Source organism: Pistacia vera, unplaced genomic scaffold (genome assembly GCF_008641045.1).
Source record: "Pistacia vera cultivar Batoury unplaced genomic scaffold, PisVer_v2 Contig405, whole genome shotgun sequence".
NCBI classification, from domain to species: domain Eukaryota; kingdom Viridiplantae; phylum Streptophyta; class Magnoliopsida; order Sapindales; family Anacardiaceae; genus Pistacia; species Pistacia vera.
Window position 1 is genome coordinate 1,775,728 of NW_022196230.1, and position 126,821 is coordinate 1,902,548.

The 126,821-nt window shown below is 34.0% G+C and overlaps 4 protein-coding genes and 1 pseudogene across 6 annotated transcripts; 3 read left to right on the forward strand and 2 right to left on the reverse strand.

Annotated features, from left to right (window-relative positions):
• Positions 1-19,703: 19,703 nt before the first annotated feature.
• On the reverse strand, positions 19,704-22,209 carry LOC116142193 (RNA-binding protein Y14-like). Its single transcript, XM_031427640.1, has 4 exons — positions 21,933-22,209; positions 21,058-21,194; positions 20,277-20,428; positions 19,704-19,966 (listed from the first exon to the last, which is right to left on the reverse strand). The coding sequence occupies exons 1-4, from the start codon at positions 22,192-22,194 to the stop codon at positions 19,921-19,923; spliced, it is 597 nt and encodes a 198-aa protein (XP_031283500.1). The 5' UTR covers positions 22,195-22,209; the 3' UTR covers positions 19,704-19,920.
• A 17,973-nt stretch (positions 22,210-40,182) lies between these two features.
• Positions 40,183-43,725, forward strand: LOC116142199 (zinc finger CCCH domain-containing protein 22-like). 3 transcript variants are annotated; one of them, XM_031427650.1, is made up of 9 exons: positions 40,183-41,194; positions 41,272-41,451; positions 41,540-41,719; positions 41,816-41,904; positions 41,993-42,271; positions 42,358-42,562; positions 42,654-42,824; positions 42,927-43,000; positions 43,162-43,249. In XM_031427650.1, exons 1-8 carry the CDS (start codon positions 40,302-40,304, stop codon positions 42,958-42,960), a joined length of 2,031 nt encoding a protein of 676 aa, XP_031283510.1. In that variant the 5' UTR covers positions 40,183-40,301; the 3' UTR covers positions 42,961-43,000; positions 43,162-43,249. The 3 variants fall into 3 exon arrangements, with proteins under 3 accessions (XP_031283510.1, XP_031283508.1, XP_031283509.1); XM_031427648.1 differs by lacking the exon at positions 43,162-43,249 and adding an exon at positions 43,439-43,725 and having other exon boundaries at positions 40,272-41,194; XM_031427649.1 differs by having other exon boundaries at positions 40,272-41,194; positions 42,400-42,562.
• A 16,697-nt stretch (positions 43,726-60,422) lies between these two features.
• Positions 60,423-84,373, forward strand: LOC116142140 (zinc finger CCCH domain-containing protein 55-like). Its single transcript, XM_031427578.1, has 17 exons — positions 60,423-61,506; positions 61,886-62,068; positions 76,819-76,998; positions 77,087-77,172; positions 77,377-77,631; positions 77,730-77,883; positions 78,020-78,210; positions 78,342-78,375; positions 78,481-78,615; positions 79,091-79,339; positions 81,782-81,961; positions 82,050-82,135; positions 82,340-82,594; positions 82,693-82,846; positions 82,983-83,201; positions 83,305-83,347; positions 83,444-84,373. The coding sequence occupies exons 1-15, from the start codon at positions 60,572-60,574 to the stop codon at positions 83,176-83,178; spliced, it is 3,273 nt and encodes a 1,090-aa protein (XP_031283438.1). The 5' UTR covers positions 60,423-60,571; the 3' UTR covers positions 83,179-83,201; positions 83,305-83,347; positions 83,444-84,373.
• Positions 84,374-103,720: 19,347 nt separating this feature from the next.
• On the reverse strand, positions 103,721-105,544 carry LOC116142090 (glucan endo-1,3-beta-glucosidase-like). The gene is made up of 2 exons (XM_031427543.1): positions 105,379-105,544; positions 103,721-104,795 (listed from the first exon to the last, which is right to left on the reverse strand). Exons 1-2 carry the CDS (start codon positions 105,470-105,472, stop codon positions 103,849-103,851), a joined length of 1,041 nt encoding a protein of 346 aa, XP_031283403.1. The 5' UTR covers positions 105,473-105,544; the 3' UTR covers positions 103,721-103,848.
• Positions 105,545-121,766: 16,222 nt separating this feature from the next.
• LOC116142141 lies at positions 121,767-123,868 on the forward strand (annotated as a pseudogene).
• Positions 123,869-126,821: the final 2,953 nt, after the last annotated feature.

A 126,821-nucleotide genomic window follows, 5' to 3' on the forward strand; every position in this document is an offset into this window, starting at 1 on the left:
AGCAGAAACCATATAAGAATTCACTACAATTATAAGAAAATTCACATCTAAAGCATGAATCCTTACCTTATGGCTTTAGATGAATCTTACTCAAAACCCCACTTAAACCCTTAGAAAACTTGGAAGATTGGATGGAGAAATTGAGAGAAAATGGGCAAATGGAAGAGGCGGTGGAATGAAATGAATAAAGGCTTTCTCTACACTTTACTCTTTTAGTTCATATATATATAAGCATCTTTCCCATTTTGCCCTTACTCTTCTTTGGAAATTCCATCTATATCCTTTGATTCCTTTCAATATACCCCCATCCAAACACAATCTCTACTAAATTTCCTTTCATTTTACTCCCCATTTTTCTACAATTAGGGGTAGAATGGTCATTGTGTCCCAAAAGAAGAATTCTCTAGAAAACTCAAGAAACTTGTATTAGGCTCGTCGCCGCGACGAAGAACTTGCGTCGCCCAGTGAAACAGGGCGAAACACCCGTGGGTGCAACTCCTCTCCTCGCCGCGGCGAAGCTTATCTTCGCCCTGGCGAAGATGGATTTCCAACCTTCACCAAAATTCAACCAATTCAAGGTAACCAATCACCAACTCAACATACAGAACAAATAAACTCAATTGAAGCTGAAACAGTAACTTTAACTAATACAGCAAATCTTAAATACGTACCTCAAGTGGGATATTACATAAACTTACCGTATTATTGTGTCCTTGGTCAGAATAATACTGGGGCTACAGACGTTTCTAGAATGGCACCATATATGATCATAGGGTTCTCACTATCAGATTGAACAACTGATACCCTATACGTGCTACCATCCCAAGGACATATTTATTACCTACATGATATAGAAGACTATGCCTTTTATTGATAAATAAACATTTATTACAGAGTCAATTTTACAATAATTGATTGGCTTTAGGGCACCAACTTTAACATCACCTGTCTACCCCTTGGGCCGGCCCTGCTTACATGGTATCAGAGCATCCTGTTTAATCTTGCTTCTACCCAACAAACCCTTTCTAGCCAACATTTCCAGAGTCAGTGAATCAAGGCCTTTGGATTGATCATCCTTCTTCCTAGCAAATCCTTCTTCACCAGATTTCCAGAACCTGCAAACAAGGCACTTGGATTAGTATTTTTCTTTTACCAAAACCACAAATTTCTCAATACTACCAAATTTTAACCAAACAACTTCCCTTATGGATCCAAACACCTTCCCTTATGGATCCAAACACCAACCCGCAAATCATAACTCCACCACCATCAAACCAGTCAACCGAAAACCAAAATCAAGACCAAGATTCAGGTTTGGGTCAAAATTCTGACCAAAGCCAACCCAACAACTCAATCTGGCCCAAAACCATTCGGGTTCATGGGTCAAACATCCAACCTGACGGGTCAAAGTCCTTACCCGTTATTCCAAATCATCCAAAATAATCCCAATTGACCAGAACCTCACAACCCTCTGTACTCCCTGGCATCTGATGATGTTGAGTTGGTACTTGTCAACAAGCACTCACTGGATCCAGAAACTATGCCACTTGGGCCCGTGACTCTCGCCGATCATTGATCACAAAGGATAAGGAAGGGTTCATCGATGGAACCCTTCCTCCACCGATAAAACCGCATCTCCTCAAGCACTGGTAATGCTGCAACTAGACCTGGCAAAACAGGCTGGTGGCCCGAGTACGGGTTAGGTCTAAACGGGTACGAGTCTTACAGGTACAGGCCCAAAACTGGTCAATCTAAATGGGTCCAAAATATTGGACCCATACCCTACCCTCTACAGGTACAGATAGACACATGGGTGCCCACACTCTTCACTCTAGTTTCCAATTCTTACAAATACACCCCCATAATTTATGCAATTTTAATATTTTACAGTTACACCCCCATAATCATTGATAATCCAAGGATTATACTATTTTATTAGGTTTTTTGGCCGGATTTTAGATACTTCTTAGTTCGTTTATGCCTGAATTGCTACTTAATTTTATATATTTTATGTTTTAGGCCAAAATGTGCATTTTTAGCAAATAATGAGTGAATTGGAGTTTCTGGACCCAGAAGCAAGCGAATCTCAGAATTCGGGAAAGTCTGAAGTAGAGTTAAAGCACTATGACGTTTGTTCCCATGGGAAAGCATCGAAGATCGAAGATTCAAGCAAGGAAGCAAGCGAAGGGCAATTCTGTAAATTCAGAATTTTCCAGAAAGGTTCGCCGCGGCGAAGTTTATTCTTCGCCAGGACGAAAGAAGCTAGGCACGAGATTCACTTTAGTTCGTCTTCGCGGTGAAGTCTGTGAAATTTTGTTTTCTCCAAAACGCATAGTTTTATTTTAGGAAAGGTTTTAGGTTTTTTGAGCGAACTATATAAGAAAAACCTTGCCATTTTGGACAGGGTTCGTCTGGTTTTCGTTTGTTTTAAAATAGCTTTTACATTTGGAGAGAAGATTTGAGCTTTAATCTTGTGGATTCTTCAATTAGGGGAGATCTCTACTTTTTCTCTTTAATTCAATATGTTGACTACTGTGTTTATTGTTTTTCTTGCTATTTGTGTTAGTTTAGTTATGAACTAACCCATTTTGGGTTAGGGTTTTGATGTAATTCGGATTTCTATGGATTAATCAATTGATTATTGTTGCTTTTATATTCTATTGCATAGATTGTGTGATTATTCCGATTTTTATTGATTTTACTTGTTGAACATGATGAGATTGAGAAATGAATCATGTTGAGCTTCTTGGGTAATCACTATTGTTATTTTGAATGCTAGAGATATATTTGAGAAACAATGGAATCAATCTAGGATTCCATTAGCCTAATGAACTTGGATTTGTTAATCTTCAAATTGTTAGGTGCGAAAGATTAATAGGGAAAAGTAGGAATTCATGGCCTGAGAAGGTATGTTTTGCAACTTAGGGAATTCGGTTTACAATCTGTGCATGTGAGTGTAAAGGTAGCATAATCCACATAATTAATCCATAGAGTCCGAATGAAGTCAAATCCTAACCGTTTGCTTACATTGATATTACTCTTGTGTTAAATCTTGCTTTCATAATTTAGTTGTTTTTACATTTAGTAAATTTTGCTTTCAGTTTAGTTTTATATTCTCCCATAAATCCAAACAATGTTCGGTTTCTCCAACTTGAAAACAAATAGGAAATTCAGTGTTTAGCAACCAATCCTCGTGAGAACGATACTCACTCATCACTTTATTACTTTGTGCGACTAGTGCACTTGCTATATTTGCATGTTGTAGTAACAACGCATTAAGTTTTTGCTGTTTTCAAGTTGTAGAAACCAAAAATTGTTTGGATTTATGGAATATAAAACTAAACTGAAAGCAAAATTTACTAAATGTAAAAATAACTAAATTATGAAAGCAAGATTTAACACAAGAGTACTATCAAAGTAAGCAAACGGTTAGGGTTTGACTTCTTTCGGACTCTATGGATTAATTCTGTGGATTATGCTACCTTTAAACTCACATGCACGGATTGTAAACCGAATTCCCTAAGTTGTAAAACATACCTTCTCAGGCTATGAATTCCTACTTTTCCCTATTAATCTTCCGCACCCAACAATTTGAAGATTAACAAATCCAAGTTCATTAGGCTAATGGAATCCTAGATTGATTTCATTGTTTCTCAAATTTATCTCTAGCATTCAAAATAACAATAGTGATTATCCAAGAAGCTCAACATGATTCATTTCTCAATCTTATCATGTTCAACAAGTAAAATCAATAAAAATCGGAATAATCACACAATCTATGCAATAGAATATAAAAGCAACAATAATCAATTGATTAATCCATAGAAATCTGAATTACATCAAAACCCTAACCCAAAATGGGTTAGTTCATAACTAAACTAACACAAATAGCAAGAAAAACAATAAACACAGTAGTCAACATATTGAATTAAAGAGAAAAGAGTAGAGATCTCCCCTAATTGAAGAATCCACAAGATTAATGCTCAAATTTTCTCTCCAAATGTAAAAGCTATTTTAAAACAAACGAAAACCGGACGAACCCTGGCCAAAATGGCAAGGTTTTTCTTATATAGTTCGCTCAAAAACCTAAAACCTTTCCTAAAATAAAACTATGCGTTTTGGAGAAAACAAAATTTCACAGACTTCGCCGCGGTGAAGAAAGAATTTCGCTGCGGTGACGAACTAAAGTGAATCTCGTGCCTAGCTTCTTTCGCCACGGCGAAGTCCTTCCTGGAAAATTCTGAATTTACAGAATTGCCCTCTGCTTGCTTCCTTGCTTGAATCTTCGATCTTCGATGCTTTCCCATGGGAACAAACTTCATAGTGCTTTAACTCTGCTTCAGACTTTCCCAAATTCTGAGATTCGCTTGCTTCTGGGTCCAGAAACTCCAATTCACTCATTATTTGCTAAAAATGCATGTTTCGGCCTGAAACATAAAATATATAAAATTAAGTAGCAATTCAGGCATAAACGAACTAAGAAGTATCTAAAATCCGGCCAAAAAGCCTAAATAAAATAGTATAATCCCTGGATTATCAATCATCTACTCCAAATTCAATTAAATTCACTTCTTTTCGTTCTTGGTTGAAAACAAAAATTTTCTCTCGTTCACTTTTCATCTTCCAAGTATGAATAAAATAAATCCAAACTCAGTAAAACTAAATTTCTCACATCTAAATGAATTCAAATCAACATGATTAAAGTAGCCCAATTTTTTGACAGAAAACAATACGAAGCAAACAACCCATTTTCAAATAAAGCAACACAAATTAATCCTACAAAAAACCCATTTTTCAGACCAAATCAATAGATCCATTCGCCAAACCATCCTTGGAGCCCAATAACTAAGTAATCAAAAGGAGAAGAAAAAGATCCTTAGATTGCAGCAAAAACAAACAGCACATAGACCCTATAAATAGCCAGCATAAATCAACATATGCATAGCTAGACAACTCCATTGCCCATAAAAACCTACTCAACAAAAATCTGCACAACCTAACAAAGACCTAAAGAGGCAATTTTTGCTACTATCCTCTTTGTCCAACATAACAAAAACCTGCAAACCTCAATCAAAAGCTCTGTGCTCTTCTGGTACTTTCTGATCTCTCTCAAAGCCACAGTTCTCGACCTGAAACGATGTGGCTACTTCACTCCTCCAATCACCAAAGCTAATGGCTAGCTGCTTATGTGGCGCCTTGCCTCTGATAGACTTCCTTGCTGTTTGTTTTGTGCAAGCCATTTGAAAGGTTGATGATTAAAAGAGTGGTTTTCTGTTTAGACTAAGACTAGAGAAGTGCTAAAGCGGCGACGATGGAGAAGTTGGAGTTGAGTTTGTAAGGTGGGGACTGGAAAAGGTAAAAGTGTAATGTAATTATGTCAGGAGATAGAGTTGAGTTTGTAAGGTGGAGATGGAGAAGTGTTGAAGCGGCGACGGTGAGAGAAAGGAGATGGCGATGGTGAGAGAGCTGCTTTGCGTCTATACTAGGTGGGAATTAGGATGAGAGTCGAACTGATATTTTTTAGGATTACGATTTACTAATTTAGGGATTTCAAATCCTTTTTTTTTTTTAAATAATAAACGAGTACCTACGGGCACCCACAGGTTTACCTGTATAACCCATTGACAATACAGGCCAGGCTAGGTATAGGTCCAGAAAAAACGGGTCCAATGCATTAGACTCGTACCTTATATTTTTTACCCCGGTACAGGTCTACTCGCGGATTTGGACCCGTTTTGCTAGGTTTAGCTGCAACACACTCATCCGAGCATGGATTAGCAACTCCTTAACCCAAGAGATTGTCATCGGACTACCACAAACAAAAAATGCCCAAGAAATGTGGGCAAACATACATGAGATATACGACCAGCTTGATTTGGCCAAGATATTCACCTTACAACAATCTCTCACTAAAATCAAACAACATAACTTACCGGTGACTTCCTATTTCAATTGCTTATCGGTGGTTTGGAACGAATTAGATGTTGTAGCAGAACCTCTTGAAGAGCCAGCAATGGTGATTCAACAAGTCAAAAGGGTAAAGGATCAAGATAGGATCGATTGATCCATTTTTTAATGGGTTTAAACGATGGTTTTTTCCCTTTTAGAACATAGATGCTGCCACCATGCTGATGTCGATGCTTCGCCGCACTTACCAGTTGGCTATGCAAGATGAGAGCCAACACATGAGCTCACATCGGCAACACTGTTGCTTTCAACATCACATAGAGAAAGTTCAGTGATGGAGAGAAGAGTGAAGGCGGCAATGAGAAAAAAAGGTTCATGAGGGGCCAGCAAATGATAAAGTTATTTTATATGGGGCAAAATCCAATAGCTTAGATTTTTTTCTCCCAATCCAACGGTCCAAATAATACCAAGTCCAATCCCTTTACTACTTCACATGGGCCAGGTTCCTCCACACCTAATGGGCCAACTTCATTTAATTCAAATGGGCCATATCAAGCAAGTGGGTCTAATGAGTCAGGATACAATAAGTCTGGAACAAGTGCACGTTATTGTGATTACTGCAAATGGAGAAATCACAATCGCGAAACTTGTTGGAAGCTGCATGGATAATCAAAAATCTGGGTACACTGTAAACCAAACAAACACCATCGGGAATTATGTACCCACATTCAGTCCTAAACAATATCAACAAATAATTAAGATGTCGGTCAACTTCCCCAGGCTAATACGACATCCTATGCAGGTACATCTTGTTGTTTCAATTTAAATAAAGATGATATATGGATAATTGAGTCAAGGGAAAGTGACCACATCATTTGCAACTCCAAGTGTTTCACCCATAGACCCACAAAATCATACAAATATATTCGTAAGCCCAATGGAACCATGGCTCCCGCTACCCAAATAGGGACTATTCAACTTACCAAAACCTTAGTCCTCCGTAATGTTTTATTTGTCCCAGCCTTTAGATTTATCCTTATCTCTGTTTCCAAAATATGTCAAGATAACAATTGTTGTTTAAAATTTCTTCCTAACGTATGTGAATTTGAGGACCCTTTGATTGGGAAACTCATGGGCTCAGGTAAGTTCATAACAGTCTTTACTATTGGATCACTGATTCCATCAAAAAGTCTCAAAATATTTTGTCTTGTATTACTAAAAATAAATTCTCTAATTGTAATGCAAATTTTAATAAAAATTCCTTGATTTTGCACCAAAGATTAGGTCATAGTGCTTCTATTCCACAACCTCATTATCCAGTTTGTCCCCTTGCCAAACGGATGAGAATGCAAAATATCATATTTTCCCCCCTTAATAGCTAGTCTTTTATACTTATTTGGTGCCTAAATGTACTCATTATTATTTTATTTTGATTGAGGATGCAAATGGAGGCGTTAAATGCAAAATGAAACTAATTAGGTGAATTCAAACAATTTCAACATTACTTCATAATCTAGGCATAACTCCCTCGTCCGAGCTCTGATTGAGATGATTCTTAATGCCATGGAACCCTAAGAAGTAGATCTACAACTTTCATGTTTTGTGTTTGGAGAGATACTTGCTGCATCAAGGTTTTAATCGGGCTTGAAATTGATGTACCTGCACTACTGACGTTCTGGAACATTCGGCCTTATCATGCAATTCAAATATGCGGCTAATTATTGGAAGTTTTGAAGATCTGGTGCATGAAAGTTACAACTGGAAACACCACTTTCCTATCTATATTAGGACTTTATTTTATTTTTAATTAATCAGATTTGGATAAATGTTATTTTAGGATAAAACTTAGAATATTTTTAGGAGATTGAGTAGAATTCAAAGACTTAAATTGGATATTTTTAAGAGAAGGAGAGAGATCAGACTGAGATACTACACACATCTCTCCTTCTCCTCTTCTTCAACTTCTCCTTTGAGTTTTATGATGGCCATGAGCGGTTAAATTTTCATAACTTGGTCAAACGAAACGGAGGCCTCGGAATCAATAAAATTGTGAGATCTAATATGTTTTTAGCGTTCAATATATGCTTTGAGTATTGGATGTTCTTTTATGCCTATTTTCATGATTGTCTCATTTAATTACTAGGAGGCCTACTAGTTTATTATTTATTGCAATCTATCGCTAAATTAGATATCAAATCCGTAATTATTTGATCCCTCTAATTTATGAGTAACTAAAATTTAAGAATTTGTTGCATCAGGAATTATTAAATCTTAAGAAGAATGCTTGACTAAATTAAATACAACCGCTTGTGTTTATATTGTTCAGCTTCATCGATCTCTCTAGTTCTTAAGGCTGCTACTAGATTAAACCTTTAGTGCTTATTTTGGGTTGTTTAGTAGTAAGATTAATTAGATCGCTTGTTTCCTAATTAATTGCAATTAAGGAGAGATAGGAAAATAGTTCCAATGGTGAATATTCAAAGTATGAATTGATATATACTTGCATCGATGATCAGTTATAAAATTCCGACGGTGGATGTTGACTTAGACCAAGGTTTGTTTTTTTGATTGATTTCGATAATTTAATTTGAATTATCCCTTAGTTGTTTTTCCTGAAATTGTTTTCATTAGACTCAAATCCCCCCCATCCTTGTTCACGTAGCATAAAACTAGGCTAGACACTCTCCGTGGGAACAATCCTTACTCGCACTACTACATGTATTCTTAGATTTTAATTTTGGTTGCCTGCGACAACACACCACAAACAATCCCGAACTATTTTTCCACATAGCACATCAAACACTACTCGTCTTTTTTCCTTTATTCACATTGATATTTAGGGGCCTATTGGTTGTTTTGGTTTCTTTTTTTTGCTGATATTTAGTTTATATTGATTATGTAGATTTTTCAAAGCGTAAATTATAAAGACTATGGGTTGGAGGTTGTAAGTGATAAGGTACCGTACTTCCCCGTAAGGGTAAAAGTTAGGTTGAGTTGGCAAGTTTTTACAAGAATAATGGAGATTTTAGAGGAACAAAAAAAGGGTATGGACCGATTCAAAGAGAGTTGTTTCAGTCATTTTGTGAACATTAATGAAAATTGGAAAAAGGCTTTCTAGGGGTAGGTAGTGCATTATATGTTGCTGCACTTAGTTAAATGAAAAAAAAAAATGAAATGTGATTCCTGGTGGATGGGAAGCCACTACATTTTGGGATGATGGAATATGCCCTGATGACAGGCTTAAGATGTAGGGCATTTCCAAATGCGGAAGAGCAAGAGAGAATAAAGAAGGGTAAGGCAACCAATAACCTGGCTAAAAAGTTTTGTGGGGGGGGGAGGGGGGGGGAGGGAAGGCGTCTATTACGTGATGCATTTAGAGAAAGTGGGTATACCTCTTCAGAGAGGTTCAAAATGTGCCTAGTATGATTCGTGCATTTGATTCTAATAGCTTATGACTCAACAAAAGTTGTTAATATGGATTGGATGAAGATTGCAAGCAACATGGACTTCTTTAATGCTTATTCGTGAGGACGAGTATCATTTCAGCTAACCATGGACTCCTTACAAGGAAAAGACATGGCGTTAAAGCATCGCCAATCTGTCAAGAAGAATAGACCGAGCACGTACAATTTGTTTGACTTCCCATAGGCAATGAGGTAAAAATTAGTAGCTTTTTGTTATATTTTTTGTATTATATGTGTTTAAATTATGATATGGACTATTTTTTTACAATGTAGGCTTAGATGTATAAGGTCATCCCTGTCCTAGCTAAAGCTGGGGGGAGGAAGAAGACTTCAGATGAGTGATCACAATTTCCTAGAATGTTGTGGTAGCACATCGAGAAGTGTACCCATTGGGATTATGACAAAATAGATATGGAAATTCAAGCGGCTCGGGTAAGATTAAAGGATTAATCTTTTGAATATGCACTTGCTTTTAAATGTGGCTTAAGTTTGATTTATTTTTTTTCTTATTGTAGGGAGTTGTCTGTCTCTTCCTCATCGCTACTAAGGGTGAAGCGGGAGTGGAGTATGTTACATCGTTCAAAGCACTAGATGATGTAGCAGATGAAGGAATAGATCGCCTAATGGAGGACCTAGAAGGGGTTACGCATGTGAGTGTAGTTGTAGGGCCACTGTTTGAGAATGTTGTTGACACTAAGGATGTTAAATCTCCAATCGACGGGAGGGAGGAGGAGGATGAAGAAGTTTGTATGCCTCCACCCAATTGGCAAATCGATACAACAAGTATCGCTTTGCCGAGGCATCAGGGTCGGAAGGATGAGGTGGTTGACCTCATAAACGGTCTATTTGAGAGTTTTACAATAGCCGTTTAAGAGAGGTTTGAGAAGATGGAAGAGCGGATGAAATGGGTAGAGGAGAAAGTTGATAGGGTGGAGGAGGAAGTTGGTGGGGTATTGAAAGTGGTTGAAGTGCAACCTGAGCATAAAAGAGAGAGCCGAAAAAGTAAGCACGTAATTTCTCCTTACATAGCAGTAACGAATTGAAAGAAGAGGAAACGAAGAAAAAAATGAGGAAGTCCATGAAAGTGGAGAAGCAAAAATGGAGGACGGTAAGGAGGAAGGCAGAGGAAATGGGGAAGTGAAAATGGAGGAGGGTGAGGCAGGACGTGAAGGAAGTGGGAAAGTGAAAATGGAGGAGGAAGGCGAAGGAAGTGGGCAAGTGAAAACAGAGGAGTTAAAGGTCGATTTGTATAGGCTAATAGATGAGGAAAAGAAAAAACTATTCTATGCCTATTATAATGATTCTAGAAGTGATGAGCATGTGAAGTGCAAGACTGGGGATTATCCCCGGGAGTGGTTTGAAAAGATGTTGACAATTGGCAGGTGGCTCGACAACTCAGTGAGTTCTTTTCCCTTATTTTTTCTTATTTTTGCTTATGTTTTCCATGAGGTATTGTATACTTATCATGTTGATTTTATTTGATGCAGCACATCGATAAGGTATTGGCACTTATAAAGCTACAACAAAGCAGTTAAGGTGATATTTTGTATTTGCATTGTGCCATCACCGATGTGGCTTTTGGCCAAATGCTAGTAACTACATATGACACTTTACTGAAAAAGGCCAATGGTAGAGGTGCAACAAGGGGAGGCAAGCAGAAAAGATTGGCCACAGATGACTTCAACAGTGTCCTTGATGATTTTCAATTTGATGACAGGATGATACAGTATGTACAGGGGGAAAGGCCCAAACATGGCAACAATTGGGAAAATGTTAAAAGAGTATATTATATCATGAACATCAAGGATATGCATTGGATAACCGTCATTGCACTACTAGATGAGGGCTTGCTGCAAATCCTTGACTGCAACCCAAGTATTTGTCAAGAGAGGCAGTTGGACATAGAGTTATAGTCGCTGTGTATATTGTTCCCGTGGCTATTGCGCGACAGCAGGATGCTTCAGCACTTGGGTGATGAACTACTGACAAGAAACTGGCCACTCAAGCGCCTTCCCGTCCCAACAAATGACTCAAGATAAATTTTGTATTAAACTTACATAATACAACTGTTCTATAAGCTGATTCTAATGCTAATGTCTTCCTCCTATTGTAATGCTGATTGCGGGGCATATGCACTAAAATTTATTGAGTTCGACATGACCAACACCCTGATGGACAGCTTGAATGATGAAACAATGAGTAACTATCAAGAGCGCTGGGCTGTTAAGGGCTTCCATGGGCATAAGGATCTCTTTTGACTGACCAGAACCCAATCCAAGTCATTGTTGATGTTATCATCAAAAGATATGGAAGTTGGACTTAGAATTTTATAGTTTATGTGATGTCTAATTAGGTTGTCTTGAATAATTGGATTGTCTTGAATTGGATCAGCTAGTGTTATTAAGTGTCAGGCTGTTGATACTTGGGTTGTGGTGTTATGTATGCTTTGTAGCTAAGGCCAAGGTTGGATAATGTTGGAAGGGGTGCTATAGAAGAAGATGAAGAGGTTGTTGCTGCTGCTACTGATGTTGAAGGTGTGCTGGATAATCTTGGAGGATGGGGAAGTGGCTGAAGAGAATGATAAAGATGGGGGATGGAAGCTGCTGAACTTGCTTTTGTTTTGGGTGTATATAGTACATTTATTTGTGGTACATAATGTTGTAATTTAATGTAATTGACACATTTCATATTTGTACAAAAGCAATTCAGTATTTCTTTCCCTCTTTTGAGTTTGAGTTTATTTAGTATTCTTGTTACATGGCATTGATGTGTTGATGCAATTAGGTTGTCAAATTCAGGAGAAAATATAGAATTAATATTTGTTGGTGATTTTAGTTTGTCAAAATTCAAGAGAAAAGCTAGAAAAAATATGTATTGCCCATGATCGCTTAAGCAATATATAAGCGACTACATATATCGCTTAAGCGACCAAGGGTTTTCTATACAGGATCGCCTAAGCAAGAAAATAAATCGCTTAAGCAATCGTGCATCTAGAAACATCTAGATTCTGCCATGGACGTGATCACTTAAGCGACCAAGAGTAAAAGTGAATAATCGCTTAAGCGAGACAATAAATCACTTAAGCAATCGTGCATCTGGGCAAATCTTGATTATGGATTAGACTTGATCGCTTAAGTAATCCTAAATCGCTTAAGCGACCAAGGGTAAAACTAAAGAATCGTTTAAGCGAGACCACAAATCGCTTAGGCTGTCGTGCATCTAGGCAGATCTTGATTCTACCTTGGACTTGATCGCTTAAGTAATCTAAAATCGCTTAAGTGACCAAGGGTAAAAGTCAAGAATCGATTAAACGAGAGTATAAATCGCTTAAGCAGTCGTGCATCTAAGCAGATATTGATTCTTCCTTGGACTTGATTGCTTAAGCAATCCCAAATCACTTAAGCGACTAAGGGTAAAAGCAAAGAATCGTTTAAGCAAGACCGTAAATCGCTTAAGCGATCATGCATCTGGGCAGATCTTGATTCTGCCTTACACATGATCGCTTAAGCGATCATGGATGCTTAAGTGACCAAGGGTAAAAGTGAATTATCGCTTAAATGATCTTGATTTTGCCTTGGACATGATCGCTTAAGCAACCAAAGGTAAAAGTGAAGCATTGCTTAAGTGATCTTGATTCTAACTTGTATGTGATCGTTTAAGCGACTAAGGCTAAATATACAGGATCACTTAAGCGAGACATGAAATCTCTTAAGCGATCCAGTGTATACGGATTATTTTTATTATGCCTTTCACAAGATCGCTAAAGTGATTTATATTATCGCTTAAGCGATGAAAGCTTATAAACAGTGGATCGCTTAAGCGATGATAAACATCGCTTAAGTGATTCCTTTTTTTTTTTTTTTTTTTTTTTTGGAGTAGGTTGTCAACCCCATTTCAAGTGACGTTAATGTGAACTTCGGACGTTCACAACATCACATGATTATTAACATTAATGTTAAGCGACATCGGTTATTAACACTTATTAAGGCCAATTAAGAAGGATTATTTGCAACCTAATTCCATCAACACATATTAAGGTTACAATCGTATGATATATAGATGAATGTCATAGCGCACTAGCATGACATGCTAGTAGAAACGTACCTCAATTTCATAAATATGGATGATGTATTTGAGAATGATTAGATTGAAATAAGCTTCAATTTTGACTGTATGATTAGTTCAGTGGATCATGATCTGTCTTGTGTCAATTGATTTGATTATTTATATCACTTAATCAATTTTGTTTCAAAATTATGTTTTAATTAAACTAATTTTTTTACATCTGTACATAAACATGGAAAAGAAATATTAAAGTATAGAATGACTCTATATAATAGAAATTTTAATGTTTTTAAAGTACCAAAGTAAATTACCCTTAATCGCTTAAGCAATATATGGTTTCGTTTAAGCGATCATGTCTATTTAGCCTTGGTCACTTAAGCGATATATGGTTTTGCTTAAGCAATCCTGTCTATTTAGCCTTGGTCGCTTAAGCGATAATAAATCGCTTACACGATCTTGTCAAAGGTAGAATAAAGGTCATCCGACTATATTAGATTGCTTAAGTGGTTTTAGGTCTCTCTTAAGCAATCCAATATATTTAGCCTTAGTCGCTTAAGCGGTCATGTACAAGCTAGGATCAAGATCACTTAAGCGATGCTTCACTTTTACCCTTGGTCACTTAAGCAATTATGTCCAAGGCAGAATCAAGTCACCCCAAGTGCACGATCGCTTAAGCGATTCTTCACTTTTACCCTTAGTCGCTTAAGCGATCATGTCCAAGGAAGAATCAAGATCACTTAAGCGATTCTTCACTTTTGGCCTTGGTCGTTTAAGCGATCGTTTAAGCGATTTATGATCGCTTAAGTGACCAAGGCCATTTTGCTTCTTATCTCGTCGATTTTTTCATATTGTGCACATTTGAGTGAGAAATTATATTCCATATTATGGGTGAGCTCCATATTCAATCATAACCATCAATATTTGTGAAATGCGGTACATTTCTACTAACGTGTCACACTTGTCACTAATTCAGTAATTTGATTGATTGATTGACTTGATACGACAATTATGTTGATAATATTGATTTTGTATGTCTTACTTCTTTGGGCAGCAATCAATGCCGTGCAGAGGTAATATGCGAAATTTTACTTACTTAAACCCTTTTTAAAATGGATGAAAATGAAAAATAATTAATTTGATTTAATACGTTATAAAGGATGATTTATTCAATGTAACAATTTAATTTAAAACATAAAAATTGAAAAGAACTCTTCAATGGTTGGCATTGGCAACTCTCTTGATTTCATCATTCTTGTTTATGGCATAGTTGGAAACATAGGGACATAAAATCAGTTTAATGCACCACAAAAGAGAAACATAATAACTTCATCAAATCCTTTAAGCAATCTGCTTGTTAGATCTGCATATAAGAAAAGATCGCTTAAGCGACCTTACGTCGCTTAAGTGATCTAGTAGTCACCATATCTGATTTGAGTAGTAGATCACTTAAGCGATCTAGTGTTCAGATCTAATCTGAGCAACAGATCGTTTAAGCGATCTTAGGTCGCTTAAGCGTTCTGATGTTCAGATTTGCAGATAAGAGAAGATCACTTAAGCGACCAAGGATCGCTTAAGCAATCGGCTATTATCTGCATATTTGAACATCAGATCGCTTAAACGATCTACTCTTCAAATATGCAGATAATTGTCGATCACTTTAACGATCTTATCGCTTAGGCGATCCGATCTTATCTGCAGATTGCTTGCTTTCTTGCTATTGATCAATTCAAACCTAATTTTCTGGATCTGCATGTGATCGATTCTGGCAACTGCTTCTCTTGTGGCCAGGTTGCTTCCAAATTGAGCACTTATTCATCCTTCGGGGAACCTCACAGGCTGATGGAATACGCTTAACTCTTTTACTCCCTTTTTTCTATCTTCTTGAATGGCGAATGGATGATAATGCCACCCAACTTTGGCGGCACCACCCACTACTCTTCTAGAGGAACTAGATATATCGTTTCCGAATAAGCCAGCATGTAGTGATTTGCCATACAGAGAGGGAAGCAAAGCTCCATGTCAATTCTTAAACCAAAATCCGGCTTTCATTGGTGTTTCAATGCTGCTAGTGCATGAGGACAAGGTACATGTTGAATGTCAAGCACTTTACAGCTGCAAGTTTTACTAAGAAGGTTAACTAGGGCATCCAGACCATAGCTGCGCACGGTGAACTCTTGAGCATTAAGAAGATAGGCAAATAGTGTATTTGACAGTTCCATACGCTCTCGCAATAATTTTTCAGCTGATGGAACAAGGGTTATGGTAAAATTATCTGACTCCGTACGACGCTCATGGAACCACCATGACAATGTCTCTAGATTGTGTCAAAAAGGGCAACTATTGGAAACTCTCTTTCTATTAACAACTTCGAATTTATGGACTCGGCTATGTTCGTGGTCATGACTTCAAACCTTCTTCCAGGAAAGTAAGCTCTACTCTATTGCTCGAAACCAACATCATGCTCAAGATACTCAGCAATTCTATCATCCTTGATTCGGATTTGCCAGAAGTGCTCCTCGAACTCATCAACTCATAAGCTTTTGCTGCCATGTAGTATGTTTGAAGAAGGCTAACACACTTAAACTTTTGTTTTATGTTCTCACCAAGGTGCCTCATATAGAATCTGTGATGTGCTTGAGGGTAAATAGTGGCAATCCCCTTCTTTATAGAGTTGTGCCTATTGAATATTATGCACAACTCGTCACTGTTAGGCACTATCGTACGTAATTGCAGAAAAAACCAAGTCCACGACTTGTCATTCTTATAGTCAACCACACACCATGCAATGGGATATGTGTGATTCTCGTTGTCCTGTGCAGTGGCCACCAACAATGTACCTCCATACTTTCCCATCAAAAAGCAACCATCAACAGCCAACACCTTTCTCATGTTTACAAAACCCTTTATAGCAGCACCATAAGCAACAAAAAAATATTTAAACCTCATATTCTTGTCCCACTTCAAAGCCGTCTTGCTACCTTGGTTTGTCAACTCAAGCATATAACGGTACGCTTCTAATGCTGCGTACCCATGCTCCAGCATGCCCCTCACAAAATCTTGTGCATGTTGTCTCCCTTTCCAGCATTTCCAGTAACTAACAACGCATCTCAACTCTATGCGCACAAGTCTTTGAATGTCCTTAGGAGATGGACCTTTCCCTTTAACAAACTGACTTTTGACTAATTGTCCAATAACATTAGCGGAGGCTTGTCGATGCTCACCTGAAATATGTCTCAAACCACATGTGTGCTCACGGGTATATGTGCTAAAAATAAATTTTTTGAACTCCACCAACTTTTTACAATAAACTCACCACTTGCACTTTCGGTCACGACATGCAACTGTCACTGCCGATGAATTAGAATTTTTGGTGATGAACTCAAAATTACCTCTCACGGCAACAAGTTTTAGCTTCATCGCCACTTCCTCTTTCTTGTCAAATAAATACCCTATGCGCAAGTCCGATCCATTAGTAAAAACATGAGTTGATTCACTACTACCTGCAATTGTTGCCTCTGAACCTGCATAAAGGACCATAGTGTTCTCTTCTTCACAAACTACACCTTCTACATAATCTGTATTTAAAGGAATCTCTATATCTGCGGGAACATGTATGGGGTCCTCCTCGTCAACATTTTCATTCCGCGGCACATGACCAACCTCTTCTACAATGTCCTCTTCACCACCCAAATCACCGCCTACTTTTGATTTTTCAACTAAGAAATCAATGTCCTCGTAGTTCAAATTAAAACCAGCATTCTCTCCACCAACTTCCTCAATATCTCCTTCCTTTGAACCAACTTCCAATGGTTTATCTACAAAAGAAACCCTTAAAATCGGCCTCAAACCATTATCACCCACATCAGTCATATATAACTTCACACCTTCATCTGACTTTAATATAGCAGGAGGTACCTTATAAAGTTCAGAAACTCTGCTTAAAATATACTTCACAACTATATCACTACGTGAGCAACTCAAATCATGTCTTCTAATTATTTCATCAATCAACTCATCAAAACTAACCTTTGTGCTCATAGCAATTGGTATAACTTGTTTGCTCTTCCCAATCCACTTCCAACAACTTTTTTCCTCCACCCACTCACCAAAATATTCAACACCCAAAACAACTTGTCTACAGAGTCGCTTGAGCGATCTTGTGTATCGCTTACTGGATCACTTAAGCGATCTAGTATAAATAAGTCTGATCGCTTAAGCGATCTTCTGCCATTTACTTGATCACTTAAGCGATTTTCTGTCATATACCAAACTTATAGAAGATCGCTTAAGCGATCTTCTGCCATTTACCTTATCGCTTAAGCGATCTGCTACCATATACCAAACTTATAGCAAATCACTTAAGCGATCTTATGTCATATACCTGATCGCTTAAGCGATCTGCTGCATTATACCAGACATACCAAATCGCTTAAGCGATACACCAAATCGCTTAAGCGATCCACTATATCCAGAACACATTTTCAGTCATCTCCATCTACAATTGGTGCTACCACCCCTAACTACCCACAATACAAGAAAATAGTCAACAAATTTCACTCATTTCAACTTGCATTACATCAAACACAACCCAACAACCTAAACAACTAAATCAAAATCATAACCCAAACCCAATCCATCATTAAATCTTTGTAAATCGAAATATAAAATAGAAAGGGGACATACACATGCCTGGACGAAATGTCAGAAGGAGGAGGAGGATGATCTATGGCAAAGAAGATGTTAATGGCGAAGGAAGAAGATAGTGTTAATGGCGGGAAGAATAAGATGTACAGGAAGAAGGAAGAAAAAGATGTACAGGAAGAAAAAGATGTAGAGGAAGAAGAAGATGCAAAGGAAAATGACGATGCAAAGGAAGAAGAAGATGTAGATGAAGCTTAGAATAAACAGCAACCAGGGCAGGGATGCGTTAATGGCAGAAGGAAGAAGAAGAAGATGTTATGTTTGGGTTTATTTGCAAGAATTTCAGGTTTTTGGGTACATATTTAATTTTTAAAAGATTACACAATACTTCTTTAATCCTAATTAAGTCATGATTAGTGTTTAACTGTTAGTAGTTTGTCTTAATAAAAAATAACGTCATTTAGTAAAAACTAAAAACTACATAGTCTTTTAATTAAATTCAATGCCAATATGACCTTTTAACCATTTGCCCCCAACTTTTGGTTGAAAGAGTTGCTGCAGTTTTAAATACAAGTGCCCTTGTGCTCATTTATTAATGTACTAAGAGCATCTCCAAATGACTCTTTATATAACACAAACTTTTTATTATAAAGAGTCTATTCATAAAAACAAAAGTCCAACATACTCTTTATCTTTAAAATATAAATTAGAGAGTGAGTTTGGCTCTCCACATTTAGAAAATCAAATTTCACTCTATCCTAATTTTAATTAATAAACTACAAGTTCCTATGCATTTTATTTATTAATTCTCTCTCTTAAAAATAAAAAACATCTTCATTAAATTTAAAGAATCTATTGGATTTAAAAAAAAAATTGTGTTCTTTGTATTTAAAAATTAATGAAGATGCTCTTTATTTATGTGAAAGATGCTCTTCAAAATAAAGAGCACCATTGGAGATGTTCTAATTAAAGACTTTTGCTTATAACAAATAAAAAGCTATTCAACAGTCTCTAGAATATTATCTATCAAGAAACAACAGAATAGTATTACCTATCAAGAAACAAGAAGAATAGAAACCCTAGGTGCAACATATGCACATGCATTGCCGTGTATCTAATCAATATCCAAGTCAACTTTTAGGATGCTTGACCATATAGATGCTCAGGAGATGCTTAAACCCAGAATTAGCAGGACTGGTTAGCTAACCACTAATTGTTGTATTGAATGCTGCAATTTACATTGATGTATTAATACAACGTTATACTGTAACAAAATCCAAAAATCATTCAGCAAACCAAGGCGGCCGGCTGTGATTACCTTTTATGAACTTACATTCGCCCACTGACGCCCGCCATATATTGAAATGCCCTTACTCTTATATTCAATTGATCGTAAAAGAAATAGAGCCATTATGCAAATGCAAAAGAAAGCAAGTTTTGAGCTCAATCTCAAGGGAATTTCTTCAGCCCATCTCAAACTGGGAAATTCAAGCATGTACACACTTTACACCCCGAAAATTATGTCTCAAGAAACTCTGAAACAAGAAACTGACATTACAAAATGGGATCGCCTAGTTAGAAATTCCCACACTTTTAGTTCTGAAACAAGTTGCAGGTTATCAAATAAAACTAATCAGTAATCACTACTACATTAATGTAAAGTTAGGATAAACCATCACATAATAGACCACAACAATACGGAAATGGATGGAGTTGTGGGGCACTTTCCGCAAACAAACACAATTGGATAAAACAAAATCATAAGCATCAACTTTAATCTCTTTCATCAAAAATATCAATTTTGAAAACCCTTCTTGCACTCGCATCAGGCCATGAAAGAAGATCAGTATCGCCTCCTAGGACTCCTTGAGCGATGTGTACGTGCAGATCTGCGAAAGTTTTTGCAGGTAAGAGCAATATTCTAAAAATCGTAATAAAAGTTTTATACAACTAAAACGGTTTATTCCATGGTCATTTAAAGAAGCACTATTTCCTCTTTTAAATCAGTCTACACAAGACCTCTTGATAAAACATAGTTCTGGCCAGCACAACAGTTTTTTATTTAGACATATATTGTCCTCCTACACATGTAATACTAATAGGAGGAGCTTCCCTTAATGTAACTACAAGTAGAGACCTCTTGCCTATGCACACAAAATTATATCTACATTTCACGAAAAGAAGAGAACAGCAACAAACCTCATATTCTTTCTTTTGAAGGGTCCAGTGCTGGGCCCATTGCTGAAGGCCCAATCAACATTAATAGTCTGCGTGAGAAGTTCGGTTCCATTCATAGCCGCTATAGCATTTTGAGCTTCCTCGAAATTCTCATATTCAATCAGTGCATATCCCTACTAAATCAAAGTTTCATGTTAGATTACGTTAAAGAAAAATCATCATAAACCTTCAAAACTGAGAATTAGTTAATGGTATTGTTGAATACTCAACAAAATAACTACAAAACGTAACAAATAAATTATAACTTGATAAAAGATTTATGAAAATAGACATTGGTTTTGAGGTAGCCAGGACTAATCCAAACCCTAATTTCAGCCCATTCCCAATCACAATCAAACTGACCTACATCGCTCACTTTATTGATAATTCTCATATGTTGTATGTCATATGTGGAATGGAGTAAACATAACCAATCACGGCTCCAATTCAACTGGTGTTCCAGATTTAATCCAGCGAAAAAAAACCAGAATCCATATCTTTTACGTCAAATTTACACTGAATATAAATTTTAAAAGCAATGCAAATACACCAGGAGAAACTAGCATTAAAAGCAAACAAACATAACAGAATACAATCAGTATGAACCAAAAAGAACGTAATTTATTGTGGATACATCCAGAAGAAACTAATTATCTTGATAGTAGTACATTAACATCACTTGCAACAACTCTGAGCATAAAGAAGAATGTAATAACTAATGATACTTTTACAATTTTGAGAACCAAGGGGCAAAAGAAAGTACCTTCACAAAACCGGTACGGCGATCAAGATTTAAATGCAAGTTTTTTATCTCCCCAAACTCACCAAAAGCATTTTGCAAATCATCCTCCTGCGCCTCCTCATGTACCCCAGTGGCCAAAATGATCCATCCCTCAATGGCTGCACATAATTTTTTAATGAGAAACATGAAATACCTAGTACAATAAAATAAAAAAATAGGAAGATAATAAACTCCTGTAATTGTTGTACACATTCATTTCCATTAGGAAATGTAAAATACAAGATGCACCTTGAAACTATGCCTAAAAAAGTATGAAAGTTACATTAAACAATAATACCTAGGTGATACCATCTAGAAGCTACATTTAACAAAGTAAAAGTTCATTCTAATTTTCATATAAGGAAATGTTAATAGTTTACACACCTAAAAATTATCCACTAGCTCTCGAACTCCTAGTATACATGATGACACGCATCGAAGTGAAATTCAAAAAGTATGCAATCAGTCAATAACCCACTTAAGCTCAACCCCAACAATCAGTTTCGAATGGTCCATCCATATCTCCTCAACCACCAGTTTCATATGTAAAAATCTAACAGAATAGAGGTTCAACAAAATTTAAACTACGTAGGTTGATGTGATGCTCACCACAACTCTAGAGAAATTCAATGATTTTATCCCCAATTTCTACCATAAACCTCAAAGACAAATAAATCAACAAGGTAAACTAAAACAATCCGTTCTAACAAAACTAAAGTAAGAAGGTACATCACCAAAATTCTAAACCAAGGGACTGAGCGAAATTAACCAAAACTACAAGAGATGTTAAAACCAGATCTACAATTTTAAGTAAAACAAACAAAACCCTAGAATGCGCAAGCGTCTGTAAAACTCACATCGTTGGGGGCCGGGCCCACCATCAGAGCCAAGGGAGTCGAAGTTACGGTCAGCGAGGCGGCTATGGCGTTCGTTGTCGCCTTCTTCACGGAAGCCACGGCCTTTGGTCTTCTTAGGGGCGCCACCCGTGATGGCAGACTTGAGCTTGGGCTGAGGGGCGGCAGCGCGAGGAGAGGAGGAAGCGTCGACGTCGACGGCACCGTCCTCGTCCATCAAGTCGTCGTCTTCGAAGTCCAACGCATCCACTTCCGTGTTCGCCATTTTGTTTTGTCACTTTAGGGATTTTGTGAGTTCTTATTTCTCTCTGTTGAAGACGAGCTGTATTCGCCTTTCGTTTTGTGTTTGGTCAAGAGTTGATAAACTTTGTTTGTGATTAAATGGGCCTCAGAATCAATTTTGGGCTTCTATTATTGGGCCCAATTTCGATGCCGCCCACAATCACTCCTTCATTCCTCGAAACGACGGCGTTTCGTCATGGCTCGTCATCTTGATAGGCTTTGTTAGATATTTTATTCGAAGTTAAATAACAAAAAGTTATTTACCGTTAAGTTTTATATATTAAAATAAATTTATTTACTCACTAGCGGCTTACTACGGTTCATTAACTGGGAAAGAATTTTTGTTATTTTAAAACCCCAAGTGACGACATTTGAGTTGATAAATTATTTTATCGTTAAATTTCAGATCTTAAAAATAAACGATCGAAGAGTAATTATGTAAATATTATCAATTCATAATAATATAATTCCTATAAACTCATTGATGTTTCAACAACGACAAAGGGAATTTTTTTATTTAAGAAATCTTGAGAGAATTTTTGGGTGCGTTTAGCTAAGTATTTTTATTCATATTTTGGACCGGATTCTACAGATAGCGTTTGTTTTATTATTTACATAACACTGTCTTGATAATTCAATCCTGACAACTATCTTGACAAATTTTTTTTTTTACCGTTACAGTTTGCTTTTTCACTTACAGTTTGCTTTTTCACTTTTCTTCACTGCTTCACCATTTCACTTTCTCATTCTCAGTATACTACACTAGCTTCGTGCTTCACTTCTCAGTTTGCATTACTGTTTTCAGTGCTTCACTTTCTTAGTATCCATCACCACCATTTCAGTTTCAGATAATCCATTACCAGGTTCAGTGCTTCACTTCCCAATTTGCATTACCACCATTTCACTTTCTAGTATCTAGTGGCAGCTTCAGTGCTTCACTTCTCACCGTGAACCTACAAATCCCTCTGTCACAAACCCACATCCTAACCCAACGTGAACCCACCGTCAACCCATCACCGTGAACCCACAAATCCCTCTGTCACAAACCCACCGCGAACCCACCTGAGATCCCCAACCGTGAACCCAGAAATAGATCTGTCACAAAAAAACCCACCGTGACAGATCTGCACACACAAACCCACCATGACCGGATCTGTCACACACAAACCCACCGTGACCCGATCTGTCGCAACTCAACCCACCGTGACCCGATCTGTCTCAACCCAACCCACCGTGACCTGATCTTTCGCAACCCAACTCACCGTGACCCGATCTTTCGCAAACCAACCCACCGTCACCGGATCTTTTGCAACCCAACCCACCGTCACCCTATATATCGCAAACCAACCCACCGTGACCCGATCTATCCAAAACCAACCCACCGTGCCCCGATCCTTCGCAACCCAACCCACCGTCACCCGATCTATCACAAACCAACCCACCGTCACCAGATCTTTCGTAACCCAACCCACCGTCACCCTATCTATCACAAACCAACCTACTGTGACCCGATCTATCCAAAACCAATCCACCGTCACCCGATCCTTTGCAACCCAACCTACCGTCACTCGATCTATCGCATACCAACTCACCGTGACCCGATCTTTCGCAACCCAATCCATCGTGACCCGATCTGTCACAAACCCACACCCCCATCTAGATCAAACCCACCTCAGATGTTGTTTTGCATTTTTTATTTGTTTGGCAAGAATTGATTGTGAATGGGTTTTTGCTTGATTTGTGTAGAAGGGGATGCTGTTTTGCGTTAATGGATTGTGAATGGGTTTTTGTTTGATCTGTGTAGAAGAGGATGTTGTTTTGCGTTAATGGATTGTTGAATGGGTTTTTGTTTTATTTGGCATTTGGCACACGCATGTGAATGGGTTTTGCTTTTATTTGGCATTTGGCACACGCATGTGAATGGGTTTTTGTTTAATTTGGCATTTGGCACACGCATGATTGTAATTGGTTGTTTGTTTTGTTTGGCACGGGAATGATTTTTTTTTTTTTTTTTTCGTTTTTGTTTTATTTGGCATAGGCATGAATCCTTTTCAATGCGCTTTTGTTTTGTTTGGCATACGGATGAATTGTTTTAATAAGTTTTTTGTTTTGGTTTTTAATCTCCTGTACACACACCCTTTAATTGTGTTTGATGTTTATCTGTCTCAAAGAAGGGAAAGAGACCCGCGAAGTATCCAAATCTAGTTTGTAAGTTTCTGTTACCTATTTGTTTTCAAGTCACCGAGACGCTATTTTTTTCATTTTTTTTATTGGAAATAATTTGTGTTAATACTGTTTTTTTCTTTTCATTAATCCTTTTAATTTGGACTTTAATAATGCGTTTTGTAATTGGTTGACTCAAATATTTTATTTGGGTTTCACTAATTGATATATTTGTTGTGTAGATTCGACATCGTTCTTTAATCGTAATCAGAAATTATGCTCATATGCACAGATGTCAGCATAATTTGTCTCGACGTCACAGGATTGATTATTACTTACAACAGAGCCGAAAGTTTCGACGTTTTTCCAGACTTGGAGTTTGTCATACACCCTGTTGGTCGACATTGTCTATATCTTCCCCTGCACTGACGTCTTCAAGCAGTGTCGGATCGAACGAGGTATAATTTTATATGTGTTTAGTTGATTACGTTAACATGTGAGTATTATATTTTGTAATGTGATTGGTGATTCGTATGGTGCCCCAATGTTGGTTGTCCCTCACCGTACTGTCCTTAGATGGGTGATTCTGTGGCCTGGTCCGCTGAGATGACCCACAAATTTCTGGTCCTGTTATCTGAGCGGGCCAAAACTTCACACGGTACTACAATAAAAACAGCTGATTACCAAGAAATGTTGGACGACATATCATCACTAGCTGGCAGGAGACTCAACGTGACACAATTAACCTCTAAGTTCTTTCGCCTGCGAAAAATTTATCAAGCATGGCGGAAACTAATGCAACACACGGGGTTCGGGTGAGATCAGGAGTCACAAAGTCCAACGTGTCCCGTTGAGGTTTGGCAAGAATATGTCAAGGTAAATTTTCATATTTTTTAACTATTATTATTCAACGCCACTGTAAATGTACGTATTCTTTTCGGACTGCTAAATATTAATATATTATTCTTTTAACTTACCAGCAAAACCCACTAGCGCAACAATTTTACCACAAGGGACTTCCTCACAAGGAGCTTTATGAAATAATATTTGAGAAGCAAGCTGCCACTGGAAGATATGCGTACACATCTACATCCCAACCGGTGGAGACCTCCAGTTATTCCAATCCTGGCGCGGTTCACATGGATGATAGCGACTTTGAACCTGATCTTGATCGTTTGACAAGGGAAAAACGGCCAAACACATTTGGCCATGGAAGAGCGAGAAATAGGAGGCATAGAAGGGGGCCGGGACATTCAATTGCGGATGCCATTTTTAGCTTGACAGATGAGCTTGAGGAGAAGCGGACAATGGGATCGAGGGCTTCCAATCGCAGTGCAGATGAGAGGGAAGAAGAGAACACCAGTGCTCCGTCTGATCCTTTCTCCATGAGCAATTGTATTGACATCATGACGGCCATGCAAGTACCGACACGGTTTTATTTGTCGGCTGTCACATACTTATATGAAAATCTAGGGTGGCGAGAGATATTTATGAAACTCCCACCGGAGGAAAAGGCTAACTGGATTCATAACAAATTTTCCAATAATTAATAGATGACACTATATTTCATAATTGTTTGGCAACAATTTTGTATGCGTCAGTGGGCAGTTGTCATTACAATTACAATTTATAACGCTACTGTATGAACTTATTTATGTGATATTGTAATGTGTAAACACTGTTTTCGATTGTCATTATAATTAAATATTGACTATTATATTTTGCTAAGTAGTACAACAACTGTTAATTGTTGATAATTGTTGATAAATGTTTTGCAAATGTGTAGGTTTAAATGGCGTTGTCTAGCCGTACAGGAAGAAGACGACGTGCTACAAATGAGAGGGACGAAGAAGAAATACTGACAAATATAGTCGTTGCACTCTACGGTGTTGCCGCGTTAGAAGCAAGTGGGCGTGAACCACGACTTACATCCGTATTAACTGATCATCAGTACATGTTGAAAATACTCAACGGTCATCCTGACAGGTTCTATGACAAGTGCCGCATGGACAAAGACTGTTTTACATTGTTATGTGAATTTTTGTCCGATCAAGGCAAATTGCAACCAACCAGGAGGACGAGTTTGGAAGAGCAAGTTATGATATTTCTAACAATCGTTGGAAAAAACGAGACAATCAGAACAATGATGGAGGATTTCCAACATTCGGGTGAGACGATCTCTAGAAATGTTACCGCAGTTTGTGGCGTTATATGTGAGTTGAAAACAGAGTTTATCAGACCACCTAACTTCAATGATGTTCCATGGGAAATATCAGTCAACGAAAAATATTATTCTTTCTTTAAGGTACTGGTTCATTATGTTTGCTAAGTAGATAGTTAAGTTCATTGTGTTATTAATTTGTTTAGTAGGTTAATATTAGTAAAATGCCCCATTTTCATGATAGGACTGTATTGGAGCCATGGATGGCACACATGTATATACTTCGGTTCCACGTGAATTTGCCGATAGGTACCGGAATCGCAAAGGATTGATGTCACAGAATGTAATGGTTGTATGCAACTTTAACATGATGTTCACTTATGTCGTTACTAGATGGGAAGGATCTGCGCATGATTCAAGAGTTTTAAATTCAATTATCGATGATCTTAATTCTGGATTCCCACATCCTCCACCAGGTATAAGTATTTTCTTGACATATTATAGCGTATTACCTCCACTGTTGTGGCCCTGTAATTCAAATAAAATGTCTGATATTATTACAGGGAAATACTATTTGGTTGATGCGGGTTATCCAAATAGAGATGGGTTCCTCGCCCCTCATAGGCTAGTGGTTTACCATATTTCTTATTATCTCCGTAACCTAAGTGGGCCACAAGAGTTGTTTAACTACAGACATGCTTCACTCCGCAATGTTATCGAGAGAACCTTTGGTATTTTGAAAAGACGGTTTCGTATTCTAAATGGAATGAACAATTACCCGTTGGACAAACAAGGGAAGATTGTTATGGCATGTTGTGTACTTCATAATTTTATCAGAATGTACAATATGGACGACTGTATCTTCGAACAAACCAATAATAGTACGGGTAATGAGCAAGTAAATTGTGATCGTCAAAATGGGGCAAAATATGGCCGAAATGGAGAAGGACCGAGTCAACCGCAACAAGGTATTATAGACAACATAACGACTATACGGGATAACATAACGAATGCACTGTGCGTGGCACAGTGGACCATGTCATAGTTGTTAATGGAGTATACGTGTAATGATGATTGTAAAGGTTGATAATTAGTACTTTTGTTATATATGTATTAATGTGATGGTTTTAAACAGTTGGATTAGTATTCGAAATTAATATGAGTTTTTGTTTTTTAATATCTATGGGTGACAAAATTACCAATAAAATATTTAGTATTATTAAAATGTAATTTGATAAGTTATATATATATATAATAATACATTATTTTAACAAAATGTAACAAAATATTATATTAATAAATCATTTATAAAAAAATATATTAATAAAATATTCAACACAAATATCAAGGTTAAAATACTCTACCAAATACATATCTTGCAAATCCTATTCTCGTAATTATAACCCTATCCAACTATCCAATACTATCCCCAAAATTCTATCCAAAATAATAAACCAAACGCACCCTTTGTATTTGTTCATACGCTAGATGACTTTTTAACCCTTTTATTTGTGAAAAATGGGCCTATGGGCATTAATTTTGGACTTTAATTAATGGGCCCGGACCAAGTTGAATGCGGCCCATTTGTCACTCCATTTACTTGATTACTTCTTCCTCTTCTTCTTGTTTTGGTAAAAGAAAATGAAACTGATATCCATCTCCAAACCGACGCCGTATTCAGGCTGGTTCTTCATCGTGATTGGCTCCGTTTCCTTTCTGGGCTTCCTCTTTGCCGCAATCATATCCAAACTTCTTCCACCCTTCGACAATCCCATTCTATCAGCCATCCAAAACGACAGGTAATCATCGTCGTTTCAAAATGGTTGAGTTTTTTTTCTAGAATTCTAGCAATTGAAACTCCAAATTGCTTTATGTTGTTCAGTATTACTAAAACCCTAAACCCTTGCTTGTTTGTTGTGGTGTTATTAGAAGCAAAATGTGAGAATTGTGAAGAGTTTGATATGTTTTGCAACAGAAATGTGAATTCTAATTTTAATCATTACAAACCAGAAGTGAGAAGATGCATATTTCATATGATTTCTTGTTTCTATTGGCAAGAGATAATAGATTATAAGGTTGTTGAGAAACATAATAATGTGAAGTGTTATGGGGGAAGGTGGTGGGTTTTGGTGAGATGTTTTGTGTGTTTCATGGCGTCGGGCGTGTATGTATGTAAATCATTGTAGCGAAGAGTGGGGGTTTTGATCCTTGAAAGGTGCTTTGGGATTTATTGGATTATTGAAGAAACTGTTTTGTTTATTCGCTGCTGCTGAATGGTTGCTTTGTGTTAATTTGATATTTTAGGCTTAGCCTTCTCAGAAGGACGTCTTGTCCGGTTTAGATGGGAAAATTTGAATTGGTGAAAGCTTCTAACAACATGCTCTGAGAGTGATCTACGACTTAGAAATTATAATCTGGCTGTTTCAACGTTGATTAAGAAAATTTTGAAAAAAATTATCAAATGTGTAGCATGTGGTCTTCATTTCCTTTTCTGTTCTGTACGTGCCTTTGTGGATGTACTAAAAGGACTTGGATAGGGATTCCTTCTATGACTAGAAAGCTTTCAAGGAACTTCAACATAGATCGTGTGTGTGTGTCTTGTACTTCTATTTTATATAGTATAATTCTGAAGAATACAATAGTGAAGTTAGGATGAAAAGGATGAAATGTTTGTGGAAGGGAAGAAAACAGTAAGTCATAACTCTCCACAGGCAATGCTCAATGCTTTTCCTTAAAATGCTTGTGTTACTATCTGTTTGGAATTTTTTTTTTTGAAAGTAATTATGCTTATTTAAACGTTATATTTACTTGTGATCAATGTAGTGCCTAGAAAATAAGAAAAAAGAACCATTCCGAACTAGTTCAGGATGAGATATTGTTTTCAAGTTAGCAAATGTGCTTGCTGTCATTGTGCTATATAATTTCTAAGTTCATTTGTTGGGTTTGTGATTAACTCTGAGTGAACTATTACAAAGTTATCCCCTACCACTAATCTGTTTTGTTGGTTTTCAACATTTTAAGTTTTGACCGTGGAATTTAAAGATCTTCTATTTTGTTGGATATCTGCAATTAACTATAATGACATTTTGAAGGTCTGATAGAACCACCTGCAAATCAATTCAACACATAGCCAAAAATACAAGAATAGAGGCTGAAACTAACAATTCTGAATAATCCTCACTTTGTATATTAATCAAGCAGACTGGAAATCACAGTTGGAAGAAAATGAAATAAGAACATAGCCGGATAATCCTAGCATTTCGAGGAGCTAGGAACCTCCATTGTTTACTCTTAAAAGAATGATTAACCCCCTCTTGCTAAATCTCAACAATATATACTAAGTTTTCCCGCAACTACCCCTCAATCACACAATTCTCACACCCACATCACACACACAGCCACGTGGAGCATAACCCCTTAACAAACTATCCTCAATGCCTATTACATCCCTTAAGTGTGTACACCTTATGCACAGCAGGCCTATCAAGGTCCAGTTGCTTCTATTCCCCTGTTTCTCTGTTTTCTTTAGTCTGATTTCTATCACATAACTTTCCTCTCCTGTAACAGGTATTACTGCTTCTTGGTGCCCTTGACACTTCCTATGATTGTAGTAGCTGTATATTTCCATTGGCTTAGCATGAAATTGTTCAAACATGCTTGATAAACTTAGCAAGCATCTAACATCAACAGATGAAGCTGAGAATTAGAGGAAAACCAGTCATGTTCCTGTCAATTGGTAAATTTTGAACATTATTAGTCGAAATTGTTGTAAATACAACTTACAGGTACTAGAGTTGGAATAGTTATAAGAATTTTGTCCCTGAATATTATTTTCTACTTTTGAGTATGCTTAAAACTTATGTTTTTGACAGACTAGTCATTCCAGATGACAGATGTAAAATCCAAATCTTTTGAGATAAAGCTTTCTTATTTTTAGGAGAATATACTATTGAATGCTGTAAATTAAATGATCTCTGTTCACTTCAATTTTCAACTTCCCATTGGATTTGAAGTAATTAATTACTTATTACCCAAATCCTTTTTACTCTATCGATCTGCCCCCTAGTTGAAATAATCTAGTTCCTTTCATACCATACGTCAAATTTTCTTTAAATTTGTACTCGTCTTCATGATGAATGTGGAGAAATTTGTATCATTTCATCAAAAAAACCTGCTAATTCAGACAAAACTTGTGGACCTTACATTTTGTTCTCTCTGGTGTTCTCTCTCTGTCTTCCAGCCTTCCAGGCCATCTGAAATCCCCACATCTACTTGAGAGCATGCACACATTTTTTGGGTCTTTTTGGGTAATGAAAGAATCATTATGAACACGCACTTTAGAGTAAACCTCGAATATGTGCAATCACTTACAGGTCAGGTATACCCAGTAGGTGTGAGAATGATTACACGTTGCATATTTCACAATCAAATGTTTGAATTTACAGTTCACTCTAGATTCTTTCTATATTGCTGTACTTTTTGGCTAATCTTCGTGAGAGTCTGCACACATTTTTCATTTCTTTTTTGGTTTATGAATGAAATCACTATAAACCGCCAGGTACAAAGTAGAGTAAACCTCAAATATGTGCAGTAAACCTTGAATATGTGTAAGTCGTGTATAGTATACCCAGTAGGTCTGATAATGTTTACACATTGCATGTTTCGAACTGAAATGTTTGAATTTAAAGTTCACTCTAGATTCTTTCTATATTTCTTTACTTTTTGCTTAATCTAAATGAGAACGTACATACATTTTCCATTTCTTTTGGTTAATGAATGAAATCTCTATATACTACTCTCAAATCAGGAACAACAGATAAGATTAAACCTCAATTATGTGCAATCGCCTATAAGTCTTGTACACTTAGTTGGTCTGAGAATGTTTACCGGTTGCATGTTTTGAACCGAAATGTTTGAATTTACAGTTCACTCTAGATTCTTTCAATATTACTTTGCCCCCAAAGCACACATCTTTTGTACATGGTGACAATTTCCAGCTACTATGACTATTGAATAAAGGTTTTGCATGCTTATAGACTTTTCTGCACATCTTTTCTACTTTGTGATATTAGCTACTGTGCCTAAAGTAATGGAACTATAGCTATTCATATTTTATTTCATGCTTTTGATTTTTACTTGCTCCTAGAGAAAGACTTATTGGTGGTATCTAATTGTAGCCATAGGATCCAATAAATTATAAATCTATTGAAAAGATATGTTAGTCAAATTTAGCAGGAACCTCTCTTTGTCAGTTCCAATCATAGGATGCTTTTACTATTTCTTTATTCTATTTGGTGCATCTGTTATGATGCTAGTTGTTCATTAATCATGTAGGGGGTTGATTTTAAGGTGTATGTTTGGAGGGTCTCAATGCTTGTCAAGTTTTTGATGATATTTCATTCCTGGGTTCTTATTGATAACCCCATAATGCTAGTTGATGGGTTTTTTTTTTTTTTTTTTTTTTTTTTTTTTAATAACCAAGGTGTCCATTTTAGCTTGTGTGTATCTCAACTAATCTTCGGGGTCTATTAATACCCTACAAGTCCAAGTTTCAAGTAAGTCATAATGTGGTAGGTCCCTAGGTGATTAAAATCGATGAAGTTAATGAAATGAGCAAACTTTTTTTTTCGTCAGGCCAACCCCTTAGGGTTTCAGGTTGATTTTGTTCACACTTACTATTTCAGGAAGTATCAAAAACCCCCTTTAAATTTTTAAAAAGCCTTACAAGATTATTAATAATTTCTTGTAAAAATATCAAAAATCTACACTACTCTCTATGTAATACTTTTTAATAAGAGTGAATGACAATTTCCCACCGAAGGTTTGTCGTAATTAAATTTTTCCACCCATAAACTTTGAAAAAAAAAATTCCCACCCATCGTCAAGCTCTGTCAATGGATTTTGTTACCCGATAGGGGTAAAGCTATGAAAAGATTATAATACCTTTTATTATTTGATTTTATAATTTTTTACTGGAACTGAAAAACATTTTTCCACCTAGACTTTATTAAATATATTTTCACCCTCTAGTTTGGTTTATATTAATTTTAGGGTTAATAAATTTAAAAAATAATAATACTAAAGTCAGTTATTAAAATTTGAAAAAAAAAAGTAATAAAAATTTAAAGAAAAAAAAAAGTTGGCTAGAATCGTATCGAGTATGCAATTTTTAATAATCTCTAGTAAAATTATCAAAAATCCACACTAATAGAGGTATATAATACTTTTTTAATAATCGTGAATGCTTTTTAAATTAATCAATCACACAAAGATACATCTAATAACCCTTAAATTATGTTAAATTTGAGCAATGCCTTTTTCTTAAAAAGGATTTGAATTCATAGAATTTTGACACTATAAAAAGTGTTAACTTTGTTTCAAAATAAAATAAAATAAAATAAAATCTTTCAAAAAAATATATATTTTTTTTTATTTGAAACACACCAAGGCTTTTAAAATGTGTCACATCATGAACTAATAAAAGAGTCCTTGTTTCCACGTTAACTTTTCATTTTGAAGATTGAATATGTAAATTCAATGTATTTATAGAGGGCCACATACTTTGAATACCATATGTTACAATTAATTTCACTATTTATATTCCCACCGGAGAAAATGTACAAAATATAATGTAACAAGAATTAATGAATACATATATTGTATATGTCTATGGTTGAGGGGTCATAATAAAAATATTTCTTATCATAAAGGACAGACAAAATAAATATTGGGTCACTTCAATAGTTAACGACAAATCGTTGCTCTCGATTTTGTTATTTTATAAAGTTATGTTCCATATGATAAAGACTTCAAGACGTTTATATTAGAGATTTAACTATATATATATATATATCATATACAGTCATTTGTAAGTTTTACAAAATGCTGTCTTAAAAAGTTTTAATACTTTTCATGAACAATTTTATTCAAACTTGGTTTGTGGCTGAATAACAAAACTTTAGTCATCTTGGTGAATTATTTAGAGGTCTTGTGTTCAAGTCCTACAAAGTGATCATCTATCACATTTATGATTTATTTGACTTATTGGATTTGTAGGGTATTCAATAAAACCCCGAGAAATAGTCAAACACTCCGAGTTATATATAGCCCTAATGTCCAAAATTAGAACCAAAATTAATTTTCAAAATTAGGTTAACTTGGACAAGCAAATTACATTGAGTCTAAAGTCAAGCCACCCTATAGGTCATTGGGCCCAAGCAAGGCCTATGGGCTATGGGTACCTCTAACATGAGCACAACTTGTAGAAGTGACTTTCCAATAGAAATAAAAGATTACAAAATAAAGACATAAAGATATTGAGAGACAAAAAATAATTGTCATTGTCAAAAAAGGGGGGAATTCAGAGATAGCCACTTGATGGGATCTTCTAGGTCAATTTGGGTATTTAACTAATGCCCATTTGTCAATTTTTAGTAAAAGATATTGAGTGAAATTAAACCCAACATATATATGGGTTTGAATTATTATTTTTATTTTTTTGGTTTAAAACAACTAAAAAAAAAGTTTAGGAAAATTAGAATTTAGAAAAAATTTCAAAAAAAAATCTATTTTCCAATTTTTGAGACAAACTTAGACTTATTAACTTGAAGAAATACTTGTTATATGGGATAGTTTCACTATTTTCATTTTGTTGAGATAGTGGTAGTTTTTTTTTTTTTTTTTTTTAATAAAACAGATATTTGCTTTTAAATCGTCCATCATAATGGTATTTATAATGAATAATAAATTATGATTATCGTCGAACGGTTTATTCAAAAATAAAATCTAGCAAATACGAGATAAAATGTGGTGTTTTTATTGTATAGTTTCAACATATCAGCAGAGTGGCATAACAAAATTATTTATATTATTAGATTTATAATAATAAAAAAAAAAAGTAAATAAAAAGAACTTTCAAATATTCAAAAAGAAAACATCATTTTTTTTTTAATTCTATATAATAAGAATACTATTGAGCTTCTTTCCAAACAATTTTTGTTTCCAATGGTGTCACAATCTTGGTAATAGTAATATTAATAATGCTCTCGTTATTATAATATTCTTTCCTCTTTATTGCCAACCATCTTGTCATTCTCAATTTGCTGATTCTCACTATAATTTTTTTAGTAAACGACCTTTTTCCCACTCAAGGTTTGCATCAATATATTTCCCACACAAAAAGTTTCAAAATATCATTTTTCCGACCAAAGTTTATATTTCGTTTACTACTCATAATAAATTTTTCGATTCGATGACTAACAGAGAGCAAACTCGGTTCAAACTGTTGGGAATTTTGAAAAGGGCATGTTGGTGAGTCTTTTGGTTGTGACAAGTTGGATTTTGATGGTCGGAATTGGTCAGAACTGACTTAAGAGGGGGCGACTATGCGTTGCACAAATTGCTCGATTGCTGGCAATTGGCGGGGTAGGTGGGAGAAATGTTTGAGGGGTTTAGATGAGTGATGATTGAGAAAGAGAATGATGGTGGTTTGGGGTCGTAAAAATATCAGAATCAGTCGGCGATTGATTGGAATATAAACTTTGGGTGGGAAAGTGGCATTGTGAAAACTTTTTGGATGAAAAACCATTAAGGCAAACCTTAGGTGGGAAAAAGTCGTTTACTCTAATTTTTTTTTTTTTTTTCTCAAGAACATCTTGGTCTTTGCTTCACTCTCTCATATTAATTATTATAATAAATATTATAGTTTTTGATGAAGCAAAGTTTATGAGATAATTAATATATTATTATTTCTTTATAATATTATATAAATACTTTATATTAAATAAATTATGGTGGAATGAAGTGTGCATGGGAGTAAATTAATTTAATTTATCTAGTTCTTCGTGCATATTAATGATGCATTTNTAAAAATATTTCTTATCATAAAGGACAGACAAAATAAATATTGGGTCACTTCAATAGTTAACGACAAATCGTTGCTCTCGATTTTGTTATTTTATAAAGTTATGTTCCATATGATAAAGACTTCAAGACGTTTATATTAGAGATTTAACTATATATATATATATATCATATACAGTCATTTGTAAGTTTTACAAAATACTATCTTAAAAAGTTTTAGTACTTTTCATGAACAATTTTATTCAAACTTGGCTTATGGCTGGATAACAAAACTTTAGTCATCTTGGTGAATTATTTAGAGGTCTTGTGTTCAAGTCCTACAAAGTGATCATCTATCACATTTATGATTTATTTGACTTATTGGATTTGTAGGGTATTCAATAAAACCCCGAGAAATAGTCAAACACTCCGAGTTATATATAGTCCTAATGTCCAAAATTAGAACCAAAATTAATTTTCAAAATTAGGTTAACTTGGACAAGCAAATTACATTGAGTCTAAAGTCAAGCCACCCTATAGGTCATTGGGCCCAAGCAAGGCCTATGGGCTATGGGTACCTCTAACATGAGCACAACTTGTAGAAGTCACTTTCCAATAGAAATAAAAGATTACAAAATAAAGACATAAAGATATTGAGAGACAAAAAATAATTGTCATTGTCAAAAAAGGGGGGAATTCAGAGATAGCCACTTGATGGGATCTTCTAGGTCAATTTGGGTATTTAACTAATGCCCATTTGTCAATTTTTAGTGAAAGATATTGAGTGAAATTAAACCCAACATATATATGGGTTTGAATTATTATTTTTATTTTTTTGGTTTAAAACAACTAAAAAAAAAGTTTAGGAAAATTAGAATTTAGAAAAAATTTCAAAAAAAAATCTATTTTCCAATTTTTGAGACAAACTTAGACTTATTAACTTGAAGAAATACTTGTTATATGGGATAGTTTCACTATTTTCATTTTGTTGAGATAGTGGTAGTTTTTTTTTTTTTTTTTTTTAATAAAACAGATATTTGCTTTTAAATCGTCCATCATAATGGTATTTATAATGAATAATAAATTATGATTATCGTTGAACGGTTTATTCAAAAATAAAATCTAGCAAATACAAGACAAAATGTGGTATTATTTTTATTCGTATAGTTTCAACATATCAACAAAGTGGCATAACGAAATTATTTATATTATTAGATTTATAATAATAATAATAATAAAAGTAAATAAGAAGAACTTTCAAATATTCAAAATGAAAACATCATTTTTTTTTTTTAAATTCTATATAATAAGAATACTATTGAGCTTCTTTCAAATACTCTTATTATTATAATCTTCTTTCCTCTTTATTGCCAACTATCTTGGCATTATCAATTTGCTCATTCTCACTATGATTTTTTTAGTAAACCACTTTTTCCCACTCAAGGTTTGCCACAATATATTCCCACACAAAAAGTTTCAAAATATCACTTTCCCACCCAAAGTTTATATTCCGTTTACTACTCATAATAGATTTTCCTATTCGACGGCTAACAGAGAGCAAACTCGGTCCAAGCTATTAGGGATTTTGAAGAGGGGATGTCGGTGAGTCTTTTGGTGATGACAAGTTGGATTTTGGTGGGCGGGATTGGTCGGAACTAACTTAGGAAGAGGCTACTGTACATTTCACAAATCGCTCGATTGTTGGCAATTGGCAGGGTAGGTGGGAGAAATGTTTGAGTGGTTTAGATGAGTGATTATTGAGAAAGAGAATGGTGGTGGTTTGGGGTCGCAAAGATGTCGGAATCGGTTGGCGATTGGTTGGAATATAAACTCTGGGTGGGAAAGTGGTATTTTGAAACTTTTTGGGTGGAAAATTAAGGCAAACCTTGGGTGGGAACATCTTGGTCTTTGCTTCACTCTCTCATTTTGATTATTATAATAAACATTATAGTTTTTGATGAAGCAAAGTTTATGAGATAATTAATATATTATTATTTCTTTATAATAAATACTTTATATTAAATAAATTATGGTGGAATGAAGTGTGCATGGGTGTAAATTAATTTAATTTATCTAGTTCTTCGTGCATATTAATGATGCATTTGATTTATTAAAAGTTTTAAAATAATTAAAATTTAAGTTTTTAATTAATAGCAATTTTGACTATTGACCCATCTATTAATTTCTCTTGAAAATATATTATAATGTATAATTCCTAATTTCACCAACATTAATTAATCATCAATTCGACAATTGATTTGCTATTTTCCTTTTCAATATTCAAAATTGTATATTTTTATATATTAAAATTATTGTTTTTTCTGAAAAATTTGGATATATAGTGTAAAAATAATAAATTATAGTCTCAAAAATAATATAATTTTGTAATTGAATTGGACCTAATACAGTTGACGATCCAAGCCCGGCCCATTTAGGAAATGGGTTGGTTTGCTTTCAGTAAATCAGGCTAGTAGGACACATATTAAAGATATGGGGCCTCACTTGACAATGACAACCCATACTTGATAATTTCCCCGAAGCTCTCACATGGAATATTTGAAATTACCAATCTGTCCCTGACAATGATACCATTGAAGACAAGTTGGTCCTTGACCTACCCAACATGTCTCTTAACGTGGTACTGGTTTGATAATATTATCGTCTTTTAATTTTTATCTCGATAATTGGGATCGGAATTTATATAAATGGTATAAGAATTTTAAAATTTCGTATATAAATACAATAATATTATTTTTCTAAGTGAAATCTCAAATTTCTCACGTTAGGTGATGCCTTATCCGATGTAAGATTGATATATTATTTATCACTTCAACTCTTCATTAACATGTGAACGTTGTATAAGATGACACATCAATTCTCACTCATGAATAGTAAAATGTTCAATGGATCTCGGGATCAGACCCAATTATCAAACAAAAATAGTAGAATTTCGGGTAAATATGTTCATTTGATCCTTCAAATTTCATTTTGGTCCCTTTGTTCATTAAAATTTACATTCTTACCCCCTCAAATGCAATTTTTTTTTTTAAACAATACTTCATACTTCAACCCGAAATACAATTTTCTAATTCCTCCATTCACTAGATTCATAGTCTAAGTATTAATTAGACTATGGGTCCAATGATCAACGTAAGAGTATCCACGATGGCATAACAAAAACTCAAGTTAAATACATTTTGGTTCCTAAGGTTTAGTCTAAATAACCTAGCCCAGTATGATCTAAAAGTATGAGTTAGATTTTTACCAGTTAACGGTTGTTTAATTGTTTTTTGTAAAAACCTAAAGTACCTTTTATTTCAACTGATAATTATGTTAGTTATAAGAAAATAAAAATGAACATATTAAGGATATTTTAGACTTTTAAAAAAAATTCTTCAAACAGATACTAACCGATAAGAACCTAAGTGTTACTTTCGAATTCTATTAAATCATCATTAAAGTAGGTCAAACCCTAAGGACCACAATGTCATTAACTCACTAATTAAGGGATGGAAGTGACAGTATGCATGAAGGTTGATGCACGTGAGGAGCAGCAGAAAATAAACTTTAATGCAGAAATGAATCTAATTTAAATTACTGAGTGGTAGGGGAGAAGAAGTTTGTCAGACTGAAAAGCAAGTGAATGAACGTGCGCTATTTTGACACTATTTGGAAAGGAACTTCCCACGCTCACATATAGCGCGTGTATTACAATTTCCAAATATATATATATATATATGTATTTTTTTTTTTTTATTTGAGTCACAATTCTATGTTAATACTCAAATAATTATTTTCTAAAACAATATAAGTAATGTTACATATAATAAACGAAAACTCAAAATTATTTTATTTTGATTGAAGTGTCATATTATGTAACAATAATGTATCACATATTCCTGTCGGAGGGCAAGATTGTATGTTATTGTCTTGTATTCGAGCTACACAAAATAGACACTTACCATATTTGTGATTTATTTGATTTATTGGACTCGTAAATATTTAATAGATTCTAAAGATTAGTTGAGATATAAATAAATTAGTCCAAACATCTTGGTTACCGAAAATATGTATGTCATATATATGCATCTACTTATGATACTGTTGACGTGATACAACGGTGTTATACGAAATTTTATTAAATGTATATACTTTTGCAAGGATAGTAACTAAAGTCATAAAGTTGAGTGGTGGAATTAGTATTTTCTCTTTAAGTGTTAAAAGTAGATCTGAATCTACTCCACCACGTACCTTGTTTTTTTGTCTATTTCTTTCAAGACAACAGACACAAAACCCTATAAAATACATACCCCCCAGTCATCAAAAGTTAAATACATTTTGGTCCCTACGGTTTAATTTAAGTATATTAAATCTATAAAAGCCAAAAATATTTGGAGTATTTTTCTTAAAATAGTTTTTGACTTATAAGGACCTAAGTGTTACTTTTGTATTTATATGACGCCTTTCAGTATAGATATTGGTATTATTTGTGTAACACATTTTTCTTATTTTCTAAAAGAATTTTCTAAAAGGGTATTTTCGTCATTCTAATATAATTTTTTTAAGTCAAATTAGCAGTCAACCAATATGATAACTAGATTACTAGAAGTCTAGAATGACCAAAGTACTAATATTTGAAATGACTGATCTTAAAAAGTAGTTGAACGAAACATAGGGATGAACATGTAATTTTCTCATCATGTTCGAAAACATTATACGCCAAAATTTTTATACTAAAGTGGAACTGCTACTACTACTCTCTTCTTAAGCTCAACTCACATTTCATTATTACCTTTTTCTTACTCTCCTCCTCCTTTCTTCTTATCTTTCTATCCCAAACGCTCAAAGTAGTGAAGTTTTCTTTTCTCTTTTTTTATTTTCTTTTTCCCTTTATTTTTTCTTCTATTTTTTTCTCCCTTTCCTCCATGGATTCATATGAAGCTACAAGAATGGTGTTCTCTAGGATCCAAAACTTGGACCCTGAAAATGCCTCCAAAATCATGGGTTATCTCCTCATTCAAGACCATGGCGAGAAGGAGATGATTCGTTTAGCTTTTGGACCTGAAACTCTCATTCATAATCTCATCATCAAAGCCAAATCTCACTTGGGTATTCTCAACTTTCAAAATAATGCGATTACACCCCCTTCTTCTTCCTCTCCCTCTACTCCCTCTTCCCTTTTCAACCCCATTTCCAGGCCCAACCCTCTCTCCATTTCTTCCTCATCTCCTTCCTCAACTCCCTGGCCTCTCTCTGGACTCTCCAGCCCTCACAGTCCAAGCGTCAATGGCTTCAGCTCCTCTCTTTCTTATGCAAATATCGTAAATGGAAGCTCCAATGCTGCAAATTCTGAATCTTTGTACAATAATGGTGACGTTATTGATGAGTTTCAGCTTCAAGATCACCTCTCTTTTCTCAACGAGTCTAAGGGTGAAGACTTGTTTGACCCAAGACTCGAACTTGGTTATTCTCCCGCGTCTTCTCAGTTACACCGGAGGAGTTTTTCCGTTCCTGGGGCGACTTGTTTCGGTTCCGAAGATGCAAATTCTCCGTTCGGTTGGAAGCAATGCTTGTATTTCGCTAAAGGGTTTTGTAAGAACGGAGGTAGCTGTAAGTTTCTTCACGGTGACTCAGTTTCTGCTGTGGCCGATGCTGTTGCTTCTTCTGCCGCCGTTAATATTGGCTCACCGAACAAGCTCAATGAGTTCGAAAAGCAAAGAAAACTCGCCGCTGTCTCCTCTCAGTTCATGGGCGCGGTTTCTTTTCCTTATAACAAGTGCATGAACCTCCTTTTGCAGCAACAAAATGAAACACAAAGGCACAAAACTTTTGCTTGTTTTCTTTGTTTTTGTTTGTTTTCGGGCATTTCTTATTCTGATTTTTGCTTTGTTGCAGATCAGCTGCATTGATGGTGGGCGATGAGTTGCATAAATTTGGTCGTTGCAGGCCTGAGAGAGCTTCTGAATTTTCAGCAATGGGGTTGGGAGGATCTGCGAATCCGGGTTCAAGACAGATTTATTTGACATTTCCAGCTGATAGTACATTCAGAGAAGAAGATGTTTCTAATTACTTCAGGTAATTTTGTTCATAGTGAAGAGCTAGAAGCTTGAATTAATGTAGACTCTTGCTTAAAAAAGTTCCATTTTTTATGGTTTTTTTGCAGCAATTATGGGCCGGTGCAGGATGTGAGGATTCCTTATCAGCAGAAGAGAATGTTTGGCTTTGTAACTTTTGTGTATCCTGAGACAGTGAAGTTCATTCTGGCCAAAGGGAATCCCCATTTCGTTTGCGATTCTCGCGTGCTCGTGAAGCCTTACAAGGAGAAAGGAAAAGTCCCGGAAAAGTATGTTGAATCTTTGTAGTTGTTTGGTTTTTCTTTGTTGTGTGTTTTGCTTGCAACTCTTTGTCATGTTTTCGCCGCAAACTTTTATGGTTTCAGGAAGCAACAACAGATCGAGAGGAGCGAATATTCGGCTTGTTCAAGCCCCTCTGGGCTTGATTCTCGAGAGCCATTTGATTTTCAACTCGGTAAGTTTATGTGCTAAATATCAATATAGGATTATTGTCAAATTCTAAATCTTTTTCATTTAATTGAAACTCTTTTGTGTAAACTTAGGAGCAAGAATGTTTTACAATACACAAGAGATGTTACTGAGAAGGAAACTAGAGGAACAAGCTGATTTGCAGCAAGCCATTGAGCTACATGGGAGAAGGCTAATGAATTTGCAACTTCTAGACTTGAAAAACAATCACCATCATCATCATCACAATCACCATCAGTTTCACCGTGGTTTGCCAAATGGGTCACCAATTCCTTCACCAACTCTACCTCAAACTCCTCACAATCAGGCTCTCATTTTCCCAATAGATGGCCCTGAAGAAGAACTCCAACAAGGTCAGTGTTCAATTGGGTAATGCTCACATTTTCAAAAAATAATAATAGAAGTCTTTTAAGTTATTGCATTAATTTGTTTGGTTCAGAGATATGTGGCAGCCCAGCTGAAGATTCTCAAAATGCTGCAGATCCAGATGGTGATCAGGAAGTGAATAATCCAATTTATGATCACAATAATGGCAATGCCAATAGTAGTAGTAGTAGTAGTAGTAGTAGTAGTAGTAGCTGTACTAACAACAAGGAGAAGTCTAGTAGTAACAACAACACTGAAGAAAGTGATCTCCATGAAAGGTAAAAGGGCTTCAATTTCAAGATGTAAACAAAACTTTACCCACAATAGCAATCACTATAATACGTTTATTTTTTGTGACCCCTTTTTCAGTTTAGAGCACATTCTCCCTGATAACCTTTTTGCATCTCCAAAGAAATCAACTGTTGATGAACTCAGTGTGTTCTCCTCCGAAGCTGATGACAAACTCTCAGCTTCAAGTACTACAATCACATCCACAATCAACATGGCTTCTCTTAAATCATGTTTCCTACAAATGCCTAGGTATTGCACAGCTAGAAACTAGGCAAACTTTGATCATTTTTTTTTCCCCATTTTGGGTTGGATTTGACTTAATGATTAATGGCTTTTTTGAATTTCAAACAGGTTTTCGTCTGGGCATGGAACAATTGGCTTGTAGCATCAATAATGGGCAACAATGGGGGGATTGATTTTGCTAGGTATGAGATTTTTTATCTAATTTTTAATGCATACAGAACAACGTCTGGTATTGAATGCGATGTATATATATGCACATGCATACATTTCTGGAATGGATTTTCAAGTCAAATGGTAGGATTTCTTTTGTGATGTTGGGTTTGTTTATGTTCAATCTTTGCAGAAACTTTGGAAGCATCATATAAAAAGAAGAAAAAGAATCCTCTAGTTGTATAGCCAAAACCACACCACCCACAAGAAAAAAAAAAAAAGCAAATCCCCCAAAACAAAAAAAAAAAAAAAAAAAAAGATCTGAAAGACAAGATCTCAGCAAGATCACCATCATCATCAATACATACTTACAATGAATACATAATTGCTTAGGTAAAAGGACAGATGAACTGATTTATGAAGTGGGGTCTCTTTCTCTTTCTCTCTTTCCCTACTGTGGATATCTGTAGGTGAATGTGCTTGGTTGGACCACCACACAGAAGCAGAAGCAGAAGCAGGAAGCAGATTAAAAAAAAACAAAAGGCAGGCTAGTAGTAATGTAATTTACTGTCTTCTTTTCATAATGTAATTTACCTTTTTTTTTTTTTTTTTTTTACCCCCCATTTGAGGGGGTGAAAAGGACGACTACATAAAGAAATGAAATCATGTATCATCATCATCAAGAAGAAAATATTATATATATCTTTGTGACTGTATGTGTACAGAACTACACCCATCAAGCTTTGAAAAGCGCTTCTTATAACAGCAGAACTGTAACTACTGTACTGATTCAGTGATTTGGAGACTCCAAAATTAAAATCAGTGCTGGCAATAAATACAGTTGAGGTTAAAAGTTAAGGTTTTAGAGAAAATATGTCAAATTTTAAGGGCGGTTCAAAATTTACACTCCATGTACGGGTCACCATTAGGTCCACTAGAATCATAAAGTAACACTTTGATCCCGATTCAACCGTCCAAGGGCCTTTAGTGTTCATTTTTACTTCTTAGTTTTTAGGGATCAAAGTGTTACTTCTGATTCAAAGAGATCGAAGTGTTTGTTAACCTAAATTGCAAGGGACTATATAATTAAACTAGAATCAGAAATTGACAATTTGATCCTATCCGAGGGTCGTAGATGTGTTACTTTCTAATTTTACATGGACTAAAGTGTTGAGTGGAACTAAACTTAACCTAAAACCTTATAGACCTAAATTGATTATCCCATTAGATTGGGTAAGTGATTTACATTCACTAGAATACCCCCTAAGGTTTAGTCTAGTAAAAGGGAGCTCATTCAGTCTTAGTAATGTCTTAGATTCGAGTCTCCACCATGAAACTTTGATCCTTACAGAATTAGAAAACTTACATTCACTAGAATCGGAAAGTAATACTTTGATCTTTGTTTGAGAGACCTTAAAGTGTTCGTGTATAGGGATCAAAGTGTTAACTTTCTAAATTGAATGAATCCAAGTGTTACTTAAGCTAAACCTTATGGACCTAAAAGAAATAATCCCATTTAGATTGGCAAAAGAGGAAAAAAAGTAGTAAAAAACAAGGGGGGAAAAAAGAAAGTTGTAAAGAAAAGGTTGTTGTTTCATGTGATTAAAGGTTACTTTAGAGGGAGTGTTTTGTCTCATTTTGTGGTTTCTTTTAGGTGGACTTGAATGGGTAAGGGCCACATTGTCACATGGGTTCTGACATTTTATATCAATGGTATCTGGGCACCACTCACTCCTTTCTCTTTCAATCTTTTAACCTCATTCATTCAAATTTTTTTTTATTATTATTATTATTATTTAAATTTTGATTTTATGGGTTTTGGTGCCCTTGGGTCTACATGTGCTGCTATATTTTTGTTATTTTGCTTGCCCTCCAACTACATTTAAAATTTCTTGACCCCTCATTACCTGAAGAAACTTTTGTGGGAGTTGAAGGCTGCAAAAATGTTGAGCCATTGTTAGTGGTGGTTGGGAGATTTTTTGAGCCTTATTTAGCTTCATTTGCAACATGTTGGCTTCATGATTTTGCCATTCTCTATTTTCTTTGATCCTTGTTTGTTTTTTGTTATTTAGGTTTTGCTTGTTTTATCACTTAAAAAACGCTTAATTTGGTTTGTGATCCGAAAATAATTTTTTTTTTTAAATAATTCAAATTAAAAACTATAGAAGATTGTGAAAATGGTTTTCACCCGTTTTTATACTAGATTTTAATATTGTATTCTAAAAATATTTCGATTCGTTTTTACCAAACATATTTTTATATGATTTTTTTATATCTTTCTTTTTAGAAACAAAAGTAGCGTATTTAAATTTTATATCAAATAGGAATAATTTTTTAATATTTCAGATTACAAGATCAACAGAATGGGAAGACTTTGAACTACAGTCTTGTTAATGCTTGTCCAATAATAGAGATTTAATGAGATTCCTATGAGGAAAACATCCCTAGGTCTTGGCTCATTAAGCTTGTAAAACGTTTAATAGATTTCAAAAATTAGTTGAGGTGTGTACAAATTGGTCCGAATACTTCGGTTATAAAAAAAAAAAAAAAAAAAAATTCCCTAGGTTTCAAACATTTCATTAATTATTGATATAGATTGTTATGAAAAACGACTTATAAGATTTAATAATAAACTTATAGCGTGTAACTATAACCTCGTAATATCGAACAACGAATTCATTACAAAGTGACGTGTAAGTTAAAACGTCATATTTACAGATAACGTTAAAATAACTATTTCAATTTCGATATTACAAATCTTATATTGAGGCGATAATTACACTCATTAGTCTTATAATATAATCCTTGAATAAGTTGCAATGTCAACATCTTGAAACCTCATTGTCAAGCTAAATAGCTGGCCACAACCTCAATCAAGTAAAAAGCCCTTCACATTGGTATCTATATTGCTTAACAATTTTCCATTTGGGCAAAGAAAGCAACATTGTTGTTTGTCATATTTCCCAATCACAAGGATTGGCCCAAGTTAATTATCTTTTAAAGACTTGTTTTTTGGGGTAATTAGGGGCTACTAGCACCCATCATTTTCGCATAATCTATTGGATTTTTGTGTTAATTGATTTGTCTTCCTTGTTGATTTTGATGGCCATTACTTTGGTCTTTGCCTCTTTTAAGTAGATAATGTAATTGGGTCTAATAATTGAAGACTTAGTATTAATTTGTTTCCTTCTTGCCCTTGAGGTTTGGCTGAATAACACAATCTGAAATAACAATTTACCCCCTCACGTTAATATTCCATTAGGGTTTCTGTCATCTTACAAATGCATATTACTCTTTATTCGTTAAATTAAACACTAAAACTCAAACAAAATAGTAACAATAGGAGGTAAATTATTAGTTTAGATATTGAGGAAAACTTTATTTATCCAAACATTTTCAAGTACTGAGGCAAGTGATGCTTCAAATCACTCATCTATGGGTAGTCTAGATGATTATGACGAATTAGAGATAAAGTGGATATGTGCACAATCTCGGGTTCGATTCCTCATTTGAACATCCAAGATTTAAGTAAAGGCTATGACGGTAGTAGGTTACTATGCTAGTCTTCCTCGAGGATTAATCAAAGTGTATTTAAGTTGGCTCAGACATCATTTAACTCAAAAGTAACCGAGTTTTATATTATAATTGATATTGTTATAATTTTGTGTTAAGTATTACAAGTCTATCGTTATTATAATATTATCGAGAGATAAAAATATTCAAAAAAATCTTGACGTCACCAATGGTGAAACTAGTTGTGAGATAAAAGTTAGGATTAAAGAGGATTTACCTATCATGTAAAAATGGAGATTGAAAACAATGTTGCTTTGCAAAGTCACCAAGATGATTGTTAGCACTAAATTAATAGTAATGCAATTGAATATATATACAAAAGAAAAAAAAAATATCATATACTTAACTTTAATTAGAATTATAATGGGTATTATTATTTAGAGGATATTTTATTTTCATTTTTTAAATAAAATATATTATACATTGGGCTTTAATAATAATAAATAAATAAATAAATAAATAAATATTATGAGTATTATCATTTAGATGTCGCTTCTTTTTTCAATTAAAAACAGAGAGAGAGAAAAAAAGATACAAGTTGCAGATTTATCAATAAATGACAATTTATATATATTTTTAAAAAGTATCCGTTTATTGATAATTAATAAATATGCAACTTGTATATTTATTTTTTGTTTTTGTTTTTAATAATAATAATAAGAAGATTATTAATGAAGCCATGATTTGCACTTATTTATAAGGGGGACCCAATTCAGTTATGATTCTAAAGGGAAAGTGTGAGTGTATGAGATGAGCTAATGCTTAAGAAATTAATCATGATTAATCTAAAGGACAATAATATTCAATTAAAAGGAAACCTTTCATAATCATGTAAAGGGAGATAAAAAATTAATTAATTAATTAGAATAAAATTTCTATGCAATAATTGTTTCCCCGCTGAATGTGCTCATAGATTATTTTCACCATTCAAGCAAAAGAATTTTGTTATATTATAATTTAATAATTTAATTTTAATGTTGTTTACGAGGAAGTTTAAAAAGGGTAAGATTTAAGACTAAAATAGACAATATTTATTCGGTTGGACTTAAATGGTTATGCACTAATAACCTTAAAGACTGGGGTTTATTCTAGGAGACTCACTAAACACCCTACAAGCTCAGATGGTTATGCACTAATAACCTTAAATATTAGGTTTATTCTGGGGGACTCACTGAATACCTTACAAGCCCAAATAGTTATGCATCAGTAACCTTAAAGATTGGAGTTTATTCCGGAGGATCCACTGAATACCCTACAAACTCAATGAATTATGTAAGTCACAGATGTGGTAGGTGGCCACTGTGGAGACTTGAATACAAACTCAATGAATTATGTAAGTCACAGATGTGGTAGGTGGCCACTGTGGAGACTTGAATATAGTACCTCTAGATAATCCACCCAAATGGCTAAAGTCTTGTCATCTAGCTACAAGCCTAGTAGTTAGTTTTGACTTTGAAAAATAGTATCAACAATTATTTTTCTGATTTTTCTGATTTTTATTTTTATTTTTAATTTTTCCAAATAATTTCTTTTCATAAATAATTTTTGAAGTTCATCTTGGTAGAAGCACAAAAAAATTTGCCAAATTTTTTCGAAGTTTTTAACTCAGAACACATGTAATGTCATGGTTAGCAGATTGGGCCTCGACTGGGCAACTCGATAGATCCCACCAAGCCTAACCCAGTAAAAATAGATTATTAGGCCCAGAATATTTTACCCTGGATTGGACTATGATTGCTGGCCCAATAAAGCTTTCAGCTAGCTAGACCAAATCTCTTTTGAGCCCCAATTTTAATTTTTCCATATAAAATCGTTAATATTAATTGAAAATTAATAAAAGAGATATAAAAATAAAAAAAATTTGAAGATACTAACAATAAATTTTCTTCATGAGTTTTAGTTTTTAAATTTTTCGGTTCATCCATGAATCAGTTTTCAATTCCTGTATAGAATTTTTTTTTTTTTTTGTTTTATCGGAGTATTCGGCCAGCTTGCATGCACCTCAACTAATCTTCAGAGTCCATCAGTTTTCAATTCCTATATAGATTTTTTTTTTTTTTGTGTTTTTTTTTTTTTTTTTTTTGTAACTGGAGTGTCCAACTAGCTTGTACGTACCTTAACAAGTAAGTAATAATGTTATTGTGATAGACGACCCTAAGGTTTGAATCTAAACACTCAAGGAAGAGACCAAACCTTATTGATCGCCAAACCAATCCCTTGGGGTTATGTACATAATTTTTACATTAATAAATTTAGACCGGGCACAATTAGGGATGAATCAGCTTAATTCCATTGATTTTGGAACAATTATTCTAATCTATTGGCTAAAGAAGTGGAATAAAAAGTGAGAAAAAGTATGTATTTAATACGACTTATTAAACTCAACAACTCTTTATCAATTTGTGAATTAATTAAAATTTTGGGTTTTAATATAAAGAAAAAAAAAAAAAAAAAGAAAGAAAGAAAGGAGGCTTTAATAAAGATTATAATACACATTTAGAAACTTTACTCTATAAATTATAAGGCAAAACCCCACTTGGGTTGATGCCATTAAACTTTATTTGTAGGGTCCTCTTACCTTACCCTCGTTATTTGGTGCCGTCATTGTAGAGTTTCTAACCTTTGGATCATGGTACGAGAAATTATGATTTATCATAACCCTAACAACGTTATCACGTCGATACCAAAGAGTGTCTCAACTTTCTTATTCTCTTCGTCCAATAATGTTTCGGAGGATTGACAACCATTAGACCAAAAAGGGAGAACGACATTTTCCCACCCAAGGTTTGGCGAAACGACACTTACCCACCCGTCAAGTTTTAAAATGACACTTTCTCATCCTTTGTCAGGTTCTATTAATGTTTTTAGTTAATATTTGACTGAAAAGACGAAAATACCCTCAAATAGTTTATTACAAATTAAATTTCGTTAAATCAAAGTCTTTACTCTCGATTATTTATTAGTTTAAGTGTAAATATATCTTTTTTCTTTTGTTTATTTAATTAATTAAGAATATTGATTTTATGTGTTAATCAGTAAAAATGAAAAACATTATAAATTTAGTAGGTTATTAAATAATAGTGATGAGATATTAATGACATTATAAATAAATAAATATTAAGGTCTTTTAACTTTAAACAATCTTATAGCATTACTCCTAACTTTTTAGGTAGGGTTAACTATTATTATTTTTTACTTTTTAATATTTGACTTTTTGGCTAATTAAAATAATAAAAAATTTATGAAGTCAAATATTTAAAGGTATTTTTGTATTTTCAGTAAAATATTAACGGAAAACATAACAGAACCTAACAAAGGGTGGGAAAGTGTCATTTTGAAACTTGAAGGGTGGAAAAGTATCGTTTCGTCATACCTTGGGTGGGAAAATGTCGTTCTCCCAACCGAAAACTCAAATATTTTACAATATGATGACTATAAAACTCTCTTAATTATTCTTACAGTTTTGTAATTGGTTCGATAACGTTATCATATCCACATGAAATCTTACCCAACTCATTAAAGAGATGGGAAGCACTAACATTTGAAAGGGACCTCAAAAGTTATAAAAATAAAACGTGTAATGATGAGTATGAGAGTTTAAATGTGATTGAATAAGGATGCAGTTTGTGTTTCCATTATTGAATTTTTAATACATGATGTTTAATGCCCTCTCACCTCTCACCAACATTGCCACAATTATACCATCAATCTAAATTTTTGTACCACATTACCTCACACAATATACAACAACTTGGTCAAAATTGGTCATATTATATATTACCAATTAGTAACGATATCATAACGATATTTTAGTATATAATATTTGACGTTGATAGACAATATATTAAATTTTAATATGATACTTATTGGTACAAAATTTTGTACCAACTAGCGAGATCCGATTAACCTTGTCGGGATTAGAACCGATGTGTGCGTGATTAGTGATAATTAGCGATGAATATGAATAAAATGAACTAAAAACAAAGAGATTTTTAAAGTGGTTCGGTCAGGTTAACAGCCAACATCCACTGTGTTTTTGTATTTGCTGTGAGAGTTTACAATGCAATTCTTATATGAAATTCGTGACCCCTTCCTCATTGTCTGAGGGGGATTTATATACAAGATCTGTACAAAGGAAGTAATGAAATTCAGGGGATTAGAACTGATTTGAATCATAATTCCAATATCCTCGCGATTGGGCGTTGTGATTGCGCAGTGATCACCATTGATCCAGTCATTCCCGCAATATCTGAGATCTGAAGTAATTTGGGGATTGATTGAATGATTCCTTGAATTGTTCCCAACTAGCTTACGTTGGGTCGAACTGTAACGCCCCACTTGAGGTACATAGTTCAATTGTGTTGTATTGCTTGAATGTTTATTGATTTGTTCTCATTTGAGCTTGCATGTTGTTATTTTCCATTGGTTGGCCCTTAGTTGGATTAATGAGTTGATTTGGTTAAGTGTTTGCCCTGATTTTGGTTGAGACTTAGTGAATTTTTGAAATCAGTCTTCGCTGGGGCGAAGAATAGTCTTTGCCGCGGCGACGTTGGCTTGAGAGTTGTGAGTCGTTTCTGTAAGTTTTCGCCGGGGCGACGGGAAGTTCTTCGTTGCGGCGACCGGTCAATTGAAAATTTTAATAAGTTTCTAGAGAATTCTTCCTTTGGGGCACAATGACCATTCTACCCCTAATTAGCTGGAAAAGTGGGGAGTGAAATGCAAGGAAATTACATGAAGAATAGTTTAAATAGGGGTGCATTTGCGAAGAATTAAAAGGGCAAAGGTGAAATTTCTAAGAAAGAGTAAGGGTAAAATGGGAAAGAGTGGAGAAAATATGAGATATTAAGGGTTTAACTTTAGAAACCCTTCATTCTTCTTCTTCCACCGCCATACTCATTCCCCATTTCTCTCTAATTTTCATCCAATCCTTCAAGGATTTTAAAGGGCTTTTGAGTAGTTTTTGGGTAGAGAGATGATTTGAGGCATCCTAAGATAAGGACCTTTATTCTAGATGTGAAATTTAGCTATAAAGGTGTTAAGGTCTTATTATGTTATTGTTTAAAAGTGTAGAGAAAAGACATCTACCAAAGGCAAAGAGAAGTGCTAGTGGAATCACACCATCACAAGGTAAGTAAATCCAACTCAAGCTAAAGTTTAAGAAATCCTTGAGTAGAGATTTCTTTATGCATGTATAAATGATGCTTGTTGAGAAATTGAGTAGAGATATATGTTTGTGTGTTGAGAAATTGAGTTGAGATGAGTATTTATGTTGTGGTGTTGGATATGCTCCCTTAATGGGAAGTGGTAATGTGTGATGAGTTGAGATAAATGTTGGAGGAGATTGAGTAAATATTTGGGAGTGTTCTTTTATGATAGGAGTTATGTCCATAGAAGGGAATTTCTTCCCATTTTGGATGGTTACAAAGAGAAAGAGAATTGTAGTTAGAGAAGAGTTTTTGTATGCACATGAATTATTTGATGCAATGCCTAAGAGAAGTAATAGAATGAGTTATGAACCTTAATTCTTGCAACATTGCATATTGGCATTTCCTAAGTGCATTAATGAGTATGAACCATCCATATGCATTAATTGTGCATTAGGAAGTAGCTTGAGAAAGAGTAGAGAATTTCTACACTATGAGTATTAGCTTGAGAAAAAGATGAGTAGTAGCTTGAGAAAGAGTAGAGACCTTTGTGCTTAAACTACTCTAAGAGCTAAAGAAGAGAATAGAGTAGGTTGTTCGATGGGAAACCCGTGAGTGATGAGTAAAGTCACGAGAGTGGGTGCTTTGTGATCCCCAGCCGTGCCTCCGATCAGATGAGGCCGTGACCGTCACGAAGAGTGGAACATGAGGTTCCAGCCGTGCCTCCGGTAAGAAGGGGCCATGACATTCGAGAGATAGAGAGAAAGAATGTACACTCACATGGCCAAAGGTTCTGAATCCATGCATAACCGAATCCGATCGGTACAAAAATGAGTAGAAGTCACATAGAGTGGGAGAGTTCCTGGCCGTGCCTCCGATAAGATGAGGCCGTGACATTCCCATGATTAGAATGGGAAAACAGAGAAGTAGAAAGAACAGAAAGAGAAAATGAGTAGAGTCACGAAGAGTGGGTTGAGTCCCCAGCCGTGCCTCCGGTAAGATGAGGCCGTGACATACACCAAAGAATATATAGAAAAGAGTATGAGAATAGAAACAGAAAGAGAACAGAAATGAGAAGAGAAGAGAGTAAGAAAAGAATTAAGAGAAAGAGTTACAGGGTTAGACTAGTAGAGGATTTACTTACTGAGCATTAATTGTGCTCACCCCGTTGTTTTTCTATGTTTTTGTAGGGTCTAGATGAGGACGCAGTCGGATGGATGTCAGCGGGCGAGGAGGAGTAGTTACACTATCCATCACACTTTTGTGAACTTTTGTAAATGATACTGACTTTTGTAAAAGAATATGTATATTAAATAAAAGAAAATTTGGGCCCAACTATTTTTATTAATGTACTCGTATTTTATCATACATATTTTTTATGAGTATAGTAGTATCAAGCAGTTATTACACGAGCTATACCTCGATGAGCTTATGTTGGGTCAATCAATCGTAGTTGTCGAGCTCATTCTGGATCAAGCTATATCCTCGAGTTGGCTCGAACTTAACGAAAAAACTACACACAACAATACTATTTACATCTAATTAAATGATATTATCATATTAAACTCACACATAGTAGACAGTTTGGGTTTGCACAAATTTGAGGGGTTCGAGTCTAATATTGTAAGGTTTTATAGGGTTTTAACTTTGAACAAGTCTAATATTGTAAGGTTTATAAAGCTCCAACTTTGAAATATGAAAACCCACTAGGACCTACCATCGTTCCCAAACAAACAAATGTGTGAAAAGCTAGTTCTGGTTAGGGGAATCAAACCTAGAGGTGGGCATTTGGGACTGGGTCCAAAAACCTAGCTAAAAAACCTGGTCCTAGGAGGCTTGGTCCCAAAACGAGACCAGGCCTAAGGAGGAGGGCCCGGTCCCTCCACTGGGCTCTCCTCCAAGGCCCGAGCCTAAATTTTTTTAAACTTTTTCGTTTTAGTCCCTTAAACAATTACTAAAGCCCCTATAAATTTTGAAATAAACATAAATTGTAGGGGTTAAAAGGAAATTTTACAAAATTAAAATTTTTTTTTTTTTTTTTACTTTCTTTATAACTGTTGGCAACAGCAAACGATCATTTGGGGGGGGGGGGGGGGGGGGAGTTGAACTTTTTTTTCATTCCCCCCCCCCCCCCCCCCCCCCCGCCAATCACATAAATAACCCTAAAATCTTTCATTTTTCCACACCACTCATCTCTCATTTCTCATTCTCTCAATCCTCTACTCCAAATCTCAATCAAATTCTCATTCAATTTAATTTATATTATAATTTATCATATTATTTATTTATTTTTTCTATTTTTCAATATCATCTCTTATTCATATTATTATTTTTTTCATTTTAATTATTATTATTTTATCATAAATTCATGATGGATTCCCGAAATGATGCATTCGGAGGATCATCCTAAAATGAGTTTACGTTCCATCACCGAAGAAATGGAAGAGTTAATCCATTTCACAATTTCCTCCAGGGCGCACTGCAATTCCACAACCACATTCGATCGGGACGAGGTATAGCCAACACATGCGAGCTCGAGTCAATGGGCACGAGCATAGCCCAACCCCCTCGACTGTCAAAGAGGGTCGTGTTCGATGTATGGCGAACTTCACCAAATCAAAATGGCCAAAGACAACTGGGAGGGGGAAGAATCGTGTGAGATATGTAATTTATGTGGAACCATTATTGGCGCTGAGAAGAGGACTTCAACGATGCGACAAACACGTGGAGAAGAAGCACCCCCAAATAATGCAATTGTCTGGTACATCTTCAACCGGATCAGGTAGACAAATTCAAACTCAACTTAATTTTAATCCACAATCCTCAACTCTCTCAACATGACAATACAATGCAGATGTTGACGAGAGGAAATAGTAAGATTCATAGTTGCTACGACTCTCCTATTTGTTTATATGAAAATCCTTATTTTATTCACATGATAAAACTGTATTTTGTTCAGCATATACCTTGTTAGTAGAAGTTAAGTAGAAGAGATATACTACAAAATAAATAATAAACTTAAAAACGAATTTCACAATTTGGAATATATCTATTACACTACATCAGATATATGAGCTTGTAGATCAAAAACCGATTTTTTAACTACACAATACATTTCTTAGATCATAATTGGGGTTTACAACAAAAATTGATGGGTTTTAAACCATTATATGAAAAACATAGTGCTGAAACTATTTATTTTACAATTCTTGAAGTTTTGCAAGAATATTTATTAACTGATAGAGTTGTAGCGCTAACGCTTGATAATGCAGCTGCTAACACCGCGACAATCTTTTTATTTGAAAAGAGATTGGATTCGTATGGTGAAAGCAAATTTTTTTCACCAGAGATGTGCTTACCACATCATCAATTTGATAGTTAAAGCATGTTTAGATGCTATACATTCGAAGACGGAGAGGGTGCGTGCGACTATCAGATTTATCGTCAGCGGTAGCAATAAAAGATGGTAGGAGTACGTCAAATATTGTAAGCAAGAGGACCCACCGGTTTGACCTTTGAAGTTATGTACGGACATGCCTATCCGTTGGAACTCCACCTACTTGATGTTGGGAAAAGCTTTGCCAACCGCAAAACAAATTACAGATTTCGTCAACCGAAAGCACTATCCAGAGGAAGTTGTCAACTGTGATGATTGGGCAGTTTGTGAACTTTTTGAACTTTTTTATTCATTTCTTAAAATTTTTTTTGATTCTACTAATATATTAAGTGGTATTTATTATCCGACTACTAATTTAGTGTTAGATATTTTGCTTCAAATTGCTAAAACTTTTGCTAAATATAGATATAATAACGTTTTAAGGGAAATTGTTTTAAAGATGGAAGAAAAATATGAGATATATTGGTTAGATATTCTATTCTTATATGGACTAGGAGGAAGAAAAATATGAGATATATTGGTTAGATATTCTATTCTTATATGGATTAGGCCTTGTTGTAGATCTTATGTTTAAATTACACGTAGTTAACTATATAATTACTGAGTTAGGCCAGCATTTAGGACATGATTATACGTCTTATTTGACTGACTTTAAACAAAAATTGGATAGCCTTTTTTCTTTATATGAGAACATGTACATTAGAAGTGGAAGTGGAACGTTCAGGAGAGACAATCAGGACCCTAATACAGACCTCCGTCAAGGATCGAGCAAGTGGACGTATATGGAATATGGCGGAAGTAGTAGCTCCAGTTCGTACATACATGGACCAAATGAGCTGAATCGCTACCTACAAGTGGATATGTCCTTTATGACGATTAAGGAGAAACGTGATATGAATATTCTTCAATGGTGGAACTGTTAGAGTCATGAAAATGACTCTATTTTGTTGATAAAAAGATCTTATGTGTAATTAAATTGAAGTTATATTGAGACAATTAAGAGAAATTATGTATAAAAATCATATTTTGAGTTTTTCTTACTAATTTGGCATATTTGAATTGAAATTTGAAATTGTGTAAGTTGATATTAGGATGTGATTTATTTTCTAGGGTTGATGTTGTCTCATTTATGTTGTTAAGGGGTCAAATTGTCATAAAACTTGGGGTTGATTTTATCATTTTCAATATGTAGGGACCAAATAAATATTTGTCGCAATGTATATAAATTGCAGGTGAAAGGTCATGAACCGGGAGCCACGCCAAACCCAAAACCCTAGCCTCTTCGCTGGAGTTTAGCTTTCATCTTCCAGGCTGGTGACCCTTCACCTTCTCACGCCGACCGACCACCCTCCACCGTCATTCAACCCACGCCGGCGACGTATGCCTCCTACCATCACATCTCTTCATTTTCCGGAGACCGTGGAGCTTCTCCGGCGTCGATCCAGCTTCTCCAGGTGCCAGCCACCCTTCCTACGATCAAATCTACCTTCCTCCAAGCTCCATTGCCACCATTCAGTCACCAAATCGCCGCCGTGCCTCTTCACCTTCCAGCCCTGATTTCGCTCACTTTCTGATAACATCTCACTTTCCAACCAGCGGATCTATCATCTCCATAACCTGATCTATCTTCCCGTACCCTTCGATCTTCTCTTCATCGATCGGCGCCGTGAGCCCCTGTGAGCCGCCGTCGGATTCCGGCGAGTTGCGTTTGTTCGTCTTCTAGGAGTTCCCTTGGTCATTTTCATCCCTTCTTCGCATCATCTCGTCGTCGGTTACATCCTCTTCGCCATGACCAGCTCCGTGCCTGACATTTCAGCCTTCGTCGACACCACCATGAGCGAAGAGCTCCTAGTTGCCTGTTACGGTGTAGGGAGATCAAGATCGACACTCATGGATCTTCTCGGCAGTTCTCGACTAGTTGGATGGCTCGAATGTTGGATATTTGGTTAAGTTTCTTATATTTAGATTATATTTGTTTTCGTTTCAGTTTGTTTGCGATGCTTTAATATTATTCTGATGTTCGACATGCTGAATTGATAATGTCCATTGAGAGCGTATGTTGACATATAACTTTTTGCATAATTGAATATCAGTTTGAGATTATTGAATGTTGATTATGACTTTAAATTGCTCCGGTACTGATTGCAATCAAGTTGTATTAACTTTTAATATCATTTCTACTAGGAATGCATTTGTTGTGTAATTAGTTGATTGGATGATACAAGTTGATAGGTTGTACTTGTTAACGTTGTACCAACTAGTGATGTTTAAGGGTTTAGCATTTTTTGGTTAATCGATGATAGTCTTTAACCAATCGATCTGTAACTAAGATGATGAGGAGACAGGATAAATTATACCTAGATTGTTGGGAGATATTTTTATTGATTTGTCTAGCCTTCTAGGTTTAGGAAATTGAAGAGCGAGGAGAGGAATTGTGAGAGTTGGTCTTGAGTCAAACCGAATCCGTAGCGGCAACGCTTTTAATATTGTGTTTTAGTTAGCAATTTATTTGATGTTTTTTAATTTCCTTCAATTAATTAGTTTCCTTAGTTTTAATCAATCAATTTGCCAATTTCTCTTTCGTTAACTCACATATACATTAGGTTATTAGTTTTGCTCTCTATGGATTTGACCCTGTTTATTGCTAACTATGGTATTTAGGTTTAATTTTATGGCCGTGACGACCGGTTTGTCAGGAACCAACATGAAAGTCGATTCCCCATTGTAGCCCAAATGACACGTGACATTTTATCTGTGCCGGTTTCTACAATTGCATCCGAGTTAACATTTTCAACGAGTGGCCGGATTGTTGAAGACAGAAGATGTTCTTTAACTAATGAGATGATTAAAGTGATAACGTGTTTACGAGATTGGACTCATGCAAAAAAAGACTACAACAGCACCCTGAAGATCCCGAACTACTCGAACTCTTTAAGAATACAGATTTAAATGATGTAAATATTGTTGACGATGAAGATGAATAATTTAATAAAAAAAATTATTTAATTATTTATTTGTGAAGCGTGAATGTGTGAAATGTGAATATTACATTTATGTTAAAATTAACTATTAATTTATTTATTATTTTTTAAAATTAATTAAACTTTAAGAAACTTACTAATCTACCCCTAAAAAATACTAAAAACCCCCTACAAAATTTCGTTTCGCCCCTAAAATATAAAAAAAGATCAGGAGGGAAAATAAATTTTCTAGGCCCATAGGACCGGTCCGAGTCCTAAAATTGCTCATGGGTCTGGGATCGGTCCCAAGCCCATGAGCAACTGGTCCCATTTGGGACCAATCGAAAACGGGCCCAGGCCCAAGCCTGCTTGGGACTAGTCCTTGACTAGCTCTAATCAAACCACATATATATAGTATAACAACTATCAAATTAGCGACGTGGGATAAACACAACTTTTAACACAGGAAATTTTTGGATATTATAAAAAAGAAATTGCATGAATTTATAATTTGAACTTTAGGTAAACATCTTTTAGTCAAACACACATAGATAAACACTTAGAAACCGATTCAGACTATCATTTGTCATCGATAAGAGGATTGTGATAGTAAGTAAATATTTTTTATTATAATTAATCTAAAATCACCCATTATATTCATAGTTAAAAATCAATAAAAATAAAAATAATTAATTAATATGGGGTTATATATAAAGTAAGACATACTTTATCTTGATCTAATTTAGGAAATAATATTACCTTGTGCATATGAGTGGAGATGTGTAAGTCTGCCAAAAAAAACCAAAAAAAAAAAAAAAAAAATTAAATAGAAAAATTAATAAAATAAAGTAAATAAAGAAAAGAGAAAATGATAACACACACGCTCTCTTGTTGCAGCCTTCACAGTACTCTTTGTTTTGGATGTTACTTCCATCCATCTGACATCTCTATTTTTTTATTTAAAATTTATTATTATTTTATTTATTTATAATCTTTACACACTTTTCAGTGTCTCGCTTTATTATTTCTCTGTCCCATAATTTTTTTTTTAATACTTTTTCAAAAATAAAAGAGTTAATGACCTAATATTATATTTTTAAGTTTTTGGTGTTAATATAAACAGCTTAAGGGTAATTTAATAATATTTACTAACTTACAACATATTACTTAATGGTTCATTTTTGTTATCTTAGAAACCTTAAAAGAATTTTTGTTATTATATGACATAATAAGGTCTATGTCAACTAAAGAAAATATTTTATCTTTTTTTTTTTAAATTTTATGATAAAATATAGTATTACGTAATTTATACCTAAAAATAACTTTTCTATTACACATTTACAATAAATTTTTTTATTAGGGTTTTATTTTAATTGCGTCACTTTTAATCTTTTATGGTAAATTTTTTCAAATTAAGAACAATAAATTAATTAATTGATTTATATTTTTGAGGTGTCTTCCCTTGCATTGTAATTTGTACACACCTTATTAAAATTTTAGGAATAGTTTTTTTTTTGTCAAATATTCAAAATAAAAATAAAATTAATTTATTTGGATGGAGATTATTCCACCCTAATGCATCCATAACATAATAATTTTCTTTTTAAGAAGAATTTTATTTTCACTTGGTATGTAATTGGTATTTTAAGAAATTATTATATTTTTCTAAAAAAAGGAGAAATACTTAAAACTAAAATGATTACAAAGGCATAAATACCCGTCTCAACACTTGCAAGGCCAATTATTGAAAAAACAAAAATAGCTATAAAATCAAGTGAGTTGACTTTATTGCCCTTAATAAAGATATGAACGATATATTCTCAAGCAAATTCAATACCCTAAATTTATATAATGTTAGCCCATAATATCTGATTATAACATGTTCGATGATGCTAGATATCGTTAAACTGCGTAATCTAGTATTTACGAGAGAGGAAATGTAAATATGTTGTTTTCTTCGTTGGCGTTATTAGTAAGGGCAATAAAGTCAATTCAGATGGTTTTATCCACGGAACTTTCTTTATGTATCTCCTTAAAGAAATAACAATAATACTATGCGTATTCACGGATCTTACTAACCTTCTTACTAACTTTTGTAAATATAAAGTATAGTACGGGTACTATATGTAATTTTAACAAAGGTTAGTAAGATGGTTAGTAAGATCCGTGAGTATGCATAGCATTACTCAAAAAATAATTTTAAAATAAAAACCGATCAAAGGGGTAGTTTTGTTAACTTGTAAAAGTATGTGGATCAAAATGAATTTTACAAAAGAGAGGGAGAGTGAAGTGTTGACTATCAATAACCCCGCTCTTTGTTTCACTTGAAAACCCTACTCTCAATTCCCACAACACTTCAAAAACACTTTTTAATGTTTTTTGACAACAATAAAAATCAAAACAAAACAAAACCCTCAAAGAACTCAACTTTAACCACACTACTACTCCTTTCTCTCTCTCTCTTTACACCTCAAAATAACCAGAAACCACCCAAGAAAGCAAAAGAGCTTGAACGAAAAACAAACAAAAATGGATGAATTTGATGCAACAAGCATTTTGTTCAACAGAATCAGAAGCTTAGACCCAGAAAACGCCTCAAAAATCATAGGTTTTATCCTCATTCATGACGTTAAAGATACAGATTTGTTGCGTTTAGCCGTAGGCCCTGAAACCCTTCTGCAATCTTTGATTATCAAAGCCAAAAATCAGTTGGGACTTTCGGCAAACACTTTTTCTGCACCCACTTCACCTTTACCTAACCCCATTGCTAGACTCGGCAACACGGCAAACAACAATGTTAACAACAACCCATTTGCGAAACTATCTCCTAGAGTTGCCAATGGGATGCGTGAGTTTGCAAAGAACTCATCTTTACCTGACCCAAAGTCAAGTCCTTTCCTTTCATATGAAAACATACGTGCAGGGTCTTGTTTGGTGCCTCCGCATCTAAAAAATGTTGGGGTTGTTGTCGGTGAGAGTGGTAGTGACTTTATGGATGAGCTTCAGTTTAATGATTATCTTTCATTTTTGGATGAGTCCTCAAAAAACGAGGACTTTATTGGTGGAAGAAGTCAACTGGGTTTCGATGGGGATTGGGGTGGGGATGTGAGTAATGTAGATACCCATTTTCATAGAAGAAGTTTCTCAGCTAGTGATGCATGTTTTGGTAGTGAAGATTCAAATTTTAATGTTGGTTATAAGCCTTGTCTTTACTTTGCTAGAGGCTTTTGCAAGAACGGTGACAATTGCAGGTTTGTTCATAGCCATTTTAATGAGAATGATGGAAATGGTTTTCTGGTTGGTTCTCCTAGCAAAATGGAGGGTGTTTATCTGCAACCTGAAGATATGATGAGAATGAAAGGAGCTTTGCAGCAGCAGAGATTGGCTGCTTCACAGTTTGGGGCCGGAGTTTCGCCGCCATCGCCTTATGACTTTCTTTTGCAACAACAAAATGATAACCAGAGGTATGATAGAGCTACCCATTTTGCTTTGTTTCTTTGACTCTTTGACGGTGTTTTGTATAGGTCAACACATCAATTTGTTTTGGTTTTGGATAAAAAAATGACCAGAAAAGGCATATTAGAGATGTCTCATTTAGCCTTTTGCCTTTGTGTTGCCATGTATTTGTATAACTATACTGATAATTTGTTTGAGTTTGTTTTGGTTTTTAGTTTGGGTATGGATTGGTGGTTGGTGTTGTTTTTATGGGATTTGCAGTTTTAAAAGACTGGACAGGCTTTTCATCAACATATCTCTATTTGTGTTAATACAAATGTTTTTGTTTTAAGGTTTAGTAGTGTTTGCTAATTAGTCTTGTTTTCATGGCATTTTGATGTATCATAGAGCGGCCACCGCAGCATTGCTGTTAGGTGATGAACTTTACAAGTTCGGCCATGGCCGAGCTGAAAGGAATGACTTTTTGGCAATGGGATTGGGAGAGAAGGGGAGCTCGGCGAATAGACAGATCTACTTGACATTCCCAGCAGATAGCTCTTTTAAGGATGAAGATGTTTCTAATTACTTCAGGTAACTTACCGCACTTTATCTTTATTTATTCATTTTTGTTTTATGGGGATAACGCTTTGGATCATTGACAACATAAATTACGATGATTTATTGATATAGTGCTGCATTAGAATGATTCAAAATTATCTCTTACTTGGATTGGTGCTGAGAAGTTCCAATATATTTTCTAATTTTTTTTCTCAGTGAAGCATGAATTATCCTTGAGGCTGGAAGCTTTTGTAGTTTGGGACCGAAGCCTGTAATTTCCTGCCATTTCTACTGTGATATTAGTCTGAAACACTTATGTTTCTGATGTTATTTTTTATTTTTCCAAATAATTTATTTTCATAAATAAATTTTGAAGTTCATCTTGGTGGAAGCACAAAAAAAATTTGCTAACATTTTTCGAAGTTTTTAACTCAACACACATGTAATGTCATTGTTAGCAGATTGGGCCTGAACTGGGCAACTCGATAGATCCCCCAAGCCAACCCAGTAAAAATAGATTTTTAGGCCCAGAATATTTTACCCTGGTTGGACTTGATTGCTGGCCCAATAAAGCTTTCAGCTAGCTAGACCAAATCTCTTTTGAGCCCCAATTTTAATTTTTCGATATAAAATCATAATATTAATTGAAAATTAATAAAGAGATATAAAAAATGTATTTTTTTTTTTTTTTGAAGATACTAACATAAAATTTCTTCATGAGTTTTAGTTTAAATTTTTTCATTCAGGTATAGAATTTTTTTTTATTTTTTATAGAGTGTCCGGCCAGCTTGTTCGGACCCAACTAATCTTAGGTCCTTCAGTTTTCAATTCCTGTATAGAATTTCTTTTTTTTTGGTATCGGAATGTCCGACCAGCTTGCACGATCTTAACAGTAATCATAAGTTTATTGATACGATACCCTAAGGTTTGAACCTAAACACTCAAGAAAGGACCAAATTTCTTGATCGTCACATCAATCCATTGGGTTATGTACAAATTTTTACATAATAATTTAGACCGGCCGCAACTATGGATAAGTGAACTTAATCCCATTGATTTTAGAACAATTATTCTAATCTAATGGCTAAGAAGTGGAATAAAAAGTGAGAAAAAAGTATGCTTTAATACGACTATTTAACTCAACACCTCTTTATCAATTTGTGAATTAATTAAAATTTTGGTTTTATATAAAAAAAAAAGAAAGAAAGAAGGTTTTATAAAGATTATAATACACATTTAGAAACTTTACTCTATAAATTCTAAGCCAAACCCCCTTGGGTTGATGCCATTTAACTTTATTTGTAGGGTCCTCTTACCTATCCTCATTATTTGGTATCGTCATTGTTAAGTTTCTAACCTTTGGATCATGTACAGAAATTATGATTTATCATAACCCTAACAACATTATCACGTCGATACCACAAGGGTCTCGACTTCTTATTCTCTTCTTCAATAATGTTTCAGAGGATTGACAACCATTTGACCGAAAACTCAAAATATTTACAATATGATGACTAATAAACTCTCTTAGTTATTCTATAGTTTTGTAATTGGTTCGTAACATTATCATATCACACGAAATCTTACCCACTCATTAAAGATATGGGAAGCACTAATATTTGAAGGAACCCAAAATTATAAAAATAAAGAGTGTAATGATGGTACAGATTTAAATGTGATTGAATAAAGATGAGTTTTGTTTGACCTGTATTGAAATTTTTTAATACATAATGTTTAGGGGTGTTTGTCTAAGCTTATAAGTTTGTCATAGCTTATAAGTTCTAAATTTAAACTACCTGTGTTTTTAGCTTTTTTGATGCTATAAATTGAGTCTTATAAGGCAAAAAAAATAAGTTGGGAAGGAGGTACTTTTTTTTTTGTTCTTATAACCGTGCTTATAAGTTAGTGTTCCAAGTAATTACTACATTATCCTTGTTTAATTTTAAAATTTCATATATACCCTTATTTAAGTTGTACCTTTTAGTCATTTAATAATAAAATGTACTTATAAGCCACATTTTCACAAACACGTCAACTACTTATCAGTCACTTATAGTACTTTAACCAAACAACTAATTGCTTAAAATTTTAAATGCTTATAAGCTAAAATTGACTTAAGTACTTATTGCTTATAAGCTAATTTTCATAAGCTACGACAAACACCCCTTTAATGCCCCTCACCAACATTGCCACAATTATACCATCAATCTAAATGTTTGTAACACATTACCTCACACAATATACAACAACTTGGTCTATATATATTTACCAATTAGTAACGATACTATAACGATTTTTAGTTATAATATTTGACGTTGATAACAATATATTAAATTTTAATATGATACTTGTTGGTACAAAATTTTGCACCAACCAACGAATCTGATCGACCTAGCTGGGATCGGAACCTATGTGTGCGTGATTAGTAATAATCAGCAATAAATTGAATGAATGAACTAAAACAAAGAGATTTTTAAGTGTTTCGGCTAGGTTAACAGCCTACGTCCACTGTGTTTTTGTATTTGCTGTGAGAGCTTACAATACAATCTTAATAGAAATTCAGACCCCCCTCATTGTCTGAGGGGGTTTATATACAAGATTTGTACAAAGGAAGCCCTGAAATTCAGGGATTATAATTGATTTGAATCATAATTCCAATATCCTCGCAATTGAGTGCTGTGATTGTGCAATGATCACCATTGTTCCATCATTCTCGCAATATCTAGGATTTGAAGTAATCTAGGGATTGATTGAATGATTCCTTGAATTGTTCGCGACTAGCTTATGTTGGGTCGATCAATCGTAGTTTGTCGATCTCATTCTGGATAGAGCTATATCCTCAAGTTGGCCCGAGCTTGGCGGAAAAACCACCCATAACATACTATTTACATTCAATTAAATAATATTATCATATTTAAACTCACACATAGTAGACACTGTGGGTTTGCCAATTGAGGGGTTCCAAGTCTAATATTGTAAGGTTTAATAGGGTTTCAACTTTGAACAAGTCTAATATTGTAGGTTTTAAAGCTCCCACTTTGAAATATGAAAACCCACTAGGACCTACCATCCTCCTAACAAACAAACTGCACAGCTAGTTTGGGTAAGGGAATCAAACCATAATATATATAGACATAAACTATCAAATTAGCGATGTGGAATAAATAAACTTTTAACAGGAAATTTTTGGATATTATAAAAGAAATTGATGAATTTATAATTTGACTTTAGGTAAACATCTTTTAGTCAACACACATAGATAAACACTTAGAAACCGATTCGCTATTTGTCATCGATAAAGATGTGATAGTAAGTAAATTTTTTTATTATATTAATCTAAAATCACTTTATATTCATAGTTAAAACTTAAAAATAATATAATAATAAATTAATTATGGGGTTATATAAAAGTAAGATACTTTTTTCTTGATCTATTTGGAAATAGAAAATATTACCTTGTGCTATGAGTGGAGATGTGTAAGTCTGCCAAAAAAAAAACAAAAAAAAAAAAAAAAAAATATAATAAATAAAAAATTAATAAAATAAAGTAAATAAGAAAAGAGAAATGATAACCCACACCTCTCTTGTTGCAGCCTTACAGTACTCTTTGTTTTCCATCTGACATCTCTATTTTTTTATTTAAAATTTATTATTATTTTATTATATTTATATATCTTTCACACTTTTCAGTGTCTCCGTTTTATTTCTCTGTCCCATAATTTTTTTTAATACTTTTTCAAAATAAAGAGTAAGTGACCTAATATTATATTTTTAAGTTTTGTTGTTAATAAAAAAGTTTAAGGGTAATTTAATAATATTTACAATTTAAACATATTACTTAATGGTTCATTTTTGTTATCTTAGAAACCTTAAAAGAATTTTTGTTATATATACATAATAAGGTCTATGTCACCTAAAGAAATATTTTATCTTTTTTTTTTTTAATTTATGATAAAATATAGTATTACTATTTATACCTAAAAATAACTTTTCTATTACACATTACAATAATTTTTTTTATTAGGGTTTTATTTTAATTGCGTCACTTTTATGGTAAATTTTTTCAAATTAAGAACAATAAATTAATTAATTGATTTATATTTTGAGGTGTCTTCCCTTGCATTGTAATTTGTACACACCTATTAAAATTTTAGGAATATTTGTCAAATATTCAAAATAAAATAAAATAATTATTTTGGATGGAGATTATTCCACCCTAATGCATCTTAACATATAATTTTCTTTTAAGAAGAATTTTATTTTCACTTGGTAATTGGTATTTTAAGAAATTATTATATTTTCTAAAAAAAGGAGAAATACTAAAATTAAAATGATTACAAGCATAAATCCCTTCTCAACACTTGCAAGACATTATAAAAAACAAAATAGCATAAAATCAAGTGATTGACTTTATTGCCCTTAATAAGACATGAAAACCGATTTAATATTAGTCTTATAATATAATCCTTGAATAAGTTGCAATGTCAACATCTTGAAACCTCATTGTCAAGCTAAATAGCTGGCCACAACCTCAATCAAGTAAAAAGCCCTTCATATTGGTATCTATATTGCTTAACAATTTTCCAATTGGGCAAAGAAAGCAACATTGTTGTTTGTCATATTTTCTCAATCATAGGGAATGGCCCAAGTTAATTATCTTTTAAAGATTTGTTTATTGGGGTAATTAGGGGCTAATAGCACCCATCATTTTCGCATAATCTATTGGATTTTTGAGTTAATTGATTTGTCTTCCTTGTTGATTTTGATGGCCATTACTTTGGTCTTTGCCTCTTTTTAAGTAGATAATGTAATTGGGTCTAATAATTGAAGACTTGGTATTAATTTGTTTCCTTCTTGCCCTTGAGGTTTGGCTGAATAACACAATCTGAAATAACAATTTACCCCCTCGCGTTAATATTCCATTAGGGTTTTTGTCATCTTACAAATACATATTACTCTTTAATCGTTAAATTAAACACTAAAACTCAAATAGTATAGTAACAATAGGAGGTAAATTATTAGTTTAGATATTGAGGAAAACTTTATTTATCCAAACATTTTCAAGTACTAAGGCAAGTGACGCTTCAAATCACTCATCTGTAGGTAGTACACAATCACGAATTCGATTCCTCATTTGAACATCCAAGATTTAAGTAAAAGGTTGTGACGGTGGTAGGTTACTATGTTAGTCTTTCCCGAGGATTAATCAATTGTGCGTTTAAGTTGGTTCGGACATCATTTAACTAAAAAGTAACTGAGTTTTATATTATAATTGATGTTGTTGTAATTTTATGTTAAATATTACAAGTCTATGTTATTATAATATTGTTGAGAGATAAAAATATTCAAAAAAATCTTGACATCACCAAAGGTGAAACTAGTTGTGAGATAAAAGTTAGGATTAAAGAGGATTTACCTATCATGTAAAAATGGAGATTGAAAACAATGTTGCTTTGCAAAGTTACCAAGATGATTGTTAGCACTAAATTAATAGTAATGCAATTGAATATATAAACAAAAGAAAAAAAAATATATCATATACTTAACTTTAATCAGAATTATAATGGGTATTATTATTTAGAGGATATTTTATTTTTATTTTTTAAATAAAATGGGCTTTAATAATAATAATAAATAAATATTATGAGTATTAATAATAAAATGGCCTACACCACGACTAGAAATGGCCGGTAATTCACCGATCTGGCCGTTAGCGACGGCCAAAGAAATAGTCGTCGTTGACGGTCAACAACGGCCAAATCTTGGCCATCATTGATCGAAAACGACAGCCATTTCTTTGGTCGTTATTGATGGCCAAAGATGGACTTCTTTGACCTTTTCCGGCCGTCGACGGCAACTTTTGGCCGTGGATCTGGCCGGAAAAGGCCATAGAGAGGCGTTACGACACAGATCCAACCGATCTGTGTCGTAATGCAATTTTTCGGCCAGAGTCCGACAGTGTAGATCTGTGTCGTAACGCAATTTTTCGGCCAGAGTCCGACAGTGGTGGTCGGAATCTGGCACTGTGGGTGGTGGGGGTGTTTTTGTAATTTTATACATTGAGGTGTTTAATTAAATTAGCAAACCTAGGGATTTTTTATAAATTTTTAAATTTTACCTCGTAATACTCCCTTATTCAACTACCCAATATTATTCCAAAAATCTTATCCAAAATAATAAATCCAACGCACCCAATAAGATTATTAATGAAGCCATGATTTGCACTTCTTTATAAGGGGACCCAATTTAGTTATGATTCTAAAGGGAAAGTGTGAGTGTATGAGATGAGCTAATGCTTAAGAAGTATTAATCATGATTAATCCAAAGGGCAATAATATTCAATTAAAAGGAGCCTTTCATAATCATGTAAACGGAGATAAAAAATTAATTAATTAATTAATTAGAATAAAATTTCTATGCAATAATTGTTTCCCCGCTTAATGTGCTCATAGACTATTTTCACCATTCAAGCAAAAGAATTTTGTTATATTATAATTTAATAATTTATTTTTAATATTGTTTACAATCAAGTTTAAAAAGGGTAAGATGTAAGACTAAAATAAACAATATTTACTCGGCTAGACTTAGATGGTTATGCAGTAGAAGCCTTGAAGACTGGGGTTTATTCCAGGAGACTCACTGAATACCTTACAAACTCAGATGGTTATGTACTAGTAACCTTAAAGATTGGGTTTATTCCAAGGGACTCACTGAACACTTTACAAGCCAAAATGATTATTCACTAGTAACCTTGAAGATCGAAGTTTATTTCGAGGGATCCACTGAACATTTTATAAGCTTAATGAATCAGGTAAATCATATATGTGGTAGGTGGTTACTGTGGAGACTCAAACACAACACCTCAGGATAACCCACCTAAATAGTTAAAGTCTTGTCATCTGGCCACAAGCCTAGTAGTTAGTTTTGATTTTGAAAAATAGTATCAACAATTATTTTTCTGATGTTTATTTTTTATTTTTCCAAATAATTTATTTTCATAAATAAATTTTGAAGTTCATCTTGGTGGAAGCACAAAAAAAATTTGCTAAAATTTTTCGAAGTTTTTAACTCAAAACACATGTAATGTCATGGTTAGCAGATTGGGCCTGAACTGGGCAACTCGATAGATCCCACCAAGCCCAACCCAGTAAAAATAGATTTTTAGGCCCAGAATATTTTACCCTGGATTGGACTATGATTGCTGGCCCAATAAAGCTTTCAGCTAGCTAGACCAAATCTCTTTTGAGCCCCAATTTTAATTTTTCGATATAAAATCATTAATATTAATTGAAAATTAATAAAAGAGATATAAAAAATGTATATTTTTTTTTTTTTTTGAAGATACTAACAATAAAATTTCTTCATGAGTTTTAGTTTAAAATTTTTTCAATTCATGTATAGAATTTTTTTTTATTTTTTTACTAGAGTGTCCGGCCAGCTTGTTCGGACCTCAACTAATCTTTAGGGTCCTTCAGTTTTCAATTCCTGTATAGAATTTCTTTTTTTTTGGTAATCGGAATGTCCGACCAGCTTGCACGCATCTTAACAAGTAAGTCATAATGTTATTGATACAGATACCCTAAGGTTTGAACCTAAACACTCAAGAAATGGACCAAATTTTCTTGATCGTCAAATCAATCCATTGGGGTTATGTACAAAATTTTTACACTAATAAATTTAGACCGGCCGCAACTATGGATAAGTGAACTTAATCCCATTGATTTTAGAACAAATTATTCTAATCTAATGGCTAAAGAAGTGGAATAAAAAGTGAGAAAAAAGTATGCATTTAATACGACTTATTAAACTCAACAACTCTTTATCAATTTGTGAATTAATTAAAATTTTGGGTTTTAATATAAAGAAAAAGAAAGAAAGAAAGAAGGTTTTAATAAAGATTATAATACACATTTAGAAACTTTACTCTATAAATTCTAAGGCCAAACCCCACTTGGGTTGATGCCATTTAACTTTATTTGTAGGGTCCTCTTACCTTATCCTCATTATTTGGTATCGTCATTGTTAAGTTTCTAACCTTTGGATCATGGTACAAGAAATTATGATTTATCATAACCCTAACAACATTATCACGTCGATACCAACAAGGGTCTCGACTTTCTTATTCTCTTCGTTCAATAATGTTATCAGAGGATTGACAACCATTTGACCGAAAACTCAAATATTTTACAATATGATGACTATAAAACTCTCTTAGTTATTCTTATAGTTTTGTAATTGGTTCGATAACATTATCATATCACACGAAATCTTACCCAACTCATTAAAGATATGGGAAGCACTAATATTTGAAAGGGAACTCAAAAGTTATAAAAATAAAGAGTGTAATGATGGGTACGAGAGTTTAAATGTGATTGAATAAAGATGGAGTTTGTGTTTGACCTGTTATTGAATTTTTAATACATGATGTTTAGGGGGTGTTTGTCTAAGCTTATAAGTTTGTCAAACTAGCTTATAAGTTCTAAAATTAAACTGACCTGTTTGTTTATAGCTTTTTTGAGCTTATAAGTTGAGCTTATAAGGCAAAAAAAATAAGTTGGGAAGGAGGTACTTTTTTTTTTTTGCTTATAAGCACTCTGCTTATAAGTTAGTTTGACCAAGTATATTACTACATTATCCTTGTTTAATTTTAAAATTTCATAATATACCCTTATTTAATGTAGTACCTTTTTTAGTCATTTAATAATAAAATGTACTTATAAGCCACATTTTACCAAACACGTCAACTACTTATCAGTCACTTATAAGTACTTTAACCAAACACATAATTGCTTAAAATTTTAAATGCTTATAAGCTAAAATTGACTTATAAGTACTTATTGCTTATAAGCTAATTTTCATAAGCTCAGACAAACACCCCTTTAATGCCCTCTCACCAACATTGCCACAATTATACCATCAATCTAAATGTTTGTAACACATTACCTCACACAATATACAACAACTTGGTCATATTATATATTACCAATTAGTAACGATACTATAACGATATTTTAGTATATAATATTTGACGTTGATAGACAATATATTAAATTTTAATATGATACTTGTTGGTACAAAATTTTGCACCAACCAACGAGATCTGATCGACCTAGCTGGGATCGGAACCTATGTGTGCGTGATTAGTAATAATCAGCAATGAATATGAATGAAATGAACTAAAAACAAAGAGATTTTTAAAGTGGTTCGGCTAGGTTAACAGCCTACGTCCACTGTGTTTTTGTATTTGCTGTGAGAGCTTACAATACAATTCTTATATGAAATTCATGACCCCCTCCTCATTGTCTGAGGGGGGTTTATATACAAGATTTGTACAAAGGAAGCCCTGAAATTCAGGGGATTATAATTGATTTGAATCATAATTCCAATATCCTCGCAATTGAGTGCTGTGATTGTGCAATGATCACCATTGATCCAATCATTCTCGCAATATCTAGGATTTGAAGTAATCTAGGGATTGATTGAATGATTCCTTGAATTGTTCGCGACTAGCTTATGTTGGGTCGATCAATCGTAGTTGTCGAGCTCATTCTGGATAGAGCTATATCCTCAAGTTGGCCCGAGCTTGGCGGAAAAACCACACATAACAATACTATTTACATTCAATTAAATAATATTATCATATTAAACTCACACATAGTAGACACTGTGGGTTTGCACAAATTTGAGGGGTTCCAAGTCTAATATTGTAAGGTTTAATAGGGTTTCAACTTTGAACAAGTCTAATATTGTAAGGTTTATAAAGCTCCAACTTTGAAATATGAAAACCCACTAGGACCTACCATCCTCCCTAAACAAACAAACATGCCAAAAGCTAGTTTGGGTAAGGGGAATCAAACCATATATATATAGAGCATAATAACTATCAAATTAGCAATGTGGAATAAATATAACTTTTAACATAGGAAATTTTTGGATATTATAAAAAGAAATTGTATGAATTTATAATTTGGACTTTAGGTAAACATCTTTTATTCAAACACACATAGATAAACACTTAGAAACCGATTCAGGCGTTTGTTAACGATAAAAGATGTGATAGTACGTAAATACTTTTTATTATAATTAATCTAAAATCACGTGTTATATTCATAGTTAAAAACTTAAAAATCAATAATAAAAAAGTTATTATGGGGTTATATAAAAGTAAGATATCTTTTTTCTTGATCTATTTCGGAAATAGAAAATATTACCTTGTTCTATGAGTGGAGATGTGTAAGTCTGCCAAAAAAAAAAAACCAAAAAACTTCTTAAAAACAAAAAAAAAATAATTAATTAAATAAAAAAATTAATAAAATAAAGTAAATAAGAAAAGAGAAAGTGATAACCCACACCTCTCTTGTTGCAGCCTTTACAGTACTCTTGTTTCCATCTGACATCTCTATTTTTTTATTTAAAATTTTATTATTATATTATATTAATTATTTATTTATAATCTTTGCACACTTTTCAGTGTCTCACTTTTATTTCTCTGTCCCATAATTATTTTTAATACTTTTTCAAAAATAAAGAGATAAGGACCTAATATTATATTTTTAAGTTTTGGTGTTAATAAAAAAGTTTAAGGGTAATTTAATAATATTACAATTTATAACATATTAATTAATGGTTCATTTTGTTATCTTAGAAACTTAAAAGAATTTTTGTTATATGATATAATAAGGTCTATGTCACTAAAAAATATTTTATCTTTTTTTTTTTTTAATTCTATGATAAAATATATATTATGTATTTATGCCTAAAAATACTTTTCTATTACACATCTACAATAATTTTTTTTATTAGGGTTTTATTTTAATTGCGTCACTTTATGGTAAATTTTTTCAATTAAGAACAATAAATTAATTAATTGATTTATATTTTGGGGTGTCTTCCCTTGCATTGTAATTTGTACACACCTCATTAAATTTTAGGAATAATTTGTCAAATATTCAAAATAAAATAAAATAATTATTTGATGGAGATTATTCCACCCTAATGCATCTTTAACACTATATTTTCATTTAAGAAGAATTTTATTTTCACTTGGTAATTGGTATTTAAGAAATTATTATATTCTTCTAAAAAAAGGAGAAATACTAAAATTAAAATGATTAAAGCATAAAACCCTTCTCAACACTTCAAAGGACAATTATCAAAAAACAAAATAGCGATAAAATCAAGTGTGACTTTATTGCCCTTAATAAGACATGAACGATATATTCTCAAGCAAATTCAATACCCTAAATTTATATGATGTTAGCCCATAATATCTGATTAGAACATGTTAGATGGCTAGATATCGTTAACTGCGTAATCTAGTATTTACGAGAGAGGAAATGTAATATGTTTGTTCTTCGTTGGCGTTATTAGTAAGGGCAATAAAGTCAATTTAGATGGTTTTATGCACGAACTTTCTTTATGTATCTCCTTAAAAAAATAATTTAAAATAAAACCGATCAAAGGGGTTTTTTGTTTAACTTGTAAAAGTATTTGATCAAATGAATTTTACAAAGAGAGGGAGAGTGAAGTGTTGACTATCAATAACCCCGCTCTTTGTTTCGCTTGAAAACCCTACTCTCAATTCCACAAACACTTCAAAAACACTTTTTAATGTTTTTTGACAACAACAAAAATCAAAAACAAAACAAACCCTCAAAGACTCAACTTAACCCACACTACTCCTTTCTTTTCTCTCTTTACACCTCAAAATAGCCAGAAGCCACCCAAGAAAGCAAAAGAGCTTGAACGAAAAACAAACAAAATGATGAATTTGATGCAACAGCATTTTGTTCAACAGAATCAGAAGCTTAGACCCAGAAAACGCTTCAAAAATCAGGTTTTATCCTCATTCGGACGTTAAAGATACAGATTTGTTGCGTTTAGCCGTAGGCCCTGAAACCCTTCTGCATCTTTGATTATCAAAGCCAAAATCAGTTGGGACTTTCGGCAAACACTTTTTCTGCACCCACTTCACCTTTACCTAACCCCATTGTAGACTCGGCAACACGGCAAACAACAATGTTAACACAAACCCATTTGCGAAACTATCTCCTAGAGTTGACAATGGGATGCGTGAGTTCGCAAAGACTCATCTTTACCTGACCCAAAGTCAAGTCCTTTCCTTCATATGAAAACATACGTGCAGGGTCTTGTTTGGTGCCTCCGCATCTAAAAAATGTTGGGGTTGTTGTCGGTGAGAGTGGTAGTGACTTTATGGATGGCTTCGTTTAATGATTATCTTTCATTTTTGGACGAGTCCTCAAAAAACGAGGACTTTATTGGTGGAAAAGTCAACTGGGGTTTCGATGGGGATTGGGTGGGGATGTGATAATGTAGATACCCATTTTCATAGAAGAAGTTTCTCAGCTAGTTGATGCATGTTTTGGTAGTGAAGATTCAAATTTTAATGTGGGTTATAAGCCTTGTCTTTACTTTGCTAGAGCTTTTGCAAGAACGGTGACAATTGCAGGTTTGTTCATAGCCATTTTAATGAGAATGATGGAAATGGTTTTCTGGTTGGTTCTCCTAGCAAAATGGAGGGTGTTTCTGCAACCTGAAGATATGATGAGAATGAAGGAGCTTTGCAGCAGCAGAGATTGGCTGCTCACAGTTTGGGCCGGAGTTTCGCCGCCATCGCCTTATGACTTTCTTTTGCAACAACAAATGTAACCAGAGGTATGATAGACTACCCATTTTGCTTTGTTTCTTTGACTCTTTGACGTTGTTTTGTATAGGTCAACACATCAATTTGTTTTGGTTTTGGATAAAAAAAATGACCAAAAAGCATATGAGATGTCTCATTTAGCCTTTGCCTTTGTGTGCCATGTATTTGTTATACTATACTGATAATTGTTTGAGTTTGTTTTGGTTTTTAGTTTGGGTATGGATTGTGGTTGGTGTTGTTTTTATGGGATTTGCAGTTTTAAAAGACTGGACAGCTTTTCATCAACATATCTCTATTTGTGTAATACAAATGTTTTGTTTTAAGGTTTAGTAGTGTTTGCTATTAGTCTTGTTTCATGGCATTTTGATTTATCAAGAGTGGCCGCCGCAGCATTGCTGTTAGGTGATGAACTTTACAAGTTCGGCCATGGCCGAGCAGAAAGGAATGACTTTTTGGCAATGGGATTGGAGAGAAGGGGAGCTCGGCGAATAGACAGATCTACTTGACATTCCCAGCAGATAGCACATTTAAGGATGAAGATGTTTCTAATTACTTCAGGTAACTTACCGCACTTTATCTTTATTTATTCATTTTTGTTTTATGGGGATAACGCTTTGGATCATTGAACATATATTATGATGATGTATTGATATAGTGCTGCATTAGAATGATTCAAAATTATCTCTACTTGGATTGGTGCTGAGAAGTTCCAATATTTTTCAAATTTTTTTCTCAGTGAACATGAATTATCCTTGAGGCTGGAAGCTTATGTAGTTTGGGACTGAAGCCTGTAATTTCCTGCCATTTCTACTGTGATTTAGTCTGAAACTCTTTCAGTTTAGATCATGGCCTGTAATTTTCCACTATTACTATTCTGATATTAGTCTTGATATTGAAGATCAATTCTTAACTTAACACTTCCCAATTCTTGGCTAGGATGGAACTCTTGGTGGAGCATGAGATACACTTAATAATTTTATTTTATTTATTTTATTTTTTTTATTTTATTTTTTTTTTACATTTTGTGAATTTACTTTGCAACCTATCTTTCCGGTGCAATTAAATATTTATTCACTTCATTTCACCTTTTTAATATAGCTAGCATAGTAATACTATTAGGTTTGTACCTATTATTAATTAAGAAAATGCTATTCTTACAAAGACCTATACAAAAGAGGCTACAAAGTGACATCATCCAGAAGAAAAAACAAAGAAAAAACGGAAAAAAGAGAGGAGAGAGAAATCAAGAAAATCAAGGGTGGGGATTGTCTTTGTATGCCCCCTTTGTATGTGTTTTTGTAAAACTAGCATTGCTCTTTAATTAAGGGATGCCAATCCTCTCTGTGGTGCTGTTGATTACATTTGGCCTTCATTTTGCTGCTTTTTTGTCATTTACAGTCTTTGCAAATAGCTTATTTGCCACGATTCATTTTTATTTTAGTTTGAAGGCTGCTACCCTTTTTTTTGCTGTTCACTATGATGGCAATATACCTGTCTGCCTCAGTTGGCTGAGAACAACATTTCCGATGTGAATTTATAATAATTCTAACTAAGAGAATCTACTGTTGATTTATTGGACATCAAGAACTGGCATTATGTTATCTATCAGATTATTTGAAAAATGCATTTTATCATTAATCAATCAAAAACACAGGTTGAATGATCTTTGTACGTACTTGTTATCTAGCTACAATCTCTTGCTTTCTCCAAAATTTATTTAAGATGAATTTTCTTCTTGGCTAAATTTAAAGTCACTGCTATATACTATTATAGTGCTGCACTTTGAAGGTCACAGTTTATTGTGCTGCTAGACTTGATTATATGCCACAAAATATGGATTGGATTTTGAATAAAAGCACCCTTGTAAGCATGCTCATGTAAGCTGTGCCTTCCACTTGAGGGGTGTTCTCTGTGTTTTAGTTTGTTCTTTACAATGTATAGACAAATATGGTGATGATTATTTTGGCTGCTCCGTTAATTGGACCCTTTTCTTTCACTGTTCTTCAAAAACTCCATGTCATTGAGAATATGGTTACTTCATAGGCTTGAAATTTAGAAATTTTACCGAAATTTTTTTTCCTTTTTTTTTTGTTTTTTTTTTTTTTTTTTTTTTTTTAAGCACTTTTGGACTAGTGCAAGATGTGAGGATCCCATACCAGCCGAAGCGAATGTTTGGGTTTGTCACTTTTGTCTACGCAGAGACTGTGAGACGCATTTTGGCCAGAGGGAATCCTCATTTTATATGTGATTCACGTGTGCTTGTCAAGCCCTACAAGGAAAAAGGAAAAGTTGCCGAGAAGTATGTCATTTTATGTCTCCTTTGTTATTTCATTCTGTCTTGTCATCATCTGCATTGGAAGCTTAAATTGTTGATGGAATTATTTCAGGAGGCAACAGCAGTTTGACAGGGGGAATTTGTCACCATGTTCAAGCCCTTCTGGGGTTGATTCCAGAGATCCATATGACCCTCTTGGTAAGTAAAGAAGAAAGCATGCATTTTCCCCAGCAGTTACCCTCTTAGTGGCTTATTGGCTTCCGGAAAGAATAATAGAAAGGAGAATGCATAAAATAACTCTCTGTTATAATATCTTGGCATTTCATTTCATATCCTTGTTCCCTTTACTTTCTTAAATAATTAGTTAATATAATTTGATATTCATTTTATCTCCATTTACAGGAGCAAAGATGTTCTACCAAACACAGGACATGATGTTGAGAAGAAAATTTGATGAGCAACTTGAGCTGCAGCAAGCGATTGAATTCCAAAGGAAAAGGCTTATGAATCTACAACAGCCGAATTTGAAGAATCAGCCTATTAACCATCACCAGCGTAGTCTATCAGTTGGCAATCCTGTCACCTTACCTACTCAAAATGATATCAACCAGAATCTTGTTCTTCCATCTGGTGTTATCAATCAAGAAGTGTCGGAAGGTATTTCGATTTGATGTTAGTTATTTAATACCATTTGGTCAATTATGAATAGTTGGGGAAACATGCATTGGCTAATTTTAATTTTGTGGCTGTCATAGGTGGTAGCTCAATTGCCAATGTTCCCTTAACCATCGCTGCTGATATGGAGCTACATACTCAGCCAGAACTGAAGCAAGCTCATCTTGAGAAGGATGGTTGTGGCGATACGAAGGAGGAAAGCTCCAACCCAGTAGGGTGTGATCTCCATGAACGGTTTGAATTTGACCATAGTTTTTGGTTTTCATTCAAGTCCTATTGTATACTGCTTTATGTCTTCAGGGTTGCTGGTTTTTGCTTCTCTTGATTTCAACTTCGTTCTCATGTTATTTTCAATTTTTTTCCCTTTCAGAAGTCATGGTAGCAGCATCGAGCTCACTCTCCCTGATAACCTCTTTGCTTCTACAAAAAAGCCAGCCGAGGGTAGCACACCCGACTTATCCACTGCAGCAGCAGTCAATGAAAGCACTGGAATCTCAGCCTCACCCTCTTCTGAAAGTAACCTAGAAATGCCCTCTACTTCTGTGACTGACATGGCTTCACGTTAATATTTTTCTTTTTCAATGCCAAGGTTCTCTTACTTCTCTCAATCTTTATAATTTCTCTCCTAGTATAAAAACAATAATAGAACGTAGTTCATTGTAATTTAGACACACTTTTAACTTTTTCCTCAGGTTTTATGATGGGCATGAAGCTATCCAAATGTAGGTAATAAAGGTGAGCATTGCTGATCCAGATACCTGCTATTATAACTTAGCATCTTTAAAACCATTTTCAGATATAATCGTTAACACCATTTTTTTGTTCATGCAGAAAAGTAGAAAAGCATATACAAGAAGAAGAATCCTCTAAGATGTATAGCCAAATTATACCTGCACTGAAGAGTAGATCAGTAGAAGCATCAATACAAATACTACTAACAGCAAACGCATATTGGATACATAAACGGTAGACGAACTGATTCGTGATAGTAGGGCTTTTTCTCTTTTCTACTTTCTAGTTGTGTTCTTCATCATACAGACTATAAGCCTGAACTACAAGGGATTAAAACTCTTATTGCACAGTTATAAATACATAGTTTTCCCCCTTTTACCATCCTTCTCTTATCTCTTGTAAAGTTGGCCCAAAAAAGGACTGACTAAAAAAGAACTTGTCTGAGTAGAAGCAAACCTAGGGAGTCTCAATGAGCTGAAATAGGTAGTTTTGACACACCACTGGAAAATCAATCTCTCCTGACGAGAACTCTCGACTTGGAGCAAGAATGCCAGAATATTAACTGATTTCTGACTCTGCGTTGGAACTGAATCAACAATGTCCCGATATAGCCACCATTGGAACATTGTCCATACACCCATGCAAGCCAATGTTGGTGTATGGTTAATCATATTCCAGCACATTGTTGTGTTGGTGTACTGGAATTCAGTTCCGACAATGTTGTGCGTCGGAACATGTCTCATACAATCAATTTAATGAATGTGTTTTGGCCATTAAACTCTGCGTTGGTGCCAATGATCTGTGCACCAATGCTACGGCTTTTGTTTGGGATCACTGTCCGCAAAATCAACCGGGATGCAGGATTTTCATCTGTAGAGACATATTCTGCATTAGAGAAGGGCAATTCTTCCTGTGGTGATAGTAATTTTTCAAAGGGATTATTGTGTCACTTTTCTGGGTATTTTATGCTGTGGTTGATGGGAAATCATGGAAAGGAAAACAGTTTTTTAGATGAATAAAAAGTAGGAGAAATAAAGAAAGTGTTTTTTATGTTTTCAAAAGGGAGACTAATTTGTCTCATTTTATTTTTATCAGAGGGCCACATGTGGGATAAAGGCTACCAACATCACATGGGGCTGACAATAAAAAAAAAAAAAAATGGTAGCACAGAAAGAGAAGCAAACTTGTTTTTGTGAAATGTTTTTGAAATCTTTGTTTTATTAGTGATTTGAGTCCTCATGCTCTGACATTTGATTAGATTATTTTGTACCTTCTCATGTGCTTTACAGTCACATAAAAATTGCCCCCCCACCAAACATTTTTATGGATTTTGGAATTGAGTCTCATTCTAATGGTAATGGCCCTAATGGGGCCTTTATTGGTTTGGTTTGAATCTAATGGTTACAGAATTTTCAATCTCATTTCAATATGAAAAAATTGAACAAAATTACAAGTGGGATACAAAGATAAAATGAATTCAACCCAATATCAAAGATTTTGGAATTCAATTGAAATAGTTATCTACTTCGTAGGTTCTTTTTTTTTTTTTTTTTTTTTTTTTTTTTTCTATCAGGGGTATTTGGGTCAGCTCACGCGTAATTTCTTTGGGATCTTGAAGTTAATGATCAAGTAAACTTTCATTGACCATCTCTAATAGGGGTTGAGGTGAATTGAATTTAAGATCTTTTAAGTAATACACCCAAAAATCTTAGTTGATCATCGACTACCTAGTGTTGGTTATCTACTTCATAGGGTTGATTTCTTCTAAAGATCATTAAGTTTCGAAGTGTTTTAACGATTTTTGGAAATGATTAAATATATATTTTTTTAATTATTGAAAAACTCAAATGGAAAACTATATATAAAAATACGTTGCAAATAATTTTCGTAAATCGTTGAAGACGAAAAAGAAGTTAAAAGGGTATTTTATTTTTTAATACCTGAGGTGTCTATGTTAGTTTACGTGTACTTATTTTTTTTCTCAGTGAAGCATGAATTATCCTTGAGGCTGGAAGCTTATGTAGTTTGGGACTGAAGCCTGTAATTTCCTGCCATTTCTACTGTGATATTAGTCTGAAACTCTTTCAGTTTAGATCATGGCCTGTAATTTTCCACTATTACTATTCTGATATTAGTCTTGATACTGGAACATCAATTCTTAACTTAACACTTCCCAATTCTTGGCTAGGCTGGGAACTCTTGGTGGAGCATGAGATACACTTAATAATTTTATTTTATTTTATTTTATTTTATTTTATTTTATTTTTTTTTACATTTTGTGAATTTACTTTGCTACCTATCATTTCCGGTGGCAATTAAATATTTATTCACTTCATTTCACCTTTTTAATATAGCTAGCAATAGTAATAACTATTTAGGTTTGTACCTATTATATTAATTAAGAAAAATGCTATTCTTACAAAGACCTATACAAAGAGGGCTACAAAGTGACATCATCCAGAAGAAAAAAACAAAGAAAAAACGGAAAAAGAGAGAGAGAGAGAGAAATCAAGAAAATCAAGGGTGGGGATTGTCTTTGTATGCCCCCTTTGTATGTGTTTTTGTAAAACTAGCATTGCTCTTTAATTAATATGGATGCCAATCCTTCTCTGTGGTGCTGTTGATTACATTTGGCCTTCATTTTGCTGCTTTTTTGTCATTTACAGTCTTTGCAAATAGCTTATTTGCCACGATTCATTTTTATTTTAGTTTGAAGGCTGCTGTACCCTTTTTTTTGCTGTTTCACTATGATGGCAATATACCTGTCTGCCTCAGTTGGCTGAGAACAACATTTCCGATGTGAATTTATTCAATATAATTCTAACAAGAGAATCTACTGTTGATTTATTGGACATCAAGAACTGGCATTATGTTATCTATCAGAGATTATTTGAAAAATGCAAATTTTTATCATTAATCAATCAAAAACACAGGTTGAATGATCTTTGTATGGTACTTGTTATCTAGCTACAATCTCTTGCTTTCTCCAAAAATTTATTTAAGATGAATTTTCTTCTTGGCTAAATTTAAAGTCACTGCATATATACTATTATAGTGCTGCACTTTGAAGGTCACAGTTTATTGTGCTGCTAAGACTTTGATTATATGCCACAAAATATGGAGTGTGATTTTGAATAAAAGCACCCTTGTATGCATGCTCATGTAAGCTGTGCCTTCCACTTGAGGGAGTGTTCTCTGTGTTTTAGTTGTTCTTTACAATGTATAGACAAAATATGGTGATGATTATTTTGGCTGCTCCGTTAATTGGACCCTTTTCTTTCACTGTTCTTCAAAAACTCCATGGTCATTGAGAATATGGTTTACATTTCATGAGCTTGAAATATTAAATTTTACTGAGATTTTTTTCCTTTTTTTTTTTGTTTTTTTTTGTTTTTTTAAGCACTTTTGGACTAGTGCAAGATGTGAGGATCCCATACCAGCCGAAGCGAATGTTTGGGTTTGTCACTTTTGTCTACGCAGAGACTGTGAGACGCATTTTGGCCAGAGGGAATCCTCATTTTATATGTGATTCACGTGTGCTTGTCAAGCCCTACAAGGAAAAAGGAAAAGTTGCCGAGAAGTATGTCATTTTATGTCTCCTTTGTTATTTCATTCTGTCTTGTCATCATCTGCATTGGAAGCTTAAATTGTTGATGGAATTATTTCAGGAGGCAACAGCAGTTTGACAGGGGGAATTTGTCACCATGTTCAAGCCCTTCTGGGGTTGATTCCAGAGATCCATATGACCCTCTTGGTAAGTAAAGAAGAAAGCATGCATTTTCCCCAGCAGTTACCCTCTTAGTGGCTTATTGGCTTCCGGAAAGAATAATAGAAAGGAGAATGCATAAAATAACTCTCTGTTATAATATCTTGGCATTTCATTTCATATCCTTGTTCCCTTTACTTTCTTAAATAATTAGTTAATATAATTTGATATTCATTTTATCTCCATTTACAGGAGCAAAGATGTTCTACCAAACACAGGACATGATGTTGAGAAGAAAATTTGATGAGCAACTTGAGCTGCAGCAAGCGATTGAATTCCAAAGGAAAAGGCTTATGAATCTACAACAGCCGAATTTGAAGAATCAGCCTATTAACCATCACCAGCGTAGTCTATCAGTTGGCAATCCTGTCACCTTACCTACTCAAAATGATATCAACCAGAATCTTGTTCTTCCATCTGGTGTTATCAATCAAGAAGTGTCGGAAGGTATTTCGATTTGATGTTAGTTATTTAATACCATTTGGTCAATTATGAATAGTTGGGGAAACATGCATTGGCTAATTTTAATTTTGTGGCTGTCATAGGTGGTAGCTCAATTGCCAATGTTCCCTTAACCATCGCTGCTGATATGGAGCTACATACTCAGCCAGAACTGAAGCAAGCTCATCTTGAGAAGGATGGTTGTGGCGATACGAAGGAGGAAAGCTCCAACCCAGTAGGGTGTGATCTCCATGAACGGTTTGAATTTGACCATAGTTTTTGGTTTTCATTCAAGTCCTATTGTATACTGCTTTATGTCTTCAGGGTTGCTGGTTTTTGCTTCTCTTGATTTCAACTTCGTTCTCATGTTATTTTCAATTTTTTTCCCTTTCAGAAGTCATGGTAGCAGCATCGAGCTCACTCTCCCTGATAACCTCTTTGCTTCTACAAAAAAGCCAGCCGAGGGTAGCACACCCGACTTATCCACTGCAGCAGCAGTCAATGAAAGCACTGGAATCTCAGCCTCACCCTCTTCTGAAAGTAACCTAGAAATGCCCTCTACTTCTGTGACTGACATGGCTTCACGTTAATATTTTTCTTTTTCAATGCCAAGGTTCTCTTACTTCTCTCAATCTTTATAATTTCTCTCCTAGTATAAAAACAATAATAGAACGTAGTTCATTGTAATTTAGACACACTTTTAACTTTTTCCTCAGGTTTTATGATGGGCATGAAGCTATCCAAATGTAGGTAATAAAGGTGAGCATTGCTGATCCAGATACCTGCTATTATAACTTAGCATCTTTAAAACCATTTTCAGATATAATCGTTAACACCATTTTTTTGTTCATGCAGAAAAGTAGAAAAGCATATACAAGAAGAAGAATCCTCTAAGATGTATAGCCAAATTATACCTGCACTGAAGAGTAGATCAGTAGAAGCATCAATACAAATACTACTAACAGCAAACGCATATTGGATACATAAACGGTAGACGAACTGATTCGTGATAGTAGGGCTTTTTCTCTTTTCTACTTTCTAGTTGTGTTCTTCATCATACAGACTATAAGCCTGAACTACAAGGGATTAAAACTCTTATTGCACAGTTATAAATACATAGTTTTCCCCCTTTTACCATCCTTCTCTTATCTCTTGTAAAGTTGGCCCAAAAAAGGACTGACTAAAAAAGAACTTGTCTGAGTAGAAGCAAACCTAGGGAGTCTCAATGAGCTGAAATAGGTAGTTTTGACACACCACTGGAAAATCAATCTCTCCTGACGAGAACTCTCGACTTGGAGCAAGAATGCCAGAATATTAACTGATTTCTGACTCTGCGTTGGAACTGAATCAACAATGTCCCGATATAGCCACCATTGGAACATTGTCCATACACCCATGCAAGCCAATGTTGGTGTATGGTTAATCATATTCCAGCACATTGTTGTGTTGGTGTACTGGAATTCAGTTCCGACACTGTTGTGCATCGGAACATGTCTCATACAATCAATTTAATGAATGTGTTTTGGCCATTAAACTCTGCGTTGGTGCCAATGATCTGTGCACCGATGCTACGGCTTTTGTTGGGGATCACTGTCCGCAAAATCAACCGGGATGCAGGATTTTCATCTGTAGAAACATATTCTGCATTAGAGAAGGGCAATTCTTCCTGTGGTGATAGTAATTTTTCAAAGGGATTATTGTCACTTTTCTGGGTATTTTATACTGTGGTTGATGGGAAATCATGCAAAGGAAAACAGTTTTTCAGATGAATAAAAAGTAGGAGAAATAAAGAAAGTGTTTTTTATGTTTTCAAAAGGGAGACTAATTTGTCTCATTTTATTTTTATCAACAGGGCACAATGTGGGATAAAGGCTACCAACATCACATGGGGCTGACAATAAAAAAAAAAAAAAAAAATGGTAGCAGAGAAAAGAAAGCAAACTTGTTTTTGTGAAATGTTTATGAAACTTTGTTTTATTGTGATTTGAGTCCTCATGCTCTGACATTTGATTAGATTTATTTGTACCTTGTCATGTGCTTTACAGTCACTAAAAATTGACCCCACCCCCCCCCCCCCCCCCCCCCCCCCCCCCCCCCCCCCCACAAACATTTTGTGGATTTTGGAATTGAGTCTCATTCTATAATGGTAATGGGGCCTTTATTGGTTTGGTTTGAATCTAATGGTTACAGAATTTTCAATCTAATTTCAATATGAAAAAACTGAACAAAATTACAAGTGGGATACAAAGATAAAATAATTCACCCATATCAAAGATTTTGGAATTCAATTGAAATAGTTATTACTTCTTAGGTTTTTTATTTTTTTAGTGTTTTTTGGGTTAGTTTATGCGTATTTACTTACTCTGAGATCTTGAAGTAATGATCAGGTAAACTTTCATTGACCATCTCTAATAGGAGGTCGAGGTGAATTGAATTTAAGTCTTTTAAGTAATACACTCAAAGTCTTGTTTATCATCGACTACCTAGTGTTGGTTATCTACTTCATAGGTTTGATTTCTTCTAAAGATCATTAAGTTTCGAATTGTTTTAACGATTTTTGGAAATGATTAAATATATATTTTTTTAATTATTGAAAAACTCAAATGAAAAACTATATATAAAAAGACGTTGCAAATAAATCGTTGAAGACGAAAAAGAAGTTAAAAGGGTATTTTATTTTTTAATACCTGAGGTGTCTATGTTAGTTTACGTGTACTTAACTAATTTTTAGGAGAAGTTATTCTACAACAACTAGCTGCCATTACTCCCTAAGTAAATCATGAACAAATGTATTTATTTTTTCCATCAATTAAACAACATCTAAACTATTAGATTATAATATAGATTTGTATGAATTAATAAACAAATTTAATTCCTTCTCAATAATGAAGACCTTTTCCAATATCTCATTTTCCTCTTAAGTAGGAAAGTGATATGGATAATTATTGTATTTCACTGTAAATTAAATTAGATTTTCGGGAGAAGATGCAGGAGCAGGACCAGCATTGCTGACTTTATTCATGGGATTTTAGGTTGCATTAAATGACTCTTTGATTGTTATATAGAAAATTGATATAATTACACACCCATGGCCCATGGGTAGCTTGTGTTAAGGGCGAACACACAAGGGCGAACTGAGGTGCTGTGCATGACTTCAATTAATGGTCTCAAGATCGTTCAGCCTATAATCTCAAGTTTGGTTCTTTATTGGGCACAAATATGCAAGTTGATGTGGGCACAATTAGTCGAAGTGCGTATAAACTAGTTCGAACACCTCAATTAACAGAAAAATAATATAATTTAAATATAAAAATTATTTATATTTGTAGTTGTATGATATTTAAAGGAAAATAATATTGAAAAATTATAAAGAAACAAGTACAGTTAGCACTGGGCAAATGGCAATGATGGGTCTGTATATATACACAATATATATTCACTGCATGCTAATAGTTTCTTACTAGACTTGTATACAGCCCTTTTAACCTTTACGAAATCTTAAAGCAAGGGATTTGTTTTCTTTTCATATTGATAATCTTACGTTCAACTTCAATCATCAAGTAGTTTGATTTGAGGATTTTTATAAGAAAAGGACATAAATTTTAGATATATTTAAAAATTTTAAATACCCTTTTTGTGCTTTTTAATTTGAACCCATTTATCACTTTAGTGTAGGCGAAAGAACTTTAGTTTTAATTGTTTGAAACAATGTTGATATAACAGTGTATTGTATCATCTGTACGGCAAGTCAGTTATTTCTTAGTAGATTATGTTCTCTTTTTATCTATTCCAATTAGTAGTTAGTTTGAATGGAAGATTTGTCTTAGAAAAGTGCACAAATTCTCATATATGTTCAAAAATTCAAATGCCTTTTTTCTTTGTACTTTTAATTTGGACCCATTTGTTACTTTAGTATAAACAAAAACTTTAGGCTTAATTATTTGAAATAGTTTTAATTTGGAGCCATTTATCACTTTAGTATAAATAAAAACTCTAATCTTAATTATTCAAAAATAAGAAATCTTAATATACCAGTATATTGTATCATCTATGTCAAATCAATCATGTCATATAAATGTTATATTCCTCTTTTATCTATTCTAGTTGGTGATTAATTAACAATCACATTGATAATTTTCTAAAATAAGTAAAAATATATATTAATATTGTTTTGACTCTTTGTGATACTTGAGAGAGGTCTCAATTAATTAAGAATATGTGGTATTATTTTCTAATTTTAATCACTAAAAGTGTGGAAATTAAGTAGAGAGAGGAAAAGGGGTTTGGGTAAGTGGGATAGAAAACAAGCAAAAGAAAGAACTAAAAAGGAGAGTTTTTGAGTATACTTTTTGAAATCTATTAATTTAATCCTTTCCTAATTGTATTGAAAAGTGTAAGAAATTTTAAGCCATGATGAAGATCAACACAAAGCTAATGTTATGCCATCATGAATTTACGAGGATTTGAAGTATATAATATGATTACCCTCTTAGTCTTCAAGAAATGAATATGATCATAGTAATAATAATATAACATTATATAGAATTAATTAAACATTATAATGTTGTAAGTGTGTTCAAGATTAAATTAATGTTTAAAATTATTTCTTTGAAATGGGTATTGTTTTACACAAGCATAAGGCAATGAGTATCATTAATTCTTATTTGTTTTGACCACATTATTTAATTATTTATCAATTAATGAATCTTTGAGAGTTCCAATAAATAAATAAAGATAAGCTAGTTGACCATAAATTAAAATAATACAAGTTATAATAGAAGAAAAATCTATCTAGGTCATGTTGAATTTGGGCTCTTTGCTCTATGCATATGAATTTTGGAATGTTACATAAAGTCACACACAATTAAGGCATTTTTAAGATATGAATATAAGCTTAATTAATTAAGGCTCATAGGTTTATGATTAGTCAAATTGAATTGGTCTAAAGATATAAGGTCTAATACATGTAGATCCACTTGAATTATTACAAGAAAATCAAATTGATTTAAGGTCTAATATCATTTAAGAATTTAAGTTTTAAAATCTATAAAACATGGTCACAGAACATAATCTTCATCGTTAAAGATAAAAGAATTTTGTATAAAAACTTAAGTACCCGCTAACTTAAAAAAACTATAAAATAAAAAGTTAAACTGGGTTATGATTCTCTAATATATATATATATATATATATTTTTTTTTTATATCTTTTAACGATTATGGTCGGTTATGTGATAATTTTAGTGTCGATTTTTGAAAGAAATGATGAATACAATATGTATAAATTCATGTATTAAAACCTTCTTAACATTAATATGTTGTTTCTTTCTCATACCATGTGTTAATCTTTGTTTTTATTTTATCTTATTAATCCACAAAAATAGTGTTTTGGGTTTGAGCAATCCTCTAAATGAATATATTTGAAAGAAATTATCACTATGCATGCCTTCATGTGAATAGTCATAATTAATGCTTGTAATTAATATAATTAATTAATTTAAGCTTGTTTAATTTATTTCTTTTGTATGAAGCATGTTTTTGAAAGGAAAAAAAAATTAGCTAAATACATACTACATGCATCATTCCCAATTAAGCTTTAGTCATTGATAATTTATTGTGATTCTAGAAATCTTTCAAAACCTACCATAGTCAACATTGCTTATTTATTTATTTTTTAACATCCGTAGGTAATTCGGATGATTAAGACAAACTAAAAGTAGTGTGGATAAATGTTTGGTCTCAGGTTCAGATTCTTCATCTAAGTTTCTGCGATTTAAGTGGAGAGCTGTGGCGATAGATACGTAAGTTGATTCGGACACCTTAATTACAAATTTTTTTTTCATTAATTTAACAACTAACAAAATTAATAAATTTTAAAATTAAATCCACATAATTTTCTTACATATTTTAGAATGTTTATTCAATTTCTATTTTCTAACCCTTGACTTGAGGATATTATTTATTTATTTATTTATTTTTGCTAGATATTGAGATTGTCTTTTTTATTCTATTTTATCTTATTTTATTCTTGTGAGTTGTGACCATTCAAAAAATGCATTTAATGCATATTTATAACTGCAAGCGATTTGGTTTACTGGGACCAACAAAAAGATTAAAGAGTAAAAATTACCGAAAAACCCCAAATCTTTAGGTCAAAAATTCAACCCCCTACTGGTTTTAAAAACTATCAAAAATGGTCCAAAAACTTAAAGGTGTTTGACTGTTTGTACAATCCTGTGTTGGGTCAAACCCCACAGCTCAAACACTCAAAGACAGTCTTCATGGTACAAACCATGAACTTCAGAATGCAGTTTGTTCAGGTCAAAGAAAGCTTAGTCAACCCCAAAGTTCGAAGATTTGATCAGAATAATTATATATTTGACTCACATTTTACTTTCTTTTCATTTTAACCCCTTATTTTTTGTTTGATCAAACTCATATCAATTTAAATTCTTAATTTAAAATGTTGATATAACTTTTTCGACCTCTGATCTATTGTAATCCAATAGTTGTCAAGGAGTTAGGGCAAAAAATATTTATAAGATCATCTCTTGTGTTAAAATTTATTTACTGTTTTTGTATGGATCCATTCTCTTTCCTTTTATTTTTGTCATTATTCTTCAATAATTCAAGTACTTCAAATTTGCCATACTTCTACAATAATTCCTGGTATCTCCCTCTGTCATTTATACTTAAAAATAGTAAAAGGCTGATTCCAAAAATCTTTCACATCAGAGATAAGGTCCATAATTGTTCATATAGCATATGGGCTTAAGCAAAAATCCAAATTAGAAGGACAACACCATGTGACGGATAATTATTGATTCGATAATATTACCATATTGATAACGTTGTTATCAATCGACATTTAGTATAACATTATGTTTAGAAATCTATTAGTAACATTAACATTAACATTAACATTAACAATTTTCAAGATCTGATTATAGCATTACCAGACTAAGGACAACGGCATCATACATTTACTAGAACGGTCCTTGTGTTGAAAATTGTGGTGTTGTCTGTCTCACTCTCAAATGGAGTAGCCATAGCTACCTTTCTTCTGAAATTTGCAGAAGTATAGGGATGGGAGGACCTGAAAAACTTTCACATCAAAGGCCAAAGAAATCTCTGTGGCAGAATGCGTACCTTCGATTTTGTTTCCCTTCAAGGAAAATTTAAAATACTTTACATTTCCCCTTTATAACTTTTACTCCCCCAGTTAATTAAATTAACCCTACCAACAATTCTTTCTTGAAAGGTCATGTGCCATGCGCGCACACGCTTCCATGATTATATATATTTCCCTTAGTCAAAAACCCTAATCTGCATCATCATCAAAAACACATTTTCATTTTCATTTTCAGAGTGAAGAAGTTTCTTGGTCTTGGACATATAACACAGTGTTCGAAGCTTGTGAAGGCAGGTTGGTTTTTCACCTACTTGATTTTATTGAAGATTTTTTTTTTTTTAACAATATTTTCCTTATGATAAAACTCTTAAACATTGCATTTCAGTCCCATCCATGTTTAAAACATGTCATTGTGTGTGGTTTGTAAATTATTTTTTCTGTTTTTGTTTTGTATATTCTGGAAATTAATTAAGTAAAAGTAAGTAAGTAAGTATTCTCTAAATGGATGTCTCTTAGATGACATCCATGCAGGTTTGATATATGTGTCTCTTGAGTGTCTCCAGGTTGACACTTTGCTATATAAATATATGCCACCTCTTCTCTTAACCCTTTGAAAACCCTTCCCCTAATTTTTCCTCTAATTCTCCTCCAAACCCCCACTTTTCATTTTTCAATTCTCTTAGCTCTCTCTTCATCTCATCTTCTTCATTAATGAAAAGGTATTTCTACTTCCATTTCCATTATCTTTTTATCTTTTTTGTTTCCTTCAACACTCTCGTCCTACCAGTATTGATAACTGTTGGATTGATACTGTTTAGTATGCTATGTTCTGTGTGATTATCTGTAGTGTTATATGTTTGTGGTACTATAAAAGAGTTTTGGTTGGAAGTTGAGGGTTTTTAGAGATTTCTTTCCTGCCAACTCTGTCAAGAACTGGGTTTAGTTTCAGACTCACGTGACCCAAACCCAAACCCATACCCATACCCAATCCACTTCTTGATTCTTTCTTTTAAAAGTGGCTGGTCTTTTTAGGTATAAAATTTTTATTTCCCCTAATTACAAATTTGAGGTCCAGGCCACTTATTCAATTCAATAAACTTGTTTTAAAAAATCATATTATTACCCTAATTCTTATTTTATTTATAGGGATGGCAACGGTTCTGGTTCACGATGGGTATGTACATACGTACCCACACTTGTATCCGATCTCATACTCATGAGGATTTTCGGATCTTTTCCGATTACTTCAAAGTCCAAACCCAACCCACACTCATATAAATCTGTCCATTTTTAAAGGCCATGTTACTGTTTTATAATAAATCTCATTTTTTTTAAAAATATAAATAATAATACTACTTTAATTCTTAGTTCTTGCATTAATTTAAGTATAAACTTTTTGGGGGTCTTTGGTTGTGGGTTAGATAAATGGGGGTCAAAATTGTCTTTTCACAAAGAACTATATTATAATATTAGTATATACAGATTTCATTAAGAAAACAACTAAATCCATGATTGGCATGAAGTTGTTTTGTCGTATACATGATCAAATCTGTGGCTTAAAATCCATTGATTTTATGGTCAAAAACAACTTTCTGTCTCCAAGATGTTCTAGAGTCTTGAGTTTCAGATCAAAAATCAATGATCATCTCATTGAAAAATCAAACAGAAAAGCTTCTGAGATTTCAATTCTGAAGACTTCTAAAGCCATCATGCCCACCTTTAACAACGAGATCTCCTTTTTGATAGCATTTGACTTGACTTCACATTTATTCATAATAGAAATCTTCATCTATTCCTAGATGTAATTGGGTTTGCTTTAGCACTCTTGATACATGAGTAGTCTCTCCAAGAAAATGAATTCGTGAAATAAAACAAAAGCATTTATCTGAACTGTTTCTGTTGTTTTAATTTTCTTTTCTCTTCCTCTTCAGGAATTTATAAAGTCATGGATGATTACGGTATTGGTTGTTCAAACAATTCAGGTACTTCAATTTTCTTGCTTTAATTTCATTACATATTTTTCTATTTTATCTCATTTTCTGGGGGTGGTTTTATTTATTTATTTATTAAATGATCAATTATTTTGGTTTCTAATTATGAAAATATAGAACTAGTTATCACAGAAACACATTGACTTAGAAAAATTTGATTACAATTTTTCATGTTTTATTGTATAGAACACATTTTGGGAGAAATTAGTGTAAGTGGCATTTTACTTGTTTTACAACATTTTAGCATACACGATTTTACTATTCAAATATTAATGTATTATTTTTTATTTTTTATTTTCAATTATTATTATTATTATTGTATTTAATTATATTAATGGTCCTTGTGACAATATGCATTAGGGTTCATTTTTGCAAAATTCTATACATAGAGAATTTTCGAAGAAGATAAAAAAAAATTTGCTAAACTCAATGGGCATGAGAGTGAACTCTATATTATGTAATTGTTTTTTCTTGACTTTCTGGCTGAAGATGGAAGTGAATTGGAGACATTGCAAAGGCTGCACCAGGAGAAGGTAACGAGGATACATGAACTGAAGAGGCAAATCGAATCGGTGAAGCTTCGACTCGAGGAGAAGAAGAAGAAGAAGAAGGAGATTCCGGACGATCGAAAACAAGCTTTCAAGAATTTGAGTGAGAAATATAATAGCTTGAGGGAGGAATACAAAGCTTTACTTGCAGAAAGGTCAAGGGGAAAGTAGAAAAAAAGAAGAAGAAAAAAACAGAAAAAAAAAATTTAATGCATGCATGAAGTGAAGAAGAAGAAGAAGAAGAAGTGAAGAACTCAATATATTAAATATTGTGAAGAGCCTAAACTAAATGTGTTATTATAGTTAGCATCATCATCATCAAACTCTTTACTTAATTAAAACTTTTAGTGGTATTATGCTTTTGTCATGAAGTTTTTAAAAGTTGATATATTAATTAATTTTGTGTAAATTTATGATCTATCAACATATTATATCTTTCTTTGTAATAGCTAAAGTTTGATCAAATATGTAGTGGGCATTAGAGAAATTAATTTTTAACTATGACCTCGGATTAACTGCTTAATTATATCTATTTTCTTCTGCAATTTTTAATTGCATTTAGATTTATTTGTACATTTATAAGTCTCGAGCTAGTCAGATTGGTGGTTCGCTACTATTTTACCAGTTCGACCACTGGTCAATTTGAGTTAACTACTTAGACTAGGTTTATACTCAATTCGGGCCAAATTTTAAAACAGTGGTAATATTTACAAGTTTGAGGGTTAGTTTAAATTAATTTGGATAACGGAGATATTATTATTATTATTATTATTTAATTTGAGACTATTCCAACTTCTAAAAGCATTTTAAATGATTTTCAAGTCTATTACATTTGAAAAATCGTGAATTTTTTTTCAAGATTTTAATAGTGATAATTTTAATCAAAATAATTTCATTAACTTCTAACATAAACTAAAAATTTTCAGGAGTATCAAGGCCAGAATTAATTCATTAAAAAAAAATATATAAAATTGAATATTTGACATGCACTTTTTCATGAAATTATTTTTAATTTAAATGATCCTTTAGATGACTTGAGTCTAACGGAAAAGTATAGACTTCAGAATCAACATTTAAAAATATACAATCTTTGACCCATGTAAAACTCTAGAATAATATTCAACTTTTTCTGATATTTGGTATTTTTTAATTTTGAAAATCAGATTTACTTTTAAGATCACTCAAAAGTTCTCTTACAATTTTTAAAAGAGGTAAAATTCATATATACATATATATATTGATTCTCTCCAGCCAAATTATAGAAACTTTGACGTTCGATTCTATATATACTTATCACCTTACTATAAATGTTTCCTGTAAATGTTTTATTTTATTTTTCAGATAATTTTATAATATATTTTAATTAGATTATAAAATTATTTAAAGAAAATATTTTATTCAATATTTAGTATATTAGTACATCTTTCTGTTATTTTCAAATAAATCTATTTTTCTTTCATATATTGTTTTCGGAAAATGATGTTGCACACATTCACAAATCTCAAAAATACAATTAGATGAAGGTTCTTGGAAATTTAAGGGTTGAATGGAATTAAGTTAGTTTGCAGATTTGCAGTACGATCATGATTGCCACACTATCTCTTCAAATATTAATTCTAGCCAGCTATGTTTTTGATACAACCAATAAAAGCTACTGACATTTCTTGATTTAAACAAGTTACGAATATTCTTTGAATATATTTCATTCATTTTCTGATCTTATATTTAATAAACATGATCAAACATTGCATTTCATTTTCTTTCAAAATAAACAAAATCATAGATTATGTATTAGATGTGTGTTTCTTTTCTTATGCATTTCTTGATCACGAACTTGAAACTCAAGTGCATGCTTAAATAAACATGTGTTCATTGAAATGGGATTCCTCGAGTTAACTTGTGTTCTTAGAATTTATACGTGTTATCGTGTTTTATTTTAAATGAATCTGACTTGATCTGGTAACTATAGTTTACCGTTTAAAGTTGAATAAAAATAATTTACATTCTTTGACAATTTACAAGAATTATTCTTTTAACACGTGTGCTTGGTTAGGATACGCATTATTGTGTTACATATTCCTCAAATCTGAAATGATTTAATTTATATGTATCTTTAGAACACACACTAACTACAAGAACAAGATCTTACCATCTAAATATGAATAAAAATAATTTATATTCTTTGACATGTTATCTGTAAGAACTATTTTTAACATATGTATTTAGAATACGCATTAATGTGTTACATGTTAACTAGATCTAAGCTCATTTGATGAGAAATATTAACCCTACATTATATATATAGAGGTATAAAAACTCAAAACCTAAGTGCATATTTACATAAACACATTCATTGAAACGAAGCTTATTTACATGTGCCTTTAGAATATATATGCGTAAACTATTGTTTTCAACACATAAGTGGCAAGAACCAGGGATGGAGCCAAGAAACTTATTCTAGAGGGTCGAAATGTAATAGTTAATGAATGAGGGGGTTAGAGTTAGGAAGTTACATTTATGGGTGATATGGTTTGAGTTCAAAACCTGAGGTGGCCCAAAGGATAGTTGAATTTATGAGGACTAAATTAATAGTTTACTATGTAAATTTATGAAATATTTTGTAGTCCTCACTGGGCATGGGGTCATGGCCACCCAAAGGAAAACTATCTACCTAGGAATAATACTATACCAATAACCTTCTCCCATAAACTTTCTCTCACAATCTTGATGTGACAACTCATAATTGATTAATTTACAATGGGTCCCACATAGGTCCCACTACACATCTAGGTTGTGAGAGAAAGTTTGTGAGAAAAGATTGTTGGTGTAGTATTACTCATCTACCTAGTATAAGCCTCTTTGGAGTCCTTGTAATAACAATATCAATCAAGTTCTTATACAATAAGAACTTGCATTATCAACCTTGGTTATAGTACCTCGATCAATCCGCCAACCGGTCTCCAATACAATGATCGATCTCTAGATTGGACGCACTAGCTTTATCAAGAGCAGGGACGGAGACACCAAGGGCTCAGTGGGGGCTCATAGAAAATGTTGTTAATATCCTTCTAATTGTATTCTTAAGAATAAAAACCTTTTATTTTATTTCATGAAGTAGTCTCAATTCATATAACCACTACTTCTCTTTTTCTCTCATACCTTCACAATATTTTAAACTTTTTTATTTTCATTTTTACTTGTGATTGCATATAGATTATAGAGTATATAAGCAAAATAACCAATAGAGTTAGTAGATGTTAAGAGTTAAAAGTTGGATGACAATTGATTTATATTATTTTCAACACGTAAGAGGCAAGAACCAGGGGTGGAGTCAAGCAACTTATTCTGGGGATTCAAAGAATGAGGAGGTTAGAGAATTAGGAAGTTAAATTAATGGATATAAATTTTGAAATATTTATAACCCTGGAAAAATCTGTCAGCAGCTACTATTCCTTAAAATAAATAATAATAAAATCAAATTTAATGTAGCATCGCAAACAAATAACAAGTATATATCTAGCGTGGCTAGGCCTCTTTGGAGTCCTTGTAATAACAATATTAATCAAGTCCTGTACAATAAGAACTTGCCTTATTAACCTTTTGTTGAAGTGAAGACTGAAACAGTGTCACTTTGGGGATTAATGGAACGCTATCGTTTTGAGCTAATTTGTGTTGGATCCGAGTTGCTGATCCAATGGCTGAAGTCCTTCAATTTGGTCAACGGTATATAAGCGCTTGAACAATCATATTTTGGTGCTCTGCGATTATTGTCTCTATTGAATAGAAATTGCTCTCTATTAGGGTTTATTTGTGTGTGAGAAATCTTTGTAACTTGGGTTGTTTGAGTGATTAGGATAGTCATTCTGGGAGAGTATTCTTGCTCTCATTCTTAGGGTTTTCGGGTGAGATGCCTTAGGGTTAAGTTGCTGAGAAGATTTCTTGTAAACTGTAGAGAGTGTGATCTTCAGTTGTAATTGATCTTGTTGGATCTTAATCTCAATAAATAGTGCAGCGGGCTTACCCATTTCCAGAGCTCAACGTGGATGTAGCTTATCCAATTTGGATAAGTAAACTACGGTAATTTTGGTGTTGTGATTGTTCTTAATTTGTTGTGTGTTTGTCTTTGATTAATTCCATTGAGGTATAACAGTGGTATCAGAGCCTAAAGGCGTTAGGATTGATTGATTTGTTGAATCGTAGATTGATCTAGGGTTTTTTGGAAATTCTAGGGTTTGTCAAAATTTGGGACTTTTCAAATTGAGTCATTCCTTAGTGATCTAGGGTTCCCAGATTAAAGATTCAAGGTGTTAAATCATCGATTTGAGAGGTTCCTTGAAGATTTGGGGTTTTTTTGTAAACTCATAGGAATCTTTTCATCGCTATTGTCTAGGGTTTCAATTAGGGTTTCTTGAAACAAAGACAATTCCTAAACACAACACAAATGCTTACACCATGACCACCACTCGATTGGAAATCATGCAATACGACGGAAAGATAGATTTCGGTAGTTGGAAAAAGAAGATGAATGCTCTTCGCTCCCACAACAAGGTGGGGATTACACTAGAAAAGGACGCGATGAAGTCGCTAGAGGAGAAATTGAAGAAGAAGGATGAGATTAACGAGGAGGCATACAATCAGCACCAAATCTTGTATGCATGAATGGTAAACTCGAAACCTTGTATGCATTACAATCAGCACCAAATCTTGCATTCTTGAATGGTGCCTTATTTTCTTACAAAATGGGTAGTGTTAGGTCTATTGAGGATAACTCAGACGAATTTTTAAAGATGACCTTGATCCTTAAAGGAACTGACCGAGAACTATAGGACACTAGTTTAGCAATGATCTTACTAAATTTTGTAACTGATGAATATCTAGTAGTAAAGAATGCCCTTCAGTATTCTAGAACTGTACCTAGCATGGACTTAATAATAGCAGGACTTAAAGCTAGAGAACTAGAATTGAAAGTCCAAAAGAGGCTAGGTAGCAATCTGTTTATAAGAAGTAGGCATGAATCTAGCCAAACAGGAAAGAGTAACCAGTATCATCAGGGGTCTAGGAACAAGAAGAAGGGGAAGAGTAATAACAAACCTAAAACAGAGACAAGAAAATGTTTTTTTTTTTTTTTTTTTTTTTGTAATAGAATCGGGCACATAAAGAAAAATTGTTTTGAATGGATAAAGAAANATTCACATTAATTGAAAAAGTCTAGCCCACATTTCAGTTAAGCCTAAACACTGAAGATATATAGTAGGTTGTTGGGGTCGCTTGTCAAAAAATAACCAGATTCCAATCCAAATTCAACCACCCCACTTGGAAAAAAGAGGCATTGACTTTGAGAAATTCTCCAATTCATATCTAATATCAAGAAAATGTTTTTTTTTTTTTTTTTCCCTTTTTGTTTGTAATAGAATCGGGCACATAAAGAAAAATTGTTTTGAATGGATAAAGAAACAAAAACAAGGAAACACTGAGAGCAACCTAGCCTCTATTAAGAACCAATTGGATGAGCCTAAAGTCCTTACAATGTCAACATCTGACAGTGCTAAGGAATGGGTCCTGGACTTAGGCTGCTCTTTCCATATGAGCCTAAATAAGAACTGGTTTCAGGAGCTAGAAACACATGAAAATGAGACTGTTTTTATGGGAAACAACCAGGCTTGTAGTGTTAAGGGAATAGGCAATGTGACTGACAGCGTGTCGTCAACACTACAAAATTAATAAACCTTACTTCTAATTATTAATCAGTAGATAGCGTAAGTAAATGTTGATCCCACAGGAAAGTAGTTGAATCTAAATTCCAATTGTTTAAAAATAAATCCTAGATAACTAAATTGACCTAAATAACAAAAATATAAGCTGAGGGTTTGTAAAATCAAGGAAACTAATTAATTACCAAAAAAAATTATGATTGAAAATCAATATAAAAACAACTTAAGTTCTTGATTCAATCTCATCCTCACAATCAATGTATATCCTCAATTGCAACACAATCCTACCCTTTCATGGAAGTATCAACCCTAGGCAGTAACAAGCTCTACTACCTGGAATTCCCCTTAATTATGACTAATGAAACATGCTCTTCAACAGTATTTAACCATTAGACAACGTAGAACAAGCTCTCTAGATTTAATGTAATGGTTGCTTTAAGTTCCAATGAAATAGGTTAATCTAAGCAACAATCTCACAAGCTCAGATTATCTAACTTATGTTTTTTTATTCAAGTAATAAAATAGAAAGTTTGTCCACAATCTTTTATTACTAATTGCTATTGTGTTATTCGGAATAGATCGATTACGTAATACAATCCCTAATTCTAGCAATCAATATCAATTCAATCAATCTACCAAACCTGAAGTAAATTAAACGAATCAAATATCATATTCTATTAAAACAGAATAACATAAATCAAATCCATAGAAAGGTAAGAAATAACATTACTTTGTCCATTAGACCATCGACATGTGTTAGGAGTTGAAATCCCCTTGAACTGAATTGAAAGAGTTTAGCCAAACATCGTAAATTCAGAATAACAAGTGTTTTTGAATAAATCCCCTTGTGTGTGTGTTCCTTCTCTCATAAAAACCTAATGTTATATTTATAGCCCCTTCAAATAACCCTAAAAACATGTGTACAACCTCCCTAAAAGGTTTACAACTCAAATTCCTAAATTGTAGACATTGAGTTCTACTCAAAATAGGATGACTAGTTTTCTACTGGAAATTGTGAGCTGATTTCGTGTTAGAAAAAAACTGAATTTGGGCCTGGGCTCTTCATGAAAGTTATAGCCCTAGTTATGAGCTTTCCAATGCATCTTAAGCATCTCAATTGGACTTCTATAACTCAAGTTATAGCCCAATTACTTACCAGTGCCAAAGCTATAACGAGATTGGATCTTCTAACTTCAATGTAAACTTTGAATACCCAAATCTACTTGGATTAAAACACGTAAGCCCAATTTAGAAAGCTCAGGATGTCTACCTAAATATAAAGAAGACCTCTTTCTTATTTGGAACTCTAAGATTGTCAAAGTCTCCACTGAACCTTCAGAGGTCGAATCTGTCAATGTCTAAAAACTGCACATTATGCTCTACTTTCATTAGCATGCCTCCAACTTCAGAAAATATATTAATAAGCTCAATTAATCAGAAAATATATTGCAAAGATTAATATAAAGGAACTGAAAATATCAATTATTGAACACTTATTAGTGACTCTAAAACTAAGTGATGGAAAACTTATAAAACTGACCAAGGTTAGGTATATCCCTGATCTAAAGAGGAACCTCATATCTTTAGGGACCCTGGATGAGGCTGGATGTTCCTATAGGGCTAGTAATGGTTGCTTGAATGTGCATAGAAATCAAAATCTTATTCTTAAAGGGGAAAAAAGAAATGGTCTTTATATCCTATGTGGAGATTTTTATCCTGGATGTTTCAATATTGTATTGCTTTCAACTAATCTATCTATGACTGAAAAATGGCACCTGAGGATGGGACACATGAGTCAAAAAGGTATGAACATACTTAATAGCCAGGGGATGTTTGGTAGGGATACTGTCTCTAACTCAGAATTCTGTGAAAACCTTGTGTTAGGGAAACAACATAGGCTGAGTTTCTCAAAGGGAACTTACCTAGCCACAAACTGCCTAGAATACCTACATTCTGGTCTTTGGGAACCTGAAAGAATTTGATGAGAATCCAAGCCCATTGTGTTCTTTAAACATGCAAGATTTTACATTGAGATTCAAGCAACCCAAGCCTTACAAGGAGGACAACATTCGACCCAAGCGTTTAAGGAAGCTCACAAACTTGTCCAAGATGTGTTAAGGGTCCAAGACATGGCATAAGCCCTTTTTTGTAGCCAAGCCATGGAGATCAAGTGGAGAGAAGCTTAATTGGTCCAAGCCCAATGTGTGGATGCTATTTGATTCAATTTGGTGAAGGAAAATAAAGTAAATTGCAATTAGGGACATAGATTATTAATTTAAGGAGTGGTTGTCCTTTGCATTAAATGGGTGTGGTTTGCATTTTGTAATTGAATGGTGGAGAATTAACCCTTGATATTTTGTGTAAGATTTTGTAATATTTGTTCGGGGCAATTCTCATGTTTTGTAAAGCCTATTTAAAGGCCACTCTTTCATAATATGAACTAGACAATGAATATTGCATGAATAATGTTTTCCATGGAGAATTGTTTTTTCTCTTTGAATTCCTTTACCAAAGTTTCGGCCAAGCTTGGTGGTGGATTGATTTTTCAAGCTAGTGGAGTTCCTTTAGGCTTGAATGATCTTTGGCCATCTATCTTGTAAGTTATTTTCCCATTTGGTTACCATTCATCTCAATTTCAGGTTTGGTTTCTTTTGTTTGTGTTCCAATTTGTGTTGTGTATTTCCATTGGAATGAGTTAGTGTTGATTGAGAATAGATAAAATGTGTTGTTATAAAGTTGTCATAAGGGTTGTGTGTGCTTGTGGAGTGTTGGCCGGATTTGTGTTAGGGTGTTGCAAGTGAATCCTAGCTTAGGTTGAGTTGAAATTGGTTGAAATAAGGTGATATATGAATTGAGGTTGCATGAATTCATATTAGAATTAGGTCCCATGGTGGAAACAGTTACTTCTTGTCAATGGTTGATGACTACAATAGGAAAGTTTGGATTTATCTCCTAGAAACCAAAGACCAAGCCTTAGCCAAGTTTAGAGAGTGGAAACTATTAGTGAAAAACCAGTTAGATAGGAAGGTGAAGGCCTTAAGAACAGATAATAGGCTAGAGTTTTACATTGAGTTTGACACATTTTGTAGAGAATAAGGTATCTTGAGGCATAGGATTGTTGCTAGGACCCCTTAGCAGAATGGGATGGCTGAGAGAATGAATGAAACCTTATTGGAAAAGGTTAGGTGCCTATTGTTCACCTCAGGGCTTCTAAACACTTTTTGGGGGAAAGCATTAGCCACAACAACCTACTTAGTAAATAGAAGTCCATCAACTGGCATAAATGGTAAATGTCTTGAAGAAGTTTGGTCTGGGAGGAAGCTTGACTTAAGCCACCTAAGATTGGGTGTGTTGCCTAGGTCCACTAAATGCATATTCCTAGGATACCAAGAAGGCACAAAAGGATACAGGCTATGGGATAGGGAAACTCCATGGATAAAAATCATACTAAGCCAAGATGTGGTGTTTAATAAAAGGGTATTCCCCTGTAAAGTTACTGCCATTGATCAAAGACCCCTTAGTAACCCTGAAACATTTCCTAATCCTATTGATTGTACACAAATTGAGGTGGAGCCTATGACATAACAACCAAATTCTCCCCAGCTAGAGTTAAAGCCACCACCAGAAGCTGGAATAGAACAATTTGGCCCTGACCAACCAAAAGAAGAAGTAGTAAAAGAAACCATAGAACCCCAACCTGTTGACCTACAACAGTACCAAGGTTCAAGGGACAGAACCAGGAGAGAGGTAAGGCCACCAACTCGATATTCATATGCAGATCTGATATTTACTGCTTTGCTTACAAGTACAAAAGTACAAAGGTCAGAACCTGACGCATATGAAGAGGCCATGAAGTCTAAAGAAAGAGACAAGTGGAAAGCAACAATGAAAGAGAAGATGCACTCCTTAGAGGTAAACAAAACCTGGTCTTTGGTGCCTAAACCAAAAGACCACAAACTGATACAATGTAAGTGGTTATTCAAACTCAAAGATGACATTTCAGCCTCTGATTCCCCTTGGTATAAAGCCAGGCTAGTAGCCAAAGGCTATACCCAAAGAGAGGGAATATACTTCAATGAAGTCTTTTCCTCGGTAGTGAAATATAAAACTATTAGACTAATGCTTTCCATTGCTGCACACCAAACTTAGAATTAGAACAGTTGGATGTAGCCACTGCATTTTTACATGGCAATTAAGATGAGGAAATTTATATGTGCCAGCCTATAGGTTTTATAGATTACAGGGTACCAAATCATGTATGCCTATTACACAAATCATTATATGGCCTTAAATAGGCCCCTAGGCAATGGTACAAGAGATTTGATACATTTATTGTGGGCTTGGGGTTTACAAAAAGCAGATATGATAGCTGCTTCTATTTTGATTTAGATGAGGACATGCCTATATACCTACTGTTGTATGTTGATGATATGTTGCTAATCAGTAGATCCAAGTCTAAAATACAAGAATTAAAGAAGAAATTAAGTTCTGAATTTGATATGAAGGACTTAGGAAATGCCAACAAAATTTTAGGCATGGTTATAACTAGAGATAGGAGAAACTACGAGTTAAAAATTGATCAGAAATCATATCTCAAAAAATTGATAACCAAGTTTGGAATGACTGAGTCAAAACCTGTCTCTATGCCTTTAGCAAACCATTTTATGCTTAGTAAAACCTAGTGTCCTAAAACTGAAGCTGAAATGATAAAGATGGATACTGTCCCATATGCAAATGTAATTGGTTCTATAATATATGCAGTGATAAGCACTAGGCCTGACCTGTCATTTGCCATCTCTATGCTTAGTAGATTCATGTCCAACTCTAGCAGTGAACATTGGATTGCCTTGAAATGGGTTCTTAGATATATTAACAGTTCTTTAAGTGTCGGATTAAAATACTATAAAAGAGCTGCCATTTTTAGCTAATTTGTGTTGGATCCTTTTCGTTGATCCAACGACTGAAGTCCTTCAATTATGTCAATGGTATATAAGTGCTTGAACAGTCAGATTTTGGTGCTCTGCAATTATTGTCTCTATTGATAGAAATTGCTCTCTGTTAGGGTTTATTCGTGTGTGAGAAATCTTTGTAACTTGGGTTGCTTGAGTGATTAGGATAGTTACTCTGGGAGGGTATTCTTGCTCTCATTCTTAGGGTTTCTTGGTGAGATTCTGTAGGGTTAAATTGTTGAGAAGATTTCTTGTAAACTGTAGAGAGTGTGATCTTCGGTTGTAATTGATTTTGTTGGTTCTTGATCTCAATAAGTAGTACAATGGCCTCTCCCATTTCCGGAGCTCAACGTGGATGTAGCTTATCCAATTTGGATAAGTGAACCACGATAATTTTGGTGTTGTGATTGTTCTTGATTTGTTGTGTGTTTGTGTTTGATTAATTTGATTGAGGTATAACACCTTTGTTATAGTACCCCCCATCAATATATCGACTAGTCTCCGATACAATGATGCTTTTTCAAAAGCATATAGTATATATATACTTGTGTCAATTTTTTTTTTTTTTTCATTCAAATTGATTAGACCAAGATTACTATTTTATGTTGGGTGAAGATCGGGGACTTGCTTGATAGATAATGTTGTACAGCCCTTGTCGGCACATCTAAATAGATATTGTCTATTTTGTACCTAACTTATAAGGATTTTCTTCTATGCTTCACGCAATTATTTTTCACCTTATTTAAAGAGACACAAAACTTATAAATTGACTCATCTCTTATTTGGCTAAAGATGTAGGATGTGACAATTATTAAGTAATAGCTTTATTTATCATATGAAATAATGAAAAGCCTTGAGTACATTACAAAATGGGAGCACAAGACACCCTTATTTAAACTTAAAGCCCATCAGAAACTTGTAGCAACTCTTTCAGGCAAAAGTTAGTTGATACTTCTGCGCTTTACTTGGCGAGAAGACACCAAAATGCTGCTCAGTCCCTGCAGCTTTCAGGTTCTCATCAAACAGGGCAAACAAATATGTTTCAATAGCCTTTCCAGGCTTCCTGGGAGTCCCTGTGTTTCCATTTACATGACCAATCAAATTCCTGTAGTAAGTTCCTGCATTTTCCACAGTGGCTGCAGGATCTCCTTCTGATGGCCACCCACTTTCTGATATAACAATCTCCAAATTGGGGGCACCAGCCTTTTCCAAAGCGGCATAGTGAGCATCTGTTATCGCATCGAACAGGTTCTTGTATTGATATTGATTATCTGTTACTACAATTCCTGGAGCCGTAAACAACGCGTAAGGCAGGCTGATTTGCGCGGTGTTACCGATGTAGGCAAAATAAGGGTACACTTTGACAAGGAGTGGAGCTCCATTTTGTGCCAGGAATTGAATTATGGGGGTGATGTAGGAGCTCGCTTCAGTACTGAAAGTTCCCGCGGACGGAGGCGAGGAATTGACTACCAAAGTAGTGTCGATTGAGGTTGAAACCTTGATCTGGCCTTGTAAATTTGCTGCAGCTATTGCATTGTGAACGTTCTGCATTGCAGGAAGAACATATTTAGCTTCTGCATCAGCAGGGTGGATTTCTTTTCCGACTGCAATGTATCGGAATTTGACATCAGCAGAGTAGGCCAGGACGTTTGTCTGGACCCAATCTCCAGCTTTTGCAGAATCTGTGAGGTCCTGCAATTTGTCTTTCGGGACGTCGAGGATGAGTTGAATGTTGGATCCCTTCAGGGCCTGGAGGGTTGCTTGATCCGGATCGTAAATTCGCATTTGCCCAATGTTATTTGCTTTGTAGAGGCTCACAACGTCAGCTTGTGATGGCAAATTGTTACCATTTCTTCCATAGCATACCCCTATGGCGCCTGCAAAAAAATTTAGAAGTACTTTTGAAATTGTAGTGCTTTATATGTAAAATCTCGAAGTGCTTTTGAACATGAAGAAAACAATTGAGAGCCTTAACCTGTTAGTAAAAACTACTAAACTAAATAAACAGAAATAATACTACATATATAGATTCCGAGTACAGATGCTTATGCACAAATTCTAAAGACATCATATTGCCTTTATCTTTTGAAATCTCATAGTATTAACTAATTAATTAAATAATCAAGAATAATGCTACACGTATAAATTTAGTATACAAACTCTTTAATGTATAAACTAACGTAACGCAAAACAACCTGTTAAATAAATATGTTAAAAGAGGAAATTTTTGGTGTCAGACTTTAATAAATGGTGTAGTAATTTAGTTTTTAAGACATCAAATACAATTAGTCAAATCTTTTGAAAAGTCTCAGTATTAACTATTGACAGTCTTTCTTAACATGTATCCTTGAAACACGACGTTAAAAAATCTCCAACGATTAAATTAGATAAAGTGCTATAGTATAATTTGTGTGTGTGTGTGTGAGAGAGAGAGAGAGAGAGAGAGAGAGAGAGAGAGACCTGATGCTCCTATATAGGACATCAACAACCCGAGGAGCAAGAACATTGTAACCCTGAAAGGTTTTTCACTTGCGGAATAAGAGGAGAAAGCCATGGATCAGAAAAATAAAATAAAAACCAAAGTTAATTCTTCTCTGGGGCACAATCTTTTAGCTAAGCATCCACCTCTATATATAGAGATGGAGGCAACAAGTCCTTCCACTGGAAGAGATCCAATATTTTAAACCTCAGTCTTGACTAATCAGTTCCAGATCTTTTGTCAATTACTCCATGGAATTTTATGACACCAAGACTTTTCAAATGATATATTAAGATAAATAAAGACTAGTCAAATTCAGTGAATCACATAATCTGCCATAATTGGTGGCAAAGTTCTTTACAATTCTCCTTTTGCATTTCTAGACCCTGAAGAAGAGTCTTTGGCCGCCTGGTGGCTAACCTTCAAAATTAAGCATGAGCCAAACCTGAAAAACAGGGACCAGAAGTTACAGGTTAAGGGTCCAGTTAAGTGCCAATCAGGTTTCTCAGAAGTGTCCGAGATTGCCACAAGGTCAAGCCCATATCTAGTGTGAAAAATTTTCATTTGTCACTTTCCTTGTTTCACTCATTTATTGGATGTATATTCTTACTTGGAAAATTCTTCTATCAGTTTTCTTCGATGAAGATTTTTGCAAGTAAGAGTTCACATTAAGTAAATTATGTTAAGGAAATTATGCAAGGTGTTATATATATATTTTCATATTTTCTCGATCGAGTAGCATGTGTTATATATATATATACATCGTTAGAGAGTGAAAACTTTGATCGGTTTACAAACCATGGGTCCTCATAATTAAGTCATGTTTTAAATGAAATATGTTTGCTTAATTAAAGAAAATCAATTAAGGTGGAATCCAAATCAGATAATATTTTCATATTTTCTCGATCATTTTCATATTTCTCGATCGAGTAGCATGTGTTATATATATATATAACACATGCTACTCGATCGAGAAAATATGAAAATGATCGAGAAAATATGAAAATATTATCTGATTTGGATTCCACCTTAATTGATTTTCTTTAATTAAGCAAACATATTTCATTTAAAACATGACTTAATTATATATATAACACATGCTACTCGATCGAGAAAATATGAAAATGATCGAGAAAATATGAAAATATTATCTGATTTGGATTCCACCTTAATTGATTTTCTTTAATTAAGCAAACATATTTCATTTAAAACATGACTTAATTATATATATAACACATGCTACTCGATCGAGAAAATATGAAAATGATCGAGAAAATATGAAAATATTATCTGATTTGGATTCCACCTTAATTGATTTTCTTTAATTAAGCAAACATATTTCATTTAAAACATGACTTAATTATATATATAACACATGCTACTCGATCGAGAAAATATGAAAATGATCGAGAAAATATGAAAATATTATCTGATTTGGATTCCACCTTAATTGATTTTCTTTAATTAAGCAAACATATTTCATTTAAAACATGACTTAATTATATATATAACACATGCTACTCGATCGAGAAAATATGAAAATGATCGAGAAAATATGAAAATATTATCTGATTTGGATTCCACCTTAATTGATTTTCTTTAATTAAGCAAACATATTTCATTTAAAACATGACTTAATTATATATATAACACATGCTACTCGATCGAGAAAATATGAAAATGATCGAGAAAATATGAAAATATTATCTGATTTGGATTCCACCTTAATTGATTTTCTTTAATTAAGCAAACATATTTCATTTAAAACATGACTTAATTATGAGGACCCACGGTTTGTAAACCGATCAAAGTTTTCACTCTCTAACGATGTGATGTGACAGGGATTCTCCTCTCAGGAGTCACAGTTCCGTGACAACTTTTGGCACCCTTTGGTTATGCAAAATGCTGTTATTTTTAGCCATCTTCTTTGCCTGTTCATCAAGGAAAAAAAACCGATACTGGACAACATATATTTTGGCTTATTGCTACCAAGAAACCCATAAAATAAGGCATCTGCTTGACTAAATCTTAACTTGCTTCCACTCAACAATACTTATGTGGCGAAATGAGCGTAGTAGAATAGTAGTCTTTGATGATGATAGATCATCACAGTCCAAGGAGAATAATTGGTTTTGAAAATTTTATTTATTTAACTCTTTTTTACAGATATTTTTGACATTGTATACAAGATTTTCTTGGAAGTAATTGACTAATAGGCTCATAAGAGCAATAAATCAAACCAGAAAACTGTTGAGACTTGATTTTGACACCAACAACTCCATACATTTAAAGTGTTAAGAAAATATACGTGACATGATTATGATGCAATGGCGATATATGTTTAAAGAAACATAAATAAAAGATTGACACGAGAAATTTTTATAGTGGCTCGGATGGTTGAAGCAAATCTTACGTCCATTGCTTTTTTATTATTTTCTGATTATTTTTCTGGTATCGCTTGTAAGATGTACAAAGGTGGAATAATGCTTTTTTTTTTTTTTTTTTTTTTTTTTTTTTTTTTTTTTGAGAAAAAAAAATTGTCTGTAGAACGCTTTCGTAGCACATAGGATTAACTATATGCATTTTTATAGAGAAAAATAATGGTTGAAGCTCGAATGTATTCCCAGCTCTCATATGCTACACCTCCTCTTTTATGAAGAGAGCTGTCCATTTATACCTTTGAGCTCAATGTAATGAGTGTTTTTGCAAGTTATTTTGACTCTCATTCATTCTAATCCTTGATTTTTATAAAATTGGGACAGGTGTTATGTAATATCTTTTTGAGACGATTTGAGTTTTGACAATTACTATGATTTTGTCTTTGGTGGCTTGCTAAACTTTGATTGATGGGACTGATAGCTCATTCTGATTGATGGTTCTGATGTCAGTATTTTATCCATAACAAATACGTTATCAATATTGCATTTCGAGGATGGTTTTGATGGTTTTGATGTCAGTGTTTTTGTAAAACCGCTTCCTAACCGGGTATTTCCTAAGTATCCCTTGGCCATTGAGAACCTAGAAAACGCACGCCTAGGAAAGAAGATTATTTTAAAATCCTATTTAAAGAATAAACCTGTAGTTTAAAAATATATATATTTTTATTTTAATTTAATTTTTAAACTATAATAAGTTCATTGTACAAGTCAAAAACTATAGTTTCCTTTTTTGGAGTAAATTATGAAATCCATAGTAGTACTTACTAGAACATACACACTTTTACAAAATTTACTAGCAATTTGATTTCCTTTATTAACACAAACATATATACTCTATAATAACATGGACATATTTACTGAATTATGAGATATAAACATAATTACTATACTAAATACTAGCAAAACCATTCAATAGTTATAATTAAAACATCCCTTTATGCTCATAGCGTCCCTCAGAATCCTCTCCAGCTTCATGCCTTAATCCTTACTTGCAAAACATTTTAAAACATTTCGCGGGGTGAGCGTTAATCGCTCAATAAGGGAAAATGGCCATTTATAAAATATTAAGGTTCATTATACAAGTATATTACCTAGGACCTTACCTACCTACAAAACATGACCTTCATTCTTTGACAAAACAAGTTCATAAAACATATCATACACTTTGGACTTTTATCATAAACATAAGTCATAACATAACCATACATAATATAACATAGAACATATATGACTTATGAAATATTCATATACATGGCATGCTTATTTCTTTTGTCTTTATACTTGATGTTTTCATTAATCTTTGTTATCCGATTGGATTCATTTGAACCATTACCGTGTTCTTGGTCATCACCTCAAAGGACTCATGGTTTCCATAAGAATTCCATTCCTTTGATCTTGGTTTATACCTCAAGAGACTCATGGAATTCATTCTTTAACATTTCATAAATTTTTTCATAAGTCAACTAAATAAGCTATATGCATGACCATTATGAATGCAAACATATGGAATAACATCTCCCATGCTCAATCATACTATTCATTCATTGAACATGTACCCTTGGCCAATTGCACAACTCATCAATTAATTTAGCAAAACTCTATGACATGAATATTCTCCTACTAAACCTTAACTTAATTCATTCAATTTCTCATATAATACAAGGAATTTTAATAGTAAGATTATTCAGGGATTTATTATAATTAAAAACAAATGGGAATTTCCATTAAGAAGGTGGATGCTATATAGTTCGTCACTTTTCAAGCAATTTTTCCCTTATCTTCCAATTCGAATTGATTTTTAACTAAAACATAAAAGTTTTAGGTCTGTTTCTCAAATTTTTAACACTTCAAGAATCAACTCAATCGGACTTCTATAACTTCAGTTATGACTGATTCAGTGAAGCATGTACAGTATAAGTCTCAAAAAGCCAAATCCGAATTCTATTCATTTTAACCATGTCACCTTCATTTGCACATTCACATCATTTGCCATGTCATTCTAAGTATAAAAGGCCATAAAAACCTCCCTTTTTACAGAACCAAAAAGTGCCAAAACATCGTCCAACTACAAATCTCTTAATTGGCATAATCATCCTCCATATGCACACATACACCAATCAACACACCCATTTAAACAATCCATAACCAAAACATAGCATCACACTCATATTAACATAAATAAATGTAAGTTCCATAAACCCTAGGTGTTATCAATTGTAGTCATAAGGGAGATTTTTTTCCTTACCTTAGTATTCAAAGCACAAAGACACTCCTCCTTAGCTCCAAAGGTTCACCCTTTCTACCTTATACACATAACCACTTATGAATTTCCCTTTTAACTAAAAGATCAGAACAACTAGGGTTTTGAAACTCACCTTAAACCCTGAAATTGAAGTTCTTTAAGTGTGGATGGTGATCTCCTTTGAAAATCAACTTGAAATCCTATGAAAATTTGAGAATAAAATGCTTGGATTAGTGGCTTTTATGGTGGATTTGAGAGATGAAGAAGAAGATGATGCATTTGGGGTGTACAAGGCCGACTGCTCTCTCTTAAAACCTTGTAAATATTTATTCCATTGGTACTTTATTATGATTGGTCAATAAAAGTTAGATGTAAGGGTTATTTGGCATAAATTTTTCATATAAGGGCGTTTTGGTCATTTTTACCACAACATAATGATTAGCACTCATTTAATGCCATTTGACTTCTTCAAAATACTTAACAATTAAGCAATCCCATTAGGTAAATGACTAATTTACCCTTGGTGCACTTTTATGGATACTTAAATCATATGAATTTTTATAAAAAGACCATTATACCTTTGGTTACCGTTTACGCCATTTAACCATATCAATCAACTTTATGACCATTCTACCCTCATTTCTCTTCAATGACATCACCCTTTACACTTTATAATGGCCACATCTCAAAATACATGTAAATTGACAATTTTACCCTTCCATTAAAAAAAAAAAAGAAAATTACTTGAAAAGGTAAATTTCATACATTAGGGCATCGGAATAATAACGCAGGGTTTACAATCATCCCCCCTTATAAGAATTTTGTCCTCGAAATTCAGTTGAAGACTTCTGCATATCTTTCCTTCATATCTTGCTCAACCTCCCATGTCACTTCTTCTACATTATGATTTCTCCACAATATTTTAACAAGCGGTACTTTCTTATTTCGGAGCTCTTTCTACTTGGAACTCTATATCCATTCTTTTCGGGTCTGCATAACTCTTCTGTCTGTCTTGGGCTTGCTTCATTCTCTCTCGGATTAACTTTACATCTTCTATCATTTTTTTGTGTCATTTTTGGACCAAGAGCTTCAGCTAATGCATTCTTTTCTCCTATTTCGTCCCAATGTAACGGAGATCCACATTTCGTTCCATACAAAGCTTCATATGGTGCCATTTTAATGGTTGCTTGATAACTATTGTTATAAGCGAATTCAACTAGAGGGAGAATGTCACACCAATTCAACTTGTGATCAATACAACATGCCCGTAACATATCCTCCAATATTTGATTCGTTCTTTCTGTCTGTCCATCCGTCTGAGGATGATAGGCTATGCTGAAATTAAGCCTAGTACCCAATGCCTTTTGCATGCTACTCCAAAATACTGACATAAATTTCACATCCTTGTCTGAGACAATACTACTAGGTACTCCATGTAATCTTACTATTTCTTTGACATATAATCGACCTAGTTGATCAGAGGAGATCTTGTCTGTAACTGGAATGCAATGAGCAGATTTAGTCAATCTATCTACAATCACCCAAATGGCATTATAACCCCTTTGCATTCTAGGAAGACCTAAAATGAAATCCATAGAAATATCTTCCCATTTCCAGGAAGGAATACTAAGGGGCTGCAACAATCCTGAAGGGCACTGATGTTCTGCTTTAACCTGCTGGCACACCAAGCATCTGGTAACATACTCAGTTACATCTTTCTTTAACCCTGGCCACCAATAGCTCTTCCTCAGATCCTGATACATATTTACACTCACTGGATGAGCAGTGTAAAGAGTACTGTGTGCTTTCTCTAAAATCTTCTTTCTTAATTCAATATCCTGAGGAACATACACTCTATCTTTAAATTTCAGGATTCCATTCACGCAATTGAATTCAGATTCTCTGCCATCTTTCAATTGCTGCTCAATTCCTTTAATAAACCCATCATCTGCTTGTTTTTCTCAAATTTCCTCCAACAATTTAGATCGAACCTCAATTTTGGAAAATTTCCCAATCTTCAACTCTATCCCCTCCTTCATTATCTCTTGTTGTAGGTGCTTCTGAAAAGTTAGCTGAGCTAAAGAGACTTTCCTGCTGAGGGCATCTGCAACTACATTAGCTTTCCCTGGCTGATACATAATATCACATTCATAGTCCTTCACTAGCTCAAGCCATCTTCTCTGCCTCATATTCAATTCTTTCTAGGTGAAAAAGTATTTTAGACTTTTGTGATCTGTGTAAATATTACATTTTACCCCAAAGAGATAATGTCTCCAAATCTTCAAAGCAAAAACGACAGCTGCTAATTCAAGATCATGAGTGGGATACCTCTTTTCATAGTCTTTCAGCTGACGGGAGGCATAAGCAACCACCTTGCCTTTTTGCATCAATAACGTCCCCAAACCATTATGAGAAGCATCAGTATAAATATCATAATCTACTCCATCCTCTGGAAGGGTTAAAACAGGAGCAGTAGTTAATCTTCTTTTCAATTCTTCTCACAAGTTTCAATCCATCTGAACGGGGCTTCTTTTTTTGTCAGAGATGTTAGTGTATGCCTTAGGAACAAATCGTGTTGTCAGTTCCAAGGCATTATGTTTTGTACATATATGTTAATGTATATATTTTGTATATACATTTTATCTTATCAATAGAAGAAAATGTTCTTATTTCACATGTGGTTTATTGCTTCATTTATATATATGTATTGCATGTGAAATGTTCGGATGATACAAATCTTTAGAAGATCAAAATCATCAAAGTATTCCCTACATAGGTAATATTAATTGGGCAATAATATTACATAGTAGGCATGTTGAATGCCTCCGTAGAATATCATATGATGGTATTAGTGTGGGTGATTATAAAAGTTATATCACTAGGGCATTAGCATGGATACGCGGTTAGTGAACTGTTTATCGAATATGGCCATTTATGATGAATCACATGGACATTTAAAATGTAGTCAATGATTTATCATAAGATCGTACTAGGGTATTATTAATCTTAGACCTGAGATATCACGGTTGGATTCTGCATAAACGCATATGGTTCTATGGTGTAAAACACGAGGCTAATCATATCCATGTGTAATAAGCCGATTGGCCATGTGTTGTTTATGTCTGAGGACAAGTGATAGTCAAGATGGGATCCGTTGACTTGGTACAGATTGATATCAAGTTCCTGAACAAATGTCAAGATACATTGGAAAATGGAAATCTTCGGCCGGGTATATAAAATGTTATATGAAAGGTGTTTTAGTAACACGTTCCATATGTATGAATTAAAATAAGATAAGGATTTTGAAATACCATGAATCCATTCTTAATTGGGATTAGATAACGAAAAGATTTGATATACAACGTGTATGATTGTAAAAGGTTCGTGGAGTAATCTTCATTGTGACTTAGGTTATGGAGCATTGCTAGATGCCTACCATAATCAGTGGGAGTTTTGTTCATAAAGAGTTAGACAAAACATATCGAAATAGTCTGTGATATTGGGCCCATGGCTAGGCCACAGTGAACCTAGAGGTCAACATAAAACTAAGGAGAATGGATAAATAGCCAAAGAGAATGATTATCCAAGGTTGGCTAGCACCTACCTAGGGTAATGAAGTTATTTATATAATCATTTTCTTTATATTAAATTGGATTTTATAAGGGTGTTGTAATTGTATATATAAACAATTTAAAGGTTAAATTGTTATGTAAACAATTTAAGAGTTAAATTGTTAATTATAATAAGTAATCAATGTTATAATTTAAAGAAGTTTAACAACTTCATAACAATTATGGAATTGTTTAAGGAAGTCCAAAACAATTATTGAATTGTTTACAAGGATCTATATAAAGAAAGATATTATCAATTTTTGTGTAGAGATCAAATCTCTAAGAACCCTAAATCTCTCTCTTGGCCAAATTTATTCTTCCCTTGGTGTGGAACTCTTTTGCTTAATTTCTCTTGAAATTAAGAGTCTCTAAGGTTGCTAGGGCTTAAGGTAACATGTTCTACCTTACTTATTTCAATTTGATTGAATTTTTTAAAACTAATGACTATACTTGTTAGTATGATATGCTTGATTCTCCATGCATCATCTTTCAAGAGATGTGAGTGGAGAAGCTAATTTAGCAAAGCCTTCCAAAATTTCCTGTAATAACCTGCTAAACCAAGAAAACTTCTAACTTCTTTTACAGTCTTTGGTATTGGCCATTCAATCACTGCTTCAATTTACTAGGGTCCATGGAAATACCCTTTTGAAACAACATGTCCCAAGAATGCTACTTGATCCCACCAAAACTCACATTTGGAGAACTTAGCATATAATTTTTCTCCCTTAGCATTTGTAACACAAATTTCAAATGCTTCATGATCTTCCTTTGTTTTGGAATAGACCCGGATATCATTATAAAAATTACTAGAAATTTATCCAAACAATCATGGAAAATCCTATTCATCAAATCCATGAAACCGCTGGTGCATTAGTCAATCCAAATGGCATCACTATAAATTCATAATGCTATCTGGTTCGGAATGAGTCTTGGGAATATCCTTGTCAGCGACCCTTACTTGATGGAGCCTGACCGAAGATCACTTGGAAAATATAAAGCTCCCTTAACTGATCAAACAAGTCATCAATTCTTGGCAATGGATACTTGTTTTTCCATCACCTTATTGAGCTCCCTGTAATCAATACACATTTCATCGAACATCTTTTTTCTTACAAAAAAATAGGAGTCCCCATGGAGAATAATTGGGTCGAATGAAACCTTTATCTAACAACTCTGAAGCTGCTTCTTTAACTCTTGAACTGCTGGAGCATTCTATACGGGGCTTTAGATATTGGTGTTACACGGAGCTAATTCTATACAAACTCACTTCCTTTCTGAGGAAGTCCTGGCAAATCTTCTGGAAAAATTCTTCGAATTCTTGTACTAGGGTACATCCCGAACACTGAAATTGGAAACTTTCTTATTCACCAATTAGCTATGTACCTGTACAACCCTTCCCATCATTTCATTGCCTTCACTGCACTTATCATCAGGCTGTGTAGATGACATTCCCCAAAGGTGAAACCGTCTCACATCTAAGTTAAACCGACTTCTTCTTCCGACAACTATCAATACTCATATTTGCTCAGGAAGTCCATTCCAAAATCATATCAAATCAGCATACAAAAACAATCAAATTAACATTAACTCATGCCATCAATACTATAGTTTCCCCTATCAACAACTTATCAGCAAAATAATTCTCCCCATTAGGCATCTCTATTTTAACACATGTTCCACTTTAAAGGCTCTAAACCTAATCTTTTTATAATTCATATGAGATAAAAGAATGGGTAGCCCAGAATCAATCAGTACATATAAAAAGGTAGAGTGGAATTGTAACTGGCAGTAACTACAGATGGATGGCTTTCGCTTCTTTTTGAGCCACTGATAAACTCTGGCAGTCAACCTCCAACAGTCTGAAGGGAAAGTATCCTGAGTAACTTTACAGTCCTTTGCCATGTGTCCCGGTTGTTTACATTTGAAACACACATTGGTCCCTAATAGACAATTCCCTTTATGCTGCCTCCCACATTTTTGACAATGGGGAAGATTATTCCTTCTCTGTTGTTGCTGTGGAGTCCTCTTATTCTTGCCACCCTTCTTTTGAAATCCTTGCTGAAACTTTCTTTTAACTTTGTCCTCTGAGGCCTGAGTGGAATTCCCCACTTCAACTTTCTGAACTGCTGTCTGGCCCGAACTAGAACTACCAATCACCAACTTGGGGTTCTCCATCCGCCTCTCCTTATTCACATAAATATATGCTCTTAATGCCCGTTCCAGGGCCTCACTATAAGTCTGGGGAGGCTGCCCACCCACTATAACAATCTGGGCAATCTTTGGGTGCAATCCATTAACAAATCTCTCTAACCGGCACTGTTGAGTACTCACCATAGTAGGAGCAAAACGGGCTAAGGAGTTGAACATTGTAGCATACTCTCTAACAGTCATATTACCTTATTTCAATTCCGTGAACTCTTGAGTCTTTACGGATAACATATCGTCGTACGCTCCACGGACCTAAACCATTCCTCTGCCACTAAAGGGTATGTTGTACCTTTAAACTCTGATGGCTGATGTTGGCTTGGAAGCCCATAAATTGGCTCAATCTGATTCTGTACTGGTGGAGGTACCGGCCTTTCTCTTTCTACACTCGTGGTCGGTACTTGTACGGGGGTCTCAACTCTTCCCTAACTTTCTACTAAAACTTGTTGTATAAGACCTCGAATTCGGGCTTCATCAAGGGGAGGGGCGTAGGTTCTGGCGGGTTAGAAGGTTACCCCGTGCCCACTGTCCTTCTACTACTAGCTCGGGTTCTACGCCTCATCTACAAGACAACCATACTTACATCAACTTAAATAACAGTGTAAGTAAGGAAAGAATTAACTTACAGTGGTCGGCTACGGAACGTTGTGGCGGGGAGAAGAGCACACTGTCAAATCCCAAAATCTTTGCTTTGATACCATAAATGTAATGACTTCTTTCTACTAATATGCTCATAAAATATACTTAATAAAAAATACATGTATAATTAATAGGAAGTAGTTGGGCCCAAATTTTTCTTTACTTAATATATACATTCTTTATATAGTACAAAATAACATGTATAAAAAACTATCAAAATGGTGGACAGTGTAGCCGTTTCTCTCCGCTACCGACGTCCATCCGACCGCATCCTCACCTAGTTCCTGCAAAAACATAGAAAACAACGGGGTGAGCACAAAAATGCTCAGTAAGTAAATCCTCTACACCGCTATCCCCATGTATCACTCTTTAATTCTTTCCTTACTCTTCCCCTTTTTTTCTTTCTTTCTTTCTTGTTCTTCCTCTTTTATTCTTTTTTTATGTTCTTTCTTTGTTTCTGCTTCTCTCTTTCTTTCTGTTTCTTTGACAAAACATGATAGAAACTATGATAACAATGCATGAATGAAATGTACATGCAGTAATGCATAGGAATGCATTCTCTTTCTTCTCTTCTGTTTTCTATTTTTATGCATTTCTTTTCTTTCTAGTCTTTTCTTTCTTTTCATTCCCGTGTTTTCTTATTCTTATTCTTTCTTATTCTATGTCGATCGGACTCGGTTGATGCATGGATTTGGAACCCTTGGCCATGTGAGTGTATTTTCTCTCTCGGGTATAGCCCTCATCCGCGTGCACTCTCACGGGTTATACCACTTCTTTCTTCTCTTTCTCAGGCTGCTCACTGAAGGTGGCGTACATGCAGGAATATTCTGCTCATCACTCACGGGTTCCCCATCGCACAACCTATTCTTTTCTCGTCTTTAGCACTTTCCTTTCTTTTAGTCTCTAGTGCTTATTTTTCTTTCTCTTTATTCTTAGAGTGTCTTCTTCTTAGAATTCTTTAATCTTTCTTAAGTAGTCCACATATATAACTATATGCATATGGATGGCTCATGCTTAGAATTCTTTCTTAAATGTACTCATGAAATGCAAATATGCAATGTTGCATAAATTAAGGTTCTCTACTTATACTCATGCTTCTTTTAGGCATTTCATCAAACAACTAATGTGCATACATAAACTCTACTTTAACTATAATTCTACTTGTCTCTTAGACCATCCAAAATGGGAGTAAAACTCTCTTGTATCATCACAATCCCTATCAAGGAAAAATACTCCCAAAAGTTTTCTCAAACTCTTCCAATTTCAACCAAACTTCAATCCATCATCATACAATCAAAACACTTCTCATAACCCAAATATATTCAACAACAAGCATAAATAAACACCAATCTCATCCCAATTTCTCAACAATCATAGCACATACATCATAAAGAAATCTCTACTCAATTGATTTCTTAAACCTTAACTTGGGTTGGATTTACTTACCTTATACTTGTGTAATTTTCACTAAGGCTCTCTACTCTTATTGGACTCAAACTTTCTCTTATTTCCTAAGCATAAACTTAATAAAAATTCAACTCTTGCACAAATAAAACTCATAACTAGAGCAAGGATTCTTACCTCTTGTTGCTTAGGATCAATTCCTTGTCAAAACCACTCAAAAGCCCTAAAAAATCCTTGGAAAATTGAGTGAAGGATTGAGAGAAAATGAAGGATGGCAATGGCGGGGGAAGAAGAGAAATGAGGAGGTTTATAAGACTAAACCCTTAATATCTCATATTATCAAGCATCCTTTCCCATTTTGCCCTTACACTTTCTTCAAAATTCCATCTTTGCCCTGTAATTCTTTGCAATCACAACCCCAACTCTTATGTATTCTCCATGAAATTTTCTTACATTTCACTCCCCACTTTTCCTGCTAATTAGGGGTAGAATAGTTACTTTGCCCCTAAGGAAAAATTCTCTAGAAACTTCATCAAGAAGTTCAGTTGGCTCTTCGCTACGGCAAAGACTTTTTCTTCGCCCCGGCGAAAAATTACAGAACCTCGTCGCCGCGGCGAAGATTCTTCTTCGCCCCAGCAAAGTCTATAACTCCAAGATTTTGCCTAGTCTTCATCAAATTCAGGGCAACCACTTAACCAAAATAACATATCAATTAAATTAGAAGCCAACCAAGCAATAGCAACAACATACAAGTTTAATTAAGGGAAAAATGAACATACATTAGCTACGTACCTCAAGTGGGCGTTACAATGAAGGTCTAACCCTCCCGGTGGGAGATACCTGTGCTGGGTTGAACCCAGCTTGCCCTTAAGCAGAGTCGGGTGGGTCCCGGGTTAAGGCAGGCTGGGTTAAGGTTGACCCGCCTAACCTGGCCCCTTTTTTCCACCTCTAATTATAGCTGTCTTTAAAACTTTCTCTTTGATAAGTTTTAATAAATAGATTTTAAAGATTGTCATCAAAGAATATCTAACTGGACAACCCTAAGGGATTGGCCTAACAGTCAAGAAGGTTTACTCACTTTATTGACTTTTTGGGTTCAAACTACCTTGGGGTCACCTACTACATTTATGGATTACTTAGAACTAGGTCATAGAGACTAGTTGAGATGTGAGCAAACTGGCCCGAATACACCAGTCATAAAAAAAAAATATTTAACTTGACATTAATATTTTAACACTATTTCAGTTCATAAGTATGCAAGAATTTTGGTTAAATATATTTTTGTCTAATATATGAGCAATGCAAACTACATTATCTTTATACATAACTCAAAAGTCTCTAAGATTATGTATAGCGTGCATATCTTTTTTATGTAATTAATTATGATATATCTTAATCGCACATATTTTAAATTGATTTCACGAAGTGTAAGAATCTCAAAATTATTAGAAATAACAATCACTATTTGTTTTAACTCGCAATTGGTTTATGATAAATTTTTCTTGCTAACCAATTGCGAGCTGTCATGTCAGAGTTGTGAGAGAGAGTTTATAAGATTGAGTTGTAAGCTAATCTTTATTGATATTACGATGGACAAATGTGTTATGAGGATTGATCACTTGTATTTTTTTGTTGCCTATGCATAAATGCATTACCTTATGTAACTTAAGAGAAGGACCATATTATTAGTATCAGAATCTTGGGAGACCCAGGCACATCTCATCTATTAAACATTATAAGGTCATTTTTGTCTTCACATATTACAAACATTATAAAAATAAAATTAACAAAAATAAATAGAAGTTCAAAAAATAATAAAATAAAGACCCTAAAACCCCGTTCTTCCACCGGGTTGTTCCACCGGGTTGTTCCACCCCTTGTGCGCCATCATCAATTGGCAAGCCTCCACTGCCGGTAAACTTCCTCTCAAGTCGATGTTATACACCACTCAACTTCTGTTGAAACCACAGCCAAACACACACAATAAAAGAAAACAGAAAAATAAATAAGACACTTGATTTACCCTGGTTCATTTCGATTAAGGAACTATGTCCAGCATTCAAATAGAAAACTTTGATTAAGCTTCAGATTTCTACAGCAATTACAATGAATAATGACGACAGCTCACTCTCACTCTCTATTTTGATTACTTCAGGTTTCTCACTATTACATAATATATAATAGAAAATTCTACCCTATTCGGGTTTACCCAAATCTAACTTGACCTAGGCCCAAATATTAGTAAATTAATAACAAATCTAATTACTATGCGTCTGCATGCAAATTATGAACCATATCCAACAACTTCATCTGTTTTTCACTCTTTGTGCTTGGCCATTTATGGTGACGGAGAAATGAGAATCGGTGGTTTTGTGAGCATTAGAGGATAAAAGAAAAGATTGTGAAGAATTTGTTCTTTTTCAATATCACACATATGGGGAAAAATGGGGTTTGGTTTTTCCTTTTGGGTTGTTTACATGGGCTTCCACTAGAATTGGTTAATATGAGATAAATTTGGTTTATAAAACATACTGAAGTTTTTAGTTGCAGTGTCTAGACTATTTTTTTAATTTGATTTTTTATTTATTATGATTTATATGTTTTTAATTTAGTGGGTATTGATATGAGGGAAAACGTTTTGCTTTTCTTTTTCTCTTTTTTTTTTTTTTCAGTGTTCGGTGGCTGTGTTTGATTTTTCCGGTGGCTGTATCATGGTCTTTGTTATCGGCGGTGGTGAACTGGGTTCATCTTCATTCTTCTATTTCTAAGACATATAACAAAAGAGTAAAGGACTTTTTCCCACCCAAGGTTTGCCTTATCGACACATATCCACCCAAAAAGTTTTAAAATACCACTTTTTCACCCAAAGTTAATATTCCGTTACTATCCAAAGCAGATTCCAATGGCAAAAATTCTCTTAGTCACCGCCATTTGAACCTTATGTCTCCTTTTGACAAAACCCCTCTCACTTCGACATCTGATTTTTCGTTGATTGTCGGCTATCGCAAGGCTAGGATTTCCTGTTTTTAGCTAATTTCGACAACGAATATTCAATCGGTCACCACCATTTGATTCATCGGTCTCCACTCTATAAACCCCTTACCTTAACTCTTGGTAACTCGTTAAACGTCGGTTAAAAAAGTAAAGTATATTTTAGATATTAACAGAATATAAACTTTAGATAGAAAAATAGTATTTTAAAACTTTTTTAGTAGAATCGTACCATCAACCCAAGCCTTGGGTGGGAAATAGTCGTTTACTGTGTAACAAAATTATAATTAAATATATTTATAGTGTAATAAAATAAAATAAAATAAAAGGGTATTATAGTACAGTCGTTTTATAACAAAGTTGAGATAGCGTGGCGTCCGTCGAATTGACTTATCGGACTCTTCTGGAGCTTAGTTTATGCGCAGTAATGCCCCATTTGCGTTGCGTCAATTTTTGGCTAAAGTTCACATCACAGCCTTTCAAGACAACCTATCAAAAAGTCACATCATGAAAACTAATGCCATACTACCATGGTATCAACAATAAAAAATTATTTATCCTCTCAAGTGGCGGCAGAATATTCACCCATCCTTTACCACTTTTTATGAATCTATGATCAAAGATTCTTAAGAACAATTCTGGTGGACCCAACACCCATTTGTATGTATCTACTAACATTGGTCATGAAATATTCATCCAATTGCAATGGCGTGGTACCAGATTAAAACCTATGAGTGCAGGCTACTATTAAGGAGCATTATTGTACACTTGTGCTCCTTGTCCTCATCGTCTCCAAGTATACAAAAGGGGATTTTTTTTATTGAACAGAAACCTGAGATATGATACTGTCCACCCCTCTTCTAGAAAGAGAACAAGAGCAAGATATTGGTAATGGTAGGCCGTTGCCAATTCATGAAGAAGAGGATGGAATTGCAAAGAACCTTGATGCTGGTGCTCTTTTTGTTCTTAAATCAAAAGGTAAGTGCCATATATAAACACTTAAAGCGCCTTGATAGCTCTTTTCTGCGCATTTTCTTATATAAATCCTCAGCTACGGATACAATCACCATAACTTAGTTTTTATTTTTGTCTGTTACCATGTTTATATAGAAAAAAGGAAAATCCAAACTGGGTTTGAATTGAATGATCAATGAATACAGGATCATGGCTGCACTGTGGTTACCACTGACAACTTCAATGTTGCTCCTTCTCTGCTGAGCCTTCCATATGCCTTTGCTTCTCTTGGATGGATGGCTGGGGTTTCCTGTTTGTCATGAACTCTGGTCACTTTCTACTCCTACACTTGATGTCCATGTTCTTGAACACTATGCTCAATTGGGTCATCGCACATTCGGTTTAGAGACATGGCTGTCATATCTTGGGTAAGAACCTTTTTGGGTCTTTTACATCAAGTTCAGCTTCATAACAGTCTTATGCAATTATAAAACTAAGCTAGATCCTAATTGAACTTTCTCTTATGAAGTTGAAGAAAAATCATGAACCATGCATGTAGAAATGCTGCAAAGGTTGCCAATTTTTTATTCATTGGAATCTTGGCAGGGCCTAAATGGGGTTGGTACTATGTGGCACCAATTCAATTCATAGTCTGCTATGGTGCTGTTATAGGTAATACTCTTCTTGGAGACAATGCATGAAGGTAATGCCCAATCCAAGTTTTTCTATAGTATTTGATTCGTCTCCTTCCAGAACAATTAACCTATCCTTTACTTGTTTCTCTCTTGCAGACAATATACTTGTTGTCAACCACTGATGGAACTATGAAGCTTTATGAGTTCATAATCATATTTGGATGCTTAATGCTGATTTTAGCTCAAATCCCATCTTTTCACTCTTGAGATACATCAATTTGATACTCTGTTTCTATGTCTCCATATAGCGCTTGTGTCACTGCCGGTTCTATTTACCTTGGTAATATTTCTAAAAGAGACCAATTCTGACCAGAATCACTTTTACAGTAAAACCAGGTGATGCTGGTGTTTAATGATATCTTCGAATATGAGATTACTTTACCAGGAAATTCGTCCAAGGCACCAAAGAAGGACATTCACTGAATGGTAACACTGTAAGTCTCATTTTGGATTCTTCAACGCCACCGCCATCATCGCGACAACATGATAATGGAATAATTCAAAAATTCAGGTTAATTTGTGCAATAGTTGGGACAATGCTTTTCCTAAATTTGAGTAACCGTTATGGTTCTTGTTAGAATAAACTAATCTCACACAGTTTTTGCTTGTAGGCCACATTAGCTCCACCAGTGAAGGGTAAAATGTTCAAGGGGCTATGTATGTTATGCGGTAGTTACAGTAACTTTTTTCAGCGTTGCCATCTCTGGCTATTGGGCATTCGGCAACATAGCAGACAGTCTCATCCTAAGCAACTTCTTGGAGGATGATAAACCTTTATTGCCAAAATGGTTTATTCTTATGACCACAATCTTTATTTGTCTCCACTATCAGCTGTTGCGTGGTATGATAACATATTTATCTCCCATTTCACTCCCCAGAAAAATTCTAGGCTCCAATGTTTTACTAGTACTCTGTTTTGTACAGGTCTACTTGCAGCCCACGAATGAAGTGGTGGAGCAAATATTTTCCGATCCAACAAGCATCAGTTCTCTGTTCGCAATGTTATTCCGAGTGATGTTCCGATCAGCACGATGGTCATAGCAACAACTGTAGCAGCTATCTTCCATTCTTTGAGACATCATTCGTTAATTGGAGCGTTGGTTTCAGCCCTGGACTTCGTCCTGCCGATGGTTTCTTCAACGCTACATTTAAACACATCGAAGTTTGGCCCCATTTTCTGTTAAATACATAATTGCAGTAGTTTTCTCAACGTTCGCGGCTATAGCAGCAATTGCAGCTGTTAGACAAATAACATTGATGCCAAAACTTATCAGTTATTCGCTAATTTATAGAATATGATGACAATAACAAAACATAATATTTATTATATTTATTGAATGAATTATTTATATGTTATAAAATTAGACCTCTAGATCATTGTAAGGATCTGATTATCCCCCAACACAGTTTGTAGTCGTTTAATTTTTTATTGGAACGACTGGGTTTTGTAATTGTTTAATTTACGAGTTCCACTATGCTTTATATCTGCCATTCTGCCTTAATATGTGTGATATAAATGGAAAATTCCCATCAAAAAAAATGATGGCATCTTCATTGAGCCGGCCCACGTGCACATTTCTCCCCTCCCATATTATCTTTAAGGTACATTAAACTTTTATAATAGATGTCGGGTTAGTTTTATGCGTACCACAACTAATCTCGAAATATTTGAGATCTCTTGACCACTACAACTACAGTTCTAAAGTAAGTTATAATCATAAATTATATATGACCTCAAGTAATTTAAACTTAAAAGTCATAAAAAGAACAAACCTTTTTTTATTATCAGGTCATCTTTTAGGGTTTTGATACATGTACTTTTTATAAAATTGGATATTTAAATTATTATTTTTATTTATTGACTATATTTTTAGATTTTCAAACTAATTTTGATATAATTGAAAGTTGAAGACGTACACTACCTTACCGCCTTAATGGTAATATATGGATGTCATTGACGTTAATGTTGTGGAGTAAATGACAGCAAGCGGTGAGTCTCAAGCTGACCAAACCTATTGACTTCATCATCCTCTTCCTGTTTTTTTATAATTCAAATGACCATTTCCTCCCCCATTGATTAACGAGTTTATATATATTTGATAATTCTTTTAATTTTTTTATGGTCATGTTCATCCAAATTAATAACTTTTAAAGAGAAAGATAAAATATAAAAACTATACTTGAAAACTATTAATCCTTGGTTGACCTAACGATAAAAATGTTTTTTTTTTTTTTTAGTTCTTTTGAGTCAAATCATCTTGGGGTCACTTACCATAATTTGTGGCTTACTTAAACATTAGACTTGTAGGGTGTTCAATAAGCCTCAGAGATTAGTTGAGGTGCGTACAAGCTGACCTAATACCCCAATCATTAAAAAAAAAAATGCCAAATCTAAAACTATTGTTTTCTTCTTACGGACAGTTAAAGAAAAACATTTTACTAAAATTATGACCTCTCTCATTCCAAGAATTTATTTTTCTTATATACACTTAAAATCAAATTGTAGATAACTAAAAATTCTCAACCGAGCTGTTTTGCTTTCTTGTTTTGCCCGTCCGTTGATTTTGTTTAGGGACGTGTTGCTTGGTTCTCCCCATTTAGGTGTATTTATTTATTCTTTATAAAATTACCGATTACCTAAATATTGTAGGTATTGTCCCTAGTTAGTAAATACGGGTACGGCAAAAAAACGGTACGGGAATTTTACGGGTATAATACGGTAAATGGTGAAAAATACGTTTTAAAAATTCGGTCATAAAATTCGGATACGGAAAAAATATGATCGGGTATACGGGTTTAATACGGTGCATTGTCAATAATACGTTTTGAAAATACGGCAATACATCTTAATTTAATACTTTTATGGATTACCTGGTTAATAAGCTTATTCTTTATGTTAATAACCTTAAATAAGGTTAAATAATATATTATAAAATAACTATATTCAAATTATAGGTTTTAGAACGCAAACCATATTTAGCCAATGATTCTTTACTAATTTAAAACTTGATAAGTTTGATATTAAATGCAACCAATTTTAACTTCCCATTAATCCATTAAATTATATTAAATCAAGAACTAAAATTTTTTATCACAAATCTATATAAAATATTAGTGTTACAATACCCATAATATATGACTTTAATTGTTTATCATTTATTTATTTATTTTGATTCAATAAAAGTTAAGACTACTGGATTACTAGGTTGAATATCAGTTATTCTTTATAATAATTATTATTTAACCTTGTTTAAGGTTATTTAACATAAAGAATAAGATTATTTTAATATCATTAATTCAATCTAAAACCCCTTTTTCAATCTCTTTCCTTACAAAAGAAGACAATATAATTGTATTTTTATAATAATTATTATTAGGAAACCATATATTTTGTGTTGGGTTAATTAGTATTTTATTTGGATTTCATAATCCCATGTTACTATAAGTCAGATATTGCTTTGGGATTATGAATTTGGACAAAATAATTATATTTTGTCCCATTCCACTCTTCTTCTAACGACTATTTAATTTTCACTGGTTTTTGTTTCTTTTTCCCCATCAAAACGACGTCGTTTCAATGAGTTTCATTTTTTTTCAATCATTCGCGAATAATTTGCGTATAATTCGCGAATAATTCGCGAATTATACGGATATCCCAAAAATTTGCGAATAATTCGGCACCCATTTAAAAAGTACGTAAATATGCATTTTATACGTGAATTATACGGCTGGCCGTATAATTCGCATATAAAACGCATATTTACTAACTAGGGTATTGTCTAGCCCTCTCCCGGGTATTCCCTATTCCGTTGGATCCAGACACTCCAAGGGACTCGGGATCCTAAGAGGAGGGTGAATTTTTCAAAAACAGTTTATAAAAATATATTCATAAAACTTTAATAACTATAGTACCACTTAAAATATAATTATGAAAGTGTAAACATTATAAATCAGTTTACATAAAAACATTTGTTATACCTGAAAAGGTAGGGCTGACGTGGAGCCTTATCAGCATAAGGCGGTCAGAACTTGGGAAGGTTCTGTGACCGTTCAGACGTAGTCACGTCGCGTAATGGCGTAAGTGGCACGCCCCTGTCAGTACAGTAGGCGAGTGCTAGGTAAGACTGTGCAAAAAAAATCGATAACCGAACCGAACCGAATCCGAATTTTCGGGTACCCGAAAATTCGGGTCAGTTTCGAGTAGTTTTTAAAAGGTACCCGTATTTTCGGTTCGGGTATCGGTTT

What these genes read in the sequence shown, in the direction of transcription:
- LOC116142090 (XM_031427543.1), bottom strand. Translation starts at nt 105,472, where the DNA reads ATGGCTTTCTCCTCTTATTCCGCAAGTGAAAAACCTTTCAGGGTTACA. An exon ending in GTCCTATATAGGAGCATCAG is followed by an intron (nt 104,796 to 105,378) that starts GTCTCTCTCTCT and finishes ATTTTTTTGCAG; the next exon opens with GCGCCATAGGGGTATGCTAT.
- LOC116142193 (XM_031427640.1), bottom strand. Translation starts at nt 22,194, where the DNA reads ATGGCGAACACGGAAGTGGATGCGTTGGACTTCGAAGACGACGACTTG. An exon ending in TGGGCCCGGCCCCCAACGAT is followed by an intron (nt 21,195 to 21,932) that starts GTGAGTTTTACA and finishes AATTATGTGCAG; the next exon opens with CCATTGAGGGATGGATCATT. An exon ending in GCCGTACCGGTTTTGTGAAG is followed by an intron (nt 20,429 to 21,057) that starts GTACTTTCTTTT and finishes TTGATTTAGTAG; the next exon opens with GGATATGCACTGATTGAATA.
- LOC116142140 (XM_031427578.1), top strand. Translation starts at nt 60,572, where the DNA reads ATGGATGAATTTGATGCAACAAGCATTTTGTTCAACAGAATCAGAAGC. An exon ending in ATGAAGCTATCCAAATGTAG is followed by an intron (nt 78,376 to 78,480) that starts GTAATAAAGGTG and finishes TTGTTCATGCAG; the next exon opens with AAAAGTAGAAAAGCATATAC. An exon ending in AGATCCATATGACCCTCTTG is followed by an intron (nt 82,136 to 82,339) that starts GTAAGTAAAGAA and finishes CTCCATTTACAG; the next exon opens with GAGCAAAGATGTTCTACCAA.
- LOC116142199 (XM_031427650.1), top strand. Translation starts at nt 40,302, where the DNA reads ATGGATTCATATGAAGCTACAAGAATGGTGTTCTCTAGGATCCAAAAC. An exon ending in GATGTTTCTAATTACTTCAG is followed by an intron (nt 41,452 to 41,539) that starts GTAATTTTGTTC and finishes GTTTTTTTGCAG; the next exon opens with CAATTATGGGCCGGTGCAGG. An exon ending in GCCATTTGATTTTCAACTCG is followed by an intron (nt 41,905 to 41,992) that starts GTAAGTTTATGT and finishes GTGTAAACTTAG; the next exon opens with GAGCAAGAATGTTTTACAAT.